Below are 144,179 nucleotides of genomic sequence, written 5' to 3'. Positions count from 1 at the left end.
ATCTCTAGGAGGAGTTCGTTAAAGTACAACCCCTGAAAATGGCAAAAACAACACCAATTTTGAAGGGAAAATTCAAAATAACCGACTTCTTGTTGGGATCCGGATTTCGTACCAAGAGACTTTTATGTAGGTATTGGAGTGTTACATGTGTGTACCAATTTTTGTACATGTACGTGAAACATAGCTCGAGGCGCACTCCGTTGAAAGTGTATAGGTGGCGCTATAGAGCCATTCTGCCACACCCGGTGGAATATTGGCCTGAAGATCTGTTCAGGCCAGGACTCTTATCACACATGTGAAGTTTGGGGAAGATCGGACATCTTATGCCTGAGTTATAACATCTTTTATTCGCATGGCGAGACATCGAACTTCGTCGCGGCGCCATGAACAAGCCTTTTAACGAAAACTCAAGATCTTCACAACTGAACATCGCACAGGCCTTTAGATTAGACTGACCACAAAAAAGACATTGATGTCATAAAATTTCTAGGAGTAGTTCGTCGCAGCGTAAAATATGTCACTTCCTGTTGCCAATAGGTGGCGCTATGACTATAACTGAATATGGGCATGTCAATCTGTTCAGGTTCGGAGTCTCATCAAACATGTGAAGTTTGGGGCAGATTGGTCATTGTATGTGTGAGTTATAGCAACTTCATTTTTCATGGCAAATCATCGAAATTCGCCAGGCCGCCACGGACACGCCCTTCAACGAAAAGTCAGGATCTTCGCAATTTAACATCACAAAGGCCTTTAGATTAGGCATACCAAATTTGGTGTTGATTTGAAGAACTCTCTAGGAGGAGTTCGTTAAAATACAACACATGGAAATGACCAAAATTACACAAAATATGCTCATAATATTAAAAATAACCGACTTCCTGTTGGGTTTAGAATTTCGCTCCAAGAGTCTTTTTTGTAGGTATTGGTGTGTTACATATGTGTGCCAATTTTCGTGCATGTACGTGAAACATAGCTGGAAGGCTGTTGATTTTCTTGGTATAGGTGGCGCTGTCGAGCCATTTTGCCACACCCTCTTCTGAATCCTATATCAGACGAAAATTTTCACCAGGTTTGACGAGTGTGCAAAGTTTCATGACTTTTTGAGCATGTTAAAGCCCTCAAAAATGCGATTCATTCGGGAGAAGAAGAAGAAGAAGAAGAAGAATAATAATAAAAAACAAAGCAGATACAAGAGGGTCCTCGCACCTCGGTGCTCGGGCCCTAATAAAAAACAAAGCAGATACAAGAGGGTCCTCGCACCTCGGTGCTCGGGCCCTAACAAAGCAGATACAAGAGGGTCCTCGCACCTCGGTGCTCGGGCCCTAATTAAATTCAGAGTGATACAAACATAACATCAGTTGCTCAAAGATGAATATAAGAGTGAAAGACGCATACCTAACAGCACAGGGACACACAGCAGCATGTGCATGTTCTGGATGCTTCAGAGATCTAAGTTACACTTCTAAGTTACTTTACTTCTAAGTTTCTCATAATAAAAGTGACTGTTGTCAGGGAGCTTGTGGATAACTGAAGAGGCATTTGAGCAGTCACCAGGGTCAATCACCACCCCTTGCTCTGTTGATATTTATTTAATGACTTTAGTTGTGCAGTTCGAATTGTAGTTTCCTTTTCTTACAGTTTAGGTTCCAACAATTATGAATACAGGATGTTCTGTTGCCCTTTCTACATAACATCCAAATCAGTCAAATCATGCAAAGTGTCTGTTGAGCTCTTGCCGGATGTGAGCATGAGGCTCAACTCCATAGTATTTATTACGTTTGAAATATGGATATTTTTCTTACAAATACATATGGATTCACTACAGGAGACCTTTATTCACCCCCTGGAGCATGTTTTATTTTGGATGCACACGCTTTATCTGGGGACTTGTGGACTGTTCAACTGCAACACCCGCTGACTGCAATGATAGAGCTTGGAATAGCCAGGACAATTTTTTATATAACTCAAGATGATTCAAGATGGATGAAAAAAACAGGCTAATTTTCATTTTTGGGTGAACTAACACTTCAAGGGGCTCTCTTTCTTTTTTTAGTTTTTTTGTGACTATACCCTGGCCCCTGACAAAGTTACGAATCGAATAACGAATCGAAATATGAAGCAAATAAGTCTTATTTCCTGTGCGTGGTCAGTCAACAGCTGCTTGTCGTGTTTGTTTTGCATTTAAATAATTTCTGCGTTTTTTTCCTTTCCTAAGCCTATAGTTTATAGTTTCAGTTCAAAGCAGCTCGCGCTCGCCCCGTTAGAAGCTCTGAGAGAAAGTCTGCGTGTGAGGCTGACAGAGGCTGAGAGAGACTGAGAGACGTGTTTGAGATGTGCTGTTTTCCTTAATGCATAACTTACATTGCACAGGTATATTCTCCATCTGTAAATGTTAAAAAAAACAATGGAAATATTTCCATTTTGCTGTCAGAAGTGCATGAGCTTTTGCTTGAGCGATTCTCCACTTGTCAATCGCAGCCACGCATGCGCGCCAAACAGCCCATACGGAAATGTAATATATGACATATATGTCCCTATATCGCTAATGACACCATCATATATGCTAAATATAAGACAATATATTGCTATCACATATATACATATCTCTAGATATATGTTGATATAGGTTTATAACATATATAAATTTGGCATATTAAATTAGTATATTGACATATATTAATATGATGCATATGATTATTATTTATATAATACTGTATGTTTTGACCATATATGTAACCGATATGTTTAATTTATATATGCCAAACTATTCAAACAACATACATTTCACATACCTATGGTTTCCTTATTCATGTGTTTTCCTTATTTGAACAGTTTGAACTTTTATCAAGTCTACACATCCACATTTCATTTCTATCCCATTTTCGAATCTTTTATAAAATGTATTATTTTACCTAAAAAATGGATTTGTGGTACTGTTCGTTTTACACGTTTTGTTAAAACAACACAAATATATTTAGTTTTCCACCAAAACACAATTGTATTGTGTTTAATCAACTTAAACGGTTTAATTTTAAACTTTACTTAATTATCAATCGTTAAACTAACGTAAAGGGTTTAATTTCGTAATTCAAAAAAAACCGGAAGTGACGATTTCCAACGCATTTGATGACGGTGCAGAGGGGAGCAAGAGGTGGTACCAGTCAGGTAAGACAATCTAAAGTTTTTCTTGTGTTAAGTCAAAGTCTTTAATTTATCTTAGAGTTTCTGTTTTGGGGTGCTTTTGTTTTGCAATCTAGTATTGTGTAATCGGTTTATTGCACCGTTAATAGATGATTTTGAGCGGTTGGGAGCAGTGTTAATTTCGTTGACTAAATATTTTCGTCACGAATATATTTTTGCGGACGAAAACGAAATGAAAACTAAAATAGAAGGCACTGATGGAGACTAAATTGATTGACATTATCGTCAACAAATAAAGGACGAGACGAAAATAGACTGTGACGAAAATCAAATCAGCAGACGGGAGAGATGCGAGGAATGAGCAAAAGAACCGGCAAAACAGAACAGACTGCATGAGAGAAGAGAACCAATCAGAGCCTGACTTATTGAGACGTGAAGCGAAGGTTTTCAGTTTTTAAATGAGCTCCCGGGAAGACAGCATTCGAAGAGGTGATGTCTAAAAGAGCGACAAAATGTCCACAGCTCACTTCACGTTTGACGACGAACCAAACAAAACGAAGTGTAAAGCACGCGGAGCGCTCATTCGTGGCAAGAACACCACCAATTTGAAAAGACATTTACAGACGAGCCACCTGGACATTTTCTCAAATGTAATTTCACAACGATGTTCTTTTGTTTATTGAGCTAAGCAAAATTGGAAGACTGCAGTGCATAGATGTTGTAGCATTAAATATTACGAACTGAAAAGTACTGTAAAATAGCCCCTTCTTCAAGTTAGATGAGAGCACAATACTAATACGTAATATCATGATAAATACATTTGATTAATACTAATGTTTAGTATATTTTATAATGTTCTTCTTGTTGACAATATCACAAATATTTCTATATTAGTCATGTGAAACATGAATGTTCACATCCTATCATTATACATACAAATCTAGCAATATTGTAGTATTTAAAACATACAATATTGCTAGACAAATGAATACCTTATAAAATCTTGTTACTTTTTTTATCCACCTAGCTGCCAACTTATTAAATATTTACTTTAAATGTATGCACTTATTGTTCAGCTCAGCTGTAAGCTTTAAGGTCCTGGACCTAACGTTATTTTTCTTTTATTGATGGTCAGTTGGCAGCTAGTTATTGTTTACATTATCCTGACAGTGTTTGTTGCTGCATAAATGCTTTTGAATCGAAATAAAGACACAGTTGTGTTGAAATAAAGTTGAATTTGTGTTTTATATATATAAGTTTGTTTCCTATACCAGCTGTAAAAAATTGTCTAGTAAATCTGTTATTGATTTTAGTCTTATTTTAGTCGACTAAAATACCAAGCAATTTTAGTCGACTAAAATACCAAGCAATTTTAGTCGACTAAAATAAGACTAAAATTAAAACAAATCAGATGACTAAAACTTGACTAAAACGAAAAAGAATTATATTCAAAAGACTAAGACTAAAACTAAATTAAAATTTCGTGTCAAAATTAACCCTGGTTGGGAGATGTGAAAGCGCACGACTCTCTGTAATGTATTTACTTTAGTATATATATATATATATATATATATATATATATATATATATATATATATATATATATATATATATATACACACTAGGGCTGAAACAATTACTAGACATTATCGACAACGTCGACGATAAAAAGAAAAATTGTCGACAAATGTTTTTGAGTAACGTTAGTGGTTTGATCTTGTATCTGCCTAATTTGAAAGCCTGCAATAATGCAGTTTGACCAGTGTGGCGCTGTAGCGCAAGATTGTAATACACTCTCCTGATTCAATTCAAAAGAAGAAGATAGCACTTCAGTTTGAGGAAACCGACCCGATCTGAACCTTGGATGAATATGTAAATATATACTGCACGCCTTCCTCTCAATAACTGCATAAACTCAACAAAAACTGACCGTGATGTTAAAGCTCTTAAGGACACAGCGATGTGAAAATACAGAGTCAGTGTCGCTAGAATTATAACTTGATTTCCTGTTATAAAGCAGCTCTCCAGTGTGGAGTTAGCTAATAATAAAATAATTTTAAATAAAGTGGGGGAAATATTTCATTAAAGTTTTAGTTCTGCGCTAGATCAAACCAAACAGTTATGCTTATCATAACCCAATAAGGTATTTTAAGAGAGATTGTATTTATTAATAAAATGTTTATCCAAAAATAAAACGTCCTATCACTTACCTTTACTTTATATTATACATATGGCTTACAATAAGAGATGTTAAGAGACAGAATGATTTGTCATTCAGCTACTTCCTCATATAACTAATCAAATGGCGAATAGGAGTTTCTCTCTTATCTCATTTTGTGTGCCAAATATATTTGTTTAAATTAATTGTATTAATAATACATAATGACTTTCAAAAGTGGAAGTAATTACCTTTATTTGTTATAATATGTATATTTTAACTAATTGAAAAAGATAAATAATCAATAAATGTCTAACCTTGAGATGTTGACCAAGTTTTGAGAGCCCTGGCTCAGCACAGTGGAAGTATTTGAAGCTTTGTTTATGAACATGGCGGTGTGGTCATACAATGACTTTAAACCGGACACTACTCTGAGCTGTTTACATTATACATATGCTCCAGATATGTAATCAGGTCCACCTTTTTGGAATGGTAAACATGACACTAGTCATCACTCACACAAATAAATCATTTAATATTTTGATAATTGAATTGGTTTTTGCTGTTCAATTTTTTTTTTTTAACACATTGCACTTCATGTGTTTACAGATTTGTGCAGAATTTGACACATACAGAATTACCTTAGGCCCATCAGAATCAACAATCTTTGCCAAACTGGATCCAGACTGCAAAACTTATGAAGATGTTTGCATAATGAAGAAGAGTCCTTGGACAAATAATGAAACCCTCTTGGTGCCCACTACACATGTAAGAACAACCTTGTATTAAAACATTATTCTCTGACTGGTTACTGGAAATTGACAAAAAAAGACAGATATAATAAGACAAGGTTTATTAATACAATAAATACAAAATATGTGTTATTACTATAAACTGATAGATTTATTTTGATGCAAGGCAGGGGTGTCCAGACCTGCTCTAGGAAAGCCAGTCTTCTGTGGGGTTCAGCTCTAACACACCTGCCTGGAACTTCAGGTAAGACTTTTCTGTTTTAAAATTCCCAAGAACCTTGATTAGCTGGTTCAGGTGTGTTTAAATGGCTAGGTCACCCAAAAATAAACATGTCATTACTCACCCTCATGTCGTTTCAAACCCGTAAGACCATGATTCATCTTCAGAGCACAAATTATGATATTTTTTAGGGATGCCCCGATCATGATTTTTCATGGCCGATACCGATTTTTTTTACAAGCAAACTGGACGATTTTTTTTTTTTAATCTTTAAGCAACAAACAAGAAGGAAGGACAGTCCACAGTCTACAGTCCAATATTGAGGAAAAGCTCAATGAAGCCCCTTTCACACTGCGATTCTGGCAAATACAGGTCCCGTAACGACACGTGACATCATGTCGAAAACATTAGGCAGGTAATACTTTCACTGAATCTGGCGAACGATCTCGATCTTTTTTTTTCAGTGAACGTTGATCTTCCTTCAAAAACAGCCGCTAAAAGAGTCGCACGATAACGTGCGTCATCACTTAGACACGGCATTAGATCTGGCTTTTGTTCACACAGCGCTTGTCCCGGGATTAAACCCAGCAATGTTACTACGTCCCCGAGTTCAATGCTGGAATCAATCGCGGGATGTGTTTGCTTTCACACAGAAGTAATGTAGTCGGAGCATGCGGGCGCACTTCTGGAAAAATCGGCCGGAAAAAATTCCAAAGACCGGCCGATTACCAATCGCATATTTAAAGCAAAAACCGTCTGGTTTCCGATTTATGGCCGGTCAATTGGTGCATCCCTAATATTTTTATGAAAATGCAAGAGATTTCTGAACCTCCATAAAGGCTGCAATGCAACAGAAATGTTCCCAGAGTCATAGTAAGGACATCAGTAAAACAGTTCTTGTGACAACAATGCTTCAACCACACTTTTACAAAGGTACAAGAATACATTTTGTGCAAAGAAAACAAAAATATCGACTTTATTCAACAACTCTTCTCCAAATCACATATTCTGCCATTATGGAGAGTAACAAGAGGCATGAACATTGCTTTCCTCTGCGTGTAATCAAGGCTCAGTGCATGCGTGTTGTAGGTCAGCAGCACCATGCGCATGATTTATTTACATGCTGTTGATAATGGTGGAAGATGCGATTTGGAAAATAATTGTTGAATAAAGTCGCTGTTTTGGTTTTGTTTGCACAAAAAAGTATTTTTGTTTACTTTGTAAAATTATGGTTGAACCACTGGTGTCACATGGACTGTTTTACTGATGTCTTTACTATGTTTCTGGGTCTGGGAACATTCCAGTTCTGTTGCTTACCATACGGGGTCCAGATGTGTGTACCATTTTCCACTGTGATGTTTGTGAGAATCCCATCTTGACTGCTTGCCTGGATTTCCCATAAGAAGATGAATGACTGACTTTTTTTCATGTAATTTTAGAAAAAAAAACAAAGGCTAAATTTTGTTGTTTTCATCTTCAGACTAATGAAATTGAAGTATCCAAATGAAGACCCTAGCAGTATGGAGTATATGGTGAGTTCAAGGTTAATAAATTATTTGTTAAAGTTAATACACAAGAATTTGAGTTCTCCATCCTTTTAAATACTTCTAGGATACAGACGTTGCCAGCAGTCAGGAGGTGATCCAGAAGACTCGTGGAAATCTATCTGAAGCTGCATCATTGAAGACAGTCCAGCAGATGTTGGAGTTTTAAAGGATACAGTTCTTCAGGACCTATAGCAGTTTACAGTCTGCAAAACCATGTTGCTGGGACTGATTTATGGACTGAACTTGAGCAACCCTCCTGAACTCAGGTACACATTTGGAATACTGAAGAAGTTATTTCTGGAGCCAGTTCCTGTTCCTGGAATAAGGTTTGATTGGTTGCCCATGAATGCCAATTAGAATTTTATTTGCTATTTTGTGTAATTTTGTAATGTGGTTTAAACTATATTTTACTGTGTGTAATTATTTATTGCTTGTTTAACAAATACACTTTGATCATTTGTGACATCTTGTCTTTTGTCTCATTACAAGACAAAACACACAAAAAAATGCTTTGTTGAAGGGAGTAACTTTAAAAAGAAAATATTGTGTTAAAGTAACTAGAACTAATTGTGTGGAACCTATGGAAGCATATGGGTAGCATTATTCAATTTGGGATGTAATATGCAAAATGACAATGCAATATGTAAAATGGCAATGCATTTCTGTATTTACATTTACATTTTCCAATACACTTGTGCAACGTTTGGTGCAAAATGAAAATTAAATTACATAATTTTCATTTGCCATTTACTACACCAGTTTTAAAATGTAAAATGAATATTAATTTTAACGCTTTATAAGTTGCAAAATGAAAATGAAAATGTATTACAGAAATGATTAGATATGTCTAACATGTTAAAGCAAAAACTGTGGCAAAATGATCATTTAAATGCTATTTTTCTTAATTGCATTAACACTCACAGTCAAGACACTTACGATTGCATTTTCATTCTGTGTCCCGCAATGAATGTAGCAAAACTCAATGTGCACATTGAAAATGCATTCCGAGCCGATCACGTGTCCCCGCCCTCGCGCCACGTCAATCATTGTGTGAACAAGGCGGGGCTTACAGAAGGTCAGAGACTCAAGTTTCAAGAAGAGGGTTCAATCAAGTGAGACAACATGGACAAGACAGTTGGTCCGTGTATGTTTTGATCATTTCGGTTTATGGCTTCAATATTTCATTCGGACTTGTGGGCGGAGCTGAAACGCTGCTTTCATCTGATTGGTCGAATCGGATCGGTTTTCATCTGACAGCCTTCAGCTGAAATGTCTGAAACTACACTCACTGTTAATTAGCATAATATTTGAATCCGATATAGCTGGGCACATAATTCGTGCTGCTGAGACCTGCAAATTATTTCTAGGTTGTAGTATTGTATGAATATTGTCCCACTGATAAAAACAGTGCAAATAGTTCTGTCCCTTTGGATAACAGTAAAGTGGAAATAAATATAGTTAAATTTATTAAATAAAATTAAATAGGATTTTTTGGGAAGGTAAGTCTGGCCAGTTATACAAGCAACACGAGTCGGACGAGTCTAAAGATATAAGCTGAATTGGGTGAAACATTAAAGTTCTAGTCTGTGTCAATTACTCTCATAATAAATAATAATAATAATGTTAACTGTATTTTCCGGTATAAGTTGCATCAGTCCAAAAATACGTCATGACGAGGAAAAAAACATATATAAATCTCACTGGACTATATGTCACATTTATTCAGGACCAAGAGAAAACATTACCGTCTACAGCCGCGAGAGGGCGCTCTGGGGTAGGCTACAGGAGCACTGAGCAGCATAGAGTTAATTTTACTATTTTTATTTAGAAATGTAACTATATTCATTTTTACAATTATTTATTAATGTCACACACACACACATACCTAGTGCCTTATGACTTAAAAGATGAGAGTGGTAAATGTTACAGACATGGAACTGTTCAGTCTATTATTGATTTTAATTTCCACTTCACTGTTATCCAAAGGGACAGAACTATTTGCACTGTATTTATCAGTGGGACAATATTCATACAATACTACAACCTAGAAATAATTTGCAGGTCTCAGCAGCACGAATTATGTGCCCAGCTACATCTGATTCAAATATTATGCTCATTAACAGTGAGCGTAGTTTCAGACATTTCAGTGCTTCACTCGCACTGACTCTTATTTTGCCTGAAAGAATGACAAGACCGAGCTGAAGGCTGTCAGATGAAAACCGATCCGATTCGACCAATCAGATGAAAGCAGCGTTTCAGCTCCGCCCACAAGTCCGAATGAAATATTGAAGCCATAAACCGAAATGATCAAAACATAGACGGACCAACTGTCTTGTCCATGTTGTCTCACTTGATTGAATCCTCTTCTTGAGACTTGAGTCTCTGACCTTCTGTAAGCCCCGCCTTGTTCACACAATGATTGACGTGGCGCGAGGGCGGGGACACGTGATCGGCTCGGAATGCATTTTCAATGTGCACATTGAGTTTTGCTACATTCATTGCGGGACACCGAATGAAAATGCAATCGTAAGTGTCTTGACTGTGAGTGTTAATGCAATTAAGAAAAATAGCATTTAAATGATCATTTTGCCACAGTTTTTGCTTTAACATGTTAGACATATCTAATCATTTCTGTAATACATTTTCATTTTCATTTTGCAACTTATAAAGCGTTAAAATTAATATTAATTTTACATTTTAAAACTGGTGTAGTAAATGGCAAATGAAAATTATGTAATTTAATTTTCATTTTCATTTTGCACCAAACGTTGCACAAGTGTATTTGAAAATGTAAATGTAAATACAGAAATGCATTGCCATTTTACATATTGCATTGTCATTTTGCATATTACATCCCAAATTGAATAATGCTACCCATATGCTTCCATAGGAACCACTGTCCATAATTGAAATGAGTAGTTTGAAACAAACCTCATGTTGATAGAGTGAAACAAATTTGGGTAGATTGTAATATACCAGAACATGTTGAGTTAACTTAACTGGTTTAGGTTGAAGCAAAGTCAATAAATTGAGTTGGTTGGACATTACTATTTCACATAGATTCTACCTCATTCAATTGTGTTGTCATGAAAGTGTAGAGGATTTTGAAGCTTAGGCATGTCATGTTCATTGCATTACATGTTTGTAAGTACATATCCATAACCTATATTTAAAAATATGTACGAAATTAATGAAATAATGTTTTTTTTTTTTTTTTTTTTTACATTTGTTTAGTTTATATCATGCATTAATTCAAGATATTTTGCAAGTAATATACATAATATAAGAACATATCATTTAAAATGTGCACACAATGTTTTTATATATGTTTAGTTTGTATATTGAACATATATACAAAGAAATATATGTCATGTATATTGAAAATTATATATGTGACATATATAAAAAAACACTATTATACATACATAAAATATATGGGCTAGTTTTATATGTCAATATATGAAATTGTTGCATTTTCTAATAGGTTTTATATATGGGCAGATATATATGTACATACATGTTTTCCCTTTCTATGTGGATATATTTAATATATGTATATTTCATATGTGTACATATATTACATTTCCGTATGGGAGATGAGCTCAATGAAACAGGAGCGCAATAATTCTAATGTATACATTTTGCTGAAATATTTATAGACATTAAATGTGACATGTAGAATTTTAAACCTATAAGTACTTGTATTTGTATGATAGCACTAACTGTAAAGTTTGGGTAATCAAAATAGCCTTTTTACTCAGTTTGTGCTTTTTAATAATTTTCAGTGCGTTGCCAGATAAAGAAAAAAATAAAGAAAGGAAAAAAACAAATAAACTAATGATTCCAACTCTTGATTTATTGAAACAATATAAAGATATAGCTGTCCCCAACTTGCAACCTTACACTTAATTAATTTCCTAAATTAAGTGAAAAAAAAAACCTTTGACTTGGAAAAATTGTCAGATGTGCTAAAACACCAGTCACATTTAAATCTAGACTTAAAATCCATCTGTTTAGCTGTGCATTTATTGAATGAGCACTGTGCAATGTCCGAACTGATTGCACTATATTTTCACTGTTTTTTTTTTTTTCATTTATTTTATTTTATGTAAAATCATTTTCTAACTGTTTTAAATTCATTTTAAATAAGTAATTTTTTTAACAATTTTAAAAGTTTTAAAATTGCTTGTTTTATTCTTATTCTTCATTATTATTTTACTTTTATGTAAAGCACTTTGAAATACCATTATGTACGAAATGTGCTATATAAATAAACTTGCCTTGCCAAAACTTGCCTTGTAATACGTGTATCTGGCAACACAACGACTCAGCAAATATAAAATACACATGAACACAAATGAAATCGATATCAATACATACAATGTTAGCAATGTATGCATACACACTTGTGAATAACTTGCGTATACATATAAACTTGACACGTACATACACCTATTAAACACTCGCACATACAGTACATATAAACTCGCTTCATACAAACACACCTATGAGGTGTGGTTTCTATACTCGCACATACATATAAACTTGATCCGTGCATATACATATGTGATTTCATATGTAGATATGTGTGAATTGTCAGTGTAAACGGAAGGCATTTCAGTGTAAAAGGAAGTTGTTTAAAAGTGAACGGAAGTAACCTGTCTGTACCACATTTGCAATCATGGACAGGGATCGTGCTACACATGAAGCATTTTGCGGAATGTTCTTTGTTTTCCCACTTTTATAAGATCAATTACCATCAGTTGATGTGTTGCCTGCTCACCTGCTGTTAGAAACACAATCTGAATCACGCACTTTGTTTCGGCCTTCGAGACCTGGCATACAAAGCAACAATAACACGCAAATGATCCCAACATCATCCGCCATAAAAGTTCACGGACCATGATATCACACTCGCTATAGCAGTAAGGTAACTGGCAGTTTCGATCTAGAAAAAGGTGAGAATTTCAATTTTGCAATTTTCTCAATTCTTTCCAAACGTTATGCAAGTTACACACACACACACAGAGAGAGAGAGAGAGAAAGAGAGTTTAACTGTCTCTAGTTAAAAAAATATAAAACGTGTTCCCAACTACAGTATTGTTCAAAATAATAGCAGTACAATGTGACTAACCAGAATAATCAAGGTTTTTAGTATATTTTTTATTGCTACGTGGCAAACAAGTTACCAGTAGGTTCAGTAGATTGTCAGAAAACAAACAAGACCCAGCATTCATGATATGCACGCTCTTAAGGCTGTGCAATTGGGCAATTAGTTGAAAGGGGTGTGTTCAAAAAAATAGCAGTGTCTACCTTTGACTGTACAAACTCAAAACTATTTTGTACAAACATTTTTTTTTTCTGGGATTTAGCAATCCTGTGAATCACTAAACTAATATTTAGTTGTATGACCACAGTTTTTTAAAACTGCTTGACATCTGTGTGGCATGGAGTCAACCAACTTGTGGCACCTCTCAGCTGTTATTCCACTCCATGATTCTTTAACAACATTCCACAATTCATTCACATTTCTTGGTTTTGCTTCAGAAACAGCATTTTTGATATCACCCCACAAGTTCTCAATTGGATTAAGGTCTGGAGATTGGGCTGGCCACTCCATAACATTAATTTTGTTGGTTTGGAACCAAGACTTTGCCCGTTTACTAGTGTGTTTTGGGTCATTGTCTTGTTGAAACAACCATTTCAAGGGCATGTCCTCTTCAGCATAGGGCAACATGACCTCTTCAAGTATTTTAACATATGCAAACTGATCCATGATCCCTGGTATGCGATAAATAGGCCCAACACCATAGTAGGAGAAACATGCCCATATCATGATGCTTGCACCTCCATGCTTCACTGTCTTCACTGTGTACTGTGGCTTGAATTCAGAGTTTGGGGGTCGTCTCACAAACTGCCTGTGGCCCTTGGACCCAAAAAGAACAATTTTACTCTCATCAGTCCACAAAATGTTCCTCCATTTCTCTTTAGGCCAGTTGATGGCAAATTGTAACCTCTTCTGCACATGCCTTTTTTTTAACAGAGGGACTTTGCGGGGGATTCTTGAAAATAGATTAGCTTCACACAGACGTCTTCTAACTGTCACAGTACTTACAGGTAACTCCAGACTGTCTTTGATCATCCTGGAGGTGATCATTGGCTGAGCCTTTGCCATTCTGGTTATTCTTCTATCCATTTTGATGGTTGTCTTCCGTTTTCTTCCACGTCTCTCTGGTTTTGCTCTCCATTTTAAGGCATTGGAGATCATTTTAGCTGAACAACCTATCATTTTTTGCACCTCTTTATAGGTTTTCCCCTCTCTAATCAACTTTTTAATCAAAGTACGCTGTTCTTCTGAACAATGTCTTGAACGACCCATTTTCCTCAGCTTTCAAATGCATGTTCAACAAGTGTTGGCTTCATCCTTAAATAGGGGCCACCTGATTCACACCTGTTTCTTCACAAAATTGATGACCTCAGTGATTGAATGCCACACTGCTATTTTTTTGAACACATCCCTTTCAACTAATTCAACTAATTGCCCAATTGCACAGCCTTAAGAGCGTGCATATCATGAATGCTGGGTCTCATTTGTTTTCTGAGAATCTACTGAACCTACTGGTAACTTGTTTGCCATGTAGCAATAAAAAAATATACGAAAAACCTTGATTATTCTGGTTAGTCACATTGTACTGCTATTATTTTGAACAATACTGTAAGTCCCAGTCCCACTAGTGAGCTTAGCCATTTTCAGAATTAAGGTATAGATCAACACGGTCGATATAAAAGTCTTTAAGCTATTTGCAAATATTTCCGAAATCGGAATATCATAGATTTCATAATATAGTGAGTATCTTTGCAAATATTTTGAATAAAACAGAAAAAAATAACATAAAAGCGATCCATGTGTCATACAGGGGCCCGTTTCACTAAGGAGGTTCAACCAACTCTGAGTTTAAACTTGAACTCAGAGTTGACTTATCCTGAGATGAGTAACTCTGAGTTTTCAGTTACAGAACAGCCGAAATGAGTTGGTTTAATCAACTCTAAATTGACTGACTCAGAGTTAAGCACATGCACCACAACTATAAAAAGCCATTATAAATGGAGTGCCGATATTATGATTCACCATGGCAACAACTCCCACCAAAAAGCTGTATGCATACTTCAGACACAATATAAACGTAATTGTTCTCCGTAACTGGCAGAACGTTAATGAACTAATAGCTATAATCATGTTATGGTATCTCATGGGCAAAACATATAAAATATTAATATTAATAATAATATTTTAAGTGCATTTTTCTTATTTTACAAATTATCTGCCAATAGAAAAATATAGAAGTGGCTATTTACATTAAGTGGAGTTGACATACGTTCTTAATGATAGGTCCTATTTACAGTAGGCTAAGTGCAAGTCACTCAGGATGCTATTTACAGAAAAAAAATTACAGTGAAAATCATGATATATTCTATTTACCATGTAAAAGTAGGAGTTCTTTGCAATAGGCTAAGGGTAAATAATAATTAGATGCTAGATATACTTTATACTGGCAGATACATTTGAATTTCTGACACTCAGAATAATCTTGTTTTCCATTTCCCCCCCCCCCCAGGAAACAAGACGAAGTATCTTATATAATTTTCTTATATAGAAAAGCAATCTTTATTTTATAAAAAAAATTATATTTGTACTTGGGTGAAAAAAAAAAGGAAAAAAACATTTACTAAGAAGAGCATTAATGTTAACTGTATTTTCCGGTATAAGTTGCATCAGTCCAAAAATACGTCATGACGAGGAAAAAAACATATATAAATCTCACTGGACTATATGTCACATTTATTCAGGACCAAGAGAAAACATTACCGTCTACAGCCGCGAGAGGGCGCTCTGGGGTAGGCTACAGGAGCACTGAGCAGCATAGAGTTAATTTTACTATTTTTATTTAGAAATGTAACTATATTCATTTTTACAATTATTTATTAATGTCACACACACACACATACCTAGTGCCTTATGACTTAAAAGATGAGAGTGGTAAATGTTACAGACATGGAACTGTTCAGTCTATTATTGATTTTAATTTCCACTTCACTGTTATCCAAAGGGACAGAACTATTTGCACTGTATTTATCAGTGGGACAATATTCATACAATACTACAACCTAGAAATAATTTGCAGGTCTCAGCAGCACGAATTATGTGCCCAGCTACATCTGATTCAAATATTATGCTCATTAACAGTGAGCGTAGTTTCAGACATTTCAGTGCTTCACTCGCACTGACTCTTATTTTGCCTGAAAGAATGACAAGACCGAGCTGAAGGCTGTCAGATGAAAACCGATCCGATTCGACCAATCAGATGAAAGCAGCGTTTCAGCTCCGCCCACAAGTCCGAATGAAATATTGAAGCCATAAACCGAAATGATCAAAACATAGACGGACCAACTGTCTTGTCCATGTTGTCTCACTTGATTGAATCCTCTTCTTGAGACTTGAGTCTCTGACCTTCTGTAAGCCCCGCCTTGTTCACACAATGATTGACGTGGCGCGAGGGCGGGGACACGTGATCGGCTCGGAATGCATTTTCAATGTGCACATTGAGTTTTGCTACATTCATTGCGGGACACCGAATGAAAATGCAATCGTAAGTGTCTTGACTGTGAGTGTTAATGCAATTAAGAAAAATAGCATTTAAATGATCATTTTGCCACAGTTTTTGCTTTAACATGTTAGACATATCTAATCATTTCTGTAATACATTTTCATTTTCATTTTGCAACTTATAAAGCGTTAAAATTAATATTAATTTTACATTTTAAAACTGGTGTAGTAAATGGCAAATGAAAATTATGTAATTTAATTTTCATTTTCATTTTGCACCAAACGTTGCACAAGTGTATTTGAAAATGTAAATGTAAATACAGAAATGCATTGCCATTTTACATATTGCATTGTCATTTTGCATATTACATCCCAAATTGAATAATGCTACCCATATGCTTCCATAGGAACCACTGTCCATAATTGAAATGAGTAGTTTGAAACAAACCTCATGTTGATAGAGTGAAACAAATTTGGGTAGATTGTAATATACCAGAACATGTTGAGTTAACTTAACTGGTTTAGGTTGAAGCAAAGTCAATAAATTGAGTTGGTTGGACATTACTATTTCACATAGATTCTACCTCATTCAATTGTGTTGTCATGAAAGTGTAGAGGATTTTGAAGCTTAGGCATGTCATGTTCATTGCATTACATGTTTGTAAGTACATATCCATAACCTATATTTAAAAATATGTACGAAATTAATGAAATAATGTTTTTTTTTTTTTTTTTTTTTACATTTGTTTAGTTTATATCATGCATTAATTCAAGATATTTTGCAAGTAATATACATAATATAAGAACATATCATTTAAAATGTGCACACAATGTTTTTATATATGTTTAGTTTGTATATTGAACATATATACAAAGAAATATATGTCATGTATATTGAAAATTATATATGTGACATATATAAAAAAACACTATTATACATACATAAAATATATGGGCTAGTTTTATATGTCAATATATGAAATTGTTGCATTTTCTAATAGGTTTTATATATGGGCAGATATATATGTACATACATGTTTTCCCTTTCTATGTGGATATATTTAATATATGTATATTTCATATGTGTACATATATTACATTTCCGTATGGGAGATGAGCTCAATGAAACAGGAGCGCAATAATTCTAATGTATACATTTTGCTGAAATATTTATAGACATTAAATGTGACATGTAGAATTTTAAACCTATAAGTACTTGTATTTGTATGATAGCACTAACTGTAAAGTTTGGGTAATCAAAATAGCCTTTTTACTCAGTTTGTGCTTTTTAATAATTTTCAGTGCGTTGCCAGATAAAGAAAAAAATAAAGAAAGGAAAAAAACAAATAAACTAATGATTCCAACTCTTGATTTATTGAAACAATATAAAGATATAGCTGTCCCCAACTTGCAACCTTACACTTAATTAATTTCCTAAATTAAGTGAAAAAAAAAACCTTTGACTTGGAAAAATTGTCAGATGTGCTAAAACACCAGTCACATTTAAATCTAGACTTAAAATCCATCTGTTTAGCTGTGCATTTATTGAATGAGCACTGTGCAATGTCCGAACTGATTGCACTATATTTTCACTGTTTTTTTTTTTTTCATTTATTTTATTTTATGTAAAATCATTTTCTAACTGTTTTAAATTCATTTTAAATAAGTAATTTTTTTAACAATTTTAAAAGTTTTAAAATTGCTTGTTTTATTCTTATTCTTCATTATTATTTTACTTTTATGTAAAGCACTTTGAAATACCATTATGTACGAAATGTGCTATATAAATAAACTTGCCTTGCCAAAACTTGCCTTGTAATACGTGTATCTGGCAACACAACGACTCAGCAAATATAAAATACACATGAACACAAATGAAATCGATATCAATACATACAATGTTAGCAATGTATGCATACACACTTGTGAATAACTTGCGTATACATATAAACTTGACACGTACATACACCTATTAAACACTCGCACATACAGTACATATAAACTCGCTTCATACAAACACACCTATGAGGTGTGGTTTCTATACTCGCACATACATATAAACTTGATCCGTGCATATACATATGTGATTTCATATGTAGATATGTGTGAATTGTCAGTGTAAACGGAAGGCATTTCAGTGTAAAAGGAAGTTGTTTAAAAGTGAACGGAAGTAACCTGTCTGTACCACATTTGCAATCATGGACAGGGATCGTGCTACACATGAAGCATTTTGCGGAATGTTCTTTGTTTTCCCACTTTTATAAGATCAATTACCATCAGTTGATGTGTTGCCTGCTCACCTGCTGTTAGAAACACAATCTGAATCACGCACTTTGTTTCGGCCTTCGAGACCTGGCATACAAAGCAACAATAACACGCAAATGATCCCAACATCATCCGCCATAAAAGTTCACGGACCATGATATCACACTCGCTATAGCAGTAAGGTAACTGGCAGTTTCGATCTAGAAAAAGGTGAGAATTTCAATTTTGCAATTTTCTCAATTCTTTCCAAACGTTATGCAAGTTACACACACACACACAGAGAGAGAGAGAGAGAAAGAGAGTTTAACTGTCTCTAGTTAAAAAAATATAAAACGTGTTCCCAACTACAGTATTGTTCAAAATAATAGCAGTACAATGTGACTAACCAGAATAATCAAGGTTTTTAGTATATTTTTTATTGCTACGTGGCAAACAAGTTACCAGTAGGTTCAGTAGATTGTCAGAAAACAAACAAGACCCAGCATTCATGATATGCACGCTCTTAAGGCTGTGCAATTGGGCAATTAGTTGAAAGGGGTGTGTTCAAAAAAATAGCAGTGTCTACCTTTGACTGTACAAACTCAAAACTATTTTGTACAAACATTTTTTTTTTCTGGGATTTAGCAATCCTGTGAATCACTAAACTAATATTTAGTTGTATGACCACAGTTTTTTAAAACTGCTTGACATCTGTGTGGCATGGAGTCAACCAACTTGTGGCACCTCTCAGCTGTTATTCCACTCCATGATTCTTTAACAACATTCCACAATTCATTCACATTTCTTGGTTTTGCTTCAGAAACAGCATTTTTGATATCACCCCACAAGTTCTCAATTGGATTAAGGTCTGGAGATTGGGCTGGCCACTCCATAACATTAATTTTGTTGGTTTGGAACCAAGACTTTGCCCGTTTACTAGTGTGTTTTGGGTCATTGTCTTGTTGAAACAACCATTTCAAGGGCATGTCCTCTTCAGCATAGGGCAACATGACCTCTTCAAGTATTTTAACATATGCAAACTGATCCATGATCCCTGGTATGCGATAAATAGGCCCAACACCATAGTAGGAGAAACATGCCCATATCATGATGCTTGCACCTCCATGCTTCACTGTCTTCACTGTGTACTGTGGCTTGAATTCAGAGTTTGGGGGTCGTCTCACAAACTGCCTGTGGCCCTTGGACCCAAAAAGAACAATTTTACTCTCATCAGTCCACAAAATGTTCCTCCATTTCTCTTTAGGCCAGTTGATGGCAAATTGTAACCTCTTCTGCACATGCCTTTTTTTTAACAGAGGGACTTTGCGGGGGATTCTTGAAAATAGATTAGCTTCACACAGACGTCTTCTAACTGTCACAGTACTTACAGGTAACTCCAGACTGTCTTTGATCATCCTGGAGGTGATCATTGGCTGAGCCTTTGCCATTCTGGTTATTCTTCTATCCATTTTGATGGTTGTCTTCCGTTTTCTTCCACGTCTCTCTGGTTTTGCTCTCCATTTTAAGGCATTGGAGATCATTTTAGCTGAACAACCTATCATTTTTTGCACCTCTTTATAGGTTTTCCCCTCTCTAATCAACTTTTTAATCAAAGTACGCTGTTCTTCTGAACAATGTCTTGAACGACCCATTTTCCTCAGCTTTCAAATGCATGTTCAACAAGTGTTGGCTTCATCCTTAAATAGGGGCCACCTGATTCACACCTGTTTCTTCACAAAATTGATGACCTCAGTGATTGAATGCCACACTGCTATTTTTTTGAACACATCCCTTTCAACTAATTCAACTAATTGCCCAATTGCACAGCCTTAAGAGCGTGCATATCATGAATGCTGGGTCTCATTTGTTTTCTGAGAATCTACTGAACCTACTGGTAACTTGTTTGCCATGTAGCAATAAAAAAATATACGAAAAACCTTGATTATTCTGGTTAGTCACATTGTACTGCTATTATTTTGAACAATACTGTAAGTCCCAGTCCCACTAGTGAGCTTAGCCATTTTCAGAATTAAGGTATAGATCAACACGGTCGATATAAAAGTCTTTAAGCTATTTGCAAATATTTCCGAAATCGGAATATCATAGATTTCATAATATAGTGAGTATCTTTGCAAATATTTTGAATAAAACAGAAAAAAATAACATAAAAGCGATCCATGTGTCATACAGGGGCCCGTTTCACTAAGGAGGTTCAACCAACTCTGAGTTTAAACTTGAACTCAGAGTTGACTTATCCTGAGATGAGTAACTCTGAGTTTTCAGTTACAGAACAGCCGAAATGAGTTGGTTTAATCAACTCTAAATTGACTGACTCAGAGTTAAGCACATGCACCACAACTATAAAAAGCCATTATAAATGGAGTGCCGATATTATGATTCACCATGGCAACAACTCCCACCAAAAAGCTGTATGCATACTTCAGACACAATATAAACGTAATTGTTCTCCGTAACTGGCAGAACGTTAATGAACTAATAGCTATAATCATGTTATGGTATCTCATGGGCAAAACATATAAAATATTAATATTAATAATAATATTTTAAGTGCATTTTTCTTATTTTACAAATTATCTGCCAATAGAAAAATATAGAAGTGGCTATTTACATTAAGTGGAGTTGACATACGTTCTTAATGATAGGTCCTATTTACAGTAGGCTAAGTGCAAGTCACTCAGGATGCTATTTACAGAAAAAAAATTACAGTGAAAATCATGATATATTCTATTTACCATGTAAAAGTAGGAGTTCTTTGCAATAGGCTAAGGGTAAATAATAATTAGATGCTAGATATACTTTATACTGGCAGATACATTTGAATTTCTGACACTCAGAATAATCTTGTTTTCCATTTCCCCCCCCCCCCAGGAAACAAGACGAAGTATCTTATATAATTTTCTTATATAGAAAAGCAATCTTTATTTTATAAAAAAAATTATATTTGTACTTGGGTGAAAAAAAAAAGGAAAAAAACATTTACTAAGAAGAGCATTTTTCCACCGTGCATCAATGAAGTCTTTAAAAAGGGGGAGGAGACTGAAAGAAACTCTGGGTTTATTGAAGAAAACCTGCTCCTGACCAGGTTAGGTTCATAGAGTAAGTTACCATGGTAACTTAGGGTTAACATACTCTGAGTTTTCACTTAACCTCCTTTGTGAAACAGGCCCCTGATCTCCAAAGTCGTGCTTTTCTCATTAAAACACACCTCACCAGAAACTTAATTTTGTAAGAAAATAAAATTTGTATTCCATAAACAAGTGTTTAATAAAAAAATAAAAATAAAATTGTTACGAAAACGTCAACAAGTGTCTTATGTTTATGGTCGCTGCAGAGGATCACTGAAAAAATTAAATTGATTCCTTTTGTTATTGTTGTTGTTGTTGTTGTTGTTTTAATGCCTTTTTGTGTCCCATAGCAAACAAAGTAAATATAACATGATAAGAAATGGCTAATCAATTGCAGAAATGTTTCCACTTTAAATCCTTAAAATGAATAACATTTAACTTTGAAACAAGTTGGCAGCGGAAATCACACAGACCATAAGTAAACACCTCTCAGAGTTCTATGCAAACGTTAAGTTTTGTAGAACCACATTTTGACACACAATACATACCAGTTCTCATGAAATCACGTTTGACTGCTCTAGTGTCACAGTAAACAAGTTGATGGTGGTTTACCATGGAAAATTTGTGGTTGTCTCGTATTTCCTTTTCAGTCTGCAAGCTGTACATTTGCTGGTGTGTGTAATGTGAACAGTTTAACTATAACTATTTAACTATAAAGCCCTAACATGAGCAGAATTTTCACCTTTACAACTTCAGTAAATGTCTGTTTCCTGTTTTTAGCATGGACCAAACAGGAGTCAAGCATAATGCATACCAGATAAGAACGTGAGTAACAAACATGATGCCATATTTTGATCAATATCTAATTCAAGGTAGGCCTATAATATTAAAATCACTACACACTGGTCAGAAATACTGAGAACTGATGCAGATGAACTGATTACCACAAACACTCACAAATTACATGTTTTCTTGTCATACACAGAGACTATGGAATTATATTTGGTTCAATAATAATGAACGTAACTTTATAAAACTTAACATAACTTTTTCAGAAACTATCAAAAATATGCCATTACAAAATAAGAAAAACAATGAAAAATAAAAAAAAATAACTCAGTCGCACAAATTTAACAGGCTCTTCAAATATGCTTCATTCTTTGTTAATATTATTCAAAGATTCATTTTAGCTAATCGTGGATTCTGAATGCATTGCCACAGATTTCGCTTTTGCTTTGCAGCTTTTCGTTTGGTGTTTTGACGCAAACCTCTCATGGGGGCAGGGTTAACAGTGATCTACTCTGATTGGATAGTGATCCGAAAACCGATGCAACCGGTTCTTGATTCGAGAACGAGAACTGCTCCGGCAGTGGGTGTTTTCGTTCGTTATCTGGCTCTGCTCGGTGTTCATCTTCAGTTCGGTCTTCACAGCAGTTCAGTCAGTGTACTGTTTGTGTAAATGAATTACTCCAGGATATTGGTTTATTCTGACTCAGAGGGAGTGTCAGTCACGTTAAAAAAGTTAACATCTTAAGTCATTTGTGGATTAAAGCTTATTGGGGACGCGAACCGTTACAAATGATTCAGTTCAATTTGGTGAACTGGTTCAACCGGTTCACTAAGAAAAAAATAGTTAAATTGAAACAATTGTTTTGCAAATCGGACATCACTAAAGTACAGACGTCACTCAGTGGCATGCGCCGCGCATATTGAAAGCTCTCACGGTGATTAAATCTGGTCTCTACCATGAAAATTATTTTTCACAGACAAAATTAAATTAAGCTCATACACAGGTTTTACCTGTAAAGAAGTTTATACAAAGATTTAAATCTGGCATTGATCTTACATGCTCTTTTTGTTCGAGTTCTGAAGAAACTGTACACTTATTTTGGTCATGTCACTACACTCAGAAACTTTGGGAAGTGGGTGTGTTTGTCAAGTGTAAGATTTTGCCAGCTTCTCAGTACATATGAAAAACATTATATTTGGGTATTATATGACTCGGACCCCACAAACAAAAATATTAGTTTTGTTATTAATTTACATTTTGTAACTTTCACATTCACAAATTTTCCAACTGTAAACCTGTCTTCTCTGTTTTTCTAAAAGAAATGGAAAACTATTTGAATGTAATCTCATCATCTACTATTAGGAAATCTATAAGGACTGTTAGAAAATTGTATTTTTTTATTTTATTTTTTTTTTATTTTTGTGGTTGATATGTTTATCTTATGATATTATGTATGCAGGGCTTGACATTAACACCCGCCAACCTGCCAAATGCGGGTGGACTTTCTTGCGGCGGGTAACACAGTGACTCCAAATAGCCACTTTGGCGGGTTGAATAATTGTAGCATCTGAATAAAAGGCATCTGAAATAAGCAATATTGCAGTGTGACACTACAACTCCCATGAGAATTACATGCAATGTAGAGGGTTGGGTTGACAAGAAATTGATAGCTATCTCTTTGTTTCTGTGTGCGAGTACGTTAACATGCATGTGTGACTAAATCTTCATTCTGGCGACTAAATGATGTCTTATATTAGCCAATGGGTCATAAATTCTCAGATTTTACTTGCCAGTGTGTGAGTTGGAGGCTAAGTATAAGTTTAGCACAGATATATTTTCACTCGTGAACACTCCGACACTTCTTTCTCCTTCAAGCGATCTGTGATATTTCTCAGTTCATCTCAATGGATATGCAGCACACCTGTATTTAATTTACCATAAACTCTAGTGTGAAGGTGCACACATAGCAGTCGCTTTCTCTCACACGCAGAGACCGAGAGAGAGAGAGAATTGACATGCTACATTTAAACAATACTCTTTGTTGTATTTTCCTGTCAAAATAACAGCGTTCATATGGAAGTCTTCATCTTTTAAGAACAGCCGGGTTTTCCGGTAGTGGGTGGAGTTAAAGTGCAGTTAAAACTGCAATCCCATTGGTTGGCGCTCACCTATTATTGTCCCTGTTTTGATTTCAGCCAATCAGTTCAAGCGAATGCACAAAGCCCGATTAATATTAATGAATACAGCAGCTCATTAATCCTTAGTAATCCTTAGTGTGTTTTATAGTTTTTATTATAAGAATTCGTATCATTATTATTATCCTATCAGTCGCATTTATTTAGAACCAAGAACCGAGAGAAAACATTACCGTCTACAGCTGCGAGAGGGCGCTCTACGCTGCTCAGTGTAGACTACGGGAGCACTGAGCAGCATAGAGCGCCCTTTCCTGGCTCTAGACAGTAATGTTTTCTTGGTTCATGTCAAATAAATTTTGATATATATATAGATATATATTATATATATATATATAATATAAATGTGCATGTTTTAACAGGCTAGATATCAGCCTACTCTACTACATAGCGCTTGCAGAAAATATCATAATACGCAAAGGGAATGTTTCTGTCACCCACTAACAAAATATTTATGGCTAATTACCTGAGATTATCCGGGATTTGTCTGCTGACGCTGGTTATCCATCTTCACACACCTGCCACAGCAGTCAGGAGTCGCATTGGAGTGATGTCAACTCCACCTTGAATTAATTGGCTAGAGGGGCAGCTATCAATCTAGAACTCAGGGGCCAATGGTGACACTGAAGCCTGCCCTGATTTACATGAAACTCAAAATGCAACTTTTAGAAACGCAAGCGCAGAACATGGAAACAAGAGCAAAAGGGAAAAGACCACAAGCACACACAAAAAAATAACATGAGCAGGAAATATGATTTTGTTTGCGATTTGGAATTTTTTTTATTCATGTTTCAGTTTTGTGCAATCCATGACTGCGCTTTTTGTTATGTAAAAAAATTGCATTTGTTTTTCGTTTTGTACGTTATTATTTTACATGTGTTTTAAAATATTTTATTTATGCTTATTTTTCGATCTGTGACTCCAATACATTTGGCGGGATTCTAATCCCATTTACCGTATTTTCCACTTTTTTTTCATAGTTTGGTTGGTCCTGCGAATTATAGTCAGGTGCTACTTATCAAAATTTATTTGACATGAACAAAGAGAAATGATCCAAGAGAAAACATTACCGTCTACAGGCGCGAAAGGGCGCTCTATGCTGCTCAGTCCTTCTGTAGTCTACCACTGAGAACATAGAGCGCCCTCTTGCGACTGTAGACGGTAATGTTTTCTCTTGGTTCTTGTTTCTAAATAAATGCGACTTATAGTCCAGTGCGACTTATATATATTTTTTTCCTCATCATGGCGTATTTTTGGACTTATGCGACTTTTACTCAGGTGCGACTTATAGTCCGAAAAATACGGTACTTGCACTTAGCCTACTGTAAATAGGATCTATCGATAATAAAGTATGTTAATTCCACTTAGTGTAAATAGCCACTGCTGTATTTTTCTTACTCTATTGGCAGATCATTTGTAAAAAAAGGAAAAATTCACTTAAAATTAATATTAGTATTATTTTATATATAAATTTTGCCCATGAGATACCATAACATGATTAGCTATTAGTTCATTAATCTAACGTTCTGCCAGTTATCACCTGTGATATTATAACACTGAGAAGAATTACATTTGTATTGAGTGTGAAGTATGCAGATGGCTTTTTGGCGGGAGCCGTTGTTGCCATGATGAATCATAATATCGGCTCTCCATTCATAATGGCTTTTTATAGTTGTGGTGCACGCGCTTAACTCAGAGTCAGTCAATATAGACTTGATTAAACCAACTCATTTCAGCTGTTTTGTAACCGAAAACTCAGTTTCCCATCTTAGGGCAAGTCATCTCAGAATGACTTGCCCTCATCTTCAAACCTCCTTAGGTGAAACAGGCCCAAAGGCCTGAGAGAACTGCATTACCTGTACATATAAAACAGCAAGACATTACTCAGGTGGCTGATTTCAGGTAGATATTTGTGTCTTTTTAGAAAAATTACTCTCCGAGATCCTCGGAATGGAAAAATTTTCGGGCCCTCTTGTAATTGAGGGAGCTCACCGAATCGGCAGATTCTCCTAAGTTCGTTCTGACTCTACAACAACAGCCGTGATAATGAAATTCCTAACCTACGCTGACAAAGTCCGTACTTTGAAAGCAGCTTGAGAAAAAGGCACAGTGATGTTGGATGAAAGAAAGCTTATGTTCTTTTCTGACTTGTCACCTGAACTCCACAATAAACGGAAACGATTTGACCCGGTGAAGAAGGATCTTTGCGATCTCAACATTCCCAAATTGCGTTATGGCATCTTGCATCCAGCTACTTTGTGCGTGACATACAAGGGAAAGCGCTACTTGTTTGACAACCCTCCGGAAACTATTTGCAAGATCTGAAAGATGCTTAGCAAGTCTTAAAGGAGGACATTTCTTTTTGGGGTCAATTTCATGAACGTAAGCAAACTTCTGGTTTATTACCGATAAGCTATATTCTAAAAATATTTTTTTTTTTCTTTTGATGTTGGGTTGACATTTCTGACTGTTGCGGGACCCATCCAGCCATCAGGCAAGCTGTTCCTCACTGTGAAAAGATTGCGGGTGGACCAGCATAGTACCATAATCAGGCTCTTTTGAGAAATCCTTGGGAAGTGTTTAACTGGGGAGGGGAGGAGGGGTGATTGTGTTTCATTTGGGGAAGTTTCTGTGTGTTGGCCAGTTGTTCTATTTGGCTGTACTTTGCTTTTACCGTTGCTTTTTTTTTTTCTTCAAAATAATAGTCTATATACTTATACTTACTGTAGTAATTTTTGCAAGGATGGGAATACACTCTATATACGATAATGGTTCCCCTATCTGATATTCAATTTACATCCTGGAATGTAAGAGGTCTAAATAAGATTGTAAAATTAAAACAAGCGTTCTCGCTTAGTCCCAGAGGATGTGGTTACGGTGAGGAAGAGATGGCCAGGACAACTGTTTTCGGCCTCTTTTAATTCATACAGTAGGGGGGGGGTCTTGTACTTATAAATAAATCTGTACCTTTACAAATAATTAACACTATTGAGGACAGACTAGGGAGGTACATAATCATCCAAGCCCATATCCTATCTGTTGGACTGAATTTAGTGAATGTTTATGGGCCCAATGTGGATAATCCAAATTTTTACGGAAATCTATTTTTAATATTGGCTGAACTGTCAGAAGAGAGTTAAAACAGTACATGCAAGATTTTAATTTAATAGATTTACGGAGGAACAGACACCCGGATACTTTGACTTATTCATGCTACTCTAGCACTTATAAAACATTCTCTCGTATAGATTTTCTTTTATCTACTGATCTAATCTCCAAAGTTAGGAAATGCTGGTATGATAGCATATTAATTTCAGATCATGCTGCAGTTTCATTTACATTAAACTTTCCTAATTTCTTATGCAGATCCCCAAGATGGCGCCTACATATAACTTGGTTGATAGATCACGAATTTTTGGAGTTCATTGATAAACAGAGAATTATTTGAAATAAACACAAATCAAAGATTTGCTTCAGTCAGGTGGAAAGCATATAAAGCTTTTATAAGAGGGCGAATGATTAGTTACACAAATTATAAATATAAGCGCTGTCACGTAGAAATGGTAGACTTTGAAAGCAAAATAAAGAAAATTGAATCTGAAATATACCCAAAATTACTCCTGATTTTCTTTTGGAACTGCAAAAATTGAAAATTAAATATAATGAGCTTTCATTAGATCATGCAAAGAAATGTTTGATGAGACTAAAATAGACTTATTATGAGGGTGGATAAGTTACTAGCCTGGTGTATTAAGCAGTTTCAAACTGAAAGAGCCATAAATTCCATTCAGATAAAGGAGGGTGAGATAACATTCGATCAAACTGGGATAAATGAGATATTTAGGAACTACTATCAGACTCTTTATAGCTCTGAATATTCAGAGAGTGCTGCAGAGAGACAAAAAGCTTTCCTGAATGCCTTGGACTTCAAGTCCACAGATTTGGGTTTCATGGTATCTCTTGAAGATGACCTTAAGTCTGAGGAACTGTTTGAGGCCATTATCAGTATGAAAGGAAGAAAGACCCCATGGCCTGATGGCATACCAATAGTTATATAAAAATTTTCCATCATAAGTTAATTCGCCCCTTTTGGATTTACCAGGAATCCCTGAATAATGGGTCTTTGCCTCCCTCTCTAAATACTGCGGTGATCACTTTGCTCTTAAAACCTGCCAAGTCGCCAACTGATTGTGGTTCATATAGAGCAATTTCTCTCCTAAATAATGATTTAAAGATTCTTTGCAAAGTGCTAGCAAAGAGATTAGAAATACATTTGCCCAAGCTTGTTCACATGGATTAAAAAGGCTTTGTTTGGGAGAGGCAAGGTTTGCATAATATTCGTAGAGTATTGAATATATTACATGAGAAATCAAATACTTGTGATAATGCACTAACCTCATTAGATGCTGAAAAAGCATTTGACAGTATTGAGTGGCAATTCCTGTTCAAAACTATGGAAAGAATGGGGTTTGGGAATAAGTTTATGAAATGGGTACAGATCCTGTCACTGAAAACCCTAATAAGTTGAATGAACTAAATTGATTGAGTAAACTCGTTGCCTCAATTTAATTGAGTAATGGAGTCTCCCAAAACTTACATACTTAAGTTTATTTAACTTGACGGTTTTGTAGATTGTACTTAAATCACTCAGTTCACCAAACTTGATGCTAATTTAATGTACTTAAACAATTATGTTCACTTAACTTGGTACTAATTTCAAGTGTACTTATATATTTAAGTTAACTCAACATGTAAATTTAACTGAAAATGATGTTCTCATTTTTGACAGCACACTGAAGTAAAACAAATAACAGCATATTTAAACTTTGACCTTTTGACAAACTGTCACAATATTTATGAAAATACAGTAAACCCTATACTGCACTGTAAAAAAAAACAAAAATGTCTTTGCAGACATTGAAAAGACATCCACTGAGGAGAGAATGTTTTATGACGTCTTTTTTTAAATGTTTTTTATGTCTTCTGTACGTCCGATATAGACATTCACATATCCTCCTTACAAGGTTCTGTGACTTTTATTTCTGTCAGACATCTAGAGAAGCTCTTATTGAGAATTAACAGAGGTTTAAATGTGCATACTTGATTCATTTGAAGTCACCATTGTGGTGGAAAATGTTTGGTTTAGTTGGGATCTTGGTCCAGATACTTCTTATATTCGCTTGTGTCTTGCTGCTATAACAGTATATTTTAAAATGCTGTTTTTGTGGCGAAGAAAGACAAAGTTTAAAAGAGCTCAGGTGTTATCAGCTCTTTGTTGGTGTAAGCTTGTCTCTTGCTGCTGTTACTTGTGTGTTGTGAAACACTGTAACTGTGGCAAAGAGAGTTGAGATCTAACATACACATTTCTTGCTTGTAATGGTGACTAATTATAGTAAAATAAAATGTATTGCTGCAACTATGGATATACTTTTATGGATATAAACTTTGTAGATAAAACAATGTACCTACTTTTAGAAAACCGATCATGTCATCACAAACAGACATCAAGATTTTGGATATGCATCACATCAATGGTGACAATCAGAACAAAAAAGGCTGGAAAATTAGGATGAGTTTGTGCTATGGAGCTCTTTTGTTTGTCACCATTATTGTGATGCATATGCTACATCTAGAAGTCTGTGTGTGTGAGTACTTGATTGATTCTTTTACTCAAATTATTTCAAACGCATTCATTTCGTCCATCTTTAAAATAAGTATTTTACTTCTGGTGCCTGTTAAAAATATCAAACAAAACTTATTTTATGATCTCAAATACGTATTATGTGATGACTTTCTCATCAACAAAAAACATCAAATAACACCTGAGCTCATTTAAATTTGTCTTTTTTCACCACAAAAACAGCGTTTAAAAATACACTGTTACAGCAGCAAGAGACAAATTAACACAAGAAGTAACTGGACCAAGATCCCAACTAAACCAAACACTTTCCACCACAATGGTGACTTCAAATGAATCAAGTATCAACATTTAAACCTCTGAGGGATTTAGGTAGTCTACAAAACCGTCAAGTTAAATAAACTTAAATATGTAAGTTTTGGGAGACTCCATTACTCAATTAAATTGAGGCAACAAGTTTACTCAATAAATTTAGTTCAGTCAACTTATTAGGGTTTTCAGTGTATGCTAACCCTTCAGCTGAGATATTAACAAATGGAACAGTATCTTCCCCTTTCAGGCTTTAGGGGAACACACCAGGGCTGCCCGCTCTCTCTCTTGCTTCTCTCCTTAGCGATCGAACCATTGGCTATGGCAATTCGTAATCACATACATATTTCAGCTATTGCAATTGGCTCCTCAGAACACCGCATTTAATTGTACGCAGATGGTATAATTATATTCTCTTCTAATCTAAAACAGTCTATTCATGCATTGCTAAATTTGATTGAAATGTTTAGAGAATTCTCAGGATATAAAATTAATAATTCTAAATCTGTGCTGCTGTTGATCCATAAGGCAGAAAGGCTTCTCCCCCCAGTTGACTCACCCTTTACAATCTCACAAGAAGGTTTCACTTACCTCGGAAATCAAAATAACACCAACTTTAAGTGAAATTGTATCAGCAAATTATAAGCCCATATCAGAATCTGTAATTGGTCTGCTGAACAGATGGACAAAACTTCCCATTTCATTAATTGGCCGTGTTAATATTAAAAATGTCAATTTTACCCAAATGGTTGTATCTATTCCCTCCCTCCACATTCCTCTTTTTTTTTGTCCTAATAAAAAAAAACTTTTACAACCTTGATTTGGAACAACAAGGGCGCTCATCTCAGGCTCTCCTTGCTGTACTTGCCTTATGATAGAGGGGGGTTAAACCTACCAAACTTAATGGTACTACTGGGCAGCTCAAATTAGAGCAGCAATGTTTTATTTTGAGAAAGATTATACCCCGACCTGGGTATCTATAGAGGCTCACTCTATTCCAATTCCTTTGAATTTTTATTTGTATTCAGCTGATGCTAAGACGTTAAATAAAGGTACTAAAAACCCATATACTAGAAACACTGTATCAGTTTGGTTTGAGGCTCTTGCTCATCTACGTGACTTACCACAAATCTTGCAGTTTTCACCAGTTTTTGGTAATGAAAATTTCTGTCCTGGTAGAGATGATCCAGGTTTTAAAATCTGGTCAATTCAAGGTATTTATAAGGTATCTGATCTCTATAATGAAGGAAACTTTATGTCCTTTGAAGAAATTAGGACAAGGTTTGGAATTCTGCAAAAGCACTTTTTCAAACATTTGCAATTATGTAGCTTCATTCTGTCAAGACAAGGCCAAAGTTTGGTTGAGCCTCCTCTCTCTACTTTGGAAAATATTACACTTAACTGTTTGAAAGGTAGAGGACAGAGATCCGTGTCATATAAACAGTTTGTGGCCAAATCTAAAGAATCATTTGAGACCGCTTCAGTATAAATGGTTGAGTAGAAAATATATCACTCCAGTTAAGTTACATCACTTCAACCCAAATATTCCTGATATATGCTACAAATGTAAACGAGAGGAAGGGACTTTATGCCATTGTATTTGGGAATGCACTAAAGTTCATTGTTTTTGGGTTAAAATATTGAATATTACAAGTCACATTATTGGTAAAGTAATTCCTCTTGATCTCAGGTTGTGTATATTACATACTTGTCCTCTGAACTTTAAAATGATCAAACATGAAAGATTGTTGTTAAATCTCTGTTTGCTGGAAGCTAAACGTGTAATTGCATGTTCTTGGGGGAAAAAAAGAAAGTCCTGGAATGTCTCAATGGATAAAGGGGATAACCTCATGCCTTGCCTTAGAAAAGATTACCTATTTTTTGAAAAACAAACTTCAAGTATTTTGGTCCATCTGAAAAGTGTTCTATGACTTTTTGGAGAGTCTAGATGGCGACTCTTTTGTGGAATTGATGGACATTGAAAATATATAGGAAAGTATGTTATTGCTGTATTATTTTTTATTTTATTTTAGTATATTTATGTATTTATTTTTAAGGTTATTGTTGAGTTCACTTACGTATTACTATTTTTATTATATATATATATATATATATATATATATATATATATATATATATATATATATATATATATATATATATATATATATATATATATATAATGTGTGTCATAATGTCATAATGAAAGATTTAACTCTCGTCTTAATCTGTATGTAAATCTTTGTTAAAAAAAAAAAAAAAAAAGAATAAAATTAGCAATTTTATATTGGGAACTAATGACCTCTCCAACGATAAATTATTCTGTCTTTATTATGAGCACTGATCTGGACTGTTGTCAGCGGTTCCTTACTCCGTATCCTTTTCATTCTTTACTTTTCCACACCTTTGCAATCTTGAATCAATAATAGCCAAGCACTGACCACTCAAAATATAGTTCTGGGCCAGAAAATGCAAGAACTGGTGTCTGGACCAAAAGCTAGACTTAAATTAAGAAGTTGAGCAGATCAATACCACCCATGAAGTGGCTCTGTGTCCTCACAATCAATTCTCTGCAGTTTTTTTTTTTTTTTTTTTGAGGAAAGCAAAATCAGGTGGATAACTTTTAACTTGTTTCATGCACCTACATTTTCCTAAAAGGACCAGTGTTGCATAAATAATTCCTTTTATTTCAAAAAGTAATGATCATTTTCAGAACTATTGGGCCAAAATTATTTCCGATATAGTTTGAAATCTGATCAAATGTTGTATTATTGTCGCTTTTTTTCTACAGCTCTTTAAACAGCAGTAATTAAACTATAACTGTATAATAAAATGATAAAACAGTGCAGATTATTTTGAACGTTCTAAAAGAGCTCAGACAATTAAAATCTCATACAAAACTCAAGAAGACAATGTTATTGTAATGATGAGACAGAGAGATTCGGATCCATGTGCAGAACTTTTAATGAGAATGGTCAGACAGGCAATGATCAGTAACGGCTTCAGGTATGTGGGGATAATCAGAATCGATAACAGGAACAAGCAGATGTCGGGGGCAGGCAGAGAGAATCAGAGTCGGTATAAACAATCCAAAGGTCAGGTACAGAAGGGAAACAAGGAAAACGCTCGGAAATGTCAGACTGGCTAAACATTCTCATTAAAAGTTCTGCACATGGATCCGAATCTCTCTGTCTCATCATTACAGAAGACTTCGCCCGCGTTGACCAGGTGCCACCGACTCGCCACCATAGAGGGCGGAGGATGAGGTGCAGGTGTGGCAAGGAGATTGATTGAGGAATGATGTGCAGGTGTGGCAGGGTGATTGTGATGCAGAGACTAATGGGAAATGTAGTTAGGGTGTGGTGCAACAGATAAGAGGTGCTAGAGTCCGAGTGACATCTGGTGGTGAGTGTAGAACAGAGGTGTCAAGTAACGAAGTACAAATACTTCGTTACTGTACTTAAGTAGAAATTTGGGGTATCTATACTTTACTTGAGTAATTATTTTTCAGCCGACTTTTTACTTCTACTCCTTACATTTTCAGGCAAGTATCTGTACTTTCTACTCCTTACATTTTAAAAATAGCTTCGTTACTGCTTGTCATCATTCAAAAAAAGTAGTATAAACATACCATTCCGACACCCTATTGGTCTGTACGCGATCCATCGCACCTGCACGTGACACAAATCACATCACAGTCCAGCCAGGACATAGACAGTTTTGGGTTCGTTTATCAAAAAATATATTTCTTAAAAGTAGGGTTGGGTATGGAACCGGTATCCGATCAACTCAGAGTCAGTCGGCTTAAATTTCACATGAAACCAGCGTCAGACCGGTCTCCTCCCGTCTTTCAGCGCGCTCTTCAATCCGCAGACCGCGAACGGAGCAGCGCATGCGCACTTAAACAAACAGAGGACACAAGGTGTGTGTTTATCGATAGATTGTTAGAATATCCATATCTGTGCAGTTCTTTGTCATAAATACGGTTTACAAAAGGTCACGAGGTAGCAGTCGGTTTCTCATATGTAAAGTTTTCGCTCATCACACCACAGCCGTTTCCTCCAGCGAAAATCTAGCCCTTAACACATATGAACGAACACATACTTTAATTACACTTACTTAAATATACTTAATTTAATCATACGTACTTTATACATACACTACTGTGCAAAAGTCTTAGACACGTTAGTATTTTCACTTAAAAGAATGGTGTTCGGACAGTTATTTATATATTTTGCTGTAGTGTTTCAGTATAAAATATCAGTTTACATTTCCAACCATTCATTTTGCCATTGCCAGACTGCTTGTGCATTCAAAATCGCACTAGATTATTATTAAAATTAATGGCAAACTGATATTTCCTACTGACACACTACAGCAAAAGATATAAATAACTGGCTTAAAACCCTTTTTGGGGAGAAAATACTAATTTTTCCATAAGACTTTTGCACAGTACTGTATTTTAAAAACGACATTGTTGCTATAAAAGAATGACCATACAGTAATTCACAGAACTGATTTAAGACAGTGACAGACAGCACTCATGTTAACTTTTATATCAGAGTGAGTGACAGAGATACAGTAGAAACATTATGTGTGGTTCTGTATTAAATAATGACCCAGATTGTGAAATACATTTATTAGCCATAGATTAAGGGAAGCACAACTTGCACAACAAGCTATGGATTTATTTTAAATATTTGTAATGTTCTTTAAAGTTATCCATGTTCTTTTTTTTAAAGTATCGGTTCAGGCACCGTTTAGGAGCCGGTACCATTTTAAAAGTATTGAAAAGGCACTGGACCCTACTTAAAAGTTATTATTTCTCACTGGCTCATTTACCAAATGAGTGCTTTTTCTTCGTCCTCCACAAATTAAGCTACTGTAGGTAGTTCGGTAGCGAGACGTTTTAATAAATTAGCGTTTTCGATTGACCATGCGATTGACAATGTTGTGATAAGAAGGCTATACCAACTTTGTAACTCGTTACCCCCCGAACACTGGACATAGCAGACGTATGTACCGAATACAAGAAGCTATCAATCAAGAAAGTATCAGGATTATGATTTCTTTTTCAGTTTTAGTTATTGATTAATCACTTGGATTAATCATTAATTTTGACAGCACTATAATGTTTACTGTAAATAGACAACCATACAAGTGTACTTGTTACTAAGCCTGCACCAATGTTCTTGTCCATTGTCCTCGCAGATTCCTGCAGCTAAGCTTGGATGTGCATTTACATTCCATTAAAAGTTATTGATGACAAGCCTCTGAAGTTTGACTTTTTGCACCATAACAATACTTATTGGCAACTAGTCATCATATCTCTAGTCCTTTAATGTATTTGCATTGTACTAAAGTGCGTTCATTTTAAATGGGCATATATGCGACTGAGGAAGACCTGAAGGTCGAAACGTTGCTTGATTAAATTCCTCTGGAGCAGTAGTTTTCAGTGTTCAGATTTGTTCTTTATTTGTCTATATCATTTAGTTGTCTTGCACCTGTGTCCTAATTGGATGTTTGGGATGTGCACACCATTTTTGTATTTTCATATATGCGGCTGAAACAGGAAGCCTAGTGCATCCCAAATTTTTCAACATGAACATTTTAATATAACATTATAGTCATTATGGCCTATGGCCTTTAGAAAAATGTTTTTTGAGGAGGTGGGGTAGTGTACAATAGGCCCCTGTGGTGCGGCCTAAGCTTTTGTTCTTAATGGCATTTGTTCCCTTACATTACTTTTACTATTATACTTTAAGTAGTTTTTTAAACCAGTACTTTTACACTTTTACTTGAGTAAAAAGCTTGAGTTGATACTTCAACTTCTACAAAAGTCTTTTTAAACCCTAGTATCTATACTTCTACTTGAGTAATGAATGCCAGTACTTTTGACACCACTGGTGTAGAATAGTCCTGATTGGAGTGCCCTCTACAAAAGTTCATGGGCACTCCATGTAATGATCGTGACAGTTATCAATTGGATGCAACAATTACAGTATGTATTACGGTTTGATTGTGCATGCGGAGAGACTCAGAATAGAGGTATATTTCCTTTAAATATGTATAAATTATGTAACATTTGATTATTAAATTCAAATATTTTTTGGAAGACATTTAAAATACTGTAGATGCATGTCTTTGGATTTGTTGATTTGAAGTGTTTAAATATCCTGGCACCCCCCTGTGGTGTATTTGAGCAGTACAGGAAATTAAGCAGATTAACTATTTTTTAGCAGCACTATACCTGAAGACAATTTATTGCTTATAATGACAAAAATTACAAAAAAAAAATAATAATTTTTGTTAAACTAACACATTGTCAATTTCCAAGCACCCTGCGTAAAAACAGAAAGAGAGTGTCCATATCCACAAATGATCCATCTCATCTACAAAAATCAATACAATCACTACAATGAGGCTCAAATAACCGGTAATGGGGAGCAAACAAGTGCTCTTTTCTTTCTTTAGGCCATCAAGGAATTATTCACCAACTAAAATACGCAGAGTTCTTCACTGGAGTGCGTTGTGTGACCTTTCAACCGAGAGGGAGATTACATGCGAATTACACTCATTAGATGTAAATTTTGTCCATTACGGGTTAATTAATGAAAAGACAAAAGCAAGAGAGGTTTTTCATTTAACTGAGATCCCCGCAGTACAGTACAGTACAGTACCTGCACCACACACACACACACAAACATCCACACAGCCTTATACTCTGTGCATGCTTTAAATGGCTATTTTTAACAATTGGAGGAGAGTGGCTCACTTGGCCTCCTTCCCAATAAAACTATGGCCTCACTTAATGGCATGTTGTTTAGTGATCGCTCTGTGTGTGTGTGTGTGTGTGTGTGTGTGTGTGTATAAAATAAATAAATACAGACCGCTGTGGAAAGGCAGATGCAGCAGTTCTTAAGGGGATGAGAAATGTAATTTCTCACTTTGATTGTGCTGTGTCAGGGTGTTGGACATGAACGTGCACCATAAACAAAGGGCAAGATGAAGAAAGGAATAATAAAAAAAGCGGATTCATACCCACATAAGAGGATAAGTGATTGATAAAACATTTTCCTCAACATATGACCTTTTGTAGGTTTAGAACGTGTGATAAAGTGAGGTTTGTAACATGCAATTCAAAGAACCAAACAGTGGGTTTTGTTTTCAAGATCATTTTGTTCAGTGTTTTGTCTCATACATTTATCAAAATAAAAGACTAATGTTTGTCAGTCTTAGACTTTTGTTCATGAAAATACAAAAAGATGAATGGAAATTAGACAAATAATGATGTGTTTGTTAATGGTGGTTCTCTTTTTCTTACCTACTTCTTGGAACTTCCTGAGAAGAGGGGCCTCTGAACATGAAGCTTGATTTATACCATCCCAACGGAGGAGGAGCTCAAGCACTGAGCGTGTTGAATGATATCACACTGAATACATTTTTAAGTTTCTTGTTGGTTTTCATGATGAAAATGGAGCTGGATAAAGAAGATGCTGACATTCATATTTGAATGTTGATGTTAAATATAATAAATGAGCTATGCAGATTGTAATTGAAATAGCCCTGCCATTTGTATGTTTGAATTTGAGGGGAGGAGCCTTAACTATAAAGAGTCTAATTGTTTGGACAAAAGGGTGTGAAAAAAAAAGAAGAACTGAGTTTGACTGTTGGGCCAGTAGCCAAAGTGTCTGATGTTTCTCATAAATATTTTGTTTTGTCTTTTTTTCCCTTTACTTTTGTTTGTTGTTCCTGTATTGGAATTTTGTTGGTTGGACCCTGGTTACACTGTTTGGAACATGCCCTGACAAGAAAATTAAATCACATAAATTAAATCACAAATCACTTAAATCACACACTAATTTAAGAGTTTTACCTTGTAATTTCATGTAGACATGCACATGCACCATAAACAAAGGGCAAGAGGAAGAGAGGCATACAAAAGAGGATTCATACCCACATAAGAGGATAAATGATTGATAAAACATTGTCCTCAGCATATGATGACCTTTTGTAGGTTTGGAGAATTAGAGCTATTATTGAGAACAATGCAAACAGTTCCTCTGTTTAATACAGACTAAAATGAAGAGGGATGGCAACCTTTCAAAACAACTTTTGTGACCCTGGACCCTTGATTTTTCTTTTATGCCAAAAATAATTACGAACTTATGTAAAGATCATGTGTCATGAAGATATTTGTTATATACAATATACTGTAATCCCTACATAAAAAGTAAAGTCACACATACACATTTCACTACAAGTTCATATTGCCATGGTGATCTTCCCATGGGGAGTATAACACCACGTTTTTTTTTTTTGTTGTTGTTGTGGTTGTTGTTGTTGTTGTTTTATATTAGCACAAATTAGAAAATCGGAAAATGAAGCTTTATCAATTTTTTCATTTTGGTTTTGGAAACAGATTTAAAAAAAAAAAAACAAGTCGTTTTTTTATTTTTCCAACTTTGGTTTCAATTAGAAAAATGAAAGAACGAATGATACACGGATTATTTATCATCTACATGTCTGTGTTAGAGTCAGCTGCCTTATAATGTAAAGAATATCTTTTTTTTGCATGGTAAAAGATGCAAATGAGATTTATCAGCACTATGGTCAGTTGCAGCCAAAGAATTTGCATTAATCTGAGCTCCCAGGCAGTCAAGGTGTCCATGTTTTGCTTGCCTCAGTGTGGGTGTATGTGTGTGTGAAAGAGCTTCATGTGGATTATTTGGGTTGGTCAGGCACATTTTGAAGAAATGCAACACTGGAATCATGTGTGAAATATTTATGTAAAATATTGTACGGTGGGTGCAAAGTTACTACAGAAATACCCTAGCAGACTAATGGCTGTAATTAAAGCAAAAAGTGGTTCAACAAAACAAATGGGTGATCATTTTTCCAACAGCGATTCTGTTTTGTTTTTTTCCTGACATGTTGATGTTATATCTTTCACTTAAAGTGAATACTGCTGAATATAACAAAAACTGTGTACATCTACATTTCAGGCTGCAAAACAACGAAATTGTATTATTTTAAAGGGGGGTGATTATTTTCTATACCCACTGTATGTGTGTTTTCTTTCACATACTGTACATATTTCACACATCATTCCAGTGTTGAATGGCAGGTAAAGCAGCCAATTATGTTTATAACAGACTGTGTGTAAAACTGACCAGCTGACAAAATGAATTTCAAACAATTGTGGAAACTGACAATAGTGGAAATTGAATCTATTTATTTTTGCCATTACTTTTAGATAAATGTACCTCTGTTCATTGTTCTGTTCCAATATTAATTAGCATAAAAGATTAGTTAAATGCATAATGTTTTCCCATGTTAAATTTGTTATTGTTTGAAGCATGTCAAGTCTCATTGCACCCATTTATTCATGAAATCATCTCCTTCAGGTTTAATGCATAAATTCATTATATTTGTCCCCGGTCAATCAATATGAATCTCATTAAAACTAGCTCTAAGTTTAGGGCCTCTGCAGGGCACATAGTGACCAGCTGGATGGGTCAAGTGCACCAAATGTGCTTGTGGTTGCTATGGAAGTGTTCCTAAAGGGGTCACCACATGGAAGAAAAGAATGAAGACATGATGAAAGAGAAAGTTCTCGTAAGATGAAACTTCAAAGATTGAGAGAGAAAAAGAGAGGGAGAGAGGGAGAGAGAGAGAGTCAACAACTTAATGAAGTGGTCTAATTAATCTCTTAGTAGCTCTCATTCCTCCAGATGCCCAGGGACACAATGTACCCTGTGTGTGTATAAATAAAGTATGTGTGTACTTTTTATTTTATTTTTTTAATTCAAGGATTAACCTTTAGACTCTCTGAGCAGAAATGCAGCCTGGGTGGAACATCAAAACACAAGCACCCCATGTCATTGGAAAATGTTCACTTTGGAAGATGTGTGTGAGTGTGTGCTTGGTCTGTAAGAAAATGCATACAGAGCTACAGGGTTCTTAACACTCTAATGTATAATTCCACATTCCAGCTGGACCTTCATGACTCATTTAGCACTGACTCAACAAGAACACAACACTTCCCAACAAAAAAGTATAATTATGGTATTCATTCAAGGACATTGATAATAGCCTACCTGGAGAAAGATATCTGCTAGTATTCCCATTCACCTCACTAGCTGTCAAAGTGTCTTGTAAGTGCGTGATTTGACAACTGTCTTTGCTCATAGAACTTGTCAAAATGTCATGAAAACTGCCCTTAAGAATTCGGCAATGATTAAATATCTATGATCTTCCTTTAACGATGTTTATATGTTTTTGTAAGAATTATCATTAAGAATGAGCTTTTCAACGCTGCAATTATATGCTCAACAATACAGTAAAATCAGCAATATTGTGAAATTTTACAATTGTAAAATGGCTATTTCACATTTTCTATTTGAATGTATTTTGAAAACATCTTGTCAGCTATTAAATCCTTGACCCCCTTGTATTCTTGAATAATAAAAATGAAATCAGTCAGTCCATCATTCATGAAATTTAAACTGAATGGGTGTTCATCTAAATTGTTTGTGATTCTTGTGTATGTTACATACCTGTTCTCCATCCCCAGATTATCTCCCTTGTGTGTAAAAGCCTGTCTGTTTAGTTCCTCCCTGTCCGCGATTATCTATGTTACTGTCTACCTCTGTTAAAGCTATTGATGTTTGACTCCTCTTTTGATTTATTATCCTACTCGTTTGTCCGTTCTCCACGCCAGCATACACAGCCCGTAACAGAATCGTGGACCGAAAAGTGAAGTTAGCTGTGTTTTTCTTTCTTTTTTGTTTTGTTTATCCCCTGGAGCATATTATGATCAATTTACACAGACATTCCTATAATGCTTAAATCTTGACTCTAGGTCTGAAAATATTCTGTCAGTCGACACTTGTTTATGGTTGTTACTGCTTACAGATAATTATGGTCTCAATTATGGTTTCAATGTGCTCCCGTTCATCAGAGTCACGTTATCAGCTGATCAGAGCTTCCCCAATCATCCATTGACGTATATAGGGTACCTGTCAAATATATTAATTGTTGACAGAATAACAGTATATACGTTTGATCAAGATACACTTGATACACATATTTCATTGTGACAACTAAGAAACCTGATTGAATACAAATGATGCAATCAGTTGTGCAATAACAATACAGTACACACAAATCATCTACTCGCAGTCTTGCACATTAGACAAGTCTGCCTGACAATAACCAATTTTTTTTTCTTCTTGCCATCCTGCTGTCTCCAAAAAATCAACACACTGCCTCCCAGCCAAGTTCTACACACACACACACACAAACCACACATTCTCCTTCAGTGAGAGAAATGTACACAATGTTACCATCTGGACAACAATGAATCCTTACAAGGCTGGACACAGTTTCTCTCTTGCATAGCACAAATAGGCAGGTCATTGACTTTTATCAGTTTTTATAATTCACTTTGTTGTTTGCCTGAGCTGTTGCCAAGTTGAAAAAAAAACTGACTGATCAAATGTACACACACACACACATATACACACACACACACACACACACACACACACATATATATATATATATATATATATATATATATATATATATATATATATATATATATATATATATATATATATATATTGATTTGAAATGTGCCATACTCTGTAATGCTATATATCACTTTAATGAATATTCACAGTATTTTTATTGTGGGCACTTCTAAATACCATGAATAATTATATATTACAAATTATCCCGAATTTGGAAAGCATTTGAAGAATACTATTCCCATAAAATAGTCAAAATTCACAACACCGCTGTATGCCACTTGAAATACACGTGTGCACTCTGATGTAAACAAGCACACATGAGAAGCACATGGAGGAACACGTGAGAGATGGTGAATGAAAGCACATTCACTCTCTGACAGCAGATGGCTCTAAACTGCAGAAAATGCAGCCTTCACTCTGGAAACCCCATAAATAAAGCAGCTGCTCTACTTTCTAAAACATGTTTAAATAATTTTAAATTGCCATTCAGATTTGTGTATTCAATGGTGTTAATCACATCACCAAATACATAAATATTTAGATTTAATATGCTATTTATTTTCAAACTTTTTATTTTTATTTTAATCTGGATTACAACATGCCCTAGATATTGTTTGAAAGTGTTTTGATAGTTTTTTGTTTAATTACACTTCACAATAGGGCTTCATTAGTTAACATTAGTTAATCCATCAATTAACATAAACTGCCAATGAAAAATTATTTATGAACATTCCTTAATCTTAGGTGTTCCGACATTTAATAACACATAATTAAAATCCAAAGTTGCAACTGTGTTATTAAATGAGCAGACAGGAACTAAGATTTAGTTTTTGAGTATATTTTAACAAAGATGAATAACTTCTTTAGCAAATGTAGCTATTGCTCATTGTGAATGTTAATGCATTAACTAAGGTTAACTAATAAGGTCTTAATGTAAAGTGATACCTATTGGTCTTTATAGTTCTTTGCACTTTAATCTGCGTAAAACTTTTAACTTTATATATATTAAAATTCATAACTTGATTTGTGTTGTTCATTCGCTTGAGGTAAAACGGATCATAGTTGATCGTTTGCACTTGTTTCTAAGTTTTGCCGAATCAAGAATTTTTAACCATTCATGCACATTCAGAGCTTGTGTGCACTCATTCAAAGTATTTCAGACAATGCGCTTACACAGAACTGATTCCTCTTTTGCATATCTTTGCTTCTGAATGAACTCATACACACAAAATTATCTCAAAATAATTGTCTCTGCAAGTATTATCGTAAACACAGTCGGTTATGTCTTAAGTGACCGTACACAGTGGAGAAAGAAATCTCCTTTGCATCATTATATTGGATCCATGCATTCAGTCGTAAACAGGCAGCAGCCTTTAAAACACCTGGGGCCTGTTCTTCGTATGTCGCTTATTAAATCCGAGATCAAATGACACATCCAAGATGATATCATCGTGCTAATCCTGATCCGGCTAATTGGGTTCTTCGAACACACCTGTTGTGTAAGATTAGTATCGCTGGATTGAGTTATCGGAGACAATTGCGCGTTCATGTGTTGTCTTAAAAGGGGATATGTATCGATACTCGGAACCATGATCAGCAGTGCAGCGATTGGCTGGTGGCAAGACGGCAATGTAATGACGTCATATATACTAGAAAAGGTGGTATCCTCACAATTATATTCCTTCTTCGAGAATAATGGTATATGTGAGGATTTCCAGTCAGGATTTAGACCGTATCATAGTACTGAGACTGCTCTCCTTAGAGTTACAAATGATCTGCTCTTATCATCTGATCGTGGGTGTATCTCTCTATTAGTTTTATTTGATCTTAGTGCTGCGTTTGACACAATTGACCACAACATTCTTTTGCATAGACTTGAACACTTTGTTGGCATCAGTGGAAGTGCATTAGCATGGTTTAAATCGTACTTATATGACCGCCATCAGTTCGTAGCAGTGAATGAAGATGTATCATATCGATCACAAGTGCAGTATGGAGTACCTCAAGGCTCAGTACTAGGGCCGCTACTCTTCACGCTTTATATGTTACCCTTGGGAGATATCATCAGGAAACATGGTGTTAGCTTTCACTGTTATGCTGATGATACGCAGCTCTATATTTCCTCGCAGCCTGGTGAAACACACCAATTTGAAAAACTAATGGAATGCATATTCGATATAAAAAATTGGATGACGAGTAATTTCTTACTGCTAAATTCAGAAAAAACAGAGGTGTTAATCATAGGGCCTAAAAACTCTGCTTGTAATAACCTAGAACACTGTCTAAGACTTGATGGTTGCTCTGTCAATTCTTCGTCATCAGTTAGGAACCTAGGTGTGCTACTTGATCGCAATCTTTCCTTAGAAAGCCACATTTCTAGCATTTGTAAAACTGCATTTTTCCATCTCAAAAATATATCTAAATTACGGCCTATGCTCTCAATGTCAAATGCAGAAATTTTAATCCATGCATTTATGACCTCAAGGTTAGATTATTGTAATGCTTTATTGGGTGGTTGTTCTGCACGCTTGGTTAACAAACTACAGCTAGTCCAAAATGCAGCAGCAAGAGTTCTTTCTAGAACCAGGAAGTATGACCATATTAGCCCGGTCCTGTCCACACTGCACTGGCTCCCTATCAAACATCGTATAAATTTTAAAATATTGCTTATTACTTATAAGGCCCTGAATGGTTTAGCACCTCAGTATTTGAATGAGCTCCTTTTACATTATACTCCTCTACGTCCGCTACGTTCTCAAAACTCAGGCAATTTGATAATACCTAGAATATCAAAATCAACTGCGGGCGGCAGATCCTTTTCCTATTTGGCGCCTAAACTCTGGAATAAACTACCTAACATTGTTCGGGAGGCAGACACACTCTTGCAGTTTAAATCTAGATTAAAGACCCATCTCTTTAACCTGGCATACACATAACATACTAATATGCTTTTAATATCCAAATCCGTTAAAGGATTTTTAGGCTGCATTAATTAGGTAAACCGGAACCGGAAACACTTCACATAACACCGTACTTTCTACATCATTAGAAGAATGGCATCTACGCTAATATTTGTCTGTTTCTCTCTTGTTCCGAGGTCACCATGGCCACGAGATCCAGTCTGTGTCCAGATCAGAGGGTCACTGCAGTCACCCGGATCCAGTACGTATCCAGACCAGATGGTGGATCAGCACCTAGAAAGGACCTCTACTGCCCTGAAAGACAGCGGAGACCAGGACAACTAGAGCCCCAGATACAGATCCCCTGTAAAGACCTGGTCTCAGAGGAGCACCAGGACAAGACCACAGGAAACAGATGATTCTTCTGCACAATCTGACTTTGCTGCAGCCTGGAATTGAACTACTGGTTTTCGTCTGGTCAGAGGAGAACTGACCCCCCAACTGAGCCTGGTTTCTCCCAAGGTTTTTTTCTCCATTCTGTCACCGATGGAGTTTCGGTTCCTTGCCGCTGTCGCCTCTGGCTTGCTTAGTTGGGATCACTTCATCTACAGCGATATCATTGACTTGATTGCAAATAAAAACAGACACTATTTCAACTGAACAGAGATGACATAACTGAATTCAATGATGAACTGCCTTTTACTATCATTTTGCATTATTGAGACACTGTTTTCCAAATGAATGTTGTTCAGTGCTTTGACGCAATGTATTTTGTTTAAAGCACTATATAAATAAAGGTGATTGATTGATTGATATAATTTAAAACGACACCTGATGAAAAACTTGACAAATTTCTGGACTTTTATAAGGAAACAGCCAAGCAAACAAAACTACATAAATGTTAATAAAAAGATACATGAAACAGATAATAGATACATGTTTTTATTGTATTAGAATTTTTTTCATGATTCCCAATTATTTAGATTCGCAATTTATAATATTTGTGCAGTCTTTACATTTTTATTTCAATGTAGAAATGATCTATTCATTTCATTTTATATTTGTACAGATTTGTTACGTGACATCATTAATGAAAGTTTCTTAAGGGTCAATATCATGTTATCTGCATCTCCTGCGCTCCATCAAGCCACTCTTATAATAGCAGTCATCACTCAAAATAATGCACGACTCTATTATCTGTATGACATGTGTGTAAGACTCTAATGCAATTATGAAGTAATAATTTTATGACCAATAAATATTTCAGTAAAACTGGCTGTTATGGTAAAATAAAAATAAATATATATATATATATATATATATATATATATATATATATATATATATATATATATATATATATATATATATATATATATATATATATATATATATATATATATACATATAAAAATGCAGCATTTTGTCTGAGAAATAATACAATGACACATTTTCTTTTATAATTTGTCTTAAATTTCATTTTGTAAAAAAAAAAATAATATATAAATTGTCAGAAAATTTTATTGTGTAACCTGTATTGTGAATTTTCTTACATTAATGCAAGTTTATTGAATCATTATATCCTGATATGCTACTAGTTTTTGCTGCTCATGAAAATTTGTCCACAGTAAAGTTCAGCCGATGTCTTTTTTTTCTCTCTCTTTCTCAGGCTAGTTAAATTCATTTTTGGCTACCAAAACCTGAAGAATGCCTGGCCGAAGTGCTACCAGGGATTTAGAAATTTTGCAAGCCCTGAGGCGTGTTTCCTAAAAGCATCATTGATAACGACATTGCTTGCGACCATGGGAAACAAACCCTGTTGATTTTGACTCAGCGATTCTTTTGTGCCGATTTTTTCTCCATAAAGGATTATCAACACTTAAAGTTTGGTCCATTCATAAAACTAATCTATTGTATAACTTGTATAATCTAGTGAAATACATTTTAAAAGTAGCCTAACCTTTGCTCGATATAAATATAAATTGGTTCCATGTTTTATGGGGACATTTGTGTAATTGTCTTTTTACTGTATAAACTGTATTTTCTACCCCCTTATACTAACCCTACCACAATCTACCCCTCACATAAAACATTTAGCTATTTTAGGTTTTCAAAACACTTCATTCTGTCTAATTTAAAAAAGCTTGTTTCCTCAAAGGGACCAAAACCTGTCCACACAAGGTCAAAATTTACTGGTATTACTCAGCTTTACTTGTGGGGACAATTCCAGGTACACAAACATTTGTTTTTCACACTTCTTAGATGTCAGTGTCATCTGCTGTTCTAAAAATGCATGTGATGGTTTGAGGTTTGGCTCCCTGACCCTGAGTAAATTCTTCAGAATAGAGTGCAATCTATAGCTATAGATAAAGAAATTACTTAAATAAATAAAAACTTGTACATATTGTTCTCACCAGAAGAAATTTTCACCTCCAGAAAAAAATGACTATATTCGCTGAATGTTCGTTCTTCTGAGAGAGTCGCCACCCATAAAAATTCTTGTCGGTTCTTTTTACTTCCATTCTTCTGTAGACATTAGGACCGCGCAGCCCCAACGGCTGGAGCGATATATTACTCCAGTATACGTGCCCTAAACAACGGGGAACGGGGAATCAACCCGGAGATTATCTAGCCGACGAGTTTTTCCACTTTTAATCCAAGGGAACCGGTATTAATGGAGTTTACGAATCTCTTCCTCAACTCTGAGCACATTTTATCCATTTAAATCATATCATCTCTGGTGTGTGTGGCTCACTTTTTTGCTTTTTCCGTGGAGGAGGACCCGCTGTTGATCTTATGTTCCCCTCTCTCTTTGTGCGCCCTCCCGGTTCTCCATTCGCCAGACGCGGAGCAGAGCCGCATCACCATCATCATCAGCGCTCGCGCTGCCTCTCTCTCTGCGCTCGCAGTCAGGACCCGTGTGCCCTGCTATCCCACCACCATGAATTCGGATATTAATATGTACTTGGGTCGAGAGAAAACGGGAATCATGCGAAAGAGAGCCCTGCTACTCAGGAAAGGCTGCAGTTTCGAAATAACGAGGTGAGTTGATATAAGGGGAAGGGGCTTCTTGTGGGGAGTGGGTATTTTGAGACCACCGCACCGGATGGTGTGGTTGTAATTTATCACAGCAGTGTGTACGGCATCTGAGATATACATGTTTACTCAAGTGTATGGGTTTGGATGAGCTTTCGGAGGGATTTGGCATGGACCAGCAGCAAATTAAAGGGTCTTAAGGCTGTCGCTAGGGATCTCAGTCAACAAAGCTTTATTGGAATGATTGTCTGCATATATTGCAAAAGCATGTACAGCACTCAAAGTATTGAAATAGAATAGAATAAAAATGCTGAAGACAGACAAAACGGAAAATAAATAGAGTGGAGTAAATAAATGTATGAAAAGAAGGAAATAAAAGAAAGGAAAAATAGAATACAATGGCATGAATTTATATACATTCAGACATACATATAGGCCGATAAATAAAAGCTTGTATTATATAAATTTATACACACACACACACACACACATACCGTGTACACACACACATACTGTGTTCACACACACACACACACACACACACACACATATATATAGATAGATAGATAGATAGATAGATAGATAGATAGATAGATAGATAGATAGATATAAATGACTGACTGATACTGTTGCAGCAGGGCTTGTGGGTTTTTGGGAGTTTAAATTGAGTCCTGGTCCATTAAGCACTGAAACATCAGCCTCTAACAGCAGTAACTCATTTTTTCCATTGGGATTCACTGTGAACAGCTGAGAGGGGTCCGGGTTTTCTGCAAAACAGGAGGTGTACTCAGACAGCTATATGCTATGATTGAGAATGGTTCCTTCCTATAAATGCGCACCTAGTATCGACTCGTTGTTCTTGCATTTGCAAGAGGAGTGTGCCATTTTGCTCAATTAAAGTGAAGGGATAAAATGATAGCAGTGTTAAAGCTCATGCTCAATAATGGTAGTGCATCAATGTCACACACCAACAAAGGTACCGGTGCTTTAGCTGATGAGCTGTTAGTGGTCTGTATGTCAGAAATGGAGAGAGAGAGGTCACACCCCATTTTGGCCTATAGCCTGTACTGGGACCATCGTGATGTAGACTGCAGTATTATGCTGAAACAATGCTTTATGTACAGTACAGCATATTTCTGCTGAATCTTAGGTAATTTTTGAATTGAGAGAGTCTGTATGTACAGTAGCCTAATGCAAGTTCCCTAGTTCTGCATTTTTGTTGGTGTTTATGGAGTAGAAATTGACAACATTACATTAATTGTACGTGTTATTTTAACTGACCAGTAGGCATATAATATGTCTGGTCAGTTCTGGTCTTCAAATATAACTGTGGAAGCACTCTAATTACTCCACCTGTCCGTGTTTGTGTGTTCCAGACAGACAATTTTTCAGAGACCCTTTCTGCAGGTTATATAGCTACACCAGTAGGTGGCGACAAGTGCACGACTTACTGTTGAATCATTCAAACCAAACAGATTACTAAGTCACTGATTCATTCAGGAACAAAAAAAGTGACTGCCCTTTGAATGAGTCATTGAATCATTTACTCAACTGATTTGTTCAACAACACTGATTCATTCATGAACTGAACAAGTGACTGGCTGCTTCTGAATAGCATAGTTCAGTGGGGGATAGAATGTGAAAAAATAACTTGTCCAAATTCACAATATTCATAAAACAACAAAATGTCAAAAGGGGAGAGGTTTTGTGAATGGAAGTAAAGCAACACAACTGATGCCAAGAGAGGTCACATGACAAGGACTGCAGTACATCAGTCCAGATAACATTCATACCAAATACATACATACTCTATAGAACACACTTTTTTAACATTTGCAAAACAAGTACTTATTAAAAGTACTTAGTATGTGATTTCAGACACAGCCAGGGTCTTTATGAGCATGTCATTGAACCATTCATACAACCAGGTTAATTCAGGTACAAATCGAGTATTGCTTGGAAACGCAGCGGCTAATTCTGCTGTTTTTATTTCATTGAATAAAATTAGACAAACTAACTAAAAATTATTTCATTATTAACATATTGTATGTTGAGCCATTACTGTATAAAAGCAGTATCACACAAGCAAGAGTGCTTCTAGTCTGAAATCACCACAGCTGTGATTATTGGAAGCACTCACAGGTAATAGCTTAGACAGAAACATGAAGTCTGTAAAGTGTGACCAAAATGGCTTAATATCTTTGATGGGCTCCATGGAGTGTACCTTATTTCTTTAAAAGTTCCACAAATCTCTTTCCATATAAACCTCAAATTGCATTCTTCCTAAACAAGCAACAAATTACTCCTTCGGGCAGACTTATTGTGCACAGACGAGGACATTGATGAGGAGGAGAATGCATCAGCCTCTAACAATGTGTAGGCGAGAGGCCCACAGCTTTCACTTCATTCCTCCGTACTGGTTTATCATGAAGAGATTTTTCTCAAGTGGCAGAGGATAACTTGATCATTCAATGTTTTGAAGGCCACACACAAACACACATGCACTTTATTGTGCATAGTCACATATAAATTCTGGTGAAACACTGTGAAATTGTTGAAGGCTGTTTACAAAACATCGCTGTCCATTATGGAGTCCCATTGGTATGTCTGTAATCGCTTTGTTATTTTGCTCATTTGTTTCCTTTTTTCCCTTCTGTAGTGAATTCCTCCTTTCTATCTCTCTCTTACTTACAAGGTCCTCTCTGTGCTCTTGTATGCACCATTTATTTAGCTTTCTCTACATCTTCTTTTTTTAAAGCCTCCCTGTCAGGAATTAGTTGTAAGCAACTCTAAAATCAACTTTAATTTCCAACAGATGCCTGTTTCTTCTTGTCTTTTTCATTCTTTCAAATATAAATAGATGAACAAACAATGTTATTATCAACTCCAGACTCACTTACTATTACTAAATAATAATATTTAAAAATATATAATTAATGAAAACAGATAATATAATATCATTTTTCAAAGCAGACAATCTGTAAAATATACAATAGCAGATCCCAATAATGCGATCATAGATAGTATTGCAGTGTTTTATAGCCATTTTTTCCTTTTAAGTAGAGGAAATGAGCATGAATATATTCTTGTGGTTTTGACAGTTGGTTTTGTGTTACCTGCTTCCTTTGTTTAGTATCCATGAAAAGGCAGCAATAACAGTGGACTGCTCACATCCTCCACAGAAAAATACTACAAAGGATCACTGTTAGCAGTTAAACACAAACCTCCACATGCAGAAAAAAAATCACTTTACATATAACTTTTTTAAAGTATATAATAAATAATTTATTGTATTGCATTAATATTAACAATTGCATAACTTATTTATATTTGTATACAATAATTAATAATATATATAATAATTTTTGATGAACTTTGAAATGAGAGTGAGAACGTTCATGGCACTGTTCAGAGTGTGGAGTTGAGATGAGTGTGAATGTATATATACTGAGCAGCTGAACACAAACTCATGCAGTAACCTGAGCATGGGCCTGAACAGTATCTCATGAATCTCATTTGAATCATTTGGATTGTGCCTGCAAAGAGACTATTAGAGAGAAGAATGAACAGTTCTTGCTATTTTCAGCCATCTTTCTCTTTCTCTCTATGGCTTGTGCACAGCCAGCCCTGCAGTTTGTACCAATTTGATAATACTAGCACTACAACAAACACTAATCACTCTCAGCTGTGCGGTCTGCATGTGCATGAGCACAACCTCCTCATTTGCGGAGAAAAATAGACAGAAATCTAGTGGAGGAACAAAAGAAAGACTCCCACTTTGATTACAGGCCTATGTAAACTTTCATTCCGCGCCCACATATGCTTCCATTTAAGGTTTAAAGACGCATACCTACACATTAGTGTTTTCGCTCCAGGAAGCCTCACTAGGAAAGACTCTCTTCACGTTATAGTAGCCCTGGAACGCACCCAGTGTAGGATGGTTGAGCTTTTCGGAGTTTAGTTTTTGGTCGGACAACTGTTTAAAATACTGGTGGTTGCTCCCCACCACAAGGGCATGGGCATTCACAATGGGGGTGTGTAGCATAATTTGGCTATGTGGGTTGCTTAAATTTGTTTAAGGATGGCAAGGGATCTTTGACTTGGTTAACATAAAGTTTTTCTATCAAAAAAAAAAAAAGTGAAAGGCAAAGTGTAGTTACTGGAGCACTGGAGTTCACTGAAGCAAATGCTGTGTAATTCCCACTGGTGTTATACTCTACTAGGCCTTTTTAATTTGACTAAAAAGAGACATAAAGGAAATATTTGGAAATGGTAATGGCGCTTTATGTTATTATATTGTAAAGAAGCTTGTTGTTCTATGTTTACTCATGTAATTGTTGCACAGCTGTTTTCTAAATAAAAATATTTGAATATTAAAATGCTGATATCTTGTAGCTAGGCCAGAGGAGCTAAATCTACAGTTTCAAACCAAGTTTTTCATTAATATTGCAACATAATTTAGATATTATATCTGCAAATAATTAATACAAGTAATATATTCACATGACTAAAAATATGTATATTCAAATTATAAATATGTATACTACCAATGTAGCTTTAATATATGAAGAGTTCAGATGCAAAAACCTCTAAATGCCATCTGAAATTTTCATTTAAAATTAGGATTTTTATCAAGCTCCTATGCTTAAGTTGAGTCATTTTACTTTAATGGCAATGTGCAGGTCCTTTTCCAGGCTATTAAAGTGAAATAACTGAACATAAATATAGGAGCCTGAAAAAATTCCTAATTTTAGATGAAAATTTCAGATGGCATTTAGAGGTTTTTGCATCTGAACTCTTCATATATATATATATATATATATATATATATATATATTAAATTTTATTTTCTGTAATTCTTATGCATGTGCAAGACTTATTTTTATTGGATGGTCACTCACAATCTCAGATCTCGCTGCCGATGGATCAGTTATTTCACTGACTATCACGAATTGAATAAGATTTTTTTTTAATGAAACTAATGAAAGGACATTTGTAGATCAAGGTGAACTGCCAACTGTGTCTGGTCCTGCAATATACATAAGTAACCACTAGAGGACACTGTGGTTAAATAAATGAAACGCATTGGCTTTTAAGATGAAGGAACCAGGTAAAACATTTTAGCTGTACTCTCAAAGTCGGTTTATATTTTGGAACTGACTAGTAGTATGTAAGCTGTTGATACAAACTATTTCAACAAATACAATGTATCTTTTGGTTTGCCCAAAGGCTTTTATGTTTACCAAAAGAAAAGGTCAATTATGTATTATTTACCCCCTGCCATGAGTCTTGCAGTACCATATGACACCCATTTGAGGCGCAATACAAACTAGTAGGTAGACTAGTAGGAATTTTTGCTGTTGAGCTGCCAATCGATTCAGCCTGTCATATTCTCTAAAGGGCATGGAGCATAGGTTTAATGTGGTTAGTATTAAGTTTTGCTTATGCAACTGTATTCTTATTCTAACATCCAATATGTATAAATAAACAGCTAAAATGAAAGACTTTGCATTTGTATTCATAAGAATAAATCACACTGATCATAAGAATTTTGTGTAATGCATTTTTTTTTTTTTTTTTTTTTTTTTCAAGAATATTTGCTTTGGTATATTCTTATTCCTCAGGGAGAGCTTAGCCCCAGCCTCTGCCCTCAGTCTGATCTGCTTTAAAATGTCAGCAGTCCAAAGACTATACCCTGAAAATGTCGCCCTGTCAGACACACAACATGAGGAATGACCGCACTTTTTATTATAATCAAAGGACTTAACCTTTGTGACACAGCTGGCCAGAGTCAGATATGTGTGTATTTAGATACGTGTGCATGTTTGAGTCTGAGTCTTGATTTGTCAGATCAGTTTGAATGGGAAAATGTTCATCCCCTGTCTGGTCAGAATGTCCTCATTACAGATCTGACAGGCCTAATCCCTTCTGTCTTCCTTTTTAAAATTCTCATCATGATGGCTACAGTTTCTCTCAAACTCTCATAAGATTTTAACAAAAGTCACTCATAATACAGCTTTAACACATTATTTAAAGGGGTCATTAGATGCTACATGCACTTTTACAACTGAATGGTGTGTGTTGGCAGTGTGTGTACACAACCACCCTATAATGATAAAAGTTTTTTTTTTTTTTTTAATCTTGTCAAATTTCCCCTTTCTCAAATCGAGCCGATCTCAGATGTCTGTCTTTGTGACATCACACAGACAGGACCCTCCCATGATAGTTTGATTGACAGTAGCATTTCAGCACAGACTGGACTTGCTTCTTACCTAAGACCTGCCCTTAGTGAGCTGTCATCAGTTCACCATTGTTTCACCACAGGAGCAGATGTAAACAAGAATGACTCCTAAGTAGGGTAGATTAAAAATATGTACTTTAAAAATGGTACCAATGCAAAACAGGGCCTGAAATGATACTTTAAAAAAGAGCCAAAAAAAAACAAAAAACAATGCATAACATTAAAAATATTTAAAATAAATAAACATAGAATTCACAAGCTCCTCGAATACTCTCATTTCCCGAGTTGTGCTTCCCTTACTCTAAGGCTAATACAAAACAATATTAAATACAAACCCACACATAATATTTCTACTGTAACTTTGTCAATCACTCTGATATTGAGTTAAACTGAATGAACTGACCGAATGCTGTGTGTCACTGTCTTCAATCAGTTATGTGCACTGTAATATGTTTTAAATTAAGTATTAAAATTTCAAAAATGAAAATACCAACATGATCATTTTATAAAGTATGTGTTCATATGTGTTAAGGGCTAGATTTTCACCTGGAGGAAATAGCATTGGTGTGATGAGACTAGGGTTGCCACCTTCAGCGAGGCAAATAAGGGACACCCATTCACTATTATGTCTGCCAAGCTCTGATAATGTATGGAATATTACATTAACAGACTATCCAAATTAAAATTTTTGGATAGTCTGTTAATATAATATTCCATACATTCCATACAATTTTAAAACAATAAGCCTATACCTTTAGAAGAACGGATGTGTCTGTCACTTTAAAGGTCACAAAAAAATTTAATTAGTCATAATGTGAGATCCAGGTGTTTTAAACTGCACAGGTTTATTTACTGCATGCTGCGCTCGTGTGAAAGGACACCACACGCTGGAGACTCCCCAACGTCACGTCATCACAGAGTTGTGTGAAAAAAACTGTTTAAACCAAAAACTTAAAAAACTGGTCTTTAAGACCATTTTTGAGACATTTTAAAAATGATATACATATCTTGAGTGATTTATGTACCCATTTATCAACAGTGGTGGTTAACCTGCAGCATGGCCTTTAAGATCCTGAAGATCATATCAACTTGTGAAAAATGGGCATCTGATGACCCATTTAATGTTTATAGTGAGTAGGTATATATAGGTAGATATTATCCTTCTTGATACGGTATTTGTTTTTGTTTTGTTTTCTTTTTGTTAAATGTTGGAACATAAAATGTCATGACAAATATAAGAAGTAAAAATCACACTAAAGACAAATTTATGCTGAAGAACATCATAGAATTATGCAAATACGATATTATCCAATGCATGTTTGAAAATATGCATTTGCATTGATTTCTTCTGCCAAAACAAAAAGGGTAGGGTCCAAGAAGCTACCAAATATTTGTAATACTCAATATGGAATGGACCGAAAGTTTTTTTGTTGATAGTGCAAAATGCTGGTCTTGTATAGCATGATGTCTGTGAGGGTGTTTTACATCAAGGCTGATCTATGTGGGAAAAGATCGTGCTGTGCTTAAGTCTGTACTTGGCAAGCAAACACACAATATGTTCATGTGATTTTGAGCCCACTCGATCTTTGCTCTCCAAGGTGTGTGTGAGGAAAAGCAGAGGACCAGTCGAGTGGTAATTTCTAGTTCTCAGGTACACAGACAACAAAAATATTCCAACAAACAAAACAGCTCGCAAAGCAATATTCTGCCAGACAGTTATTCTATCGGCCTAAACATATTTAAACACAACATCCATGATAGGAGTGGTGAAAGGGTAGTCCAGTTGACTTACGAGGATCCTGTTGATGAGCATCGAGGATTTTATTTTTATTTTTTCTCTCTCTCTCTGTCGTAATGCGGATTGACATCTTCACCGTTGCAAGGATTTCAACTTTGCCATCTTGAGCTTTTTTCCACAATCCCCAGAAGTCAGGGACTCACCCATGATCTGCTTAAAGTATCAGAACATCAATAGGTAAGGTTTTATTCGGGGTGGGGAAATAATACCTATTGTATGTTCTTTATTTAAATCATTGCCAGTCATGCACACAAAAACATGCATTTAATCTGCTGATTTTATTCATTTTAAATTGGATGATCCCCTTGAGGGTTTTTGTTAAACTGAAGCCGAGCAAGTCTTATATCTATATCTTATATCTTATTTAAAAAAATGAAATATACATTTCAGAAAGTGTATTTATTTGTAAGGCCTGTACTTAAATCAGCTTTGTGTCAGGGATCAGAATCTAGCTGTACTCTCCCATTCATCTGATATTTTTGGAGAGATTAGTTTACTGATTAGTTTACTATTTTACTGTGATTAGTAATGGTCTTGTCAAACCAGTCTTCTGCATGTTGTCGATACACAACATTTGACCTGAGGAAAAATATATTTTGGTTTATTAAAAGGGTCATATTCTAAGGAAAAGGTAATTGTCAAGGTTCTTACAGTAGCACATTTGATATCTGAAAAGGCACAATAGAAATATTGGCTAAAAGTTTCGCTGGTGAGCTTATATTGCTTCAAGCAGCTAGAGAAAATGTCTGTTCTGTGTTGTAATATGATCACATCTCAGATGATATTCCATACTCAGTCTTATGAAATATGTAGTGTATTGTTTATGCACAGCTATATGATGCCTTACAGTAGTTATGGTAATATCCCCCACATTTAACGCACAGCACATGTGCGAGAGGAAGATATTTTCAAGAGTGAGGGTGTATTCACACCAGGAAAGTCCACTAGTTCACTTGCTTTGGTCCGAACCAAATTCAATGTTGATTTTTTTTGTTTGTGCGGTTCACTTTCACTCTGCCTTTTTTTTTGCAAGTGAACCAGAAATTGTAAACAAAACCACACGTGTGCTAAAGTCATCCATTCATTGGACAGAAATTCTCAACCAGGGAAAAAAGGCTAATCCTGGAGATTTTTTCATAGTGCAATTGTAATTTTATTTTTATTCAAATATAATATATATTTGCTGATTTTCTGTTATCAGCTACAAATGCAATATGAAGACACTTATGAACACCAGATGAGACAATGTCATCTATATGATGTTGTAACAAGGATTTTGCGAAGACGAAGAAGTGCTGCAAGACGGTTCTGGCAGAGAGAGCATGCTATTATGTGTGCCTACCATGGCATCATGACATGGCACTGGCAGAATAAAGAAAGCGAAAGTGAAACTTTAAATAAACACCGTGATTGCAGGCTTTTGCAAGTGTCAGCTAACTGCACAATCGTCCGTAAACTAGAGCCTCAAATTTAGGCCTGAGCCGGGCCCTGGCCTAAAACACTCATGCCCGAGCCCGGCCGTGTCCAACATCTTATCAAAATAACCGACCTGAGCCCGCCCCCTCTTCAAAAAAAGCTTATACTATCCTACTGTTTCAGCTATTAAAAATAGTTGCGTTTTTGTATGTAATGGCAAAGTGATTATATTCCGTTTTGTTTTTTTATTAACTTAATTTTGAAAAATGTTTGGAGAATTTTTTGTTCTTTAAATAAACGTTTTTGTTTTTTTAAGTAATGACCAGTAGCCTGCGGCAGACAGTAAGCTGATCATGTCTGATCAATTTAGCCTTCTCAAATCATCACGACTTACCTACAATAAAATCTAGAGATATACTAAAACAGTTCAAGCATATAACAATGTTTAAACGTTAAACTGCTAGATGTGCTTTTATTAAATAAAGAAAACAACATGATGTGCTTTATGCTGTCTGGTCTTGAATATGAGCACTTCATACAAATGAACCAAAACGCAGTGAATAAATGCCTCACAGACATGATAAATATACCTAGATATTGCTTAGCTTGTCAGAGAACTACAGCTCTGTGTAGTAAGTGACGCTCCATTTGCTCCAAAGCAAAATTGACCTGTCTTTCGCATATCAGCAGTTGGAGTTGGATCAGAATTTTAACTTTAATATAAAGTTGGATAATATACTTTTTTTTTTGTCCTGTGGTGGGCCATGGTCTAGATTTAATTTTGTGCTTAATTTTCTCACAATTCAGTACTCATCAGAAATTGTGGTGAACATTGAGGCTAACCAGAAACAATCATAGTTCACAGTTTATAGAATTAAATGTATTTTTGCTGTGCCTGTAAGGCTTCTATGTAAATTTCCTCTTTCAAGTGAAATGTTGCATTTACTCACAAGTTTCACCATAGACAGTAAAAGAATTTAAAAGCGACCCCATTGGATTCAACGGAGACAAGTGAAGTAAATTATAAGCACACACTTCCTGGGGGTCGGGCGTACTGCGCGGACTCAAACTGAACTTGATGACGTAGATGTCACGTGAGCAAACTGTAAGTCTTCTAATCGCTGTGCCAAGAGAAATCTGAATCACCCAACGAATCTTGCAGACGTTGTTGAATAATTTTGTCCCGTTGCTTTTATGGACTCTCTATGGGCCACGTCCCCCTGATAGCCTCATAGACAGTAAAAGATATCCTGCGAGCTTCTCCTCCTGTCCACATGGTAATTTCTCTACTGTGCGACAGAGGGTCACAGGTTATGATGCAATCGTTAGCCTATTTTTACAAAAACTGCTTCTACGGGACCATAACATAAGATACAAGGTAATGGAGCCTTTTATACATTTTCGTGTTTCTTTAGAAATAATTAATAGACAAATTGAGTCTTTAAACACCTCAGATGTAAAGTTATTCACTGTCAAAGTGACGGCAAAATGAATGAGAGTCAATGGGATGCTAACAGCAGGTGGGGGTCAGCTAGCCAACGGCGGTGCCCAGGGAAGTTTCAATAAAATATGAAACCCTGCCCCCGAGATGCACTCACATTAATGTCTATAACAACAACAGCCTCTTTGCAATGTCTGAAAAACTAAGGTTTCTAACGTTTCATTCTTTAGAAAGGGAGTTTTGGCCAAATTTCTGAAAAGTGAATAGTTATTGTGAATGTGTAAATGTTGGCAGGCATGTGTGCATTTGTTTAATTCAGACATCCGAAAGTTGTGGAACTAAGTGCAATTTTTTCCCATTTGCTATCAATCAACAAACATTTCAGTTCTAAAGGGATTTTTTTAGAGTCTTAATAGAATGAAAAGTATGATTCCTGATCATATGATCACAAGGTCTTAATGAAGTATACTAACTAAACATTAGTATACTAACTTTTCACATGTAAATATAACCCACACTACTGTGGAGATTGATTTGTAATACCGCTCACTCACATGCCCCCTACTTCCACACACAAATACTTTTATATGCTTCAGTATTCCATAGCTTCACTCTTCCTGACCACATATGCAAAGCGTAGCTTTTTAACAATGACACAATTACACACACACAGTCCTGACTAATGTGCTATTCAGCTGGCAGAGCCAATGTGAGATGAACGCTGGTGTTCTCCCTGCAATCATGTGCTGAATTTTTTCAAACACTAGCTGCTTCTAATAAGACTACCTTGCACCTGTCTGTTGTTTATTGTCGTTAGCCTTTTTGTTCTGTGTCTGCTACTTTAGTCAAAAAATGTCATTAAAAAATGTGTGTGTGTGTGTGTGTGTGTGTGTGTGTGTGTGTGTGTGTGGAGCTGTATGTAATTACACCTGTAATTTGAACTCTTATGTTGACAATAAAGGTGCTCAACCGCACATTTCATTAGGTGCTATAATACCCACAAGCCTCAAGACAAAAGAGTTTAGGTTACAAACACACACAAAAGTGTGTGCACACACACCTGCACGCAAACCCTTTAGCACAAAAACTCCACAAACGCTCGGCTTGATTTTATGTAAAAATCTCATTGTACATGGTTTGATTTCCTCTGTTCATCAGTTTCCAGGCAAAAATTGCAGTTCTTTAAACACTTTACATGTTTTCAGTGTTTTTTTTTTTTTTTATGTGTTTTTACCCCAAGAGGACTAAGTCCTTCTTTGTCATTTATAAAATATAAGATTGTTTATCCCAGTCAAATAATTAGTTGTATCTTCCTTATAGTTTCATATTTCATATTTAAACATGTTTTTTATCACACATCCCAACTTTTCTCTCAATATAGGTTTTCAAAATCATGAACTGTTCCCAGTCATCCATTACTACCTGTGATGTCTGCAGGGAGGGAATTACATACCACCAGAAACACACTGCTCTCATGTTACGTTTGTGTTGGAGTCTACTACTGTATGCCCCAGCTTGGCTGATAACATGCTGTTCTGCTAGTTATAGTAATGAAAAGCATTAATCTGTCTGAATTTAGTCTCCACCCACTTCCTACTATATATCCCAAGATTCTTCTATTACTAAATATATTCAAGACTCTCATAATCTCACTTTCTCTCTGTCTCACTAACTGCCTAGCATTTAAAGAGTTACATGTTCTGCATGTGCAGGTGTGAATGGAACAGGCATGGAGATGTTTCTGAGTGTGTGACGTCATCAGACAGTGAGGGTGAGTCGAGGGAGAGAGAGATTAAATGAGAAGGAAAGGTTATTGTCTGAACAATGACCTCATTGCGCTCCTCACTTCTATAGTAGACAGAAGGATTATGGGTAGACCTGGAGCAATGGGAAGAAGAATGAAGGTTATGAGATCGTATGGCATCACTGTCTAGAACCACATACACAGGAGGAGGGATGCTTGTCATTAGTGTAAGGTGTTCATTTTGTAAATGCAAAGTGCACAGCAACCTTGGAGATAGATGCCTAAACATGCACACAGACACATCTCATGTGCATGCAAACACATATGGCTAATGCTCTGCCTTTTACATTGGAAACTATGGTTATCCTCATTTGCATGGTCTTACCTCATAAAGTAATGTGTTTGCATACAGAGCTGATGAAAACAGTTATTGCTTTGCCATGATGAAGCAGCTGTAAGTCACAGTCACCAGTTGTGACATTATTAAAAATCATGCAAGCTTGAATCTTTCTAATGTAAATGAGCATCTTAATGAGAAACTGTCTGGCTCTACAGCATGATGATCTTGCGTAGCATTACATTCTGTTCAGGCAGCGGCTGTGTAAATGTCTAAAAAATGAGGCTGACAGCAAAACTAACAGAAATGGAAGACAAAAAGCTGCTCAGTATTTCAGTGAATACACTCAGTTAATAACAATCTTTCATCCTTTAAATCATTTTGCCACAAAGGCAATTAAATATTCTAATTAAAATATTTGAAAAGTGTTTTTGTTTATGTAAGACACAGAGAGAGAAAGCTGTCTTGTCTATTAACTGTTAAACAAAGTAAAAACCCTATTAATTAATTAACTTTTTAAATAAGTTAAATCTTAACTCTTTTATAATTAATGTTTCCTTACAATAAAAAATATATATATATATATATATATATATATATATATATATATATATATATATTTGGCATTTGTCGTAAAGACAATAAATATAATTAAAGAATAAACATAAAATATTTATTTATAAAATATGTATGAATAGATTTTCATGAAAATATATATATATTATTATTATTATACTTAATTGTGGGCTATTAAGCTTTTAACGCATTTATATTATTGTGCTGTTTTATAATAGCAATTAAAGTATGAGTCGTTTAATTGGTATTAAACATTATGCTGCTTTGTATGTTATTTGGTTCATAGCTTTAATTTAGTGTCTTTAATAAGCTACTTTAATATTTCCTCGTCTTTTCTAATTTTGTATTGATTTGGCAACCTTAAACAGACACACACACACACACACACACATAAAGAGACAGATAGATGTGTTAACAGGCTCCCCACCTGGCTCTCTCGGTTACGAGCACAGCGCGCGGCCGTGAGGGGACTCCAGTCCACGAGAATCTGCATCTTGCAATTTCAGTTATGCGCGAGGTGTGTCATGTGTGTCCATAAGAAACTAACCACTGCGTCCATCAAGTGCGTTTAGAAAGAGACCGGCAGAAACGAGCTACAAATACTATAAAAGGGCAACGCAATGAAGGGATACAGAAGCACGAGCAGCTGTAGGGACTATGATGGTTACTAATCTATCTCTTTAAAAGAGAAGACTCAGAAAAAAAGGCGAGAGACAGAAGAACTTGGACTGCGGGAGAGAATTACAACGCATGGGGCCATGAGCGCTGCAGACCCTGCTGCGAAACTGTTGACTTTCAACCAACGGTAAAGCATTCAGTCACTGTGTGTTTTATACGTTTAGATATTTACATTCAGATATATAAGACCAGATGTTGTTTTGTGGAGGTTATTCTGACAGTCGTACTGCAGCAGTATCAGGTGTTTTAGACTCTTGCATTTCATCTGAACGTGCAACAAGCTGCGCTCTCACATAATCAATCAACATATCGAATGCGGAGAATGGAAATAAGCACTTTTAACATAAATCATCTTTCTTTTTACAAATTTGCATGCAAATCTTATAGTTTAATTCTCCTAAATTTTCGCGTATGTGTGTGTGTTTTAATAATGTTGCGGTCTATTAATTTTAAAGGGACACTTCACCCAAAAACGACAATTCTCATAATTCCCTCACCCTCACATTAGCCTATTGTGACTTTCTTTGTTAAAAAAGAATGACTGTCTTAGTCACCATTCACTTTTCTGTTATGGGAATATGATATAAATGTCAGTGGTGACATGGGCTTGTCAGTTTGTCTAACATCTCTCTCTCTCTCTCTGTGTGTTCTGAAGGTGTGTGTGTGTGTGTGTGTGTGTTTTTTTTTTTGGCTTAGCTTAACTGTCTCTAAGAAACTGCGCTCCTGTTTCCCTTCAGCAGAGAACACATTCCCTTATTTCGCTTCAGCAGAGTCCACAAGTCTTTTCATCTAAAGAAGATTGAATTCAGATGAGAAAGAGAAAACCTTTGTAGCTTTGTCTTATGTATAGCCTGCTTACAATTCTGCTAAGACAACATATTTTAGACTTTCCCACTGTGTAGTAGAAGGATATACTAGTACGGAAAATAGGTAAATTATTCATGCGAATGCCTCTCGGTAGAGTGAACATCCATGCACCACTGTACGACTGGCGTCACAATAAACATGATGTTTTCTAAGATTAAAATCAACGGAAAGGTGTTTTTTTTTATTCATTTTAAGATGGTTTGTGCTGTATTTGTAGTAGAGCATTGCGACATTGAGGCATCCACAGTCATAAGAGGTTTTCCTCAACACCTCAAGATGAGGTGTGCATGATGTCACTGAGAAATTATTTACATGACAACATAATATAGCCATCCAACTAGTGCGGAACAAAAATCCATCTGTCCTGTTGACGTGTCCCAACTAAAGCAACAGAAGCGGATCACAACATTTTAATTTTTTACAAAACAAAGCCACACAAATACCACTTGGCATAGCATGACAAATGTGTCATCACAACAATGCAACACATAAGCCATTTCCAACTCTTGATATGTGACATTTGAGGTAAAACTAAACATAAAGCCTACCATTTCCATCCATTCAATTCATATAAATACAATATCATATTCCGGCCAGTCTGATATTGAATTATTAACACAAACCTAAAAAAAAATTTCAATTAAAATAAGTTATTTTCAGTGGTTCTCTACCATACTGTTTTTGCATGTGTTTGTCTTTGTTATCCATTTTTATCACACATTCTCGAAGGCAAGTTCTCTGACTTCCCGTTGCAGTGTTGGCTTAATTATATCAATCTGTTTTAACAGTGCTGTGTTCTTTTCTACAGCAGAGTTGGTGCATAATGAGAAAGTTGGAGCTCAGAGAGCAGTTTTGTTCTCAATGATTGCAGTGTTAGACGTCCGTTGTCAGACTGTCTGCAGCAGTTTCACTTGTAACCTTTTCTTCTGTCATGTGGCAAGATATCAGAAGTGTGTGGTCTGCAGATGTCTAAAGCATTGAGCTCTGGATCATTGGAAACACGATATCATGCCAGATTATAACAAAATTATCACAGATGCAAAACAGGAGTGATTACTGTGAACAAACTTGACCGTATTTGGTTTCACAGTATTACCAGAGGATAATGGCTACGCTAATTATGTAATGCTGCTGTCATCATTATCATAATCACAAACACGGTCATTAGCCGGCACACTACTACTATCATCGCCATTAGCCTATAGGATTTCTTTTCTTGAAAAAATCTCATTCTTGTGAGATGATTCTTTATATCAATAGAACCATTCAATCATGAGCAACAATCAAAGGGTTGTTTGAAGATATGAGTAAAACAATAAGCCATTCTGCATCTTATGATGTTTTTATGACCTCGGGTGTTAATTGCTTTCTCCTCGAGGGTAGTGTTTCTGAATTTGAAGCAGGTTTCTTTCATCCCTGTGCCACAGTAAATCATCTAATGAGCCACTCCTTTCTTTCCTTGTCTTGTTTGTCAGAATCACTTGTGCATTTTTAAAAGTAACTGACTGTAATTCCCCAGTGGGTCATTCTAACAAGATTATGAGGCCATTTCTGAAGTCGACCTTTTATCTCATTTCATTTTTTTTTTTCAATCTTTCAATTAACCATCTCCCTTCCCCCAATCTGAGAGCATTGTGCAGTATGGTGCATAGCAGAAGTGCATAGGAAATGACGCATCTATGTTAAAACTTCTAAAGCTAGGTAAAAAAAAAAGCAAGAACGCATGCATAGCCTTGTTATCAGAAACATATTGCATACAACCATGCCCACACGGGATCTGCACATACATAACATAGTATTTAATTTATTAAATATTTTTACTTTTATAACACTTTCAGCTTTAAATACATGTAAGAGTACAATTAAGCACATTTTACCATATGTGACCTTAAGTCGCTGGGGTATATTTGTAGCAATAACCAAAAATGCATTGTTTGGGTCAAAATCATAGATTTTTCTTTTATGCCAAAAATTATTAGGATAATGAGTAATAATCATGTTCCATGAAGATATTTTGTACATATCCTACTGTAAATATATAAAAACTTATTTTTTGATTAGTAATATGCATTGCTAAGAACTTTAAAGGCAATTTTCTCAATATTTAGATTTTCTCAGTATTTTAAGTCTGCAGATTCCGCCTGCTTACAACTTTGCACCATATATATATATATATATATATATATATACATGCATGACATGCACAGTATCTCTTCTGGTGTCAGTAAAGACATTCTTAGCTGCATTCTGCACTAATGGAAACATAATGAGGAACAGAGAAGAAATGTGTTTGCTCACTTGCACGATTTACATTGCACTTGAAGTAATAATAAATGTTTAAACCTCAGTCAGAAGAAATGCTGTCTTCGATACAGCAAATATTATGAGAAAGGAGTTAACCAGAATCACAAGTAGTTGACTGAAACAGCAGCATTATTAAAAGTGATGTTTGTATTTTATAACTTTTAAATACTTTTCTTATAATATACAGAGACAACTATAAGTAAGCCATTTGTAGGTTGATGCCCCTGAAAAGTAAACACTGTCGGTTGGTGGCATCTAAACAATGTTTTTTTGGGTTAGAGTATCTCATCCTGACATAGCAACACTGGCTCAAAAAAAAGTATCAGTTTGAGGGCGGGGCTATGTGTTTGTCCAGCCAATGGCAGACAGGGCTCAAGTAGTGAGGTCCAGATCAGGTGTGATAATACCGTCTAGTGGGTCACCCTTAATGTTGAGCTCTGCAGGGGAATATTTGGGAAACCTGTTTGAAACAGTCATTATCATGGTATTTGTTTTGGCAATGCTAGTGCCACAGAAATTACACACCTTTAGTGTCATTATGGTCTTCCTGTGAAGTGGTTTCAACAGGAGAGATCCTCTTTGAGATTTTGAGGTGTCTAGTTTTCAGCTGAGTCACTAAGCATGTGGTTCTCACTCTAATAATCTGAAACTACTTCACTCAAAAAGTATCAAGCTGCGACATCACAGGGATGTGAGTGGGCGGGGCTTTTGCTTTTTGGAACGCAGTTTTCTGGTATTGAAACTAAAATGCTGTGTTTTCACATGAGGTGATGAGGCAGATTGCAAAGCATTTATCAATAGGAAATCACATGAACAATATGGTTGTTTTAATATACAAGTATTTCAGCTGATTCTTTCCAAGAAAATAAAGTGCAAATCTTATCGTGTGCTGTTAAACTTAATGAATTCAGCTGAAATGGTTATGTGCTCTATTTTGCAGCTCAGCATCAGAGGATCTTGGGTGCAGGCGGGGAGAGTTCAGCCGGAAACACTATGGATCAGTTGAACTGGTGAGGACTGTCATTTTTGAACTCTTATGTATTTGCCTTTTTCTAATTTATTTGTCTCCTCCTGTGCACTGCTGTAAAAGGTGTAGCTATGTGTTTCTGTTTGATTCCTTATACTGTATATGTCTGCGGTTCTGTCTGTTTTATCAGATGAGATTTGAATATATTCGTAATTACATTTATCACTTAAACATCATCTCACCCTCACCCAAGATCTCTGGGAGCATATGCACAATTATAGCATCATTTATATGATTCAGAGTATTTTGTCTGGTCAAACGCACGTGTTTCATTGAGTAGGTGTGGCTGTATTTCTTTCAGCGGTGTCTGTCTCTGCCAGATAGTTGTTGCACGGAGGAAGTGGCTTGATACCACACTAGATGCTACTTCCCATGTGAAACGTGCAGGAGGTTTGTGGGTAGAAAGAAATGTGTGACCTTGTGTCAGATAGAACCGTGTCACAAAACCACATGCGTTATCATGCACGACAGATGGAGCATATAAATGTGTGTGTATACAACTGCATGTGTCTGTATGAGAAAAGGAGCAAGAAGGGCATTTGTTACTGCATGAGCCATTGTGATTTGGTATTTAAAGCTGCCGTGTGAGACCCGTAGTGAAAAACAAATTTATTTTTATTACAGTTTATTTTATCAGCCTAGTAATTGTTTTGAAAGTTTAGAACAGTGAAAATTAATTGTATAGAAGTTCAAAAAATTATGTAATCTTGTTCTTTTTTCAGGGGTACTTGATTTTGATTCTGGTACTTGTCAATTGTAGCATTTTGCAGTCTGATATTTCTGAATAATGACCGTTGTTTGTGATTGGATACTGTTTCTCTACAGTTTCTACAAGGCATCTTAAATCAATATTTAAAAAAAATTCTCAAAAAGCCTAATTCTTGTCAAATAATAAAATAATTTCTACTCAAATCAGTATTTCATGCCAATTTATTTAGTAAGTAGCCGTGTAATATGTTTTCCATCAGTGTCCTCTTCTCTCTGTTGGGGTTTATTTTGCAGTAATGACCATCTGATTGCTTACCCATCTTTTATATCCATTGTAAATTTAAAACAAGAAATATCTAGTTAAATTATTTTTTTTAATTAGCATGCAAGCCATATTTATCTTTGTTATGCTGTCTGTCTTTATTTTTCCATATGATTATTTTGTTTTTAATCTGTTTCTTATTGTTTATTTGTTTTTCTTTTTAAACCAGGCTGAGTTTATTATGAAACATTTTTCTACCGTCTCTCTCTTTTTCTCTAAAGATTGGCTTTGTCTAATTGCATTCATTATTCCACAATGTTTATCTCTTTATTATGGATTTCTGTATGTATCTGTCTGACAATGTTTTTCTGAAATTATTATATTATACTATTAATTGATTCTGTTATGGTTTTCATTGCAGTGGTTGCATAATTTTACATTTCCACTTTCATGTGTGTGTTTTGCATTTAATAGTGTAATCATCATTAGGGAAAATTGCAGTATTGACCACATTACATTATTATACAATTACATTGTGCAAACATACACAAGGTAGACAGTCACACAGATTTAACACACACTACATGGTTAGAGGGATACATTTTTTATATATTTTCATAGGCTGCAACCTGAGAACCAAATGATTAAGAAATGTGTATCCTCTGGATGTAAAATCTCTGCATGGCTGACTAGCTGTATGTTACAGTCAGTTTTATATAAGTGCATTAGGTCCAGAGATCCTTTTATAAGTGAGTGTATGACCTCTAAGTGCAAAGTGTGTATCTAAGTGCTGAAGAATGTAATATGTGTGCGTGTGTGTGAGAGAGAGGTTTTTGAGTTAAAAGCTTCCCAAGTCCCCCGTCCTCTCATAACTGCATGATGGCTTAATGTCAACGTGATTCTTGTTTAGACACCATTTCTAAAAAGAGGCTATATATCATCTAGAAACTGATTCTATAACCTATAATCATAGAAAACTCAAGCAAGACATTAGACCTGATCACAGAACATCAGCCAATGCAATATCTTTGTTGGAAAGCAAAATGTGCTGCATTTTATGACTTCTCTATTGTTGATCAAATATTCATGTGCGTAGTATAAATGGATAGAATACATCAGCCATGTTGAATTCGGACATGCTACTGATTTGGCATCTAATACTGCTTTTTGGATACTATGGACTTTAATATCAATGGCTCCTTAATTAATATATTTAATGAAATACCAAGAAAATATAATTCCGACCTAGGCCATAACGATATCTCAAACATTAGAGAAATACTTTTTATTTGGTTAGGTGGTGTTACAAATGTAATGGACCTTTTTATTTATAAGTATTTTAAAATATACTTCAATTAACTCTTAATCATATGACAAATATGCCGAAAATTTCTTTGTTAATGTACGTTATCTCTCACATTCAATTACAAAAGATATTACATGAATTACATTAATGATATAGACTAATTTCAATTCCAAACAGGAACATTTGAAAAAAAAAAACATAAATAAATAAATAAAAATAGCTTGCTATAATAGCAGCTTTTCTGTTCATATCAAAAGTGAAAATGCTGGGCAATGCAGAAAAATTGCAGCCAATCAGAAGAGTATGTGAACTAGTTCTCTTAAATAACTCATTATGTCACACTTGCAACATAGCACAGCTGAAGACCATAAAAATTGAAGGCACATACCTTATTTTTACCTTATTTATGATTTCAGTTATGCATCAACAAACGGTATGCTTTTTCAAAAAAAAAATTTTTTTTTTAAGAATGTTTCAGTATCTAATGTTTGTAAAGTTCCACAATCAATCTCTCATCTCTTATGTTTATTTCATGTTTTTGGTTTAGTGAAATTTCACTCTGTGTGGTGCTTTCTGGTGGGACACAGCAGAAATAAAACTAACTGGCTGATAAAATATACTGTCACTAATCACTTATCACTATTAAGGATTAAGAGGTTCCTTTCATTGCTTTTTGCATCAAACCTGGTCAGGAATCAGTATATAAAGGAGTCTAAGATGGAGTGTTTCAAAGAGAGCAGATGAAAATGCTTTGTCATCATCAAAGCAGCTTCACTGAAGTCTATGACAGGTCTCAGCTGTGCTCAGCTGCAGTGTGTGAAAGGCGATAACATCAATCATTGAAAAAAACACAGCTGACCCACTGTACCCACCAATACATAGGCTAAAGATGTGTTGGAGAATATTTCTAATACCAACAGGAATCTTGAGGAACAGGAATCTGATATAGAGTGAAACAGAACAATGCTTCATTGTCCTTCTTTCATTTCATCACCTTTTATCCAACCAGACACATTTTTGTATGTGCCGTTGCCTTAAATGTCCTCAGTATTCCTCATACAAATTCTCTGTCTCAGTCTCTCACCATTAAATAGCTTACTTTTGTATGGATTTAAAGAAAAGTTTTCATGAGGATTTTCCGTCATTCTTACAGCTCTTTAAATGAACATTTAGAAGTAAAATTTTTTGTTGGTGTTGTTGTTGTTATATGGCACCTGTTGGAGCAATTGAAAAGGTAAAAATATATATATATATATATATATATATGATTCCATTTCTATCGGAAAGAGGAAAAGGATGATTTTGTATTTGTTTTAATCCACTCCATTTATGACAATTCATCAATAAATTCTATGAAAAAGAGTAAACAACTCAATACTTGAAATCTGTTTGCTGTGTATCCCAAAAAAATATCACTAAGATATTGCCAAGATACTAGCAATCTTCTTTATTATATAAAAAAAGTGCTCAGTGCATTTTTCTTTTGGACACAGCAAACAAATTTCAAGTATTGAGTTTTTTTACTCTTTTTCATAGAATCCATTTCAGTCGTGAAACAGGAACTGTGTTACATGTAGTCTCATTTGCTTGGTTATGTCTACAGCCTGCTTGAATTAGATCTGGACTGGAATCATTACACATGAGTTTGAAATGGCTTTGAATCCAGTCTGAAACCAAGGCGCACTCAGACACTGTGTTATGTCACTAAATGGCTGTGATAAGCAGTGACAAATGTGTGCTCATTTTATTCCAAACATATGAATGTGAATCTGGCAACATTTTATTATTCTGGTTTTTGTAATATGTGCTGCTAAAAGGTTAATCATATTTAAAAATAACATACCACCAACACTAAACCCTAAACCAAAACCTAAACAACACTGTTAACAAAAGCAAGTGTGCAATAAAAACACATTTGCTATACCAAAACATTTAAAGGGTTAGTTCACCCAAGAATAAAAATTCATCCATCTTCTACTCACCCTCGAGGTATCATACACTCTCAGAAATAAAGGTACAAAAGCTGTACTGGGACGGTCAAAAGGTATGTTTATACCTATTAGGTTCTAATATGCACACTTTACGTACTAATATGTACCTTTAAGGTACCAAAAAGAAAACCTTTAGGTACTAACATGTACCTTTTGAAAAGGTACCGTCCCAGTGACAACCTTTGTACCTTTTTTTCCGAGATTGTAGGTGTATGTGACTTTCTTCTTTCAGAATAATCCAGTCGAAGTTATATTAAATATTGTCATTGCTCTTCCAAGCCTTTCAGTGGGTGTAAGTGGGTGTTTGTTGTCAACAGTTCAGAAGACGTGAAATAAAGTGTGCGCATCTGTAATAAAACGTATCTCACACGCCTGGGGGGCGAATAAAGGCCCCCTATAGCAAATCCAAGCATTTTTGATTTCAGATGTAATAAACACTTTTTTTTCTCACTTCTGCTGTCTTTTAGGAACCGGGAGACATGCAGACATGCTTATAATGCTGCAAGATGATACATACACATCTCCCAGTATGCATCTTCTGCCTCTGACGTACTGCTCTTATTATAATTATTTGATTCTAACCAAGTCCAAACGCCTTCAAACCCCATGCCCACACATATGCTGAGCAGAGGGAGGGATGGCTGCAGACTGCGTTGTGTAAAATGAGCATGTTGGGCTCAGTAGAGCATGTTGCCTGCAGCTCTATCATATGAAGCTTCGAGAATGACTCACGCTCACTGTGTCCAATGCTGTGGGTGGGTCACTCAAAAGATGGGACACAATATATTTGTTTACTCACGGGCTGTCTGAAAGTTATCTGTGAGTTCAGACCACTTGTCAAGGACTTTGAGTGTAGTTCTGGTGTGAAATGTCTTGTGTGGGAAAGAACAGCGCACTTATTTAAATAAAGTCCGTATGATTTATTAATTTGTATGTTTGGAGTGTGTGTTAGGGGGAAATCCTTTGATTTGTTAAATATAACTAAACTAAAACCAGTTATATAATTTCCCTCCACTCTCCTTTTTGCCACTCATTCTGCAAGAAATTTTTCAATTAGCTTTGGGGGACAAGTTCATATGTACGGTATGTATTGTGCAGATAGTGTTGGCTTTTCAAGCTACAAGCTAATTATATTTATATAAAGTTATATAACTCATGTACAAACAGAAATGCAGTGAAAAAAGGTAACTTTAATAAATTAAAAATAACTAACCAACAATATAATTTACTGTATATCATATATAATAGTTCAATCATAAATAAATGAACAAACTTAATTGGGGTGACAGTGTCAAACATTAAAAGGTAAGTTTATTCTAAATTAATCAAATGCACTCTAATTTACATGACCGTGTCGAAAACATAGTAAATTGGTTAATTTAAGTGTGCCTTCGCACTTACAGGTTTATTAAGTTTGTGTACTGAATAAAAATACAAAAAAAAAGTGCTGGTTTGATATCACTGCTACAACCTGTGCCCCTTAAACTTTAAAAATAAAGGTCCACCACTCACCAAAAGGACACATGAAGCAGCTCCTCTGGCATTTGTCCATAGCTGCATGTCAGGTTGTGCAAACAGGGTTTATACTTTCATTTTAATCTGTATGCAATTAAATTAAGTAGCAAAAAAAAGTTTAAGTAGCACAAAACTTGCAGTGATTAATTTCCTGCCCCTTCCAAAAAATGAAAGAGACTTGTGATAATTTTATGGTAATTGCAGTTGCCACTGTTTGATGGTCTCATTGTATAAACCTGTTCTGTGCTTCACACTTCACCCAAAGCTTCATTCCACAGCATAGACTGATTTAGATTATGGAAATGTTTCCTTTTGCTTTTCTCTCAGACTCAAATGCTTTGCTTTCTCCATTTGTGCCGCTCTCCATATTCTGTCCTCCTCTCATCTGTCTCTCTGCCTCTCTCTCTCTCTCTCTCTCTCACTCACTCTATTGTGTGGGGCATGAGAACACATACAGAAGCTCTCTAAAAAGATCAATGTTACATCCCAGTCACAATAGAATTGATTCTCTTGTGCACTCTTTTTCTTGCTCTCTCTCTCTCTCTCGTGCTTCTCTGATATTGGTGTGTGTGTGTGTGTGTGTGTTTGTCCTGAACTTTTGCTTGAGTTTGGTAGACTGTCCTGTTACTATCCTGCTATCATTAACCTCATGGCATTTATTAAAACACCTTAATAGCACCACAGAATGTCACTGGGCAAAAGAAGAAGAAAAAGCGATCTTATGAGACACGTAATTGTGTCTCTGTGTGCTCCTGCATTAGTGTAAGTCCATTAGAGGGATCTTGTGTATCGTAGGCATGTGTCATGAGCAAATGTCAAGTTGTCTCAAGGGTTTTGATCTCCCTGCATCCATTTCGGACATGAAGAAATGTATCCACAAAACCTTTTTAATAATTTAACCACCACTGTTTGCAGTCAGTGTACATTCAATGTAAATTAATACAGGCTTTAATTTTACACTGAGCTCAAATACTGCTGATACATTTTAAATATATTTTTTTTAGTGTCAATAAAATATATTAAAATAAGAAGTTTACTGAACAATACTATCTAATACAGATATACAAATGTAAAAATGTATTGAAATATGTTTGAAATAATAAATTGACACTATAAAGTGTTACATATATATTAATAACTACACAATGTCAATGTACACCCCAATACACACCCAATACAAACACCTACACCACCATCCAATAATAATAGAGATGATTAATCAGAAGAACAGAAGCATCATGTTCAGATATTTGAAGAAGTGGATAGTTTGTTTTCTTAGCATACACTTATAGAAAGAGCAACTTCATATAAACATTTTTTTTCCATTCTGGTCTCGATTTATCTCAACTAGGATGTCAAATGGGTGCTTATTAAGTGATTAGTCTGAGTGCAAGAGTTTATCTAAAATCGTCTGCCTGGACTTTTGGCATTCTGAGGCCAAGGCAGGCCATCTGCCACACTCAAATACATACAACGTCAATCTCACACCCTTCCAGCTAGTCTCTCTCTAGCTGCAGTGCAGCTGCAGTCTGTTTTTAGCAGCTTGGTCTGCCAGATACAGAAAAGAGGGAAGAGAAAGAGAGGGAGGCAGACCAACAGGTGGAGAAGAAAGGTGGGAGAAATGTGAGGAGGAAAACAGGGTGACTGAAGAAAAAGGAAATGGGAGAGGTTCTGTGTTCTGTTGCCTAGCAACCAACATTATTCCATCTGGGGGGATGCTGCAGTTTTACTGCAAAGACCAGATTACATCGTGTCAGGTGCAAGTGATTGTCCCACATACACACACAATATCTGCAGATATACACTTTCAGTGAGACTACTTCTCTTACAAATAGGTGTTAAGACAGAAGTGTGTGCATGTGTGTGTGTGTGTGTGTGAGCGAGTGAGCACAGATGAAACGATCAATGCTGCACACATATCAGACACACAGGGATCACTTGCCTGTAATTAGTCTCTGATTTAGTGTGCAGCTGCTTCTGCATTCATATTGAAGGGTTTTCATGTAAACAAAGTCATCTGTGTGTGTCTGCGTTGAGAGTGTCTCCGCTATATGCTGCCTTTTCTCTGTCTTTCTTGTGTCTTTCTACGAGCATCTCTTCAGCAGTCTCAGACCTGAGCAAGGTGAATTACTAAGGTTTGCGGTAGTCAGTTTACTGGTACTTGTGCCATAATTTAATGCCCAATGTATGTCTAAATACATTTTGCGCCCATGTTATTAGTATATTACACACACCTGATTATCTGATGTACATAAATTTGCACTGCTCTGGGTAGATTGCTCTGGTCATTATAAAAATGATCTGACTGTGTCCGTATTCTTTAATTCATGCATTGTCAGTAGAGCAACCACAGAACTTTCCACTCCCATCAATGTTTTATAGGATTGTACTTTCACACTAATTTGCCCTGTTTAGTATATCTGCTCCATATATGAATACAAGGAAATTTTCAGGAAATCTAAACATTAATATATATAAAAATTATAGGTTTGGTGTTGCTATGTTTTTACTTTTGTTTTAAAGATGTCTAAACAAGGCTGTACATGTTCCAAAACCATGTTTCATGTGCTTCACATGTGTTTTACATATTTCATATGTGATTTTAACACGTGACAGCACATGTGAAGTCCATGTGGTTATTCTGTAAGGGTAGATGTAACAGATGTAAAAGTCTTTACTGTCATTTTTGATCAATGTAATGTATCCTTGCTGAATAAAATAATAAAAAACAAAGCAAAACCTTGCTGACCCCAAACGTATGAATGGAAAGCATATTAGAATGATATTCTGCATTGAAACAAAAAGAAAAATTGTCACAATTTCTCACTCAAATCTTTATGCTGATAATATAATTAGCAATAATAATTTAGAGAAATGCATTATACTAGTCTTTTGGACCCTGCTGTATAGCTGTACTCCTTAATCTCTTCCCTTTTAACATCATGACATATCTGTCTTTCTCCTCAGCTCATCTCTAGTGATGCAGACGGGGCCATACAGAGAGCTGGGAGATTCAGAGTGGAGAATGGATCAATAGAAGAGGTAAGATATGATGAAATATTGTACAGTGTGAAATGTGTGTGCGCAGACTGACCACAGTATGTGATGAATTGTAAAAGATCCAAAAGTGTTACAAAACTATTCTGAAAATTGCCAGGCTAAAGGTTAAATAGCTCTACTAGTGTTGAACAGAGAGTGAACAAGGGTTTGAACTCATCTGCTCGATGGCTGCGGGTTCAAGTCAGTCCAGCACTGCAGGCACGGGGGCGATACAATGTATGTAAATACATGCATAAGATGTGAAGGTGCACAGGAAGAGGAGCACAGATTAAAAGAAGTGGGAGGAAGGATGAAGAAAAGAGAAAGAGAACAGATGTATTCATCTGGCAGTGGGCAACAAATCAAAACTGCCAGCTTTTCTGTTTTGTGAGCGTGTCTGTAGGTGTTTCAATGAAACATACAAGCATCAGCAAAAACAACAATCGAAGCCAAGTGATTCAATCAGTCCCCAATGTTCTTGCTCTCCTATTCTCCCTCTTCTCTCTCTCTCTCTCTCTCTCTCTCTTTCCCTCCATCCACTTGTCCTTTTCATTTCAAGCACCAGACTGTAGCTATGCCAACCCCCAATGCTGTATCCCACCAAAACAGACCTCTGATTGGTTGTTAATGATTTAGGCTGGACTGTCACCAATAGTGATGGGTTCCTAGGGTTCCTCTGAGTAAATAGGGAGGCTGTTGTTTAGTTATTTATAATTTGTCAGTGTGAAAATATTGTTTGGATTTTTTTCTGGAACATGATAGGATTGATTATTAGATGAGCAGAGGTGTGCCAGACATGTTTGTGTTTGTATGTATGTGTGCGGCCCTACAACAAAGCAATAAAAAAGTGAGAGAGTTCCCCTCTCGAGCCAGTGTTGCTTTGCAGCTGAAATCTTACATTTAATCAATATTTTTTTGTATTTGGGACAGAAATTTTCTACATTGTCGTTTAGGGTAACTATTTGTCCTCTTTTTTTTCCCGGACATTGTCTGGCCATAATTTCTAAATTGCCTAAATGTCTACGTTTAATCTTTGTTTTCCTATCGTCTTTATAGTTGCTGAAGGTAATGATTGAAAAGTAGTTTGACCAATAGCGTGCAAGGCATTGTACATAATTGGCCAATCATGGTGTGCGAGAGAGTGGGATCTACAGAGAACGGTCAAGCATTGCAAATGCAATAGGAAAACAAAGCCAAAACCCACACAATTTAGGTAACTTAGAAATCATGGCCAGAACATTTCCAGGAAAAAGAGGATGTACTATGGTCACCCTATTGTTGCAAATTCTGTTGACTTTTCTGTTGATATTCTGTTGATATTATGTGGCTGGTTAACATAGAGGTTTTCTTGAATTTACAAGAATTATTTGTAATAGTCTTGTGCATGCAGGCACAAAAAACTGTTTAAAAATATTTATCAGTAATGTTTTACATCATATACCATATGTCAAAATTTGATTGTAAAGTAACATTACAAATGTATCATTTACAGCTTTGTGCAAACTGCCTTGTTTAAAGAAAAAAAATTATTTGTGAATAAACAGAAATTTTAAAGAAAATGTATTTTATATAGTAAATATACATTTATATTTATATTAAATTTAAATATTTCTAACAAAAATACACAGCTAAAAATAAATATTGATCACTCTTTTTTGTTGGGGCTAATGGAAATGTTGCAAGGCGCGGGAAAAAAAATGCATAATTCTGATTGGTTAAATTCTTGGTGGGACTTTTCTGTAGACCTCTGACCATACGCCTGGAACATGGAGGAGAACTGACGTCCATCTGGAGAACCCAGAGTATCACACCAGATGGTACTTCAAGTACTTCCTGGGAAAAGGTGGGATTCCACTGCCAAGTATAGAGTATGCACACATACACAGACACACACACACACACACACACAGATTTGCAAATTCTCTTGCATACACATACTGTACATGCACACGTACCCATGTTGGGATTTGATCTCTTTTTACTCAACAAAGCATTATAATGGGGCATAACACTATTTTGAGAAATCCCATTCAATTATATTTTGGCTAGCATATTTTTATTTATATATGGGATAGAAAAATGTGAATTAAATTGGCAGGGAATAATTGAACACAGTTTGAGTAGGGTTGGGATTTGAGTTCCTATTCAAAACCAGTTCCATTTAAAAATATCAACTTAAATATTATAATTTTTGTATGTATTAAGCAGACACTTCTATCAAAAGCAACTTACATTGTATTCAGGCTATAATTGTTTTTTTTACCAGAATGTGTGTTCCTTGGGAATCAAACCCACAACCTTTTGCACTGCTAACACAATGCTCTACCACTGAGCCACAGGAACATTTGAAACGGAACTTTTTTTCCAATGTTTGCATTCTTATGCTGAAGAAAATGAAGCACTTAAAACTAGTGTTTTAGTATAAAAAGAGTATAAAATGCTTTGACACTACTTAACATTCTGCTATATGCTTCATCATTCTCTTTTTCTTTTAACTGGCTTTCTTTCTCTCCCTTCCTCACATAAAAAACAAATACTGGTCAAATTCTCAAGGCAGATGCTGCATTATGTCTTTTTAATTGATTTAAATCATTCCAAATACCTTTTATTCTATGAGAGAGAGATTGAATGAGAGAGAAGGAGAGAGACTGAATACACAGTAGAGGAAGGGTGCAGATGCTGAGACAGACCAGATCTTGTCTTCTAATTGGATTTCAGCCTCTTTTCATTTGTCTTCTGTCTTTTAAATAGGCATGTCTCGGTCCAAAATATTCTCCTCAAACAGCAGGCTTCCATCCCTGCCTTCCTCTTCCCCTCTTTATTCTGATGCGCCAGGAATAGATCTAAATAAACAGGCATCTTCATAGTCACGTCTCTAAGGACAGTTCACATGGTCACAGCACTTTGGTGTGGCATCTATCAGTATCATTGTGCAAGCAGCACATCAAGAAGGCACAAGTTACCTTATATAGAAAAGAAAATAGCCCAGAAGAAAAAAAAAAATCACTAATTTTCTTGATGCACTGAATAAATTCCATCTGATTCATATACATCGGTCCTGAAATATGTTAATCGTTGTACATTTTTGTTGGTCAGTAATCTTTTAAATTACTTCAAATCTTTATAAACATAAAATACATGTATAAATCATTACATGTGAATCAATAGCAACATCTTAGGGTGCGTCCCTTCATGTATTCAGTTCACTGGGAAGACACTTTCTGTTCCATCTGCAAATAATAAAACTTTTATTTAATATGCATAAGATGAGCAATTGAGAACTGATGTTCAATTCTACTGTCAATAACACAGCTATTGATCAACAAGGAAAGCATCATAACAATTGTGTGTGTGTGTCAACACTACCATTCAAAAGCTTGGGGTCATTCAGTTTTTATGTTTTTTTTTTTTGTTAAGAAATGATTCCTTGATTTCAGCAAGGACACACTGTATTGATGCAAAGTGGAAATAAAAACATTTAGAATGTTACAAAAGATTTCTGTTTTAAATAAATGCTGTTTTGTTGGAGTTTCTATTTATCAAAGAAACCTTAAAAACAGTTTCCACCAAAATATTTAGCATGACAACTGTTTTCAAAATTGCTAATAATAATGCATGTTTCTTGAGCCTCAAATCAGCATTTAGAATGATTTCTGAAGCATCATGTGACACTGAAGAAATAGAATTCAGCTTTGCCATCACATGAATAAATCACATTATATATTACAATAGAAGACATTTCTTTTCAAATGTGACTGTATTTTTGATCCAACAAAGATCTGTGAAAGTATTTAACATTGAGATTAAGTACATCCACCAAAAAGCAATGTGCATTGCGTAGCTAATTTCAATGAAAAATGCAGAGGCATTGCAGGGATTTGCAGTGACTTTCCCTTTATTCTGTAGTTCATCAAAACTATGTGGGGACGGATGCTGAGAAGAACCCCTTCTTCCTGTCTGTGGTTCTGTCAGACCAGAACAACCAGAGGATCCCACAGTATCGAGCCATCCTCTGGCGCAAGACGGTGAGTCAGCCACTGACAGGTAACAGCATGTGTGTGCATCACTTTGGCTCTGTGCAGTGACTCACAAAACAGATTGACCTCTTCATGAAGTGACTCTACATTGTTTGGCTCTGTTGTCTCAAAGGTGGTATGTGAAGACTAAATGCCTAAAAAAAACATGAATAGCACATGGTATTTAATGTCACTTTCCAATGATCAACAAGGTCTCGTTTATAAAACCCTGTTTCGTAGCTTCCAGCAATACTGGCTTGTTATGCCGTGTCATATTTCACTTCATGTTGTATTAATTTGTGAAATGTGGCCTTCTCCTTCAGGGTACTCTAAAAATCAGCCTTCCATACAGTCCAACAAAAACACTATCAGTCAAATCTATATTAAGGTAGGTCTGTTTGTAATGCATTTTTCTTGCCTGTAAACAAATGCACATGAAAAGATTTAATTTGAGATTTGCAAATTCATTCATTCGAGCTTTCACCTTCCAGTGCCATGAATGTGGACCGTTTTGAAAAGGGCCCGAGGGAGATCCTTAACCCAGAGATTCAGAAGGTGCCCACCCACACCTGTCAATCAACATCACGTCACCTGCTCTGTTAATTACTGTCTGTTTCTGCTCTGGTTCGTTGTTCTGCTTCATAATCACTCTAGGATTCGAATGCAGGCACAATCTGAGCTGCTGTTGCACCAGAGAGCCTTGCTTTTGTGGAAATGTGTGCCGCTAATCAAAGGCGATTGTCAGAGGCATTCAGATATTTGAATACATGAATACGCTCTCTGTAATGTTTGTGTAACCCACACTATTAGTGCTCCTAACTGGTGTTTAGAAATGTAACCTCGATGGAAACTGAATGTTTTATTGTACAGAGATATAGTTGATGTTTTGAACTGTTTTCTAATTGTTGGCAGGAGTTACTGGTGCTGGAGGAGCAAGAGGTGTGTACTGTCAGATGTGTGGATGTGGTTGATTTGTGTATGAAATGAAAACAAATGACCTTCTTAATTATTTCTATATCCATTTTTGTATGAATTAACGCTGAATGCTCATCACATGTGTTTGTATATTGTTACAGGGCAGTGTAAATTTTAAATTTGGTGTTCTTTATGCCAAAGATGGACAGCTGACAGATGATGAAATGTTCAGCAATGGTGAGCACAGAACCACTCATAACATGCTCATAATACTAAATATTTCTTTCCCTTTCTGCTGACTGTTGAATACTAATTAGTAACAGCCAAACAGACATAGATTCTGATAGACATCAGAAATATACCATATTTATTCTTTATTATAATTCACATTAACTGTAGAATGTGACCAGCACATGGTAGCTCCCTTGATGTCACTTAAATGTATTAATGCGCTATGTTCAAGGTTTATGTTTTTTTGTTTTTTCAGAATCGGGAAGTGAGACTTTTGATAAATTTCTGAATCTCCTTGGTGACGCGATCTGTCTGCAGGGCTGGGCAGGGTATCGCGGAGGACTGGATACTAAGAGTAGGACAAATACACATAAAAAAAATGAATCAAGTGAATTTTGCACATTCATGTTTTTTTCTCTTTCTCTCTCTGTGTTTAGATGACACTACAGGAATAAATTCCATCTACACAGTCTATCAGGGTCATGAGCTCATGTTCCATGTTTCAACCATGTTACCTTATTCTAAAGAGAACAAGCAACAGGTAACTTGTGGCTTAACATAAGCTACATAACACACAACTTGGTACCATAATTTTTGTTTTTTACACTACCATTCAAAGGTTTGGGGTCTGTAAGGTTTTAAAAGTTTCTGAAAGAAGTCACCAAGGCTGCATTTATTTGATCTAGAATACGGTAAAATATTAATATTGTGAAATATTTGTACAGTTTTTTTTTTTTTATGTATCCTTGCTAAATAAAAACATTAATTTTATATAAAAAAAAAAATCTTACTAACCCCAAACTTTTGAACAATCTAGTGCAGTGGTTTTCAACCTGTGGTCCGCGGCCCATATGGCAGGTGGGCCGCCAATTATTTTCTGTTCATTTCCAGTCCATTCTAGGGCTGTGCGATTAAAAGAAAACGTCCTAAAATCACGATTTGAGCGTGCGCATATGCCTAACTCCAGGTTCACACACTGTCTGTGATGCACCTTTTTTCTGAGCCAATGTTGACGGATCAGAGCGTTCTCACTGCGGTAAAAGGCTAGAAATAAAAACGTGCGAAAATAATTCATGTCTAACACATGAGCATAGAGTGAATTTGTTAGTGAACAGGATGCAGTTTAAGTGAGAGGAGACACGTTTTAAATGTGCACACTCTCTCCTCGCAAAGCAGCGTGTATCTGAGCAAGCACGACCGGTTTTGTGACAGAGCAAAGGAAATCTGCGTGCGAACAGAGAGATTCGCACTCGTGCATTATTTTAATGTGCTTTTGCGTTATATTTATGCGCTCTCACTGCTGACCGCATACACATACTGTATACACACTGCAAACACCTGAGGCACTGCTACAATTAATGAGCTCTATGAACAATGCATGACAAAAAAGAAAAAAAAGTCCCTGTATACAGGATTTTTTTTTTATTTATTTTTTTTGCCACAAGTCTATACATTTTTTTACATCTTCACTATAGTTATAATTTTGACTTATGTCTGTTCTAGAGATGTTACAACTTTTTGATAAAGCTCTGATTGGTTTTCTTTTGGAAATATGTTTCAAATTAATCCATTTATGACTGTAAAAGCACAATTGCAAAATTGATCAAAAAAATTGCGATAGTTTTTTTTTTTTTTTTTTTTGTCCATATCGCACAGCCCTAGTTTATTCAATAAATATAGTTTAAAATCTAGCTTCTGAGTACTAAGTTATTAACCCAACAATAGCGGGGTCAGTTAATTTTTTTGAAGTGGGCCGCGCAAACATATGTGTTTGGTTGTGTGGGCCGCGAGTTGAAAAAGGTTGGGAACCACTGATCTAGTGGATTTATAGATCGGTCAGTCCTGGATATATATCAGCCAGTAATGAATATTACATTTTTCATCCTTATTATTTTTAAATTTAGATCACCTTTGTCATAATTTAAAGCTCTCTTAGAGTTAACCTTCGAACACATCAATAATTTAATAACAGTGTTAAATGTAATGTTAACTCTGTACGTAATAATTTTGTGCTGTCTAAATTTTGCATTTGAAATGACTTATTTGACACTTTTTAATAGACGAAATGGTACAGAATTTTAATATCTGTCATACAGCCATTATCAACCATAGTATGACAATATATATCAGATTTTCATATCAATATTCTCAGTCCATTTCTGATATGATCACTGTCCATTATCCAAATGGGATTTTCTAAAATCCAGTAACCACCAAAAACAGCACATCAATGTAAAACTACAAATAGAATGAGAGAAAGACAAATAGAGAACAGAGGACAGAGACAGAGAGGTAGGGAAGAATCAAAGGGAAATCTGAATGATGATGAGATCGAGAAAAGGGAGCTGCATGTGTTTGTTGAGGCACAAAGGAGGCAGTCTGCAGCTCAGTAGGTGGTGAGGGGAAAACAGGCTATATTTAACATCCAAAAGCACTGGACATCACAGCGATCAGTCTCTCCCTCTCCTTTCTCCGTTCCCATTCCCCCTTCCCCCCTCAGATCCATATCCTGATTACATCAAGCATCAAACACTTCAGTCTCTCTCACTTCATATCCCTCTCTTCTCTTGATTATATCACACAGTAATCCTTCTTTTTCTCTCCTTCTGTTTCTCACTTTTCTATCAGATCATATGTCTGATTGAGTACAAGTAGCGCTCTTGTGCGCTGGATTGCTTGTGGAAGCATTCACAATAGCAGGATTTTCAAAGTATTTCTGTCGGTTCAAGGTCTCGGCAGTCTACAGCCGAGAGCCTCTTCAGCGCTTCATGTCAATAGCTACCTTTACCATTGCTGAACCGCTCATGAAATGAGCAGGAGAGTTGATGCGCTCTAAAAGTCGATTGCTGACCCATTAAACCATGCAGACAAACCAAACTGTCAGAAGACTCAGAAATCAAGTAGAGTTCACGTGGAAGGGGGAGTCTTTTCTTGAAAAAAAAATTTTCTTTAAAGTTGACCAAAAAATTCACTCATCATTTTCTCACCCTCATGTCATTCCAGGCCCGAATGAGTTTCTTTCTTCCGTGGAACACAAAAGAAGTATTTAAGAACCTTTACAGCTGTTTTCAGTTCAAGTGAATTCACACTGTAGCTCCAAACAGAAAAAAAAAACCATGTCATACAAGCACCATCAAAGTAAATGGTGCTATGCAATTATATTGGTCTGATGATATTTTCTTCTTCTCTCCAGCCAAATAATTGTTTTTAGGAAATGTTATTCACAATTTTGGAAATTTTATACTAAAAATTCTACTGTGGCATGAACACCATACAGGTTTGGAAGGGCTTTAGGGTGAACAATTTTGGGGGGGATGGTGGGAGGTTAACAGGCTGATCCTAGAAGACTCAACCCTGCTTGTCAGATGCTAGAAAGATGTGGGATTCAGTCATGAAAGCCTGTTTTATTGTTCAAGTGTTACACAGTATGTCACTGGAAGGATGCTCTTGTGTAAGGAAGTAAATATTCATTCCTGTCACACCCCATGGTCACACCCATGTATCTGTGTCTGGATGCATCTGTGTGTGTGTGTGAGAGAGAGAGAGAGAAAGAATGAGAGAGATACTGGTGGAGAGGGGCAGGTGAAAAGCAGCCATGTAGTAATTGAGCTTTAAGGGGGTGTTTTATGTGTATGTGTGCTCTTGAGATAAAAGATAAATGCTCGTTTCTGGCCATAATGGCCAAGACTCATTAACAAGCTCAATTATGCTTTCTGGCTAACAGGCTTGAGGTGTCAGAGGTCATATAGCAGCTTTTGAATGTCCACACATGCGCACAGGCCAAACGCACCAACAAACCCACACACATAGGCATGTGCTCTTTTCAAAATGAAACTTTTATCCTTCATTTGTTCATACTGGAGAGAAATAAAATGGTTATATACTTTCAGGAAACAAAAGCAGCCTTTTGAAATATGCTCATGAATGCATGATTATAGTTTTCATTATTGTACTCTGTGCAGGTAGAGAGGAAGAGACACATTGGGAATGACATCGTGACCATTGTGTTTCAGGAGGGAGATGACGCCTCGCCGTCCTTCAAACCCTCGATGATTCGCTCCCATTTCACACGTATCCTTCATCCTCAAGCTGAGTGGAAATGATGCAATGAGTCACCCAATGACAGTGATTAGGCTATTTATGGCTGATGTTTTTTTCTTTACAAGACAAAAGTTAAAAAATAGATATAAATTCATTTAGATTTTTGTGTAAATTAGCTTTGCACGTCAGGCAATTCAATGATTTCCTTTACGTACCCCACAGATATTTTTGCCTTAGTTCGATATAATAGCCAGAATGATAGTTACAGGTAAAAACTTTTATTTGAAAATTAAAAGTATGTTAAATGTTGTTTTAAAAATATATTAAATATTAATTTATTGTATATACACTACTGGTCAAAATGTGGGTTAAGTTAGATTTTTAAAAAATTTAATTAAATTACTTTTATTCAACAGGGATGCATTGAATTGATCAAAAATGAATGTAAAGACATTTAGAGTGTGACTGAATGGTAGTGTATATTATTTGTATCTTAATCATTTTCTTATGTTGCAGGTTGAAGATTTTCTCAGAGGAGAGTGTGCCGCTGTTTGGCCCTCCCCTCCCTTCCCCACCAGTGTTCACTGACCACCAGGAGTTCAGGGACTTTTTACTAGTTAAATGTTAGTAAATTCACCAGTACATAGAGCTTTTTTCATAATGTTTGTTTTCATAATCTTTCACCAAAATGTAACAACATTTTTCTGCTGATGTAACCAAGCCTGTCAGCTGTGAACACCAGCCATATCACATACTATTAATAATATTCAAGGCATTAAATCTAACTCTACTAATGTTCCATCTCACAGTGAATTTTTTATCCCAGTCAAAAATAGATTATATTACATCATTTTAAATGTGCATTCATGTTGTCTGCAGCACACAGATCTCCTGTTAGAATGTACACCTGTGCTTTTCTCTTGCCAGCTTTAATGATTTGTTTTGGCTCATGAACTCCAAAAGCAGATGCTTTCATTAGACAGACCTTGTAAAATGTGTCATGTTGTTGTGTCATGTCAGGGTAATTCTGTTACATAATACCTTTATCCCTCTGTCTCCTATAGTAATAAATGGAGAAAAAGCCACTCTTGAGACCCCCACTTTTGCTCAGAAACGTCAGCGTACACTGGACATGCTGATTAGATCCCTGTACCAGGATCTGATGCCTGACATGCCCAAGGTATGGACACTGTTTCTCAGTTGGGGCCAGGGCCCACTAGAGGGCCTCAGCAAACTTCCAAGAGGACCTCAAGATGGTTTAAAATAAAACCTTTTAATTCCATGAAAAAAAAAATAATAAAGTCAATATGATTGCTCATTTTTCTAGTTATGCCAAGTTTTAAAATATTTTTTGGTCACAACTTGTAAACGATATATAAACAAAACAAAAAAAAAATCCCTATCCACTAAATTACAAAGAAGAGCCATGGGGCCTTGGAGTTAAATAGATTGAGAAACATTGATTTAGCACAATATTTTTTCATAAATTTCACTACATATATCCTCAAACTTTTACCTCAATTTTCAGTTTCTTCACACGTTTCTCTTTTAGTCTCTCCTTTAGCCCTTTAATTCTGTTGCAGTCCCCTGTTAGCTGGCACCAGAGATGGACATTGTCTTTTTATTGATGTCTATGAATGTTTCCATTGAACAGATCTTCTGTTCTTCATTTAATAGTGTTGGGATTCAAGAACCGGTTCCGTTTATTTTAATGAAAGAGCAAGACTTTTGCTGAATAATTCAAAAACTAAACTGACTGTAAACCTTTCTGTTGTTTTTGCTCTCATTTGCAACAACAAGTAAACAGTTCAACCAGTGAGGTTTTATTTTTTTAACAAATAAATCTTAGACCTTGAGTCAAGTCTTTATCAAAAAGATGAAGTATTGTATAGTACAAATCTTTTTTAAAAAGGGGAAAGGTGCTGCTGAAAGAGCTATTAACAGAATTCAAGTAGAATCAGAATTTAAACATTATTTCATTCCTTTCTCTATCTACGATGGCTGGAAATGTACAGTGGTGTTGTCACGGTTTTACGCTGCCTGAAGGAATACGGAGTCGAGGATAAACGGAATTAGGCTTTTAATATATCCAACACAGGGGATATCCAACATGGAGCACAGAGGTAGACACATGTAAGTAGCAAGTGTCACAAGTGAGCTGCAAGTGAGAAGACCCGACAACACAGAACTGAAGGGACACGGCTTATGAACAACAGATAATTGGGGAAACACAGGTGGATGGAATCATTAAATTAACAGGGACATGGAACACATGAGGAAGATAATGGACACACCTGGGAACTAATCAAACACGGAAAGACAGAAACTGGGTCACGGGCAAAAACACACTAAATGAGTCCAGGTGTGTGACAGTACTCCCCCCTCCCGGTAGGTGCGTCCTCGCACCGTAGAAACAACAGGGGGAGGCGTGGGTGGGAACTTGGGAGGAGGTTCCGGTGGAGGACGGACTCCCAGGAGGGGGCCAGCAGACAGGGACCACAGAAGGAGGAGCCAGATGGTCCACCAGAGACCAGCCAGGACTGAGATCCAAGGTGGAGTCGACGGCGGGAGGAGCCATGGTGAAGGAAGGGTCGACGACACCAGGGGGCCGACAGGCGGAGACTGCACCGGTGGGTGAGGAGCCCAAGATGGAGCAGCACAGCCGCAGAGCCAGGGTGACGACGAGGATCCGGAGGGCCTAGGTGGAGCTGAAGGCTCAGGCGACCAAGGTGGAGGCGGGGTCCCGGCAGACCGCTGTGGAGCCGGAGTGACCGAGGATGGAGGTGGAACCGGAGGGAAGGAGGAGCCTGACAGAGCCGGAGGGATGGAGTGACGAGGTGGAACCAGAGGAGTGGAGTCCCGAGGCGGCGGATGGTCGACGACTGACCAAGGTGGAGCCGGAGGGACGAGGGAGCCCGGTGGAGCAGGTGGGATGACAGGCCACGGTGGAGACGAGGGAGCTAAGAGCCAAGGCGGAGCCGCTGGGTCGAAGGACCGAGGAGGAGTCCAGGGCTCGGAGGCTGGAGGCGGAGACAGGGCCTTAACAAGCCAAGGCGGAGCTGGAGACTGGCAGTCCAGCGGCGAACCATCGCGCCCCGATGGCGCGGACTGAGGGTGAGCTGCGGGACTGACTGGCACCAGCAGGGATGACGAGGAACTGGCTGGTCTAGGAGGAGGAGAGAGGAGAAGGATGGGAGGAAGGACAGGAGGATCAGGACTGGACGGAACCAGCGAAAGAGGAGTAGAGGGACCAGCAGGTTTGGGAGGAGGCGGGAGAGGGAGGCTGGGAGGGAATACAGGAAACACAGAAGATTCAGAGCTGGGCGGAACCAGCGGAGACACAGAAAATTCAGAGCTGGGCGGAACCAGCGGAGACACAGAAGATTCAGAGCTGGGCGGAACCAGCGGAGACACAGAAGATTCAGAGCTGGGCGGAACCAGCGGAGACACAGAAGATTCAGAGCTGGGCGGAACCAGCGGTGAAACAGAAAAATCATGGCTGGGCGGAACCAGCGGAGACACAGAAAATTCAGAGCTGGGCGGAACCAGCGGAGACACAGAAGATTCAGAGCTGGGCGGAACCAGCGGAGACACAGAAGATTCAGAGCTGGGCGGAACCAGCGGAGACACAGAAGATTCAGAGCTGGGCGGAACCAGCGGAGACACAGAAGATTCAGAGCTGGGCGGAACCAGCGGAGACACAGAAAATTCAGGGCTGGGCGTAACCAGCGGAGAAACAGAAAACTCAGGGCTGGGCGGAACCAGCGGAGAAACAGAAAACTCAGGGCTGGGCGGAACCAGCGGAGAAACAGAAAACTCAGGGCTGGGCGGAACCAGCGGAAATGGAGCAGAGGAAATGACTGGAGGAGGTAGGAGTGGGAGACTGAGAGGGTATACAGGGGAATCAGGGCTGGACGGAACCAGCGGGGAAACAGGAATATTAGGGATTACCTCCGTAGACCAGTCAATCAGATCCAGAACTTGCTCCATATAACTTTCAGAGACTGTATACAGCTCACCCTCAGTTGCAGGAGTGTGGGCAGGGCTTTCCTCCACGCCCTCGATCTCCACGAGGACTCCCACGATGCACGGTGTTGCCGGCTCACACACCTGGTCAGTCGCGCTCTCGAGTTCCGGCTCCCTGTCAGTGGATGGCTCGGGCTCTGCGGCTGCGGTGGGCTCTGGCTCCGTGCGGCGTGATGGTGGCTGGCTGGTCTCTGGGTCGGGAGTGGGGCTGGCGAGGTCCTCTATGGGGCAGACGGTGAGAGATGAGCCATTTCTCGCCAGAGTCCACTCCACGAATGCGGCGAAATCCTCTCGAGGACCATCTTCGGACGACAACGCTCTGCATTTGGAGTTCAGGCTGGTGTTGTAGAAGGTGCAGAGCGCGCCGTCCGGGTAGCTGGTGGCATTAGCTAATAGGAAAAACTGTCTGGTATGGTCCTCGAGAGAACGTCCTTCCTGCTTCAGCAGGAGGATGAGGAATTCGGGACGATAGAGGGGATCCATAGACACTAAGAAAAGAAAAGACTGTGAAAAAACAAAAGCAAAACGGAGGGAAGAACACGCAGTTTTCTATTTTCTCTTTTGAGGTCGGGTCTTCTGTCACGGTTTTACGCTGCCTGAAGGAATACGGAGTCGAGGATAAACGGAATTAGGCTTTTAATATATCCAACACAGGGGATATCCAACATGGAGCACAGAGGTAGACACATGTAAGTAGCAAGTGTCACAAGTGAGCTGCAAGTGAGAAGACCCGACAACACAGAACTGAAGGGACACGGCTTATGAACAACAGATAATTGGGGAAACACAGGTGGATGGAATCATTAAATTAACAGGGACATGGAACACATGAGGAAGATAATGGACACACCTGGGAACTAATCAAACACGGAAAGACAGAAACTGGGTCACGGGCAAAAACACACTAAATGAGTCCAGGTGTGTGACAGGTGTAAGAACTTGTAAGTTTCTGCTCTGCTCTGTCTTTCCGGCTGTTTCTGGGTCAGTCCCTCAGACCCATCTTTATCTGTACCGCTCCTGTAGGTTCCCTTCTCTCCGCAGAACATGCTGAACCGACGCTCATTCAGCGACGTACTGCCAGAGTCGCCCAAATCCGCCCGTAAAAAAGAGGAGGCACGTCAGGCTGAGTTTGTTCGAGTGGGACAGGTAGGATCTACAGTTGTCTAAAAGTTAATGTCACAATATGAGTAATGTTATTTATAACTATGATATTGTGTCCAGGCCTTGAAGCTGAAAACTATCGTTCGAGGGGATGCGCCCACCAGTCTAGTCACCACTGGCCTTTGCAGGAAAGAGGTGAGAGGGCAAGAGGAAAGTGAGACAGAGGCTGTTCTTTTGCTTGTGGTCCATCTCTAAGTGTTTGTTCCTATGTTCACGGCAGCCATGGGAGTCACAGTCGTTCTGCAGTAGCTTCCCGTATGATATAGTCTGTGGAGATTCATGGGGACAGTCATTACTGGTCGCCACAGATTCAGCAGGGGTCATGCTACTGGAGGGTGAGAATGCTTTTTCATGAGAAACAACACAATTGGTCAGTGTAGCTAGCTGTTTTCTTAAAAATGACATGCAAAATGTGAAACACAAAAATAAATTTTGATGCCGCTTTTTTCCATACAATATAAGGGAACAGCAAACAGGGACTGTCAAACTTATAAATGACAAAAAGCACAAAAATGCTAGTGCCAGCTATTTGTGCACCAGATTTCAACATGAACCATCCTGCTTAACATTTTTTTGTGGTCTATGGAAGAAAGAATAATCATACAGGGTTGGAACGTGAGCATGAGCAAAAAAAAAAAAATCATGTTTTTGACAGAAGTCTCTTACGCTCACTCAGGCTGCATTTTTTTGATCAGAAATACAATGGAATATTTTGAAAAAAACAGGAATATTATGAAATATTTTTACAATTTAAAAGAACAGTTCTCTATTTTAATGGTTTAAAATGTAATGTATTCCTTTGATGGGAAAGCCGAATAGTCTTCATTGTCACAATCCTTCAGAAATCTCTCTAATATGCTGTTTTGCTGCTCAATAAATATTTCATTTAAATATCCTTGTTGAAATTTGTTGTTTGTCAGTGTTGATAGCCTGATGACATCACGCCGATATATAGTGGGCATTTCGAGTTTGAAAATTCCTTTTCTCTCTCTCCCACTTTGCTTCCTCTTAAAAATTACTATCTTATCAAAAAAAAATAAAAAGGATAGAAACAAAACAGTTGTGCTGATTTCTTTTTTATTTTTTTATTTTTTAATAGCCTTAATAATCATGAGTAATCCTCTTTTTTGTTTTGAGGATTCTTCAAAATAAAATTTATAATATAATTTATAATAGAAAAATTATTGTGTAACATTATAGATCACTTTAATTGCACTGTTGATTTGGGCTGGCAAGACCACAACTTAGGTGCCCTTAAACAAGGCACCGAACCCCCAACTGCTCCCCGGGCGCCGCAGGATAAATGGCTAACCCACTGCTCCGGGTGCACGCGCACACACACACTTTGGATGGGTTAAATGCAGAGCACGAATTCTGACACAGCACTTTTTTGAAAAAAAAAAAATGAAATCTGACCACCTCTGTCTTTTCTTTTAGCATCAGATCCACTCTTCCCCAATGCAGGTATGTAATGCAAAACCACAACACTACAGTAGAAATAAATGCTTATAAATAATATTACAAAACATTTCTAAATGTATCCAGTAGTGATAGATAGCAAATGTGTCTGTTAATCGAAGCAAGCGAATCTCAGTGGGGGATTGAGTTACCATACAAACCACAAACTATTCTTGCTTTGCATGCTGGTCTAGATACACCAACTCTGCCTCCGGTGCAGGTATTTGACAAAACCTTGACTGTAAAACAAATGCACGTCCTTGAACCTCAGGATCTCCTCATTGCAAGAGCAGATAAGGGTAAGATATGTGTTTGTTTTTATATTTAAATGAACATATGATTATGGCACTGTTCTGATGTGGGTTGAAGAAGGGTTGTGAAATGATCTGCCAAAAGATAGAGAGCGTGAGAAAGAAAGAGACCAAAGCAACGCGGCAAAGGAAACTCTTGGTATTTGCTCTCATGAGCATCTTCAGCCAACAGGGACTAGCACAAAATGGTATCTCCAGCACACACACATGCACTATCTCTGGTTTGTATTGTCTAGCTCATTATAAAGAGAAGCCCAGAGTAGAGATCCGTGTAATTTAGAGTCTACCTCCATCTTCTATTCTGATCATTAGTTCAAGACGGTGTACAGCAAACTCTCACTCTGATTGGAAAGCACAGCTTCTGCAGAGGGAAAATAATGAATCCATCATCAACTCGGTCACCAAGCAACTTTCATTCACTATGACAGGCATTTGAAAACCAAACATGTTGCATAAGCTGAGATGTCATTCAGTTTGATGAGACAGGGCTCTCATTTGTTGTGAGCCTAATATCAAATAGTAACATTACTGAAAGCTGTTGTTTGTAGAATTCACTAAAAAATAAGAATTAATCACACTCATTTGAATATTTAAACATATCCAACGTGCTTGAGTCTTTTTACATCAAATTAAGCTTTAAGTTCCATTGCTTTATATCCAGTTTCATCTGTGTTGCAGGGAAAGATGCTCGACTGTATGTTTACCGACTGAGCACGCTCAAACGAGGGATCGAGGAGCGGCAGCTTGTCCGCACCAAGTGTGACAGTCGAGAGAACAAGCTTGAGAAAACCAAAGGTGCGAAAGAAAGACCTCAGTCATCACCCACCCAAATATTTGAAATGATGACAATATTATTAAAACTCTAAATATGGGTGTTGGTGAAGAAACTTTGTGAAATTGAAGCTTTTCAATTTACAAACAAGTAGTTAAGCCAAGTAAAGCCATGCCATCTCTTTGACAAAATTGAAGTTTTTAATAATTATCTAATAAAACGATCAAGTAACAGAACTGTGTTTCCTCAGGCTGCCATCTCTACTCCATAAACACGCATCATGGGGTGGAGCTCAGAATCATTGTGGCGATAAGAAACAAGCTTCTTCTGATCACCAGGAAACAGTCACGGCTGGATTGCCTCAGCTCTATCGCTACAGTCACAGGGACCACCGACTCACCTGTGGACGATTTCCAATACATACGAGTAGGACACGGATTCAGCACGGATTCTCACACATCATGCATTGAAGTTTGCTGTTTAAGTTAAATGTGTTTTACTGTCACTTGCAGCTTATAGGAAGGGTTCTCACAGACATTTAGCTACTCAACATTTCGGATGCTTGCTGTCCCCTGTCTTAGGAGATCTGCTTATGTGACTCCCCGGTGGTCATGGCCCTGGTCGATGGCCCAACAGGAGAGAACGATCACATGATCTGTGTGGCCTACAGACATCAGTTTGACTTGATCAATGAAAGTACAGGAGATGCCTACAGACTACACCATGTAGACTCCAACCGGGTGAGAAACAACCACTTGAATACATACACTACCATTGAAAAGTTTATGGACAGTAAGATTATTATTTTTTGGAAAAAAAAAAAAAAAAAAAAAAAAAAATATATATATATATATATATATATATATATATATATATATATATATATATTTCTATTTAGCAAGGATGTACTTATTTGATCAAAAGTGACAGTAAAGATATTTATAATGTTACAAAAGGTTTCTTTTTTAAATAAACACTGTACATTTGGATTATTCATCAAAGAATTCAGACAAAAACTTATCACATTTTTCACAAATATATCAAGGAAATATTAACTGTTGATAATAGTAAGAAATTTTTCTTGGGCGCCAAATCAGCATATAAAATGATTTGTGAAAACTGACGACTGGAGTAATGGCTGCTGAAAATTCAGCTTTGCCGTCAGGAATAAATTACATTTTAAAATATAATAAAATATAAAAACACTCATTTGTAATATTTCACAATATTACTGTATTTTGGTATAGAAAATGCAGCTTAGGTGAGCAGCAGTGTACACATTAATTTACACAATATAACATAATCCAGATATCCTTTCTTTTATCAGTACTATTATACAGTAAAAACTGATTTCAGTTTTTGATTTGTAACATCAGTGTCTATTACTTTTTTCCAGGTGAACTTTGTTGCTGCCATAGATGTGTATGAAGATGGAGAGGCTGGACTACTTCTTTGCTATAACAGTTAGTGTCTGTTAAAATATCAGTGACTGTATCTGTGTAAGCAGATCCTCTAAAGCTATACTTCTCTTTCAACAGATATTTGCATCTATAAGAAGGTGTGTCCGTTTAACGGTGCAACTCCTATGATTCAACCCAACACTTCAGACTTCCATTTCAGCTGGAACCAAATGCCCAATGCTATTGGTCAGTACCTTTAGGATCTTGAATATTCTGTATTATTACTTTTTATACAATCCAACAATCATTTTGCATTTGCATTAGTGGAAATAATTACAAATCTCTTTGTCACTTCCTGTGTCACAGTGTGTGCGTTTCCATATATACTTGCATTCACCACTGACTCCATAGAGATCCGGCTAGTTGTTAATGGCAACCTAGTATATACAGCTGTCGTTCCAGAATTGCAACTGACTGCGTCCAGAGTAAGTGTTCCAGCCATAAGGTTATACCTATGAATACCATTGTATAGCTGTATATATATATTTGGTGTAAATTGCATGTTTATTTGGAGTTTTCAAACTAAAACTGGGTCTGCAGTGTTTCCAAGGGGCCAAAATACGGGGGTAGTGTAAAAGAAAAGTGTAACCATAGCAAAAGTTATGCATTTTACAATGAAAACGCACTAGTGTAAATGTAGCCTAAATCTACTGTAATACTACAACACTCTTTATAGAGTTCTTTTCAAAGATAGGGGTCTTTAAGATTTTATGTTTTTGAAAGAAATCTTCTATGATCACCAAGATGCTCAAGCATTTCTTTAATTGAAAATGCAGTAAAAACTGTAACATTATTATTATTATTATTTAAAATAACCATTTTCTAGTTTAATATATTTTAAAATGTAATTAATTTATGTGATGGAAAATTTGTCATTATCATTTTTGAAAAACTGATTTTTTTTTTGTGAAATGCTTTAACTTTTTCAAGATTCTTTGATGAATAGTAAGATTATTTAAAATAGATTTTTGATAGGTATAAAATAGGTAACTATATAAAGGTCTTTACCGGCATTCTTGGTCAATTTAATGCATAATTTTATTTATTTATTTATTTATTTTTTATATATAAAAAAAAATCTTACTGACCACAAACTATTGAATGGTAGTGTACTCTATTAGAAAAGAATTAACAGACTGAAAACATGGAAAACGTATTAACAATGGCAGAAAATGTTTTGATGACAGTATCATTCTTCTGTATGACAATAAATTATACATTTCCATCCCAAACATTTATCACACAGGTCACATTTCTCATTGTTTTTATCTTCTTATTTCTTCCTCTCTTTTTTTCTGTAGTCGGATATCTATTTCATCTCGTCAGCACCTATAAACTCTGCCTCTAACTGTAGCTCCAGAGACACTAGTTCCCAGAGTTCCCCTCAGACTCCCACCGGCTACGAGATGCCTGTCTTCCCTTCACCGCTTGGAGATGGTAGGCTTCTGCTCTTGATGGAACATGTACACATTCTACCTTACTGATTAAAACTGAATTCCCATGCTATTGAACTTAATATAGAAGTTAAACTTGAGTATTTGTGTTCAGTATTTGAGAGTGTGTGATTTTGCTTAAGTATATGATATTTTTGCCTATGTATATGACTTTGCCTAAGTATATGATGCATTTCTTCTGTTTAAGAGTACAGAGTTTCATATGCAAGTCGTCAACCTGTGTTTGTTTATTAGCTTACAATGCATTGGTCTTTTAATCTGTGCGTGGGTTGGGTTGATATATTGCTCTCTTCCATTCCTGGTCCAGATTGTATTCGGATCCCCTACGGCACCAAGCTATCCCTCTACATGTCTAAAGACTCTGAAGGTACTGCAGGCACTTCTGTTGCCTACATTTCCCATGCTGCTTCACTAATGCACGTTACCACGGAGACTCACTCTGTCTTTTATTCAATTAACAGACGCATGTAGCCAGTGTTGAGAGAAATATGCAGCTAACATAATGTGTCCCTTCCTTCTTGCAGTCTCACAGAAAGAATGACAAAAAACAAAAAGCAAGAAATGGTGGCATGAGGAGTCTATGGGAAAAAAGAACAGTAGAGAGAAACAGAATTGAATGAGATAGAGAGGTGGGAGAGGAAATCAATAGACAGACAGAGATACAGATACATAGAGACAGAGACGCTTTAGGGAAATGGGACACATTTGCTGGAGCATGAGTTACCATGGATACTTTTGTCTAAGCCCCTCTTCATACACACACACACACAGTCTGGACGGCCCTTCAGAGCTTAGCACTTTTGTCTACACAAGAGGCCTGAAGAGGGATGTCAAAGATGCTGTGACAAAATTCACATCCTGGTGTTTTTAAACATCCAGCCAACTGTCTGTGTCTGCCATTTTTGCACCATGGGAAAAAACATACCATGACTCATCCCAACATAATCTTCACAATGCAATACATCTGCGTTATACACCAATTACTAACACTTTACTATAAGGCTCAATATGTTAACCTTAGTTAATTCATTTGGTATCGTGAACTAAAAATAAACAGTACTTTTACAGCATGTATTAATCTGTTCTTTCTACATATACATTTCTAACATTTCAAGCTGTATAAACTGACATGAGTTTTTTTCCCACAAACATGAATTAATAATTAACAATGTTATATTTGTGAATTAACATTAACCTGGATTAATAAATTAATAAATGCTGTTAATGTGTAATGCATTAGCTAAATTTAAGCAATTTCACCTTATTGAAAAGTGTTACCATTTCTTGTTGTAAGTTTTTATTTTCTTTCAGTCTGTATATAACAAATTAGATTATTATTATTTTACATATACTACCGTTTGAGGTTTGGTAAGATTATATATATATGTATATATATATATATATATATATATATATATATATATATATATATATATATATATATATATATATATATATATATATATATATATATATATATATATATATATATATATATATATATATATATATATATACATACATATATTATTCCTGGGATGACATTGTGAGACATGATCCATCAGAGATCATTTTAATATGATGACTTGGTACTAAAGAAACTTAGCTGAGCTGCTTTTGTGTAAATCATAATGTATTTTTTTAAGTGTTCATTGATGAATAGAAAGTTCAAAAGATCAGCATTTATTTGAAACAGCAATTATCTCTTGTAATACCCTAAATCTCTTGTAACACTAAATCTAATTGAAGTAGTCCAGGCAGAACACGGCGTGACTGAAGCATCAGCTGACGCTCAGTTGATCGTAACTCCTCCCACTACAATTAATAAGATATATAAGACCCTGCGTACTTACGCTTGCCATAATCTGTCACACAGACACGCACTTACCATTCTCCATCCCCAACTCCTCCTATGCAGATACATGATCACTTAACTGCTCGCCCATGGAGATATATCATCTATCCAGCACATGTTGCTCAGATTGTTCAAAATTTTCACAGTACGGAGTTACTCTACTGGTATATAACTGCATGTAAAAATATCTGGAAATTGTATAGGCTTCAGGGCATTCAAACCTCAGTGAGGTTTTGTCTGCGGTTAGCTCAGATTCTGAACCCTTCAGTGCGAAGCCTGTAGCCAAACATAAGACCTCTACAATATTTTGACATTAATAAGTGGTCCTGACTGAAATCGAATAAAACAAAAGGGCATGTGTGTTGCGGAAGAACACTGTGAATATACCTACTTGGTTTATGTATGTGACGAGTCACTCAAATGCTGGGCTTTTCCTCAGTGATGCAGGTTGAGGCAAAAACATGTTTTGAAAGATGGATTCATGATGTAATCACTCATTAAATCAATTTTGTACATTAAAAAGTCACATAGTGTACCATTACCTTCTTACTGATATAAACACACATTTTTTTGTGTATCTTGCTGTCCCATGGTACAAAAATAACTCTGGAATTCTTTCAGTATATTCCAGACGCACGCATGTATTTTTAATGAAATAGTCCTGTGTTTGATTATGGCCCTCTAATTGCTCAAAATTAACTTAAAAGGGGAAGCATCCTTCCTCGCCTGGAAATTTGTGTATGCTGTTGGACACTGCCATGTCTCAGATCCTCGCTCTTTTATTTAACATGACTACAGTTTTCAAGATTCTTGTTTGTTGATACTAAAAATATGAGTGAATTATTTTCTGAATCAATATGCCTGTAAAAATAAAAAAAGGAAAGAAAGAAAGAAAGAAAGAAAGAAAGTATTAAAAAATGGTATTCACGTTATTCAAGATACTGTAGCAAATAAAGTATCACTAGTACTAGTAACACTACCTCATCTGCATATCCAGTAACACAGCATTTGCATATTGAAGCATCTCACTGAAATAAAAGCAACATTTCTTATGGTTTATGTTAAGCTTCATCTGGTAGCATATACTGTATATGTATGTTGTTTGTCTGTTTTTTTTTTTTTTTTTTTGAGACACCAGTGAAAATAACCCTTCAACATTGCATTTATAACTCAATTTTGGTCCAGTGGCCTAGCGGTTTCCATAATTTCCTGCTCTAGCTCTACCCAGAATTACCCAAGACATGATTTTTGCATGGAATAGTTCATTAACAGACAGACAGCCAGCACTGATTAACTGACTTTCCCTTTAAACACCTGTCATTCCCATGTCCTTGCCCTATCAATTCTTTTAGTTGTCTATATCAAGTCTCAAGTCTTAAGTCAAGCAGATAGAAAATGAGTCAACTGTGATAAATCTGTGGTGCTGAATGGTTACCTTACAGATGTACTGTAAAAAAAAAAAAACTAATTTTAATGTTGTTTTTTTTTGTTTTTTTTTGTTTGTTTTTGTATGTTTTCTGTGCTAATTGACAGCATTAAAAACAAAAATCAATAATGTCCTAACCAATCAGACTTACTAGTAGTGGACCATCAAATTTCCTAAAAATCCCATTCCTGTTCCAGTTTAATGGGCTTTATTTTGTCTATTGGGTTGAATTAACTGTTTTACCTAATCTGGATTAGAATGTTTGACAGTTGACAAATGTAAACACATATAAATGTAGGCTCACTTCACCCAAAAAGCAAGCAATGCCAGTCTGTAAATAAATAACACAACTAGAGTCATCAGATCAAGAGTGAACTGGGTCACAAGTAAAAGTCTAAAAACAGACACCAGTCTGATTCAAGTTCAAGTCATTAGTCTGATGCCCACACTCTAGAGAGATAAAACATATGCAAAATACAATTGTAATATTTCTTAATGTTGCTGTTTTACTGTTTTTGATCAAGTAAATGCAGCCTTCGTGAGTGTAAAGGGCTTACCAACTCAAAACATTAAAACAAAAATTACTGACCTCAAACTTTTGAATGGTAGTCTATGTTTACTAATAGACTGTTGCTTCAGAATTATATTAAACTGTGTTCTAGTTATTCCACAAATGCAAAAAAATAATTTCATTTGAGCTAATTACAGTGTCATGGATCCAGCAGTGACTCTTGTCTGCAAGTGCATTTCTGTATGTGTTTTTACGAAATAAGGCTGTGTGTGTTCTTACCTCATTCTATGCTGAGTAGATATTAATGTGCAGTAGTTCTCGACCTACACCGATTAACAGTGTAGAAGTTACACCTTTAATTCTAACTTCTCATTCTTTAGTTTTGTCTCCTTTTTTCCCTCTCCAACCATCCCTTTCTCTCTTCAAGGTGAAGTTCCCCCAAAACACATCTATAAGATCCCGTTGAGCAACCTAGTTGGACGGAGCATAGAAAGGCCCCTCAAGTCTCCATTGGTCAATAAAGTGCTCACGGCACCTGCCTCCAGTTTGATCGGCCCCACTCCCATGATCTCAAGCACAACCTCCCTCTCACTGTCTCGCATGGAGATCAAAGAGATCGCCAGCCGCACACGGAAAGAACTACTGGGTGAGTGTCTCTCTGTTTGTGCACTCTTAAACTGAAAGCTATCATTATGCTTGTGTGGCACAGTGGGAAGCTGGCAAGAAACATACCGAAAGAAATCTGCTGCAGCATAAGTGCTGCTGGAGATCTGTTTTAAGGTTTGGACATTAAAGCTCCAAGTGGTGCAGCTCAGTACCATTTATTATTAACCTTTCAATTATTAGTGTTAAAAAAAACTGTAACGATACTCGCATACTTGATCTGTTGTAATGCATGTTCTGCAGTCAAACTGAGATGAGACACACATTTTTCATTATGAAGTGTTGGGAGTTAGACATCCTGATCACACATTAGATAAATTGCTAGATGAAGTAGACTGCCACAATTCACACAACCCCCAAACCCCACCCCCCTACTGTTGCACCTCCTGGATGTGCAATTTAATGTTATCTTATAATTACAGCCAAACATGTTGAATTATGATCACTAGTCTATGAATTTGTGTGTGTCTGAGTTTGTCTGTGTCCTCTGTATCTGTTGTAGGTTTGACTGAGGAACCCAGCAGTAAGGCAGATGGTAACTCAGTGAAACAGAGAAGAATGAGCAAGAAAACCAAGGAGGAAGACCAGAGGAGAACAGCAGAGATCAGCACCACTGATCAGCAGTAAGTTTGTCTCTGTATGTCTGTGTGTGTATGTGTGTGTGTGTGTGTGTGTGTGTTAATTGGTGCAATGTTGTTAATTGTTCCCTTTCAAGGGAACTTCGAGCTGCGTCCTCTAGAGGTCGCTATGGGGAACACCTTGTTGTGACCTGTGTCTGAAGCATACAATGAAAAAACACCAACAAGTTGGTCAGAGACAGCCCCTGACATCACTACCAGTGCAGCTATAGATAAATAGGTGCTGGAAGAATACGTCATTGTCTTCTTCGTCTTCATTGACTGTGTTTTTTTAGGAGCGTTTAGGAGTGCAGTTTTCTCGACAGAGGCTTTGCTCATATACTGTGGTGTGTGTGTAGTGAAGAGCAAGAGCAAGCGCAAGCATTCAGCTCTCGAGTGAGTTGGATGCGCTCTGCTGTGCTCATTGACATGCATTCGCGAGACTCTAAGGGGATGTGAGTATTTCATAATTTACCCGAGTTGCCCTTATGAAACAAAAATATATTGCAGTATACTGGAAAATATCATGTAATATATTAGGCATATATTCTTATATATATTTATTTTTTCCAATATATTGCAATATATTGAAAGTGGCAATCATTTGTATATTTTGTAATATATTATATAATATACGTATCATCAATATATTATTAAATGTATTCAAATATATAAAATATATTATATTTGGTACGGTAAGGGATACGCGCTCACCTTTGTTCCATTCTTTCGAGTTGGTTAGACCTTGGTCCCTTGGGCACCACTCAACTAGTGTGTTTTTATTAATACATTTCAAGCAGCGCCCGAGGTCTCTCCCCTTGTGAGGAGTTGAATTCCTCGCTCCGTGGGCTGTTCTCATGGTAGTTTAGCAACGCTCCCCTATACCAAAAAGGGTTTCCTATGAGCATACTACTACCTTTCTGAATTCTGAGTTCTCCTCTCATGTAAGAGTTCTCTGTTTTTCCCAGAGCACCTGGCATCCAGCAGCATTAGGTAAACTAGGTCCTTCCTTCACCTCTCTGATGCGCTGAGTTTTTGGCTAGCTTGCAGTACGCTTACCCTTCTGACTATCATGATCAGGCTGTAGGTTGAGTCCCCCCTTTTGTTGAGATTGTTGAGAGTTGGGGTTGTGCTTCCTCAGCTAGGTAGCCTACTGCTGACCGTTCCAGCATGGAACATACTGCAGATGAAATATGCGGTAGGTCAAGCTCCCCCTCGTTTGACAGCTGGGGGTTTACCCCTCCCCTCAGCTAGAAATTTACTGCTAGCCACTCCAGCATTATTACCATAGATCGAGTTGATGACTCTCAAACATATTGTTTTTGGGATGCACCTTTCCTTCTATTAGTCTTTGCACACTTTCTAAAATCCACACTGTGGTAAGTTTGCATGGTAGAGTTGGTACTCTGTGCTCTCCATGATTCTGGTCTGCACTTCCTTCAGCATGGCGGCATGGGTATATTGTTCCCCATAGCAACCCCTAGAGGATGCAGTTCGAAGTTCCCTTGAAAGGGAACGTTTCAGGTTACGAATGTACCCATGGTTCCCTGAGTAGGGAATGAGACACTGTGTCCTCTAGCTTCCTGCCATGCTTCGGACGCAAGCTTCAGATGAAGAAATGAATGACTTGTTCTCCCAGAGCCTGTTTATAGCCGCACCGGTAGTGACATCAGGGGCTGTCCACAACCAACTTGTTGTTGTTTTTTCATTGTATGCTTTAGACAAGGGTCACGACAAGGCGTTCCCCATAGCGACCCCTAGAGGATGCAGTGTCTCATTCCCTGAGACGTTTTATCAGTTTGTAGAATTGTCAATTAAAAATTTTCACACACACACACAAAAAAAAACATTTATTAAAATATTATACTACAGATTTATATTTATATTTTTAAGTGAAAAAATTGTGAATTTTACAGTTACTGGAAATATAGACCCACACTATATGCACAAAGGTTTGGAGTCATTTTTTGTTTTGTTTTTAAAAATACAGTAATATTGTAAAATATTATTAATTGTAAAATATTTGTTTAAATGTATTTAATTCCTGTGATGGCAAAGCTGAATTTTAAGCATTAATCATTACTTCATTGTCACATGATCCTTCACAAATCATTCTAATATGCTGATTTGGTACTCAAGAATAATTTATTCTTAGTCTTATTCTTACCAAAGCTGTTAAAACTGTAATACATTTTACATGATACTTTTATCAAAATAAAAAAAAATAATAATATTATGTAATTATTTTATCATAACATTATCAATTTCTTTAGTGTACCTTTTGATCAATTTAGTGTGTCCTTGCTTAAAACTGTAATTTCATAAAAAAGTACTGTTTTCTGGTAATAGGCTGAAAATATCATGCTGTAATTTAAGATATATATATATAACCCAGTCCAGTACAGCAAATGAAAGGTTATTTCTGCATGTTAGACATGAATATACCAGCTATGTATACTGACTATAGGGTATGTCCAATCAGAGTGGGAATGGAGTCTGTAGATGGAGAAACTGATGTCCAGCAGCTTTGCTCATCTGGCTCTGAGGTGGAGCCTCGAGGTGATAGCCCACCCACGTCCTGCCCTTTTACCTTCGCCACATCTTTTGAGGAGGATATTTTGGATCTTAAGTGATGACAATCACAGTCTGTGGATCACAGTGCACCTCTCACCTCCTACTAACTTTTACTTTATATTATTCTTTTAACCATGTTATGTAGAATTTTCTGTTTTCCTCAGTCATCTGTGTGTGCAAATGCATCCCCTTAGCTTTAAACTTTACAGGAGAATGAGTTTACAGTGTGGTGATGTCAAAATTTACTCCTGGTGGATGTATGCATGTGTGTGCATATGTGTATGATCCTGTGTTTACTCTATAAGAAAGATAAAAATACAACTAGAAAATCTGATTATCAACTATCATTTCCAAATTCTGTTCGAAGAAGAAATAAATTTACAGAAAATTTCCAAAAACTCCAAAAATCTAAATGACTCAAGGCTGGATTGGTGAGACACATTCTCCATAAGCTTTGGGACAAATCTATAGCTTTGTAGCAAACTTGTAGCCATATGAACAGAAATAAGATAATTAAAACCTTTCTTAAAAGGTCTGAGCCACAATTTAAGTTAAGGCAAAATATTACTTTTCACTCCAAGGCCAGAATGTAAGATTGATGCTCCTAAAACAATGAAACATATTTTTTAACTTGTTATTTTGCGTTTTTAAATGTTTTCTATGTTTGTGATTTGTACTGTACATTGTGTGATTATCAAAGTTGTAAAAAACTCTATATGCATCTCAGGCCAGATGCACATGAACATACAAATGTAAACATATACATATATATACCTTTCTAGTTGTATTATGGAGAAATAAAACTATCTTCTTATGTATATCAATGTTATGATCTAACCTGCCTTCACCCTCACCATGCTTTTAAAGCCTGACATGCAATCACTCTGCAGAAAGGGCAGGAGTCTCCCACAAGTGCCATTTTCAACTGCAGCCGTCAACCACTAGCGCCCTCTATCAGACTGACCATGGATTGCATAAATCATGAGGCAGAAGCGCACAAAAATCATAACACAATTTGGTCACTACATCTGGTAAATCTGCAGCTGGTTACTATGCTAACAGTATGAGCTTTGTCCATGAATATCCGCATTTACAGGCACACAGTCAAAACACATTCTTTAAGTTGTTAAGATGTTGTTTCTTGAAAAGGGCTCTAGATCACCTGCATGCCTCCACTCAATCCCACTACGAAATAAAAGGGATTTGATGTATTAATGGATTAGAATTAGGATGTATATTATCTTTACTCTTCTCATGAATTTGATAGAAATTAAAAAATAAAAAAATATAAAAAAAACTCTAGGAATTCATTCCAGGGTTACTTGGATTTAATAGATAGATTGATAGATTGATAGATCACCAATCTTTGTCTTTTTTAATAGAATCTAAATAATCTTAAAAAACAATCATTTTGAGAAGCAAAGAGATAAAGACTTTTCTTATTTTCTTTGCCCCATTTTTTTCTTGATTTAAGCATTTATACACACACACACACACAGACATACATATACATATATATATATATATATATATATATATATATATATATATATATATATATATATATATATATATATAGTCTTAGAAAAAAAGTCTTTTAACATGAATTATTTAAGAATGTTTAGATATTTTTTCTGGAAAACAACACAAAAATACAGATAAATTATTTTTGCTGTGTAATTTGAGAATGAGAATATTGATTCTGCTGTTTACAGTTCAAACTCAGAGATGTTTAAAGCATTTTATCAAAGTGACACGAACACAAGAGCCTCAGGAACAGCACGAGAGGAGGTGTAAGTATTAAACTGCTTAGCTGAATGCATGTACACCCCACACCCCCCACCCCACTCTCAGCCTTTCTCCATCTGAATGTGAACCACTCAACTCTAGTAGCAGCCTGGAATAAAAAGGGAAAACAATAATATTTTTGTAAATGAAAAGTTTTACATATTATTTATTTGCTATTTGTTGTCTTTGATGAGCGCTGGGTGAGCCAGAGTCTGATGGAATATATATATATATTTTCTTTTTTCCCCCTTTGGCTAACTGTCCGTTGTCTTCCCACTCCTCCTGTTTTTGCAGTGGTTTTGTATCTATATCAATATTAACTGTTTAGACTGTTTCAGAAACTCTGTGATATCTGAAATGAAACAAAAATGAATAATAAAAAAAAAAAAACACCAAGTGTCTTAAAACATTGTATTGCCATTGTTTTTAATGCCAAGTACTACTTGTAAATGTTTGTGTTTCAGATGTGGCCTCAAAATATTACTATTATTATTATAACATTTATTTGAAATGTGTTGTAGCCCACTGCTGTAGTTAATATTGTTCATTGATATTAAATAAATATTTATGAAATTGACCATGTAGTTTGTGTTTTAACAGGTGTCTGTAGACTACAGACATGCTTATTAAATGTCCCGTTCTTCGTGATCCCATGTTTTAAACTTTAGTCAGTGTGTTATGTTGTTGTCTGTAAAATTCTAAAGGTCAAAGTTCAATGCCAAGAGAGATATTTTATTCAACAGAATTTGCCTACAAAAAAACGACCCGTTTGGACTACATCCCTTAATGACATCACTAAAACAGTTTTTGGACTAACCTCCGGCCACACGAATACACAAAAAAGGGGGCGTGGCCTTGTTGCGCTCTGACGGAGAAGAGGAAAAGCTGCATTTGTGTTTGTTGCCATGTCGTCGAAACGCAGCTATTTTCATCTCAGAGTCCAATCACCTTTGTTTGGGATTCCAAAGGACACTGTACTTGGATATTAATGGTTGCAATTTATGTTTAACTCGGTTCCCGAAAATTATAATCCACATGTAAAACTATGTGCAGCACATTTTGCTGAGCACAGCTTCCTCAGTCTCAATCAGTTTAATATCAGATTCGCACAAAGATTATTCTTGAAAGATGGAGCAGTTCCCTCTTTGTCTGGAGAAGGCGTTGTTTATGGACCACAAGCGGTAAGTGTATTTTATTATTTTAGTTGGTGCGTTTAACAGTTTCTGTAACTTATTACACAAAGGGCAACGCTGTTTAGCTTTGTTAACTAGATGGTAGGGCTGTGCAAAAAATTTGAATGCGATTTTCATGGGCATCTCGTCAGTAAAAACGCTCCTGTGATTATAAGTACATCTCCAGCACGTGCGTTCTTCTACTGTCTATGGTTCAGATCAGGATTGCCAGGTTTTCAAAACAAATCCTGCCCACTTGCTTCTCAAAACTAGTCCAAACCTAGCCCAATCACGTTTCCAGGAGGGCAGTGTGCGCTCAGCTGCTGTCGAATCACAACACAGGTACCGCTGGCACAATCAGAACTCGTTATGTATTTCTGAAGGAGGGACTTCATAGAACAAGGAAGTCATCAACCCGTTTTTATGACAGTGAAAACAGCGGTATACAGATAGGTGAATTGTGTGAAAAATACTGTGTTTTTTTACACGCGAAACATGAACATGTTATATTGCACACTGTAAACACAATCAAAGCTTCAAAAAGCACAAAAAACGTGACCTTTTACTATTATTAATACACTGCTCATCCGGGTTCTACGAGTTATCTTGACCGGTGTTCTGTCGATAGACCTGTACTACTAATGAGTCACTCCGTTGACTGTCTGGCGCCATCTTTTGACTGAAAACACTTAACAATCAACATATAAGGTCAAAACAAATATTTTTAACCATGTAATAAGCGGGACAATATATATCCAACTGGTTGTTATGTCAGAATCACTTCGGGGTCCTGATCACCCTATCGGGGTTTATTCTGAGATAACAACTGGCTGCATGTAACTTATCCCTATATTTTTGTGCACAAGTATTTAAAAAAATTGTGTGTTCTAATATTGTAACCACAGTGGTCTAATAATTAAACTTTACCCAAGTCACACATTAGATTCGTCCCATATTGTAATGCAAAGCTAAACCTACAAGTAAAACTTTTCCACGTTTTTTAAATGAATGCTTCCATCAAGGTTTGTTGGAAAATAAAATACAAGAATCAATTAATGATCATAAAAACCTCAATGACATATCGAATTACATAATTAAATATTTAATTAAATGCAAACAGACAGATGATACAGTGCTGTTTTCACAATGTGCTGAAAACGTCTCGAATTCAAATCTCAGACTCTGAGCAACGTCGTTTAATTTAAATAGGACATTTCTGGCTTCTTGCAGCCCAAACTGAATTTTTCCATTTATAGGCAGGTGCATCCCAATAGAATGTCATGGAGAAGTTCATATTATTTTAGTAATTAAACTCAAATTGTGAAACTTGTGTATTAAATAAATTCAAAGCACACAGACTGAAGTAGTTTAAGTATTTGGTTCTTGTAATTGTGATGATTTTGGCTCACATTTAACAAAAACCCACCAATTCACTATCTCAACAAATTAGAATACTTCATAAGACCAATAAAGAAACATTTTTAGTGAACTGTTGGCCTTCTGGAAAGTATGTTCATTTACTGTACATGTACTCAATACTTGGTAGGGGCTCATTTTGCTTTAATGAATGCCTCAATTCAGCTTGGCATGGAGGTGATCAGTTTGTGGCACTGCTGAGGTGGTGTGGAAGCCAAGTTTTCTTTGACAGTGGCCTTCAGCTCAACTGCATTGTTTGGTCTCTTTTTTTCTCATCTTACTCTTGACAATAGCCCATAGATTCTCTATGGGGTTCAGGTCCGGTGAGTTTGCTGGCCAGTCAAACACACCAACACCATGGTCATTTAACCAACTTGTGTGGGCAGGTGCCAAATCTTGCTGGAAAATGAAATCATCATCTTCTAAAAGCTGGTCAGCAGAAAGAAGCATGAAGTGCTCCTAAATTTCTTGGTAAACCGGTGCAGTGACTTTGGTTTTCAAAAAACACAGTGGACCAACACCAGCAGATGACATTGCAAGCCAAATGACTATGGAAACTTAACACTGGACTTCAAGCAACTTGGGCTATAAGCTTCTTCCCCCTTCCTTCAGACTCAAGGACCTTGGTTTCCAAATGAAATACAAAACCTGCTCTCATATGAAAAGAGGAGTTTGGACCACATGGATTTGCGCAGCTTCTCAGGTAACAATGGCTCTGTGTAGTAACCGCTACTCTATGTGAAATCATGCACCTGATGGAATTTACCGCTGATTAGAGAACCGGCTTTACTGACAAGATGCGCATAACGACCGGCCGATCGTGATCGGAGCAGCCCTAAAAAGAACCAAGGACTTAAACTACTTCAGCCTGTGTGCACTGAATATATTTAATACAGAAGTTTCACAATTTGAGTTGAATTACTGAAATAAATTAACTTCTCCACAACATTCTAATTTATTCAGATGCACCTGTACTTGGAAAAACTTACGCAGAGTTCGTTATCAATGTGAGAGCGCATTCCTCGCCGAGTGCCCGGCAGCGTGCCGTGGTGGTTGTCCTCGGAGACGCTTAATCTGCAAATTTCTGAAAGGTGAGAAGCTGCAACCTGATTGGTCCCTGTCTCTTAAGCTCATCCATAGCCCTAACACGACCTTAATCAGGTTATACGCCACACTGAATTTAACGAAGATGAAAACAAGGCTTTGATGTCAAGTAGGCTACTATAACGGTTCTGTCACAACTCACAAATTTTACAACTGTTTATTTTTTTCTGCTTATTATTTTATAAATATGTATTTTATCATGAGCTAAACAGTCGGTATATTGTTATACAGTAGAATCCATTGATCGCACTGTACTTCTATCCCTCACAGTATTGTTTTCACAGGGCTCTCAAGTCTCACGCATTCACCGTGAGACACTCATTTCAGTCCGTTCACACACCCTCATGCCACACCTTGTATTTCTCAGGTTGAGAAATAAGTGATAGCTTGTCCTGCTATAATTAATGGTCAGATACAGAGGGAAGTTCTCAGGGCCGCTGCTGGCCAAATGTGCCCTATGCAGAATTGTATTGTTGTACCGCTTCCCCAAATTATTATGGAGTAAAAATAAAAAAAACTTCTATAGGGGTCAGATAAAATATAAAGATAAATAACTAAATTGTAATTAAATATTAGTATTTACAAATTACAACTGTAGCTAGACAGTCGCCTATGGCTATGGGTTTATTAATGCAGTTGTCTGGTTGATTTTATAGTCTCAAACATTCAGAAATGACACAAAAGAAAATTTTACTTCAATAAAACTAAGGATTAGTTTTTGTAAGGGTTGTGATGTCCATATGTTTTTGTTGAAGAAGTTATAGAGGCTAGCATTTCTATTTTTTAGGATTGCTAAGTCAATGTGTCCAATTAAAAAATTGCAAAAGAAAATCGCATTAAAATTTTTCCAAAAATACAAAAAGTGGAGCCAGTCTTGAACACTCACAAAATACATGAAATGCGGTGTCAGAAGCCTAAAAAAACCCCAACATTCAGTTAAAACCATTTCATTGAATTTAGAAACAAAGGTGTTTGTAGTCTGTTGCCAGTACACTGTGAAGTATTCTACACTGTAGATCTTCACTTTTTTTAAGAATTGGAGGTTTATATACAACAGCCTCTATGAGGGATTCACATGAGAAAACCATTTTCTTCAAATCAAAAAATTAAAACCCCTTCAAGAAAAAAAATTATTGTTGTCTTTAAACTTTTTTTAAACTTTAAAATGCCAGAAAAGTCTTAAATACCAAACCATTAATTCAAACACAACCTATAACTGAAGTGAATGCTGGGAGGAAACAAGCTTTAAAGCTCTTAACTATCCCTTCCAGTTCAATTTTTTTTTCAATTCAATTTAGTTTATATAGCACATTTTACGATACAAATCATGGCAAAGCAACTGTACAGAAAATTAATGTTTCTTTAAAATTTTGTAGTAGCTTATCAGTGGTGAAAAATGTATTACTATTCTAAATGACCTAATCCCAGAGAGCGAGGGGGGCTCCCATTTAAAGCACTGTTGCTGGTCCACTCCGATGCAGATGCAGAGAGCATCCAAACCAAAACTAGGAACGGTTTGGCTCTGGAAAGAATGACTGTGATAATGTCTGGCCTTGAGGCACAGTGCTTTAAGTGGGTGCCCCCTATCCCCGTCATCAAGACATCAAAATGTGTAAAAAAAAATAAATAAATAAATTATAAGCTGAAATGTGCTTTTCTCTCTCTCTCTCTCTCTTTATTTTTGATACTTTTGAAATACATAAACTAATTATTTTATTTGGATGGAATTTCTTTTTTTCATCAGATTTACCAGTTGTTGTCATTTCTATTTGTTCAGGTCGATTATAAACAATAGGTAAAACTGAACTCCTAGCAACAACTTAAGAGAATTGGGTGCTGCAAATATTTGAATGGCTCCTCCCCTTTGAGTGGCCCCTCCCCTAATCTCACGCCAATCTTTTGCTATAACTTGAGAGCCCTGGTTTTCATCCCTGTCAAAAACGAAATGTGGTGCAACCCTGAGTAAAGTCTAATGAAGTGTTTCACCGACAAACCAGGTCTTTCTCTGTGAATATTCATGTAAATATTAATTTTGGAAATTCGCCCAGTGCTAAAATTTCTGTTTATATTGCTTTTGCCAGATTGAGTATGAGCACTTTTAAATCTGTTAGATTAATATTGTCAAAAAAAAATTTGCATACTTTTGAATTGTGGCTTGTCCAATATAATAGAGTAAATGTTAATTTATCTTTTTTATTGGCATTATTTTAAAAATATATATATATATATATTTTAAACAATTTAGAAAAACTGCTCTCAAAACAGCTCAACAACTGGCAGTACCCTTAAAGGAACATCTTTTTACCTTATTTACACCTAAAAGGTTAAAAGTAGTGCCTTATGGGTAGGAATAGGATACATACTACAACTCATGCCAAATTAATAGCAAGGTGGAATGAAAGTGCTTCTGAAGTGGCATAGGTGTCTTCAAACAGACTCTTAGATGCTGCTCAGAGGTGGCATAAATGCATCTACACAGAGATTACAAATGTGCAAAGTTGTCCCTTTAAGAGTACTGGCCAGCTCACAACAAGCGGTTTTATTTTTGCACTTTTTTTAATAACAGGATATGACTTAGTTTATCACCATATCCCCCCCCCCCTTTTTTTTTTTTTTTTTTTTTGTGAAGGCTTTCTTATGAACATCTCAGTAGTTTTAATTTAAGAGCACAAAGGCACGTATTAAACTGACAAGCAAGGGCATGTTTCAGATCACTATGTACCATTCGATTCATTCAAATGCAAACTCAAACGCCCACTTCCCATCCTGCTCTCCAGCAAGATCACTTTTATGCTGTCCTTTCACATATTTTTCCTGATTTACTTCCACCACTGGAGGCAGAGGACTTTTCATTAGGATTGAGTCTGGACATTTCTGGTCTCCATGATAATGCGGTCTGGTTTATTTTAATGTGAAGCAAAAACATAACTTTCCTGAACCTGTCTATCTTTTCCTGTCAGTCTTTTTCCTGCCCTTTTTGTACCGAGAAGTAGCAATGGTCTGCCATGTTATATTTGTCTTGGCAGCAATTCTTATCCATCTCCTTAGATTTTTCTCTCTTATCGCTTTCTCTCCGAACTCTTGTTTTTAACATATGCAGTGTGCACTGTCTCTCATTTCTTTATGAGTCAATGATTTATCACAATTACCCATGAACACACAGAACCTTTCATTATTCCTTTATTATAAAAACTATGATTTTCACTTTAGAAACTTTAACATCATTCACTACACAAAATATATGATATTATAAAAATAAAAAATAATAAGTTATACCTTGAAAACAGAAATTATTTATATAACAAAACTGCTTTGTGGTGAATTACCACAACCATGACATTATACTAAACTTAGCATTTTTGAGGACAAAAACCTCAGTGAAGCACCCCGCTGTTCTCAAAATGCTGTAAACCCAAAGCCTGGTGGACAAAGAGGAAGGACAGTGTTTTTGCAACGGCTTATGTTTAACGCTACAATAAATTTGAAAGGCCTGGGCACTGTAGGGCATATGGTCTAATAACAGAGGAATTTTGACAAGTGTGGAACAGTCACATGGACCCCAACTGACCTCAGCAATAATCGCTTATATAAGCTTTGCAGGATGAAAGTGAAAAGCTGGTGGTCACTGAACCAAAATTCTTGCAAGTAAAAGCTGCGCTATAGACTTGAGGTCCATTCAAAAATAATAAGCCCTGTTGTATCAAATATATAAATATGCAGAGTATAAGCAAAACTGATTGTGAAAATAAATCACATTAAATAACCTTCATTCGTACACTAATACGTCAATACACATACCAAACCACAATACAAACCATAGTGTCCGTAAAAAAAAAAAACAGCAATGCATGTTGGGATTTAAGACCAAAGCTATTAAGTCTGATGTTAAAGTGAAATTTGAATTCAATTAGTGATGAGATGCTGTAAGCCTGTAAAGCAGTACATCACAGTTGTAGCCATAGGTCTTGATCAATCACAGAAGTTCATTATTGAGAGGGTCAAGCGAATGAGGCTACTTCCAGGATAATCTGTATTGCCATGGAAACGCAAGGCACCTGAGCGATGACGTATGCAAATGAACGCGTTGGTGCTTTGAGTGCCAACAGGTACGCAACGCTGTGAAGAATTCGACCCAGGAAAAAGACCAGAAAATGAAGTCGTGCAACTGCATACGAGGGGCCTGTCATGGAGTAGATGGCTCCGAGAAATAAAAAGGGGAAAATGTTCTCCATGTCATTCAAGTGTGCTCTGAAAAAAAAAAACACATGACACAACACAAACAGTTACCACAAATAAGGACATTTAATATGAGTGTAAAGAGAAGGAGAACTTCTGGAAGCTGTCGGAAACATAAATAGGATGTGTATGGCAAACAAATAGTTTTGCTGCCATTTATGAATGATGTTATAGTTCTGCATAGCATGACCATGCTTGTTTAATCATAGTTCTTTTTCAGTTTTGACCACATCCCTCAAGCATTCCCACGTTGCCTTTTTAGCCTCTCTTTCAGCTACTTTTTGCTAATATTATAATCTAAATGCTGTAATTGATTTAATAGCTCTTTGAGGTATTTTGAATGTTCCAGACTGTAGAAATGCATATGGAAAACTGCTTTTCTCAGAACCCAAGAGCTGAGGAATGTACGCTCAACATCTGGCTTTGATCAGGGCTTCAGCTGTAAACTGTCTGATGGCAGCACGCCTGGACAGTGAACATGGCCAACTTCACACAGTCTTGCGATGTAAATTCACTTTCACTCTGAATCACTCTCACAGTGCGTCATGGCAGTGGTTGTCCCATGAACAAGTCACAGCAATAGGAAGTTGTGTTTTCTGTACCTGCTTAACGGAAATTAATCATACTATGTTGACAGTCATAATTCCATGAATACATTATGGTCAATCACATTTCCCATTATTAACTCAGCACAGCAGCTACGTAACAGCTACGTAACATCTCTTTGACGCAGGACTTTCCATTATATGTCATTTCCTGCTGAGATTCACTTTTTAAAAAAGGAAATAACTTTCCACATCCATTATTAGAAAATGTTCGAGATTTAGATCCTGATAAATAATCTGATTGTATGTAACAGGAGTGACCTGTGACCACACATCTTTTAATTCTATATTGATCTGCCAAATCGCTTTGTAACTAAATAATATTAATATTTTTTTAATAAAATATAATAAAAATGATCATATTAATAAACATTATGGTGATTTATCATAATATAATATTAATATAAGAGAATTATCTTAAAATGTTACTGAAATGTCTTGTTTACTTCTTGTTTTTCCTTCTGTAGACTTCTCCAAGGATCAAGAATGTGTCTGTTTGTCACTGATACCATTTTTGGTTTCAAACATCAAGTTGTTGATCCAAACAAGAATTTTCAACCATTAGTTTTATTCAACACTTTCATCCTGTTTCTGTTCACTAGTTCATATTTGTTAGCCACTGAGTTGTAGTGAAATACCTTTGTGAATGCATAGCAATTAGGGTCAGATAACGGTCTTGTCAGGACTTGCTCCTGCTAGCCTACGTATTTTACCAATCTGGCAACTACAAGCTATTCTCAGGTCCTCAGGACACATCAGTGAATAGCCTTCTTTATTTATTTACTGGAACCAATATATACATTTAAGGATTTCAGAACAATCTACATTTTCAGAGTGGACTGTGACTGGGCAGAGCAGGCAAGTTTCCATAAGATAAGTTAGAAACTGCCAAACAAAACACATGAAGTGGCCTGAAGCTTAAAGTAATGAATGTTTCCTAACAGGCAGCCAAGTCTAAGATTGTTTTAAAGTGTGTAGTCTCATAATACACTGTGTCTCTTTCTCTCATGTGTCCACATAAATAAATACACATACTGAGAAGAGTTGAACTGGAGACTGCGTGTACCTTTAGAACTTTTGACTAAAAATAATACAACTGGGAAAATAAAGATATCTTATCTTCATGTAATCTATTATGGATTATAAATACTTCCTATTGTGGACCTGTGAATTTTCACACATATCTGTCATACCCGTATTCTTTTTCCAAAGATTTCGAAACTACAGAAAATAACTACAGAAAATCTGCCAGACATCCTGCAGTTTTTCCAACTAAATGGGCCCACTGGGAAAAAGACTAAAGCTTAACTTTCCCAATAGACACGCAATGTTTTTACAGACCAGAAACACTCATTTTAAAATATTCCTGGCAGAAAATATACATTTTTGAAATGAAAAAATGTGACAAAAAAAATGAAATGTAACATAAAACCCCCTAAAATTATTGCCAATGAATAGTTTTTTTTCCACTGCCTAAAGTGAAATAACTGAACTTACATAGGAGCCTTACAAAAGTGAAATGAGTCAAATGACAATTTCAAATGGCACTTTGAGGCTTTTTCACTTGAACTTTTCATATATCTTACATTTACATTTCTTGTATTAAATGTCATATTGTTGTTATGCTATTTTGTTATTATTCTTTAAAGCTGTTTCCTTTACATTGCTGATGTTATGGTAATTCATTAATACTGACATGCAATAGGTGTAACATGGCAAAAAAAAAAAAAAAAAGGTGTATATCCATGTTTGTGGAGTTGCACTGTAATTAGCATCACAGAGTACAGTATTGTGCTCTTACCTCCTACAGCGTTCCACATATGGATCAGTGCGGCAGAACTGCACACCTCCGTGTCTCTCGGCGTCCTCTGGATTAGCAAACGCCTGTCAAACAAACATCTGTTTTACAACACAGAAATCTAGAGGTCAAGTCATTCTATTCAAAAACACATTTGAACAACTACCTTCAGTGATTTTAGAAGTTAATCCAGACAGCACCAGTATGCGGACTATACGGATTTCTCAAAACAAAAAACACTCCACACGCTCGACGCGACAAAGAAACAAGCGACTGTCGAGCAGTGATTCCCTCGCGTCGGTGTGTTTGGTGTAGAAGCATGAAAACTGTTTTTACAAGTATGAATAAAAAGTTCCGCAACTCACCTTTTTCCTAAGTCTCACTTGGCCCGTGATGATGGCAATGATGTACATCTTTAAGACTAGGAGCGTGCTGTAGAAGATGAAGCACAAAAGCACATCGCTTCCGAGCATCTTGACTTCGACACACTGAGTCCGTGGGTGTGTACGTGTTTGTGTGTGTGTGTACGCTATGATGGAGACGAGTTGGGAGAAGTTTTTATATGCAGACCGTTAAGCCCAACCTATTTCCAATAACGAAAACGTTCCTCTTCCCGTGGCACGCTGTCTCATATGAGGATAGGACAACTGGACACTTATATTCATGTTAACAGCAGAACTTCCTCTACGTTTCTGTTAGAATGCTTTCTAAGTAGCATGAAATTACCTCTGTTTGGGTATTCCGGAGCTAGCCTATATGTGCTGGAAATGTATGGTAACCTAGACTTGAGCTGTAGCTATTAGTATTTTTATATATATATATTATTAATTCTGAAAAAGACATTGTAGAAAAATATTATCGAAGAAATCATAAAATGTATTTATTTTTTTTAGTCTGAGGTCTTTGAGACCCCAGTCAAAAGTAGGCAAATGTAACATTTATTTTACAGAACAGCGTGTTAACAAGTTGAAATTGTTTGCAATTAGTTCTTATATACTAAGAAAATCTACAAAACCAATGTGTCACTTAATAGCCTAGTTAAATATGTCATTTAAATCTGTTGCAATGGCTTTGAAAGCCTCTACACATACAGGAACTGAAGGTTAAAAGAAAACACTGGGAAGAAAACAGGCTATGGAAAACAAAATGGTCTCGACACACTATGCTATATTTTTCAATATGACATGGCCATCACTCACACAGGCAATGGTCAAACAAATGGGGTTCTAGCCATGTTTACATTAAAAAAAAAACTCTGAAAAAGAAAAAAACAATGTAAAGCAGCACAGTAAAATACAAAAACGCTTTCTATGTGTGCAGAATTCTGTAAGGGGCTATTCACAGCTTGTTTGCATTCCACTAAGCTATCTTTCAGCAGATTTGTTTGTTTGTTTTGTAAACGTTCACTAGCTATCTAAACTTTCGTCACAAGCCCTTGCAAAACGCCCCTGTTCCACTACCCTCTCGAGCCTTTAAAAGCAAGAGGTGAAAAGGCATATCCTTTTTTTCATACAATTCTGTAGAATATCTTCTGTTAGTTATGTTCTGCAGAAGAAAGAGAAAGACGTACAGGTTTGGACCCTGACCTTGAATAAATTATAACAGTAATTTCATTTTTGGGTGAACTATCTGTTTAAGTGCAGCAACACAGCAAGCAATTCTTCATTAAACCCTTGTGATTAGATTAAACTCTGGCTTTAACAGTACTGTTTAATCAGATCTTAAAAACATAAATAGATCAATAGGAAAAACAGAGGAGCACATATATACTTTTTTAGGCTTAAAACAACAGCATCATTTTATCACAATGTTCTTTTTGAAGGTTTTCCTTACTCAGAGAAGAAACCATTAAAGATCTTTACATCATAGAATCTGCATTCCAGTTCCCAAACCAGTGTTCTTTTATCCAGAATGATAAAAGAAAAGGTGATTCTAAATGAATAATGTCCGATTTCAGCATCCATAACAGCTAGACCCATTGCTTTTCCCTGACAATAATGGGTTTGTTGCTCAAATTGAGCAGGAACTGAACTGGGGAACATTGTGGATGCGGAGAGCACAATTCTCTTCCACACAGTCAAGACAAGGACCTCATTAGTTTAATTTGGGCAGACTAAGCATCTTTCAGTGTCACACTGTCATATTGTAAGTGACAGAATTTGGAGCCAAAAATTATTGGGACAAGGTTTGAGTAACCTGCAGAAGTGTGAAACCACAAGTATCAACAGTCTATTCTGAGATAGTTCGGGGAGGGGGAGGAGCTTGTGCTTGTGATGTCATCACAACAGTCCTCCGCATCAGAGAAAGAGGAAGTATAGTGGAGGCCCGAGAGTCTGTGGTAGTCCTGCTGAGTGACTTCTGGCAAATGAGACATGTCCATTGATATCTGGCCTCTTTGTGAGCCAGACACACTCCACATATCAATCAACTGTGTGCAAATGGCACAACCCATTGCTGTTTGTTATTTCCCAAATGTGGTCAGATGATAACTGCAAAAACAAATACAATAAACAAAACACTATATGACATCAACTTTTAAAAGGTACTGAAACACATCTGCAGTGAAGAAGCATTTACTCATTCAAGCACTGGCTGTCACACAGTCGCTGATTAACAGCAGCTTGGACTCGTCACATGGTTGAATGCAACATAAGATGGCAAACAGTCAATGAGTCTGTGTGAAAAGAGCTATATGAAAAGAAAAGAGAGCGTGAGAAAGCAACTATGTCTCGGTAGTTCTTTACTATGAATGCTTTGTTCAAACCCCCGCCTGGAGGTAGTGACAATTACAAGGTGGAGTACAAGATGAAAACTGAAAAAGATGCATTGAGACAAGAAAAGACAGAAAGATTATGAGTCAAATCGTTGTAGAGTGTGCACTGCAGACCACAAACGGATCTGGGCTAGACTGAAGTCTGCCAGGGAATTATTGAAAGTTCATAAGTTTACGAGGTCAGTGTAGTAGGTGTAGTGCAAATATTGGAACATGGTCAGAAATATTTCAATCTCTTTGTGTCAGTTAGAAACAAGACAAACTGGATATGATATCGGAGAAGAGTGTTTATCTGAGAAACGCAGTACCGCACCTCTTTCTTTTTGTCTGAACGCAGATTGCTTTCTGAACATATAGAATATCGGAAGCTAATGCAGTCCATATTATGCCATAGTCAAAGATGAGTGAAGCTGCATCCTTCCACCCTGAGATTCCTGGGTGTGACACTGATGTTGCTAAAGTCTCTGTGGTGTTTTCAGTCCATGCACATCACTCGGACCATCATTCAGCCTAGAGAAAGAAACATAACATATTCAACTTACTGGCATCAGAGATAATCTGCATTTCGTAACAATTAGCTTTTGACTAAACCCTAACATGGATGGCTGTTTACAAGAACTCTGGGTAAAATAATTAAAAATACCTGCCTGGGTATTCAGTCAGAATTGTTTTATATTAAAAACAATCGTTTTTTCATGTTAGATATAAATTTGAATATACAGTATGAAACATGGACTTGCTAAGGATTACATTTAACATTAGGTTATTGCTTTTGAAGACCCACTGTGGGGAAAATAAGGTTTATAACACTGTTTATAAACCTTATATATTTGGTGTTTTTAATATGCTTAAAGACAAACCATGTGCAAATTCATCGATCAGTATAGGCCTACCAAAGTCTCAAAAATTGTGGTTTGATATAAGCCCAAACTTCACAAACATGTAACTAATCCCGTCAACTTGCAGCAAAGTGTTTCTAGTTGATGTTGATGTTGGTTTTTAGAAGGTAACAGTCTGAGATGGTGAACAGGAACATGGTTTGTGTAACATTAACAACACATTATTAGCTGTGAGCATTTCAACAGAGCACTACATAAAGAAACATTTGGAAAAATATTTAAAGAGCCACACAGATGGGAAATAAAAAATTACCTGTATTACAGTGTATGATGTAGCCGTCCATCAGTGTAAACAATGTGCAAATAATTCAACCAAAAAGTACACGATTTATAAAGTTATTGGCTTCTAAAGTAAGGAGTCGACTCTGAATCGCTGAAACGAGACGTTATAGATTTCAAATCTTTTGCCCATCTCTATGTACGTCACTAGGAGCACTTTGCATAATTAATCTCCGCCTACCGTGTTGGGAGAAACGGAACTCTGACCTGCCCCACCCCCCCACACAGACGCTCTGTTTGGTGTGAGAGCTTCATGTCGAGGAGATCGTTTGTTTTATTTTCACTGCCAAAGAATGAAGATCATAAGAACCAATGGCTAAAATTCATTTTCACCACAATACCAGAGCAGTACAACAAATCCCTTTTGTTGTGTTCACAACATTTCACTGATGACTGCTGCGGTGAGTACAGCGGGATTTTCAAAGCATTTGGCCATAAAAGAGGGTTCATTACCAACTTTATTTGGACCAACAAGCATCTCCGAATCACAACGCGAAGTATGATTATGAAGTTATGTGTCTGTTTTCTCCCGAGCGTCTTATCAGTATGTGTGCTGTCTGCAGCCTGATCGTCATTTACAAACACGTCATTAAAATGAAGTGTAACTCCGTGAATACTCAACGAAGAGACATGAGAGAGATATCTATAGAAAGATATGACATATGACACGTCTACTTTAAAACTAAACAAGTGCTGCCGAACAGATATTCTGTGATAAAGTAATCCATATGAAAACAACGCGATGTCTGTTTTTCATGTCTCCCTTCGTTATATCTAATGTGACCACGCCCCCGCGCTGAACGCGCTATTCAGATTCAAACTGAAGCGCCCGGCTTGAATACACCCACACAGAAGAAAAAGCATTGAGACTGTTCAAGTTTTTTATTTTACTGTTTGTTTCGCGATGAGAGGAATAAGACATAATTCACCCCAAACAGATGCTAACGCATAGTTTACCGTGGAGGTGTGTGCGGAACAACCAATCCAAACTGGTTATGTTAGTTGACCAATCAGAACACAGTATGCTACCGAAAGGTGGGGTTTAAGGAAACTGAATCTTTTGAACAGCTTCGCGCGAACCGTTTGGGGATCTCTGAGAATTGAGGTAATTTTAAAATGATATTTTGACAAAATGACAAGTTTTTTAACCTTGGATGGATTTAAACCTAATGTACAGGACTTATAAACAGTGATAGGAAGCTTAGAATTTTCATCTTACTGGCTCTTTAACTAGGTCATTTAGGTTATCAAAGATGAACTTTAAGAGACCAAATTAGTAACTGCAGGGGGACTTTAAAGATAATTTTAAATTACACAACAAAGGTGATGTAAATGTAAAAACGGGACAATTAAATGCTCAATATTGACTGATGCAAACTCTAATTTCAATACCTCATGCAATTGCTCAGTCATTTCAAGAATATTAATTTCTTTCAAATCATTATATTACAGTGTGATTACAGCCTCAGGTGTTGTATTTGTTGATAAGAGTGCATCTGAAAAACGTTTAACAGGTCTTCGCTTTGAACAGTTTGAGCAATAAATCTGTGAAGAGCTGACAGCGATGTAGCTCTGCACGCAGTGACGTGTTAATAACAAGGTCTATTAAAAATACATTTCACCGCCATGAGGTTATTACCTCAAGCCTGATCTGATGTTAAATATTGGGATATAAATATTGATTAAATTAAACATTGGGGTATATTATATTAAAAAGGCCATTTCAACACACTTCGAAACATGAAACTTTTAAAAAGCAGCAAGACAAAGAGGGAGTGTTCACAAGCAATGAGTCTGAGCAGAAAGTGCAGCTACCAAACCTCATCTGCATAAAACAGGTAGTTTTGTCATTAGTGAAGATTTCCACCAAATAAAAGGCTTTTCTGAACCGTCTGGATACATTTTATACCACTGTAATAGTTAATAAAACAGGTCTTTCTTTTTTTTATAACTTGCAATCTTGACAGTGAAAATTATGATTTTGCACCTATGTGCATTGTGTACAGTAATGTAACTGTTATTCATACCATACAAATATAATTTCTTTAAAAATGAATTCAGTTAAAAAGTAATAAACTGATGTTTTATTAATCAAGGCTGTTAATTTATTCACATGGTACTATCAGTTCATATAAACAATTAATGTAAAAATAATCTTGACTAACAACAACCTGATCATTTAGACTCAGAAATTGGTTATCTGTTGCCAAAAGAGCTGCCAGGTGTTTCTGTAGCCCAGCTAGCACCACACATGCTAATGTTCGTATACAGTAGACCAGCAAGATGTTATTGTCCACGTCATACACAAAACATGTTGATTTCCAGAAATGACCGTTTAGATAATGGAAGCCAGATGCTGCAATTGCGCAAAAAGAGAGGAATGACGACTCACTTTGGGAAGAAAATTACAATCCTTTTTCCAGCAGACAGACAGGCGCTCAGTTGGGTGGGCTCCTTCTCTCATACCCCTCCTGCACTCTCCTTTCTTCAGCCTGCAGACAGAACGAGGACTTACAATGGCATCAGCATTGATAGCGAGCTCTGCATATAAATATTCACCTTCACTGTCAGATTATTGGACTTATACAGGGCAGCTGATTGAAGCAATATTCCAGAGGCTGTCTGAGGACAAAGGGAGGATGAAGACGAAGGGTGGGGGGTTGGGGGCAAGTGGGGAGTGGCGATTAAGATAAATGAGATGAACAGAGCTCAGAGCATGAAGGTAGCATTGATTAGTTGTTCCTCAGCAAGCTTAAAGAATGCCTGGGGCTCTGGGAGCTAAATATGAATCCCTAAAAATGTAATAACGCAGTTTTTATCCATAAGTGATGGACCCATGGAAAAGCTCAGCTCGAGAACTACGCTTTCACATGTGTTTATATATATAAACATAATAGCAAATAAATAATTTTAGGTAGGTAGATAGTATGCAGAGAATAAGAGGCATTAAGAAACAGACAAAATAATTAATTTTAAAAAAGCTGAAAATTACAGCTATTTATTTCTCGATTTAGCTGTTATTATTGACTAAAACTAATCAAAACTGATTTTGTTAATTGAAATTAGGATAAATATATAAATTAACAAATATATAAAAAAATATTGCCTTAGCAACTAAATGACACAAAATAAGTTCTAAAATGAAAAAGCTAAATAAAAAATATAAATGATTTTATTATAAATATAATTAAATAATTAAAGTATATTAATAGACAAGAATAACACTGGGTATACAATGCAATTTACTACAATTTATTTTTAAAATGTATTTTAAAGGTGACATTTCATGAAAATCTGTCTTTTCCAGGTTTTAAAGGGTTAGTTCACCCAAAAATCTAAATTATGTCATTAATGACTCACCCTCATGCCGTTTCAAACCCGTTTCAAACCCGACCTCCGTTTATCTAAGGGACACAGTTTAATATATTTTAGATTTAGTCTGAAAGCTCTCTATCCCTCCATTGAAGCTGTGTGAAAGGTATACTGTCCATGTCCAGAAAGGTAAGAAAAACATCATCAAAGTAGTCCATGTGACATGTAACCGGATCTTCTTGAACCAGTTCAACAAATCGAACTGAATCGTTTGAAACGGTTCATGTCTCCAATACGCATGAATCCACAGATGACTTAAGCTGTTAACTTAACGTGGCTGACACTCCCTCAGAGTTAAAATAAACCAATTTCCTGGAGTAATTCATTTACTCAGACAGTACACTGACTGAACTGCTGTGAAGAGAGAACTGAAGATGAACACCGAACCGAGCCAGATAATGTGTGTCAGTCTGCTTCACGCTGAATCACAACATGTATGTTAGACCCTATACCATCTAAGCTCCTAAAAGAGGTGCTTCCAGAAGTCATAGATCCTCTACTGACTATTATTAATTCCTCATTGTCATTAGGATATGTCCCCAAAACCTTAAAACTGGCTGTTATTAAGCCTCTCATCAAAAAACCACAACTTGTCCCCAAAGAACTAGTTAATTATAGACCAATCTCGAATCTCCCTTTTCTGTCCAAGATACTAGAAAAGGTGGTATCCTCACAATTATATTCCTTCTTAGAGAAAAATGGTATATGTGAGGATTTCCAGTCAGGATTTAGACCGTATCATAGTACTGAGACTGCTCTCCTTAGAGTTACAAATGATCTGCTCTTATCATCTGATCGTGGGTGTATCTCTCTATTAGTTTTATTGGATCTTAGTGCTGCGTTTGACACAATTGACCACAGCATTCTTTTGCATAGACTTGAACACTTTGTTGGTATCAGTGGAAGTGCATTAGCATGGTTTAAATCATACTTATATGACCGCCATCAGTTCGTAGCAGTGAATGAAGACGTGTCATATCGATCACAAGTGCAGTATGGAGTACCTCAAGGCTCAGTACTAGGGCCGCTACTCTTCACGCTTTATATGTTACCCTTGGGAAATTTTATCAGGAACTATGGTGTTAGCTTTCACTGTTATGCTGATGATACTCAGCTCTATATTTCTTCGTGGCCCGGTGAAACACACCAATTTGAAATACTAATGGAATGCATAGTCGATATTAAAAACTGGATGACGAATAATTTCTTACTGCTAAATTCAGAAAAAACAGAGGTGTTAATTATAGGACCTAAAAACTCCGCTTGTAATAACCTAGAAAACTGTCTAAGACTTGATGGTTGCTCTGTCAATTATTCGTGATCACTTAGGAACCTAGGTGTGCTATTTGATTGCAATCTTTCCTTAGAAAGCCACGTTTCTAGCATTTGTAAAACTGCATTTTTCCATCTCAAAAATATATCTAAATTACGGCCTATGCTCTCAATGTCAAATGCAGAAATTTTAATCCATGCATTTATGACCTCAAGGTTAGATTATTGTAATGCTTTATTGGGTGATTGTTCTGCACACTTAGTAAACAAACTACAGCTAGTCCAAAATGCAGCAGCAAGAATTCTTACTAGAACCAGGAAGTATGACCATATTAGCCCGGCCCTGTCATCGCTGCACTGGCTCCCTATCAAACATTGTATAGATTTTAAAATATTGCTTATTACTTATAAAGCCCTGAATGGTTTAGCACCTCAGTATTTGAATGAGCTCCTTTTACATTATACTCCTCTACGTCCGCTACGTTCTCAAAACTCGCAATTTGATAATACCTTGAATATCAAAATCAAATGTGAGCAGCAGATCCTTTTCTTATTTGGCGCCTAAATTCTGGAATAATCTACCTAACATTGTTCAGGAGGCAGACACACTCTTGCAGTTTAAATATAGATTAAAGACCCATCTCTTTAACCTGGCATACACATAACATACTAATATGCTTTTAATATCCAAATCCGTTAAAGGATTTTTAGGCTGCATTAATTAGGTAAACCGGAACCAGAAACACTTCACATAACACCCTATGTACTTGCCAGATCATTAGAAGAATGAGCCTGGTTTCTCCCAAGGTTTTTTTCTCCATTCGATCACCGATGGAGTTTCGGTTCCTTGCCGCTGTCGCCTCTGGCTTGCTTAGTTGGGGTCACTTCATCTACAGCGATATCATTGACTTGATTGCAAATGAATGCACATACACTATTTAAACTGAACAGAGATGACATAACTGAATTAAATGATGAACTGCCTTTAACTATCATTTTGCATTATTGAGACAATGTATTTAGTTTAAAGCGCTATATAAATAAAGGTGACTTTGACTTTTGACTTTATGCGCAGTGTCATCAGCTCCTCGGTCTCGAATCAGACGCGTCCGATAGAAACGGTTCTTGACTCGAGAACAAGTCAATCTTTCGTTCGTTATCTGGCTCAGCTCGGTGTTCATTTTCAGTTCTCTCTTCACAGCAGTTCAGTTAGCGTAATGTTTGAGTACATGAATTACTCCGGGATATTGGTTTGTTTTAACTCAGAGTGTCAGCCACATTAAAAAAGTTAACAGCTTAAGTCATTTGTGGATTAATGCTTATTGGAGACATGAAACGTTTAAAACGATTCAGTTCGATTTGGTGAACTGGTTCAAGAAGATCCGGTTACATCGAATGATTCGTTCGCAGTGTTTTGAAATTTCACAACAGACCCGGAAAAGAAGACAATGATGAATAAAGTCTTAGTTTTTGCTATTTTTGGACCAAAATGTATTTTTGATGCTTCAAAAAATTCTAACTGACCCTCTGATGTCACATGGACTACTTTGATGATGTTTTTCTTACCTTTCTGGACATGGACAGTATACCGTACACACAGCGTCAATAGAGGGACTGAGAGCTCTCAGACTAAATCTAAAATATCTTTAAATGTGTTCTGAAGATGAACGGAGGTCTCATGGGTTTGGAACGACATGAGAGTAAGTTATTAATGACATCATTTTGATTTTAGGGTGAACTAACCCTTTAAGTGCCATAATCAGGTCCCCGGTGCATCTACCAACCAAGGAAACGTGAAAAGGATTAACCCAGTAACTTTGTTTTGGTAAGACTTTTTCTATCTGAGAAAATATCTCATTATAAAATTACCTCCCCTTAATCTACAAGTTTATATGCCCTAGGCGCCATCATTTTGATTTTGCAAGCAACAACTGTGTAACACCAGCACTAATGCCATGGCTTAAGTTTGATTAAAACATACTAACTGTTCTGACTTTGGCTGAACACTGTTTACAGTCCCAGCCTAAGAGGGGACAAGAGAACAGTGGATTTATTGATTTATTTAGGCTACTGTATATTGCTGCTGCCACACAGATCTAAAACCTTCACAAACATAACCGACTGTTTTTGTAACTCATGTGTTTTTAATGTAAACTTGTGTGTGAATGAGAACTTAGTTTAGTACTCACATGTTGTGCCAGATCAGAAGCCATGGTTCAAGTGCGATAAACATGATAATCAGGACCAAAACAGAGGTTTTTAGCGGTTCCGAACTGTAACGATGGAAAAAGGGGTGGGGAGCAGTAGCTCATTTTCATTTACAGAGACAGGCACCTAAAACAGCATGTTTCTGCTTCCACTCAAAATGATATAATAAGTGATCTGTGGAGTGTTTTGAGCTGAAAGTTTAAAGGCACATTCTGGGGACACCAGAGACTGATATTACATAATGTAAAAAGGGGCATAGTATGTCACTTTTAAATAAATTATTTGAAATCATCAGATAAATAAAGAACAATTAGAATGCTAGTTAAGAAACAATTTCCATTTCAGTGTTAAGTGTGGGAATGGGTTTAGGTTTTGCAAAACAGATCTGCTGTTTATGAATGGAGTTTAATCCCATCACAGCCATTGCTCATCGATGAGTTAATCAAATAATAAAATATTTAATACTAATTATTTAATACTTATAAAATAAAAGAAACAGACACTGTGGAGAAAGAACAGGCTTTATTTCTATTTGTCAAATATTAACATTTAAATCACTTAGGTAAAAAAAAAAAAAAAACATTACATCAGAAGTTACCTAGGAATTTTAAGTTCCTGCAACAAAATATGTAACAGACCACGTTGTCCTTTACACAGCTCAGCAATTCTGCACAATTCTGACCTGCTTATGAGAAAAGAAGACATTCATAAATTTCATAAATAAAAAATGTTACATTTTTTCATACTTAAAACTAGTATAACAGCATTCTATTAACATTTTGTAACACATCTGATACACCTCATTGCAGTGAATTGTATTTTAGTTACGTTAGTTTCATTTGGGGCTGTGGTACTGCATCATTAACATTGTAACAAATACATGATGCAGCTTTTAACAGACAGTACATCAAGCATTTTAGGAAGTAGTTATGTTTTTGCCAGTCTGAGGAAATGGAGAAAATTTTGATGACCATTTAATACTGAACAAATATAGTAGCTTGCACAACCCTGTGTCAGAGTTGGGGCACTGAAATGGGGATATCCAGGAAAGATTCACTTCCTTTAATTGGCCCAGAGCATGAAGCTATGCCAAAACAGAGGACTGTAAAGTGCATTAAAACAAAATGTAATATTTAATGGCAGGAAAAAACCACATCCTGAGCTTATAATATTAAATATGATCTTATAATGTATGATGATAGTCAAATTTCAGTAGCATTTGAGTAAACAGTCCTAGATTAAAAAAAACTTTTATCATCAACATGAAAAGGTAAAGCCACCTATCACGTCACAGCCTGTTGCTACTTAAGATGAATCAGAAATCGGAAATGGTTTTCATTAATCACAGAGGTAAGAAGTGACTCGGAACTTAAAACAGAACTCACTTTGATGTGAAATAGTGAAACCGTTTAATCCTTCCCCACCATTATGATTCACTGATTCATTGCATTGATTCATTGCAAAAGTGTCGACATGCTTGATTTCATTGTGATATAGTGGATCTGGGTGGCATGGAAAGCTTCTTTAAACATGCAGGAACTAAGTTCAAGCATTATTTTGCCTAGGTAGACGTCAGCAAAGAGCTCTTTTGAAAGTTTCCTGCGTGATGCATTATGTATTCACCTCTGCGCTACTGATAAAAGGCTTACATCACCACCTTTAGTCCCACTGACAACAGAAACAAGCATATCACCAGCACGCATGAATGAAGCTTGTTTGTGAATGTTAAATATGTTTTATGTGTGTGTCTGCTAACAGATTTATTCACTTCATAAACAAGACCCTACACAAGGAGAGCTCTGTCAGATTAGCAGATCCACAGAAATGCTCACAAAGTGCTTGTGAGACAAAAATGTAAGCACAGTTTGTAACGGTCATCCACACATGGGTCTTCATTACCTACAGCAGAGCAAAGAAACAGAAAATAACAATCAATAACAACTGAATGTTTTATCATATTTAAAATAATATGATTATGTTATTATGGGAACTTTTCTGTCCCCTAGGATGATTTTACATGATAAAATTTATATTTTTCCTATCAAAATCATCCTAGGGGACATCATCATAATTTTAGAGTATAGGCTAGCACCAAACTAGTAGTACTGTATTTTTTGGACTATAAGTCGCACCTGAATATAAGTCGCATCAGTCAAAAAATACGCCATGATGAGGAAAAAAATATAAGTCACACTGGACTATAAGTCTCATTTATTTAGAACCAAGAACCAAGAGAAAACATTACCGTCTCCAACCGCGAGAGGGCGCTCTACGCTGCTCAGTGTAGACTACAGGAGCACTGAGCAGCATAGAGCGCCCTCTCGCGGCTGTAGACGGCAATGTTTTCTCTTAGTTTATGTCTCTTAGTTCATTTCTCTTGGTTCATGTCAAATTAATTTTAATAAATAAGTCGCACATGACTACAAGTCGCATGACCCGCCAAACTATGAAAAAAAGTGTGATTTATAGTCTGGAAAATACGGTATGTGTCCGGAGTTTTCTAAGTCAAAGACAGTGGTCCTCCCTTTAGGCACAATGTTAATTTTAGATTTTTTTTACACTATGATCTGAGAGAGTCATTAACAAACTGTTTATTTTTTTTTTTTTAAAGGTGCTGTATGTATTTTTTTTTTTTTTTTACTGTACCAAAGCATAAGAACACCATAAGCGGAGCTCTTTTTGCAATATAAATGTTATTTTCCCAACGGAGCCGGCACAATTACAATCTTCTCGTTTTAAGAAGAAAATTAAAAAGAAAGAGGAGAGCAAGGTTTTTTTGCCATGGCGTTTTGTGGAGCAGTGTTAGCAACGTCGGTACAGAGAAACGTGTGGGTGTGGAGTCGTAGCCAGGAGTGGTGGGATACTGATGTGAGTGGCTCTTCTCATTCCCGCCTACATCAACGCAGAATTATGACGTTTGTAGCGTATCAATGACGTACGGGTCGGATACATGTGGCCTGGCCGTTCAGACGGAGGTCGCATTTCAAAAGATCGGATATGTATCCCATTCAGGACCACATACCCAAGTGGCCTGGGTCACATTTGAAAAGATCGGATCTGTGTCGTTCAGACTGTCATGAAAAGATCAGATACAGGTCGCATAGGGGCAAAAAAATCAGAATTGGGTCGTTTCAGCCTGCAGTGTGAACGTAGCCTAAGTTGTTATTTTTTACTTCAAGTTAACGTCAAGTAACATAACAGCTAACATAGCTTACTCAACACATTTTCCAAAATGTAAAATAAGTATAATAAAATTATAATCATGTTGCTAATCTCACACACACACACACACACACACCCTATCAAAAAATAACATTACGCATTATACCAAAATCCATCTGAAAGTTAATAAAGACCTTTATCAGATCAAACAAAGTTCGAAGATCTCAAATTGTTCAAGATTTCAAGTAGCAGAAGTGCCCCTATAATTGAAGAATCACAGTAAATCTCTTACGACACAAGGGTGATGCATTTCTTTAGTGATGAATCAGCCAGTCTACACCATACCGGTCTATACCTTACGCTGATGAAACAAGCCTAGCATTAATGGTATCAGGACTTTCCTCAGAAATAACTTCACTTTCTCAGGCTAGAGGATGTATAAAGGGTTCCCCTCAAGTTCACACGGGTAAAGAGTAGTTGTAATACACAGCTTTAACTACACACACGCTCTGTAACATTTGAAAACCAAAAAGTGGCTAAACACTTGTATTAATTTTGAACAACATCTTTTTTTTTTTACTCATATAAAAAAAAGTTCTGTGAAATTATTTTGTTTGAAAATAATGTTGTGCTATTTGTTTCAAACAAATGATACTTGGTTTGACATTTTATTATAGAATGTGAAGAAATTCACTACCATTCATTCAAATAATTATATGCTGATTTAGTACTCAAGAAACATTTATTGTCATCATCATTGTTGTACACAGTTGTGCTGCCTAATAATTTTGTGGAAACAAATATCAAGATTCTGATTGATGAAAGTTAAAAAGAAAATAAATTATTTAAAATATAAATAATTTGTACCATTATAAGTGCACTTAGTGTCGCTTTTGGCAAATTTAATACAAGTATATATATATATATGTGTGTGTGTGTCTTACCATTTCAGAGGGCTCGGGTCTCTGCCTCTATCTTCCTTTCACCGTGTGTGTCATTGTCTGGGGGGCTGATGGTTTGCCGTACTGCAATCTCTGGCCCACCGCCATAAATAGTTAACAAGTACTGCCATGTTTCTTCAGAAATCTGCCCATAGTCTGCGCCTGCAAACCAAGCCATAGATAATGAACTATAAACAAACACACATATGCGAGTCAGACAAGGTTTTGAAACACAAGATGAGTCACAGACATCTTAGTTTGACGCATGCACACACAGTCCATACCTTGTTTAAGCTGGATATGTCCGCTTTTCATTACTGCAATCTTGCTGTTGTCAATGGGGCCTGGTGGATCTAAACCAGAAGAGAGAGAAAGAGAGAGCAGAGAGGAGAGAGGAGAGAGGGAGGCAGCGATGAAAATGAATAATGACCTTTACAGTGCATAAGCAAATATTCTCTTGAAAATACAGAGGGTGGTCTTGGCAGAGCTAGAAGTCTCGCCACTGGATGAGTCGATGTTGCCATGTTAGGCTGGTCAGAACACTCAAGCAAACAGAGCAATGTTTTAAATGTGATTCAGAGGCAATTTTTGGGGAGTAGTAATAGATGAAAAAAAAAATCCTAAATGTGACATGGACTTTTGCAATGTTTTTTACACAAAACCCTAAAAGGTCAGTTCACCAAAAAATGAAAACACTATCATTTACTCATTCTTGTGTCATTCTTCAGTCATTTTTCTTTTCTCCATTCTCCATTTAAAATGTATAAATATGATATTTTGAAAAAATAATGCAGTGATTTTGGGCCAAATAGTGAAAGTCAATGTAGTATTTTATTCAAAATATCTTTGTGTAAAGAAAAAAGTCAGTCAGTCATACAGGTTTAGAATGAGGTGAGGCTGAGTAACTGATGACAGAATTTTCATTTTCAAGTAACCCATCAAGTCTGAGATTGTGATCGACTGTTCTTGCCTATTATGACATTAAATGCAAGTAAAGGGCATCTTAAAACAAGACAAAAAAAAAGTGAGCGTGGGATGAACTTTTGTCCATTTTTAATTGACTGCATTGAATATTATTTCATGTGAGTGAAACTATTTACCCAGCCCTCACACTCACACATCATCAGAGACGAGACGTCATTGTAAGGGGGAGGGGATATTCAAAGTTTACAAGGGCACACAAATTAAAAAAATGTGCAAGGATAAATTATTTGTAAAAAATTCTGCAATTTTCCATTTAAAAATATGAATCATCAATGTTGATTTACACATTGTCAATTGTTCAAATACAAATAGAACATGTCACAAGGGTCGCACAATATAAGCAGACACTTCTACACCTCCCTCAGGCCAGTGAACTTAATGCATCAGAGTAAATTATTTATTTTGCTGCATATTCTCTCTGTTAAAAAAATTAACAGTATCATATATTTGTTGAGATGTGCATTACTCTGTTTGTATGAGACCGTACCATTGTCTTTGCCTTTGACAAAGTTCTCCCATTCTCTAAACCACTGCATGCTGATACACAGGATGACCGTAGGAGCTTCTTCAGCTTGAAACTCCTTGTTTAACTGTAGACAGAGAGAGGAAGAGAAACAGAGAGTGAGATATGAGGATTATCAAACTCTCTCTGACCAATGTGAGCATTTCAGCATTTCAGCATTTTACCAAATTGTATTATAGAGCAATTATGTTTTATTTCATTCTGGTGTGCTCCTTTCAAACCTGCTGAGTTTCAAACATGACCTTTAGATTTTTCTAAAGCTTTAAAACATGTCTGATTCCAAGCTAGTGATTCATCTCACAGATGCTGCACTTCTGGTAAGATTGCGGTGCAGATCCCACCCTTTCTCTGTCCAGCATGCAATCTGTTTTTCATCAGTACTCTGGCTCTCTACGAGCACCAAGCACTTCCAGGAACATTATGCCCCTTCCAAGAGGAAATTCCACACCATGTTACATAAAAATGCTGTAGATCTGAGGACATAACCTTGAGGAACACTATTCAAATACGCTTCCTCTCAGTCTTGTGGTGGTGTGTAGCATCTCACTGTATACTTTTAAGTGGGCAATACTCAAGCAGGCACTAATCACTCAAGACTTGGATGCCACTTGAAGTAATTTGTCCACCTTGATGAAGGTGTCTATCTCCAGTTTCCGCCGTTTGGCTAAAGTCTCCAGCTCTACTTGGCAGATGGCACACACGTATAAGTGATTCACAGCTGGGCCTCCCCCAAACCTGTGAAAAATGTTTCAGACATGAAGAAACGTTCAAAGTATGGCCAGTGAAAAGAGCAAACACATAACTCAACAATGTTTACACTGCACTGCTGGTGGAGTTCCTTACACATGACGTCAGATGTCTTGAACCGACAGAACTCAGGGTTGGACTGAGGTTTTGTTGACTCCACCAGATCAAAAGCTCAAGTCATACCATATTCTACTGAGGTGGTAAACATCCTGAGGACTTTCTAAACATCAGAAATGTGCATTGATATGCATGACTCACCTATTGTAAAGATATTCCCACACATTTTGGGGAAGGATCACAATCAGATCGTCCACATAATGGTACTTTGTAGGAGGGATTCCTGTATAAAATCACACTCGAGTCACGCTTTTACTGCTTACAGTAAGTGAAAAAGTTAAAATAAAAGATAAAATATGACTATTTCATTATTTTGTACCAAATAGTGGAGTTTAATGTGTCACTTAATGCAACATCAATGGTTATTAACCACAGGTCTCTCTGCTAGGAGGTCTCAGCAAACTTCAAAAGGAGGACCCACGGAAGTTTTTAAAAATACTTACATTTAGTTATATTAGCATAACCTTAATTAAAATACTGAAAATTAAGATGTATAACTTTAAACTGACATCCTATTTTTGAGTTAATTTGTTTTTATTACAGCAGAAGTAGCAGAGGTATATTTCAGCTTCAGATAGGATGCATTTACACACTAAATTTGGTGGTTTAATATAATTAATAGTTCTTGCAATGTAAACCATCCATTATGCTGGAGTTTACATCAAAGTCATCAACCACGTTCTGTAGGCAGTAAATCCATTAACTTACTCACTAAAGCCAATTTATGCTCGCATTCAGCTCTTCATACTTACACAGTAAATCACAGTCGGGTGTCAATATAGTGGCAAAGTTAATTCATACCAGTGTGGAGGAGTTTTAGATATATATTTGTGAGTATTTGTGTCTGATTGTACCTCCATGCTGACAGAGGAACGTGTGGTTGGTGATGGGTCCAGGCTCAGTGAATGTGTTGAACTTGTTGAGCCATTCTCTGGAGATGTAGAAGTGCAGCAGACTGGGCTCCTTTAAATTAGCCAAAGCGACAACCTTCTGTCTCTCTGTCACAGATTCTTCACTGCTCTTCCTGAAAGAGAAATGAACATAAACTCCATGTCATAAAATAATGTAAATACAATTGGAATCAATCCCAATACATTTTTGTGTTTTGCTGGTGGTTTGTTATGATGCTAGTCATGTCATGTCAACATGGTAGCTTCCATGAAGGGGCAACCAACTTCATGTAGAATAAAAAAAGTTTTTTTTAAGCTATTGATACAACTGGTATCTTCGTTTATGTAAGTGAATATTGTTTTACTCATATATCTTTTTAATTATTATTCATTTCATTATGTGTAAAACAGTTGTGACAGATATTTTCTTCTGTGTTATGATGTAGCCTACATCTGAGTTCATTAAGGGTGGAACTTGGTTCCATCCATCTGATCGAAAGCTTGGGGTTGTAAGAAAAGGGGCAGGGTTTAATCAGACTAAATGCCCATGAAGAATGATGAGAAAATTAGTTATAACATATTAAAAAATTATGAAAACACATTTCCAAAAAGCATGAATTACCATTTCATTCCAATTCACCATTACTTTAATAAGGAAAAACATTACTGAATGCACTTTTAAAGGGGTCATGAACGGCCTTTGTTCCCTTTCAGTCGGTCCCTTTTTGAGGGAACAAGGATTACATAAGTAACAGAGATGGTTTGTAATGTTGTCTGAGGGCCACTTATAATGTTATCATAATTTAGAAGCAATAGGCCCCTCATCGGAAAGGTCAGTTTAAGTAGGTGTGGTGGATGGTAGATTCAGAAATGCCCACTGCTATGATTGGCTAAAAGTTGTGTATGTTTGACAGCCTACATCCTTCATAGAGGGACAGTGCTGTGATTTAGGTTAAAAACGATTTAATACTCAGTACATATTAAACGATCAGTAATAACTGACTAAGTATGGATTGCACGATAAATAAAATGCAATATTTAATGCACGTCATGTACTGTAAATTAAGCCGGTTTTGTAATCAGTGGTAAATTTCCATCACTTGCGTGTTTTCACATGGAGCAGCATTTACTGCACAGAGCCGTTGTTCACTGACAAGCTGCGCAAAATATGATCGTGGTTTTGCATAGATTGTCTGTGTAGTAAATGCTGCTCCGTATGTAACCGCACAGGTGATGTCAAAACATCAAGGATATTTTGATTTCTCAGTTCATGACCCCTTTAGCAACCATAACAAAGTAACAAAATTAAGTGTACCTGTAGAAGAGAACATACGCTTCAGCGTTCTGCACTACTGTCTCATGCACTTCTGTTACATACTGATCGTCAAACTCGTACCACTGTCCGTTGATCACGTTCTGACAGTACGCTATATAGTGACCACCTGTCCAGCGGGGGGGGAAATACACATTATCTCATTCAATTAAACCCATAGACAAAATAATGTCTTAATTGTCATCTGGGAAAAGTGCCAGTGATGAATAAATGCCAAATAACATAAAAAAAATCTCAAAGTTCCTTCCACTCAATCATTTCGCAATATTACACTGAAGAAACTTACTCCCAGCAGTGCCGTGATGACAGATGACAGACAGCAGGTCATAAGTAGTTATCTGAGACGGGCTCTCCTTAGCCAAGAAGGGCTTGAGATCCAAACCCTCCAACGGGAATGACACGTGGCTGTTTATCTTGAATGAGTACATGACTTCATGTCTGAAACGCTTCAGGTGAATGCACAATATCTGAAAACAGCATTAAGTACAAACTCACTAGGAATACAAGTTCTGTTGAAAAGTAAATGTAGTGATCCAGTAAATGAGCAGATTGAAATGGAGGGGGTTACTTACTTCTGGCAGACGCAGAACTTTACAATATTTCACACCATTTCTCAATCTGGAAAAAGGTAGAGTAAATGAGCTCGTTTCATCATTTAAACCTTACAGCTATGATATGATTTTGGCTGTAAACCATAAGTACTATTTAGATTAGACTACAAAATGTTTAAAAAGCATAGTAACTACTACATTATTACATATCTTGATCACATACATTTCAGTCTTTTTTCCACCAAGAAAACTTACTTTTTACATCGTTCACAGCTGTACATGTTGTCTCCTGTTTGGTGGAAAGAAAATAAATACAAGTCAACTAAGGATTGACAGGCAGTGCAACAGTGTGGAAAAGGGAATATACTTTTTCCCCTCTTATCTATCTGATTTATAATTGCAACTGCACATTCAGAAATGATAAACACAATGTCCTAACCTTTCAGCTCATCAGCAGCGAAGAAGGCTGCCAGGCAGTCCTCCAGCGTTACCATTGGGCCCCAAAACCAACTCGGAATACAAGACACTACAAACCTGCATAAACACATACAGTTATATTAACAGATCAATGATTGTTTTCATGGCAATTACATTGTCTTCCATTCAGCTTTTTCACACTACTGTTCAAAAGTGACAGTAAAGACTAAAGTAAAAAAAGTAATTTAATTCATCAAATAATGAAACATTGTAAAAAAATATTGACCAAATTAGAATATTAGCATAAATTCTGACTGGAAAACTGGTGTAATGGCTGCTGAAAATGCAGCTTTGCCATCACAAGTGTAAATACCATTTTAAAATGTATTAAAATAATACTGATTGTATGTTGTAATAATATTTCATAAGGTTTTACTGCATATTTGATTAAATAAACATAGCCTTTCTGAGTACAAGAGACTTATTTCAGTATTTCTAAACCCCAATTTTTTAACTGTAGTGGAATTAATTGTTAAAGCCCCATTTTGCTCTTTCCACATCTTGATCATTTTTTGCCCATCACTCTCTCACTATACTTTCGTATAGACTCCATGATGTAGGAGATCCAGCCCTGGGTGACATAGGCATCCGTGCAGACTCCAGCTTTAACAGGAGCACTCTGGTGGATGGAGGAATGGAGTTTGGCCAAATCCTCTTTACCCGGAATAGGCAAAGACAGGTCCTGAAAGGTCTCCACAGTTGTTGAAACCTGTAAAGGCAGATATTTTCTTTGAAACATTGTTCGGTCTGTAGTTTACAACACACCGTACCGGTAAAATATATGCTTCTACAGTCACATAATATTTAGCGGAAATCCTGAGGGTGTTGGGACCCCCCCTCCCCCCCATCTGAAGGTTGCCCCCCTTATAAATATGATTAAAACCATTCTGTGTATTGTAAATAACAATGTTTTATACTTTAAAGGGGGGGTGAAATGCTCGTTTTCACTCAATATCCTGTTAATCTTGAGTACCTATAGAGTAGTACTACTACTTTTCCCGGAAAAACACGACCGGCTGGAGGCGTGATGTGTGGGCGGAGCTAAAGAATCACGAGCGCCAGTAGGCTTTTGTGTTGAGAGCATGTGGAAACTGTGACATTACCGTGAGGGAAAAACCATCATCCAAAACAAACCATGGCTAACAGTCAGATTCAGCCGTTTATTTATGATCCAGAATCAAATCCAGAGGCTGAAACTGAACGAGAGCAGCAGCAGCAACGACTCGCTCCGAGCGGGGCTCGAACCCGGGTCTCCGGCCTGGGAGGGGACGCACTAACAAGGAGGCAGAGATATTTGAAGCAGTTTTACTCACCGCCTGCGGTTCCAACACACGATCGTGACCCTTTTTCGTTGGGATTGCATCATCCTTAAGAAATAAACGATACGCAAATCCGTCGTCAAACTGGGCCTTGTTTGTAAAACAAGCATCTTCGAAATGCAGGGAACAAACAAAAACACTTGCACATCTCCGTTGATGCTCTTTAAAAATAAACTCCATCCACTGGTCCCTTAATGCTGTTTTTTTTTTTTGGTAATCTGTGCAGGGTTGTCTTGTCTTGGCAACCAAAAACACACTTCTTTTGTGACTTTTCGCGACGCTCTCTCTCTGATCAGTGAATCACGCTATACGGGAGCGCGCACTCTTCCGGCAGAAGTGCCCTCAGGACCCATATAAGAAAATTCCGCTCCATCTAACGTCACACAGAGCCATACTCGAAAAAAACTTTCCGAAACTTGTGACAAACCGGATTTTGGGAACAAAAATACTCCTTCAAATGTACAACTTAATTTTTGAAACTTTGTCCATGTTTAGCATGGGAATCCAACTCTTTAACAGTGTAAAAAACTCAGTATGCATGAAATAGCATTTCACCCCCCCTTTAAATAATGGTGTAAGTAATAAAACAACACAAACAGGGTAAAAGCGCGTTTTAAGTTTAGAAACATTTTAAGTCTCCCCCTCCCTTGCCTCACAATGCTTTGGTCCAAATGCCTGTTTTCCTCTTTTACATCACCTACCAGGTGTGCCTCACACGTCCTGAAAAGTGAAGCTGCGGGCTCTTTGATCGCCCCCTGGTGGCTGGCTGCAGTACACGTCATAAACGCCACCCTCTCCATGTAAACAAATGGGACTTGAGTCAAAATAAAAAAATAATTTACGCTTCCAATACAATTTATCAAAAAGATGTTTTTGGTCATTTAAGGTAGTTGCTATGACGCTGACATATGTTAAATTGTTCGTTTTTGTGATAAGTTAGATTTTTGCTAGTAATTTAATGCTATATAAATGGGTCGTTATGGTTGGTTGGGTCTGCGGGAGTTTGATACCGCGGCTCCACCTCATGTCACTACTGCGCAGTCTCTGGCTCCAAATTATGTCTTTTACTCAAGATGGCATCAGCTATACTAAGATCCTTTGGCTTCACGTCTCTATAGTGAAAGGAATAGGAGCTGCGTCGTTCATCTTTTTTTTACAATCTAAGTCACCTTCCTACACACACACACACACACAAGTCCGGTGAGAAAGAACAAAGTCAGTAGTTGTGGAACTCCAGTAATTAAGGCTGTCAAGTCTAATTTATTAATTTAAACATTGGATGAAGTGATTATTTTCTCTTTAATACAGATGATTATAATGTATTTTTCGACTTGACGGAAAGGGTTGCTAGGTTTTCACAACAAAACCTGTGCAATTACTACTCAAAACTAGCCCAAACTAACCTCGCTTAGAGAGGGTCACCTAGTTAAATACTTTACTGTTATTGGGTCACTTCAACCCGTGGAAACAGTGATAAAGCAGCACAATTTCATGGGAAAACCACATGAGTTGGCAACACTGTGATGGATAGTAATGTCTACAACGGACACGAGCACTGTTGCAGTGCGACCACAACAGCTTGAAGTTGTCTAAAATAATTTGGTACAGTCATAGGCTGCCCTAATAGTTAGACTTTCCTCTGTGTATACATATCCTTACAAGTTCAATTTGAGCTGTATTATTTGTGTCCTTTTCAAAAAATTGCTTTTGCGAAATTATTATTATTGTTGTTTCCCCCCAACAGTTAGACGAAATTTACCCCCATAAGTTCATTTGATATGAATACAGTTTGTTGTAGTATTCTTCTAGATTTGATTTGAAATGGAAGTGGATCTCCTTGGAAACTACATGGCCCATGACAGATTATCCTGCATTTTTTTTTTTAAGCTACAAAAACTTTAGAATAGGGAACATTGTTCATTTACCTCAATAAGTTCCTAATTTGCTGCTTATTAAAAGTTGGTAAGGTAGTTGTTGAGTTTAGGTATTGGGTAGGATTAGGAATGTAGAATAACGCCATGTAAATAATGCATTAATATGTGCATAATTAGTACTAATAAATAGTTATTATTCTAGAAATATGCATGCTAATAAGCAACTAGTTAAGAGGTCCTAAAATGAAGTGTTGCCAAAATTTTTAAGTGCGATGAACGTGATTTGGTGTTTGGTGCCCTCTAGAGACAGAAAAACTCCTTGCATCCTTTCCTCACCCGGTCACATGTCAAACACTGAACAAGACTCAGAATGGATCCATCAAAGATATCTGAAATAACACTGCGGAAACGGGACTGCTTCTTCTTCTTGGTGCTCAGGAGCATTTGAGCTACAGGACAAACAATCATGATGGTTATTTTGTGCAAAGCAAAATACAAATTAAAACTTTTTTTTTTCAACTATGCTGTATTTATTTGTACTGATATGAGAGAAGCAAACCTCTGTTGAATGTGTAAGTGGGTCCAGCTCTGAGGGGGCTGGATCTAGGTGGGCTGCTGGAGAGTCTGGAGTGGAGTTCTAACACACTGCGAGTGGGGCTACAGGGGCGAGAGGACGGACACTGCATGGAAGCTTCATTATCAGGTTCTGCAAGAGAAAATGGGATCAGAAAGTAAGAATTATATTCACATTCCAAAACGACTAAACATACACTACCTTTCAAATGTTTGGAGTAAGATTAACACTTTCATGCACCACTTTTTTTTTTACATTATTAAATAAGATTTGTTTTTGAAATAATAGCTGTTATTTTCTTTCTTTTTTTAAGAAAAGAAAAGAGGATAATGGCTTCCACAAAAATATTATACAAGCACAACTGAAGGTGTTTTTAAATTCTGAATGATCATGTGATTAGGAGAATGAAGACTGGAGTAACGGCTGCTTAAAATACAGGTTCTCCATTGTGTGAACAGATTTGTTTTGTTTTTTTAAATAGAAAACAGCTATTTAAAAACACACATACAAATCTTGGAGACCGCAAACATTATGATAATGATTGTAAAAACCTCATACCTTCATTTCCTGGTGCCAGCACAGTTGTGGTTGCAGTTGTTGCCTCTGTTTCTCTCTCTGCCTGTCCCTCTTGTGCCGCCGTGTCCACATCAGCATCCTCATCCATTTCCCGTGTCCTCTCTTCTCCTCTTCTCTCCTTCAGCCTCTCTTTCTCCGAGATTGCTCCAATTCCTCTTACTCCCACACATTCGTCTTGGATGAGCAGCTCTGCTTCCCCTCCTGCCCTCTCTCCATCTCCTCTCTCGCTTCCTGATCCAGAGTCACATGACAGGAACTCCTCCTCAGAGGGGCTTCGGTCTCCATCGACATGATTACGGTTGTCAAGGTTGTGGTCAGGCTGGACATCTGAGATAGCACCGCTGCAGCCGGTCAAAGGCTCCTTCAGCTCCTCGTGAAGTTGGTCCATGAGACATCGCAAAAACTCCTGAGTGTCCTTAAAAGACGGCAAGGAAGAAAAGTGTATACATTACAAAAATGTTATGTTATGTTAATATTAACAGTCTTGAAAGGCTGCATTGTAATCTTCATATCAGTGTTATTATTGTTATCTAAAACAATTTTAAATGCTTTTAAAATATGTTAGACAAAAAAATACACTTAAAAAAAAGTAAATTATAAATGTTAACTTGGCAACTGATTATAACTAAATCTTATATGTTTATGTCGAAGTACTAAATTATTAAAACTAAAATTGAAATATATTTAAAAAAAGCACCTAACAAAATTACTCAAACATTTATGTAAAAATAAAAAACATTATAAAATATGAATAATTACTGTAATAGTAAAATTAAATAATACTAAAATAACTTCATATACCTGTTGAGCGTAGCCACGAAACATGGGGTTCACCAGTTTGATTCCATGAAACAGACTAGTGGGCACAACATAACTTGGCCTTGACAGACCAACAGAGAACAACAAGATTCATATAATTAGTACCAAGCTCAATATATTAAAGCCACCGCTGAAATCCTGGAATGTTTTCCTCAAAAACCTTAATTTCTTTGCAGCTGAAGACAGAAAGACATGAACATTTTGAATGACATGGGAGTGAGTAAATCATCAGGAAATTGTTATTCTGGACGTGAACTACTCCTTTAAGATTAAGTTTGCTAGTTCCAGGTCTAGGTTAACATTTTGGCAGGTCAGTGCTTGTTACCGTTTCTTGTGCCAGAGCTCAGAGATAAGCTTCTGATAGCTTTTACACAACGCTGGCTTCTTATCCGTATGGACCAACCCACTACAATCCAGGAAAAACTGAGTCAAAGGAGGACTGGAGAGAAAAAGACAAAGAAACAGGAAAACCTATATCAATTTCAGAAGCAGTATGCACAGACCTAAAAAATAAACCAGTGGAACCAGTCACGCTTTCCATTGGTTTTGTCTGAATTATACTTATTTATGCTTTACAAATTGTGATCTCACCAGTTGGACAAGGCCTGCAGTGCAGCATTCATGTAACAAGAGTTCCCAATGTTCTTCATCCCAGTGAGACCTGAGAAAGTGTTTAGTATTAAGCAGAATAAATAGTATAATGAGAAATACTAACCAACTCGCCTACAACTTTGGAGTATGGAACAGAATCTTAGTCATTCCGCATAATTAACGACAATAAGATCCAATTTAATTCGGGTGACATACTTCCATTATGCCTTATCATATTAAGAGAACAGAACAAGTAATAGGCTGGTTATTCCTTCATATAGACATAACTCAATCTGCTCCTTTGAAATGTTGTATAAGCAGGACATGATAGCCATCTGTTAGTAAATATACAAGTTACTGAAAAGGTCATTTGAAAAATTTAAACTGACTAACAACTACTATGAATTTTTTCGGTCAGTTAACTTAAAGGGGTGGTTGATTGCGATTTCACATTTTTAACCTTAGTTCGTTTGTAATGTTGCTGTTTGAGCATAAAAACAATATCTGCAAAGTTGCAGCGCTGAAAGTTCAGTGCAAACAGAGATATTGTCTTTTAAAATTCTGTCAGTTTAATTCCTACAAAAACAGCTGGGAAGGGACTACAACAAGCTTCTTCCTGGGTCCATTACTTCACGAGCCCAGAAAAACCCTGCCCCCAGGAACACGCAACAAAGGGGACAAGGTCATGTTGTGCTGCTTTAGAGAAGAGGAAGAGAAAACTAGGGGTACATGTAAAAATCTGTTCATATATGAATCGCAATGCTGTCTTCTAATGATTCTAATGGATCCACAAGTTTCAGAACCAATGTTCTACAGCATTGGTTCTCAATACGGTTCCTCGCATTGCCCTACTTTTGCATCTCTCTCTCTCTCTCTCTCTCTCTCTCTCTCTCTCTCTCTCTCTTTCAGATCATCAGGTCAGCTCCAACAAACTGTTCCATTTATAAACTTATTTTCACAAAGCAATGAGAAGCATTAAACATGGATGCGCATATGGTTGCTGTGTTGTATTAAATCTTTCAGAATAAAACCGTATATTAAAAGCTAACAGAAGCAGTAGCATTTACAGACAACAGCGTATCTAAAGGTATGAGACAACAACAAACAAACATAACATTAAGAGCCGTGCTTGCACAGGTTCTGCGCGATCTTCTTCATTAATATTCTCTGTGTCTCAATCGGGCTCAAACTGATAAGCAATATAGAGGACGTCATTGTCTACAATACAACAGGAGCACATTCTGAGCTTGAGAGGGGCCGGATGTTCAGACGCGCTCGAGGTGGTTTAGTGAAACACGACACACTGAGCCAGCTGACCAATCGCAGCCCATCGTGTATTTCTGAGGAAGGGGCCTCATAAAAACAGGAAATTATTGAGACGTCTGTCAAAGAAGGGACAGATCGGTGTGGAATAAAGGTAAATAAAAAATAATGGAATAAAAAAAAGCCTAGAAACAAACCAGTCAACCACCCCTTTAAGAAATCAATACTTCTACTCAGAAAGGATGCATAAATGCTGTTCTTTTGAACTTTATATTCATCCAAAACATCCTCAGAAAGTATCACGGTTTCCACAAAAATTATCAACACTGACAATAGTAATAAATGTTTCTTGAGAGCCGAATCTGTTTCTTGAGTTTCAAATGTTCCTTGAACACAGAATCAGAAAATTCAGTTTTGCCATCACAGAAATATACTGTATTTGACGATATATTAAGCTAGAAAATGTTTATTTGAAAAGTAATAAAATTTCAAAATATTCACTTTTCATTCATTTTTACTTACATTTGTTTTTCAATCAAACAAATGCAGTCTGTGCAGAAGAGACTTCTTTTGAACACATAAAAATATATTGAGGATTTGAAATGCCATTCAATGTGTACTATCTTTCTCTTAACATATTTATACCTCTAGGCTTGAGCTCATCCTCCTCAGATTCTGAGCCTTCCTCATCTGCCACTGCGATAGGCACTGCTTTTAACGGATAACATGTTGTCTGGGGAAGAGGATCCTTTGGGGATGAAAAAACAAGAGAATTATCTTTCTTGTATCATTCATGCAATTTATTATCATTATTTACTTTATTATTATGCCTAAATGAGATCTTCAGACAGATATTAATAATGCAGGAAACACAGCCAACCTCAAACAGGAAGTAACATCACATCATGTTTACACAATCCTAGAAAGCTAAAAGTTGACATTTCTGTGAGGTGTTTTAAACAGTCTGATGACTTTACCTGTTCATGTGGTTTGCAGCAGTGAGCTAATGATACAGGAGTAACAGGCTTTGGTTCCAGAAACACCTCCCTCTCACAGAAATAACACCACACCCTGAATGTGGTCAAGTTTACTGTCAGATTGTGTTTTCTGGCCTGGAAAAAAATTTCAAATAAAATGCACACATGTATAAAAGAATCAGAGAAACTGATATGCATAATAACTGAACAGATCTAATGCCAGAGAATGGACTGGATAACTGAATGAACAAGAAAGTCACCTGTGCGTGTATAGTACTGTGATCAGAATATGATTCTCCGCAGCCCACATAGTGACAGTCACACTGTGGGCAAAGCAGGACAGAGAGTAACGATTATGAATTTTAAGAAATCTTCTTGGCCTAAAAATGCATTCTACTCTTCTATCATGTTTGCTAGGGGAAAAGCCCACCTGTAGACATGCCCAGAGGTTGGGTCCATCTACTCCACATGACTGACATGTGCCCTTGAATAAATACAATGTGATCAAATTAAATACACAGCACTCAAGACACGGCTTAAATGTTAGCAAAAGTAATTCTAACCTTTGATTTCTGAATCAGTTCCTCCTTGGTAACTTCACCAATAGTGTCCAAGTGAGGACAGAAATCCCCATTTTCAGTCA

At 36.6% G+C, this 144,179-nt stretch overlaps 3 protein-coding genes and 1 long non-coding RNA gene across 12 annotated transcripts in view; 2 read left to right on the top strand and 2 right to left on the bottom strand.

Moving 5' to 3' along the window:
• The first annotated feature begins 3,001 nt into the window (after positions 1–3,001).
• On the top strand, positions 3,002–8,223 carry LOC113069127 (uncharacterized). Its single transcript, XR_003279661.1, has 5 exons — positions 3,002–3,165; positions 5,909–6,067; positions 6,218–6,295; positions 7,752–7,803; positions 7,883–8,223. It is a non-coding gene; the product is annotated as an uncharacterized LOC113069127 (long non-coding RNA).
• Positions 8,224–47,622: 39,399 nt separating this feature from the next.
• Positions 47,623–103,714, top strand: LOC113075813 (GTPase-activating Rap/Ran-GAP domain-like protein 3). Of its 8 annotated transcripts, XM_026248471.1 has the most exons (32): positions 47,627–47,859; positions 47,963–48,161; positions 66,498–66,567; positions 75,334–75,408; positions 77,149–77,248; positions 79,312–79,430; positions 79,745–79,809; positions 79,913–79,976; positions 80,334–80,360; positions 80,498–80,573; positions 80,824–80,922; positions 81,005–81,108; positions 84,530–84,638; positions 84,831–84,876; positions 85,125–85,231; positions 85,673–85,788; positions 89,658–89,780; positions 89,856–89,930; positions 90,016–90,130; positions 91,233–91,259; positions 91,448–91,552; positions 92,243–92,359; positions 92,587–92,762; positions 92,918–93,076; positions 93,733–93,799; positions 93,875–93,982; positions 94,103–94,221; positions 95,098–95,233; positions 95,558–95,617; positions 99,470–99,688; positions 100,208–100,328; positions 102,790–103,714. In XM_026248471.1, exons 2-32 carry the CDS (start codon positions 48,061–48,063, stop codon positions 102,953–102,955), a joined length of 3,171 nt encoding a protein of 1,056 aa, XP_026104256.1. In that variant the 5' UTR covers positions 47,627–47,859; positions 47,963–48,060; the 3' UTR covers positions 102,956–103,714. The 8 variants fall into 8 exon arrangements, with proteins under 8 accessions (XP_026104281.1, XP_026104256.1, XP_026104250.1 ...); XM_026248496.1 differs by having other exon boundaries at positions 47,623–48,161; positions 89,676–89,780; XM_026248465.1 differs by having other exon boundaries at positions 47,627–48,161.
• Positions 103,715–111,541: 7,827 nt separating this feature from the next.
• On the bottom strand, positions 111,542–115,700 carry LOC113075803 (prostaglandin E synthase-like). The gene is made up of 3 exons (XM_026248454.1): positions 115,381–115,700; positions 115,019–115,101; positions 111,542–112,624 (listed from the first exon to the last, which is right to left on the bottom strand). The coding sequence occupies exons 1-3, from the start codon at positions 115,486–115,488 to the stop codon at positions 112,375–112,377; spliced, it is 441 nt and encodes a 146-aa protein (XP_026104239.1). The 5' UTR covers positions 115,489–115,700; the 3' UTR covers positions 111,542–112,374.
• Positions 115,701–126,325: 10,625 nt separating this feature from the next.
• LOC113075725 (ubiquitin carboxyl-terminal hydrolase 20-like) overlaps positions 126,326–144,179 on the bottom strand; it is an 18,763-nt gene continuing 909 nt past the window's right edge. The window contains exons 2-26 of one of the 2 annotated variants that reach the window (XM_026248418.1): positions 144,100–144,179; positions 143,967–144,020; positions 143,797–143,859; positions 143,537–143,671; positions 143,205–143,307; positions 141,297–141,366; positions 141,031–141,144; positions 140,688–140,766; positions 139,869–140,301; positions 139,296–139,442; positions 139,073–139,185; positions 137,564–137,656; positions 136,080–136,252; positions 135,506–135,600; positions 135,322–135,355; positions 135,088–135,133; positions 134,802–134,982; positions 134,498–134,624; positions 133,147–133,316; positions 132,434–132,515; positions 132,055–132,163; positions 131,393–131,495; positions 130,206–130,274; positions 129,925–130,083; positions 126,326–127,717 (exon numbers count right to left, since the gene is read on the bottom strand). The exon at positions 144,100–144,179 is cut by the window's right edge and continues 19 nt beyond it. In XM_026248418.1, the coding sequence (XP_026104203.1) occupies positions 129,929–130,083; positions 130,206–130,274; positions 131,393–131,495; positions 132,055–132,163; positions 132,434–132,515; positions 133,147–133,316; positions 134,498–134,624; positions 134,802–134,982; positions 135,088–135,133; positions 135,322–135,355; positions 135,506–135,600; positions 136,080–136,252; positions 137,564–137,656; positions 139,073–139,185; positions 139,296–139,442; positions 139,869–140,301; positions 140,688–140,766; positions 141,031–141,144; positions 141,297–141,366; positions 143,205–143,307; positions 143,537–143,671; positions 143,797–143,859; positions 143,967–144,020; positions 144,100–144,179 (2,828 nt within the window). In that variant the 3' untranslated portion in view covers positions 126,326–127,717; positions 129,925–129,928. The remainder of the gene's footprint in view (positions 127,718–129,924; positions 130,084–130,205; positions 130,275–131,392; positions 131,496–132,054; positions 132,164–132,433; positions 132,516–133,146; positions 133,317–134,497; positions 134,625–134,801; positions 134,983–135,087; positions 135,134–135,321; positions 135,356–135,505; positions 135,601–136,079; positions 136,253–137,563; positions 137,657–139,072; positions 139,186–139,295; positions 139,443–139,868; positions 140,302–140,687; positions 140,767–141,030; positions 141,145–141,296; positions 141,367–143,204; positions 143,308–143,536; positions 143,672–143,796; positions 143,860–143,966; positions 144,021–144,099) is intronic. The other variant, XM_026248423.1, reaches the window with a different exon arrangement.

The sequence above is a fragment of the Carassius auratus genome, chromosome 5 (assembly GCF_003368295.1).
Source record: "Carassius auratus strain Wakin chromosome 5, ASM336829v1, whole genome shotgun sequence".
NCBI classification, from domain to species: Eukaryota; Metazoa; Chordata; class Actinopteri; order Cypriniformes; family Cyprinidae; genus Carassius; species Carassius auratus.
The sequence above is the reverse complement of the archived record's forward strand: the minus strand, read 5'-3'. Positions and strand labels throughout refer to the sequence as shown.

Coding starts and splice junctions, on each gene's coding strand:
- LOC113075813 (XM_026248471.1), top strand. CDS start 48,061: ATGAATTCGGATATTAATATGTACTTGGGTCGAGAGAAAACGGGAATC. Junction 77,249..79,311: donor CAAGTACTTCCTGGGAAAAG/GTGGGATTCCAC, acceptor TTTATTCTGTAG/TTCATCAAAACTATGTGGGG. Junction 91,260..91,447: donor TCCACTCTTCCCCAATGCAG/GTATGTAATGCA, acceptor ATGCTGGTCTAG/ATACACCAACTCTGCCTCCG.
- LOC113075803 (XM_026248454.1), bottom strand. CDS start 115,488: ATGCTCGGAAGCGATGTGCTTTTGTGCTTCATCTTCTACAGCACGCTC. Junction 115,102..115,380: donor AAGTGAGACTTAGGAAAAAG/GTGAGTTGCGGA, acceptor TTTGTTTGACAG/GCGTTTGCTAATCCAGAGGA. Junction 112,625..115,018: donor TATGTGGAACGCTGTAGGAG/GTAAGAGCACAA, acceptor TTTTTTTTTCAG/AGCACACTTGAATGACATGG.